Below are 144,179 nucleotides of genomic sequence, written 5' to 3'. Positions count from 1 at the left end.
ACATTTTTGAAAAATTCTCCGTATTGATGCATCTGGGAGCAAAAAAGTTACAGACCATTGTGTTAAGGGCGCAATTTGCTACAACTTTTGTAGTAAAAGTTTTTCTGTATTCTGCTCCGGATACCGTTTTTTTTCAACACTCTTGTAATTTGCACATTTTTCAAAAATTCTCCCCATTGATGCATCTGGGAGCAAAAAAGTTACAGACCATTGTGTTAAGGGCACAATTTGCTACAACTTTTCTTGTAAAAGTTTTTCTGTATTCTGCTCCGGATACCGTTTTTTTCAACACTCTTGTAATTTCCACATTTTTGAAAAATTCTCCGTATTGATGCATCTGGGAGCAAAAAAGTTACAGACCATTGTGTTAAGGGCACAATTTGCTACAACTTTTCTTGTAAAAGTTTTTCTGTATTCTGCTGCGGATACCGTTTTTTTTCAACACTCTTGTAATTTGCACATTTTTCAAAAATTCTCCACATTGATGCATCTGGGAGCAAAGAAGTAACAGACCATTGTGTTAAGGGCACTATTTGCTACAACTTTTGCAGTAAAAGTTTTTCTGTATTCTGCTCCGGATACCGTTTTTTTTCAACACTCTTGTAATTTCCACATTCTTGAAAAAATCTCCGCATTGGTGCATCTGGGAGCAAAAAAGTTACAGACCATTGTGTTAAGGGCACAATTTGCTACAACTTTTGTAGTAAAAGTTTTTCTGTATTCTGCTCCGGATACCGTTTTTTTTCAACACTCTTGTAATTTGCACATTTTTCAAAAATTCTCCCCATTGATGCATCTGGGAGCAAAAAAGTTACAGACCATTGTGTTAAGGGCACAATTTGCTACAACTTTTCTTGTAAAAGTTTTTCTGTATTCTGCTCCGGATACCGTTTTTTTCAACACTCTTGTAATTTCCACATTTTTGAAAAATTCTCCGTATTGATGCATCTGGGAGCAAAAAAGTTACAGACCATTGTGTTAAGGGCACAATTTGCTACAACTTTTCTTGTAAAAGTTTTTCTGTATTCTGCTCCGGATACCGTTTTTTTCAACACTCTTGTAATTTCCACATTTTTGAAAAATTCTCCGTATTGATGCATCTGGGAGCAAAAAAGTTACAGACCATTGTGTTAAGGGCACAATTTGCTACAACTTTTCTTGTAAAAGTTTTTCTGTATTCTGCTCCGGATACCGTTTTTTTTCAACACTCTTGTAATTTGCACATTTTTCAAAAATTCTCCACATTGATGCATCTGGGAGCAAAGAAGTAACAGACCATTGTGTTAAGGGCACTATTTGCTACAACTTTTGCTGTAAAAGTTTTTCTGTATTCTGCTCCGGATACCGTTTTTTTCAACACTCTTGTAATTTCCACATTTTTGAAAAATTCTCCATATTGATGCATCTGGGAGCAAAAAAGTTACAGACCATTGTGTTAAGGGCACAATTTGCTACAACTTTTCTTGTAAAAGTTTTTCTGTATTCTGCTCCGGATACCGTTTTTTTTCAACACTCTTGTAATTTGCACATTTTTCAAAAATTCTCCACATTGATGCATCTGGGAGCAAAGAAGTAACAGACCATTGTGTTAAGGGCACTATTTGCTACAACTTTTGCAGTAAAAGTTTTTCTGTATTCTGCTCCGGATACCGTTTTTTTTCAACACTCTTGTAATTTCCACATTCTTGAAAAAATCTCCGCATTGGTGCATCTGGGAGCAAAAATGTTGGACACCATTGTGTTAAGGGCACAATTTGCCACAACTTTTGTAGTAAAAGTTTTTCTGTATTTTGCTCCGGATACCGTTTTCTTTTAACACTCTTGTAATTTGCACATTTTTCAAAAATTCTCCACATTGATGCATCTGGGAGCAAAGAAGTAACAGACCATTGTGTTAAGGGCACTATTTGCTACAACTTTTGCAGTAAAAGTTTTTCTGTATTCTGCTCCGGATACCGTTTTTTTTCAACACTCTTGTAATTTCCACATTTTTGAAAAATTCTCCGTATTGATGCATCTGGGAGCAAAAAAGTTACAGACCATTGTGTTAAGGGCACAATTTGCTACAACTTTTGTAGTAAAAGTTTTTCTGTATTCTGCTCCGGATACCGTTTTTTTCAACACTCTTGTAATTTCCACATTTTTGAAAAATTCTCCGTATTGATGCATCTGGGAGCAAAAAAGTTACAGACCATTGTGTTAAGGGCACAATTTGCTACAACTTTTGTAGTAAAAGTTTTTCTGTATTCTGCTCCGGATACCGTTTTTTTTCAACACTCTTGTAATTTGCACATTTTTCAAAAATTCTCCCCATTGATGCATCTGGGAGCAAAAAAGTTACAGACCATTGTGTTAAGGGCGCAATTTGCTACAACTTTTGTAGTAAAAGTTTTTCTGTATTCTGCTCCGGATACCGTTTTTTTTCAACACTCTTGTAATTTCCACATTCTTGAAAAAATCTCCACAATGGTGCATCTGGGAGCAAAAATGTTGGACACCATTGTGTTAAGGGCACAATTTGCCACAACTTTTGTAGTAAAAGTTTTTCTGTATTTTGCTCCGGATACCGTTTTCTTTCAACACTATTGTAATTTGCACATTTTTCAAAAAATCTCCACATTGGTGCATCTGGGAGCAAAGAAGTAACAGACCATTGTGTTAAGGGCACTATTTGCTACAACTTTTGCAGTAAAAGTTTTTCTGTATTCTGCTCCGGATACCGTTTTTTTTCAACACTCTTGTAATTTCCACATTCTTGAAAAAATCTCCACATTGGTGCATCTGGGAGCAAAAAAGTTACAGACCATTGTGTTAAGGGCACAATTTGCTACAACTTTTCTTGTAAAAGTTTTTCTGTATTCTGCTCCGGATACCGTTTTTTTTCAACACTCTTGTAATTTGCACATTTTTCAAAAATTCTCTACATTGATGCATCTGGGAGCAAAGAAGTAACAGACCATTGTGTTAAGGGCACTATTTGCTACAACTTTTGCAGTAAAAGTTTTTCTGTATTCTGCTCCGGATACCGTTTTTTTTCAACACTCTTGTAATTTCCACATTCTTGAAAAAATCTCCGCATTGGTGCATCTGGGAGCAAAAAAGTTACAGACCATTGTGTTAAGGGCACAATTTGCTACAACTTTTGTAGTAAAAGTTTTTCTGTATTCTGCTCCGGATACCGTTTTTTTTCAACACTCTTGTAATTTGCACATTTTTCAAAAATTCTCCACATTGATGCATCTGGGAGCAAAGAAGTAACAGACCATTGTGTTAAGGGCACTATTTGCTACAACTTTTGCAGTAAAAGTTTTTCTGTATTCTGCTCCGGATACCGTTTTTTTTCAACACTCTTGTAATTTCCACATTCTTGAAAAAATCTCCGCATTGGTGCATCTGGGAGCAAAAAAGTTACAGACCATTGTGTTAAGGGCACAATTTGCTACAACTTTTGTAGTAAAAGTTTTTCTGTATTCTGCTCCGGATACCGTTTTTTTTCAACACTCTTGTAATTTGCACATTTTTCAAAAATTCTCCCCATTGATGCATCTGGGAGCAAAAAAGTTACAGACCATTGTGTTAAGGGCACAATTTGCTACAACTTTTCTTGTAAAAGTTTTTCTGTATTCTGCTCCGGATACCGTTTTTTTCAACACTCTTGTAATTTCCACATTTTTGAAAAATTCTCCATATTGATGCATCTGGGAGCAAAAAAGTTACAGACCATTGTGTTAAGGGCACAATTTGCTACAACTTTTCTTGTAAAAGTTTTTCTGTATTCTGCTCCGGATACCGTTTTTTTTCAACACTCTTGTAATTTGCACATTTTTCAAAAATTCTCCACATTGATGCATCTGGGAGCAAAGAAGTAACAGACCATTGTGTTAAGGGCACTATTTGCTACAACTTTTGCAGTAAAAGTTTTTCTGTATTCTGCTCCGGATACCGTTTTTTTTCAACACTCTTGTAATTTCCACATTCTTGAAAAAATCTCCGCATTGGTGCATCTGGGAGCAAAAATGTTGGACACCATTGTGTTAAGGGCACAATTTGCCACAACTTTTGTAGTAAAAGTTTTTCTGTATTTTGCTCCGGATACCGTTTTCTTTTAACACTCTTGTAATTTGCACATTTTTCAAAAATTCTCCACATTGATGCATCTGGGAGCAAAGAAGTAACAGACCATTGTGTTAAGGGCACTATTTGCTACAACTTTTGCAGTAAAAGTTTTTCTGTATTCTGCTCCGGATACCGTTTTTTTTCAACACTCTTGTAATTTCCACATTTTTGAAAAATTCTCCGTATTGATGCATCTGGGAGCAAAAAAGTTACAGACCATTGTGTTAAGGGCACAATTTGCTACAACTTTTGTAGTAAAAGTTTTTCTGTATTCTGCTCCGGATACCGTTTTTTTCAACACTCTTGTAATTTCCACATTTTTGAAAAATTCTCCGTATTGATGCATCTGGGAGCAAAAAAGTTACAGACCATTGTGTTAAGGGCACAATTTGCTACAACTTTTGTAGTAAAAGTTTTTCTGTATTCTGCTCCGGATACCGTTTTTTTTCAACACTCTTGTAATTTGCACATTTTTCAAAAATTCTCCCCATTGATGCATCTGGGAGCAAAAAAGTTACAGACCATTGTGTTAAGGGCGCAATTTGCTACAACTTTTGTAGTAAAAGTTTTTCTGTATTCTGCTCCGGATACCGTTTTTTTTCAACACTCTTGTAATTTCCACATTCTTGAAAAAATCTCCACAATGGTGCATCTGGGAGCAAAAATGTTGGACACCATTGTGTTAAGGGCACAATTTGCCACAACTTTTGTAGTAAAAGTTTTTCTGTATTTTGCTCCGGATACCGTTTTCTTTCAACACTATTGTAATTTGCACATTTTTCAAAAAATCTCCACATTGGTGCATCTGGGAGCAAAGAAGTAACAGACCATTGTGTTAAGGGCACTATTTGCTACAACTTTTGCAGTAAAAGTTTTTCTGTATTCTGCTCCGGATACCGTTTTTTTTCAACACTCTTGTAATTTCCACATTCTTGAAAAAATCTCCACATTGGTGCATCTGGGAGCAAAAAAGTTACAGACCATTGTGTTAAGGGCACAATTTGCTACAACTTTTCTTGTAAAAGTTTTTCTGTATTCTGCTCCGGATACCGTTTTTTTTCAACACTCTTGTAATTTGCACATTTTTCAAAAATTCTCTACATTGATGCATCTGGGAGCAAAGAAGTAACAGACCATTGTGTTAAGGGCACTATTTGCTACAACTTTTGCAGTAAAAGTTTTTCTGTATTCTGCTCCGGATACCGTTTTTTTTCAACACTCTTGTAATTTCCACATTCTTGAAAAAATCTCCGCATTGGTGCATCTGGGAGCAAAAAAGTTACAGACCATTGTGTTAAGGGCACAATTTGCTACAACTTTTGTAGTAAAAGTTTTTCTGTATTCTGCTCCGGATACCGTTTTTTTTCAACACTCTTGTAATTTGCACATTTTTCAAAAATTCTCCACATTGATGCATCTGGGAGCAAAGAAGTAACAGACCATTGTGTTAAGGGCACTATTTGCTACAACTTTTGCAGTAAAAGTTTTTCTGTATTCTGCTCCGGATACCGTTTTTTTTCAACACTCTTGTAATTTCCACATTCTTGAAAAAATCTCCACATTGGTGCATCTGGGAGCAAAAAAGTTACAGACCATTGTGTTAAGGGCACAATTTGCTACAACTTTTCTTGTAAAAGTTTTTCTGTATTCTGCTCCGGATACCGTTTTTTTTCAACACTCTTGTAATTTGCACATTTTTCAAAAATTCTCTACATTGATGCATCTGGGAGCAAAGAAGTAACAGACCATTGTGTTAAGGGCACTATTTGCTACAACTTTTGCAGTAAAAGTTTTTCTGTATTCTGCTCCGGATACCGTTTTTTTTCAACACTCTTGTAATTTCCACATTCTTGAAAAAATCTCCGCATTGGTGCATCTGGGAGCAAAAAAGTTACAGACCATTGTGTTAAGGGCACAATTTGCTACAACTTTTGTAGTAAAAGTTTTTCTGTATTCTGCTCCGGATACCGTTTTTTTTCAACACTCTTGTAATTTGCACATTTTTCAAAAATTCTCCACATTGATGCATCTGGGAGCAAAGAAGTAACAGACCATTGTGTTAAGGGCACTATTTGCTACAACTTTTGTAGTAAAAGTTTTTCTGTATTCTGCTCCGGATACCGTTTTTTTTCAACACTCTTGTAATTTGCACATTTTTCAAAAATTCTCCCCATTGATGCATCTGGGAGCAAAAAAGTTACAGACCATTGTGTTAAGGGCGCAATTTGCTACAACTTTTGTAGTAAAAGTTTTTCTGTATTCTGCTCCGGATACCGTTTTTTTTCAACACTCTTGTAATTTCCACATTCTTGAAAAAATCTCCACAATGGTGCATCTGGGAGCAAAAATGTTGGACACCATTGTGTTAAGGGCACAATTTGCCACAACTTTTGTAGTAAAAGTTTTTCTGTATTTTGCTCCGGATACCGTTTTCTTTCAACACTATTGTAATTTGCACATTTTTCAAAAAATCTCCACATTGGTGCATCTGGGAGCAAAGAAGTAACAGACCATTGTGTTAAGGGCACTATTTGCTACAACTTTTGCAGTAAAAGTTTTTCTGTATTCTGCTCCGGATACCGTTTTTTTTCAACACTCTTGTAATTTCCACATTCTTGAAAAAATCTCCACATTGGTGCATCTGGGAGCAAAAAAGTTACAGACCATTGTGTTAAGGGCACAATTTGCTACAACTTTTCTTGTAAAAGTTTTTCTGTATTCTGCTCCGGATACCGTTTTTTTTCAACACTCTTGTAATTTGCACATTTTTCAAAAATTCTCTACATTGATGCATCTGGGAGCAAAGAAGTAACAGACCATTGTGTTAAGGGCACTATTTGCTACAACTTTTGCAGTAAAAGTTTTTCTGTATTCTGCTCCGGATACCGTTTTTTTTCAACACTCTTGTAATTTCCACATTCTTGAAAAAATCTCCGCATTGGTGCATCTGGGAGCAAAAAAGTTACAGACCATTGTGTTAAGGGCACAATTTGCTACAACTTTTGTAGTAAAAGTTTTTCTGTATTCTGCTCCGGATACCGTTTTTTTTCAACACTCTTGTAATTTGCACATTTTTCAAAAATTCTCCACATTGATGCATCTGGGAGCAAAGAAGTAACAGACCATTGTGTTAAGGGCACTATTTGCTACAACTTTTGCAGTAAAAGTTTTTCTGTATTCTGCTCCGGATACCGTTTTTTTTCAACACTCTTGTAATTTCCACATTCTTGAAAAAATCTCCGCATTGGTGCATCTGGGAGCAAAAAAGTTACAGACCATTGTGTTAAGGGCACAATTTGCTACAACTTTTGTAGTAAAAGTTTTTCTGTATTCTGCTCCGGATACCGTTTTTTTTCAACACTCTTGTAATTTGCACATTTTTCAAAAATTCTCCCCATTGATGCATCTGGGAGCAAAAAAGTTACAGACCATTGTGTTAAGGGCACAATTTGCTACAACTTTTCTTGTAAAAGTTTTTCTGTATTCTGCTCCGGATACCGTTTTTTTCAACACTCTTGTAATTTCCACATTTTTGAAAAATTCTCCGTATTGATGCATCTGGGAGCAAAAAAGTTACAGACCATTGTGTTAAGGGCACAATTTGCTACAACTTTTGTAGTAAAAGTTTTTCTGTATTCTGCTCCGGATACCGTTTTTTTTCAACACTCTTGTAATTTGCACATTTTTCAAAAATTCTCCCCATTGATGCATCTGGGAGCAAAAAAGATACAGACCATTGTGTTAAGGGCGCAATTTGCTACAACTTTTGTAGTAAAAGTTTTTCTGTATTCTGCTCCGGATACCGTTTTTTTTCAACACTCTTGTAATTTGCACATTTTTCAAAAATTCTCCCCATTGATGCATCTGGGAGCAAAAAAGTTACAGACCATTGTGTTAAGGGCACAATTTGCTACAACTTTTCTTGTAAAAGTTTTTCTGTATTCTGCTCCGGATACCGTTTTTTTCAACACTCTTGTAATTTCCACATTTTTGAAAAATTCTCCGTATTGATGCATCTGGGAGCAAAAAAGTTACAGACCATTGTGTTAAGGGCACAATTTGCTACAACTTTTCTTGTAAAAGTTTTTCTGTATTCTGCTGCGGATACCGTTTTTTTTCAACACTCTTGTAATTTGCACATTTTTCAAAAATTCTCCACATTGATGCATCTGGGAGCAAAGAAGTAACAGACCATTGTGTTAAGGGCACTATTTGCTACAACTTTTGCAGTAAAAGTTTTTCTGTATTCTGCTCCGGATACCGTTTTTTTTCAACACTCTTGTAATTTCCACATTCTTGAAAAAATCTCCGCATTGGTGCATCTGGGAGCAAAAAAGTTACAGACCATTGTGTTAAGGGCACAATTTGCTACAACTTTTGTAGTAAAAGTTTTTCTGTATTCTGCTCCGGATACCGTTTTTTTTCAACACTCTTGTAATTTGCACATTTTTCAAAAATTCTCCCCATTGATGCATCTGGGAGCAAAAAAGTTACAGACCATTGTGTTAAGGGCACAATTTGCTACAACTTTTCTTGTAAAAGTTTTTCTGTATTCTGCTCCGGATACCGTTTTTTTCAACACTCTTGTAATTTCCACATTTTTGAAAAATTCTCCGTATTGATGCATCTGGGAGCAAAAAAGTTACAGACCATTGTGTTAAGGGCACAATTTGCTACAACTTTTGTAGTAAAAGTTTTTCTGTATTCTGCTCCGGATACCGTTTTTTTTCAACACTCTTGTAATTTGCACATTTTTCAAAAATTCTCCCCATTGATGCATCTGGGAGCAAAAAAGTTACAGACCATTGTGTTAAGGGCGCAATTTGCTACAACTTTTGTAGTAAAAGTTTTTCTGTATTCTGCTCCGGATACCGTTTTTTTTCAACACTCTTGTAATTTGCACATTTTTCAAAAATTCTCCCCATTGATGCATCTGGGAGCAAAAAAGTTACAGACCATTGTGTTAAGGGCACAATTTGCTACAACTTTTCTTGTAAAAGTTTTTCTGTATTCTGCTCCGGATACCGTTTTTTTCAACACTCTTGTAATTTCCACATTTTTGAAAAATTCTCCGTATTGATGCATCTGGGAGCAAAAAAGTTACAGACCATTGTGTTAAGGGCACAATTTGCTACAACTTTTCTTGTAAAAGTTTTTCTGTATTCTGCTGCGGATACCGTTTTTTTTCAACACTCTTGTAATTTGCACATTTTTCAAAAATTCTCCCCATTGATGCATCTGGGAGCAAAAAAGTTACAGACCATTGTGTTAAGGGCACAATTTGCTACAACTTTTCTTGTAAAAGTTTTTCTGTATTCTGCTCCGGATACCGTTTTTTTCAACACTCTTGTAATTTCCACATTTTTGAAAAATTCTCCGTATTGATGCATCTGGGAGCAAAAAAGTTACAGACCATTGTGTTAAGGGCACAATTTGCTACAACTTTTGTAGTAAAAGTTTTTCTGTATTCTGCTGCGGATACCGTTTTTTTTCAACACTCTTGTAATTTGCACATTTTTCAAAAATTCTCCACATTGATGCATCTGGGAGCAAAGAAGTAACAGACCATTGTGTTAAGGGCACTATTTGCTACAACTTTTGCAGTAAAAGTTTTTCTGTATTCTGCTCCGGATACCGTTTTTTTTCAACACTCTTGTAATTTCCACATTCTTGAAAAAATCTCCGCATTGGTGCATCTGGGAGCAAAAAAGTTACAGACCATTGTGTTAAGGGCACAATTTGCTACAACTTTTGTAGTAAAAGTTTTTCTGTATTCTGCTCCGGATACCGTTTTTTTTCAACACTCTTGTAATTTGCACATTTTTCAAAAATTCTCCCCATTGATGCATCTGGGAGCAAAAAAGTTACAGACCATTGTGTTAAGGGCACAATTTGCTACAACTTTTCTTGTAAAAGTTTTTCTGTATTCTGCTCCGGATACCGTTTTTTTCAACACTCTTGTAATTTCCACATTTTTGAAAAATTCTCCGTATTGATGCATCTGGGAGCAAAAAAGTTACAGACCATTGTGTTAAGGGCACAATTTGCTACAACTTTTGTAGTAAAAGTTTTTCTGTATTCTGCTCCGGATACCGTTTTTTTTCAACACTCTTGTAATTTGCACATTTTTCAAAAATTCTCCCCATTGATGCATCTGGGAGCAAAAAAGTTACAGACCATTGTGTTAAGGGCGCAATTTGCTACAACTTTTGTAGTAAAAGTTTTTCTGTATTCTGCTCCGGATACCGTTTTTTTTCAACACTCTTGTAATTTGCACATTTTTCAAAAATTCTCCCCATTGATGCATCTGGGAGCAAAAAAGTTACAGACCATTGTGTTAAGGGCACAATTTGCTACAACTTTTCTTGTAAAAGTTTTTCTGTATTCTGCTCCGGATACCGTTTTTTTCAACACTCTTGTAATTTCCACATTTTTGAAAAATTCTCCGTATTGATGCATCTGGGAGCAAAAAAGTTACAGACCATTGTGTTAAGGGCACAATTTGCTACAACTTTTCTTGTAAAAGTTTTTCTGTATTCTGCTGCGGATACCGTTTTTTTTCAACACTCTTGTAATTTGCACATTTTTCAAAAATTCTCCACATTGATGCATCTGGGAGCAAAGAAGTAACAGACCATTGTGTTAAGGGCACTATTTGCTACAACTTTTGCAGTAAAAGTTTTTCTGTATTCTGCTCCGGATACCGTTTTTTTTCAACACTCTTGTAATTTCCACATTCTTGAAAAAATCTCCGCATTGGTGCATCTGGGAGCAAAAAAGTTACAGACCATTGTGTTAAGGGCACAATTTGCTACAACTTTTGTAGTAAAAGTTTTTCTGTATTCTGCTCCGGATACCGTTTTTTTTCAACACTCTTGTAATTTGCACATTTTTCAAAAATTCTCCCCATTGATGCATCTGGGAGCAAAAAAGTTACAGACCATTGTGTTAAGGGCACAATTTGCTACAACTTTTCTTGTAAAAGTTTTTCTGTATTCTGCTCCGGATACCGTTTTTTTCAACACTCTTGTAATTTCCACATTTTTGAAAAATTCTCCGTATTGATGCATCTGGGAGCAAAAAAGTTACAGACCATTGTGTTAAGGGCACAATTTGCTACAACTTTTGTAGTAAAAGTTTTTCTGTATTCTGCTCCGGATACCGTTTTTTTTCAACACTCTTGTAATTTGCACATTTTTCAAAAATTCTCCCCATTGATGCATCTGGGAGCAAAAAAGTTACAGACCATTGTGTTAAGGGCGCAATTTGCTACAACTTTTGTAGTAAAAGTTTTTCTGTATTCTGCTCCGGATACCGTTTTTTTTCAACACTCTTGTAATTTGCACATTTTTCAAAAATTCTCCCCATTGATGCATCTGGGAGCAAAAAAGTTACAGACCATTGTGTTAAGGGCACAATTTGCTACAACTTTTCTTGTAAAAGTTTTTCTGTATTCTGCTCCGGATACCGTTTTTTTCAACACTCTTGTAATTTCCACATTTTTGAAAAATTCTCCGTATTGATGCATCTGGGAGCAAAAAAGTTACAGACCATTGTGTTAAGGGCACAATTTGCTACAACTTTTCTTGTAAAAGTTTTTCTGTATTCTGCTGCGGATACCGTTTTTTTTCAACACTCTTGTAATTTGCACATTTTTCAAAAATTCTCCCCATTGATGCATCTGGGAGCAAAAAAGTTACAGACCATTGTGTTAAGGGCACAATTTGCTACAACTTTTCTTGTAAAAGTTTTTCTGTATTCTGCTGCGGATACCGTTTTTTTTCAACACTCTTGTAATTTGCACATTTTTCAAAAATTCTCCCCATTGATGCATCTGGGAGCAAAAAAGTTACAGACCATTGTGTTAAGGGCACAATTTGCTACAACTTTTCTTGTAAAAGTTTTTCTGTATTCTGCTCCGGATACCGTTTTTTTCAACACTCTTGTAATTTCCACATTTTTGAAAAATTCTCCGTATTGATGCATCTGGGAGCAAAAAAGTTACAGACCATTGTGTTAAGGGCACAATTTGCTACAACTTTTGTAGTAAAAGTTTTTCTGTATTCTGCTGCGGATACCGTTTTTTTTCAACACTCTTGTAATTTGCACATTTTTCAAAAATTCTCCACATTGATGCATCTGGGAGCAAAGAAGTAACAGACCATTGTGTTAAGGGCACTATTTGCTACAACTTTTGCAGTAAAAGTTTTTCTGTATTCTGCTCCGGATACCGTTTTTTTTCAACACTCTTGTAATTTCCACATTCTTGAAAAAATCTCCGCATTGGTGCATCTGGGAGCAAAAAAGTTACAGACCATTGTGTTAAGGGCACAATTTGCTACAACTTTTGTAGTAAAAGTTTTTCTGTATTCTGCTCCGGATACCGTTTTTTTTCAACACTCTTGTAATTTGCACATTTTTCAAAAATTCTCCCCATTGATGCATCTGGGAGCAAAAAAGTTACAGACCATTGTGTTAAGGGCACAATTTGCTACAACTTTTCTTGTAAAAGTTTTTCTGTATTCTGCTCCGGATACCGTTTTTTTCAACACTCTTGTAATTTCCACATTTTTGAAAAATTCTCCGTATTGATGCATCTGGGAGCAAAAAAGTTACAGACCATTGTGTTAAGGGCACAATTTGCTACAACTTTTCTTGTAAAAGTTTTTCTGTATTCTGCTGCGGATACCGTTTTTTTTCAACACTCTTGTAATTTGCACATTTTTCAAAAATTCTCCACATTGATGCATCTGGGAGCAAAGAAGTAACAGACCATTGTGTTAAGGGCACTATTTGCTACAACTTTTGCAGTAAAAGTTTTTCTGTATTCTGCTCCGGATACCGTTTTTTTTCAACACTCTTGTAATTTCCACATTCTTGAAAAAATCTCCGCATTGGTGCATCTGGGAGCAAAAAAGTTACAGACCATTGTGTTAAGGGCACAATTTGCTACAACTTTTGTAGTAAAAGTTTTTCTGTATTCTGCTCCGGATACCGTTTTTTTTCAACACTCTTGTAATTTGCACATTTTTCAAAAATTCTCCCCATTGATGCATCTGGGAGCAAAAAAGTTACAGACCATTGTGTTAAGGGCACAATTTGCTACAACTTTTCTTGTAAAAGTTTTTCTGTATTCTGCTCCGGATACCGTTTTTTTCAACACTCTTGTAATTTCCACATTTTTGAAAAATTCTCCGTATTGATGCATCTGGGAGCAAAAAAGTTACAGACCATTGTGTTAAGGGCACAATTTGCTACAACTTTTGTAGTAAAAGTTTTTCTGTATTCTGCTCCGGATACCGTTTTTTTTCAACACTCTTGTAATTTGCACATTTTTCAAAAATTCTCCCCATTGATGCATCTGGGAGCAAAAAAGTTACAGACCATTGTGTTAAGGGCGCAATTTGCTACAACTTTTGTAGTAAAAGTTTTTCTGTATTCTGCTCCGGATACCGTTTTTTTTCAACACTCTTGTAATTTGCACATTTTTCAAAAATTCTCCCCATTGATGCATCTGGGAGCAAAAAAGTTACAGACCATTGTGTTAAGGGCACAATTTGCTACAACTTTTCTTGTAAAAGTTTTTCTGTATTCTGCTCCGGATACCGTTTTTTTCAACACTCTTGTAATTTCCACATTTTTGAAAAATTCTCCGTATTGATGCATCTGGGAGCAAAAAAGTTACAGACCATTGTGTTAAGGGCACAATTTGCTACAACTTTTCTTGTAAAAGTTTTTCTGTATTCTGCTGCGGATACCGTTTTTTTTCAACACTCTTGTAATTTGCACATTTTTCAAAAATTCTCCCCATTGATGCATCTGGGAGCAAAAAAGTTACAGACCATTGTGTTAAGGGCACAATTTGCTACAACTTTTCTTGTAAAAGTTTTTCTGTATTCTGCTGCGGATACCGTTTTTTTTCAACACTCTTGTAATTTGCACATTTTTCAAAAATTCTCCCCATTGATGCATCTGGGAGCAAAAAAGTTACAGACCATTGTGTTAAGGGCACAATTTGCTACAACTTTTCTTGTAAAAGTTTTTCTGTATTCTGCTCCGGATACCGTTTTTTTCAACACTCTTGTAATTTCCACATTTTTGAAAAATTCTCCGTATTGATGCATCTGGGAGCAAAAAAGTTACAGACCATTGTGTTAAGGGCACAATTTGCTACAACTTTTGTAGTAAAAGTTTTTCTGTATTCTGCTGCGGATACCGTTTTTTTTCAACACTCTTGTAATTTGCACATTTTTCAAAAATTCTCCACATTGATGCATCTGGGAGCAAAGAAGTAACAGACCATTGTGTTAAGGGCACTATTTGCTACAACTTTTGCAGTAAAAGTTTTTCTGTATTCTGCTCCGGATACCGTTTTTTTTCAACACTCTTGTAATTTCCACATTCTTGAAAAAATCTCCGCATTGGTGCATCTGGGAGCAAAAAAGTTACAGACCATTGTGTTAAGGGCACAATTTGCTACAACTTTTGTAGTAAAAGTTTTTCTGTATTCTGCTCCGGATACCGTTTTTTTTCAACACTCTTGTAATTTGCACATTTTTCAAAAATTCTCCCCATTGATGCATCTGGGAGCAAAAAAGTTACAGACCATTGTGTTAAGGGCACAATTTGCTACAACTTTTCTTGTAAAAGTTTTTCTGTATTCTGCTCCGGATACCGTTTTTTTCAACACTCTTGTAATTTCCACATTTTTGAAAAATTCTCCGTATTGATGCATCTGGGAGCAAAAAAGTTACAGACCATTGTGTTAAGGGCACAATTTGCTACAACTTTTGTAGTAAAAGTTTTTCTGTATTCTGCTCCGGATACCGTTTTTTTTCAACACTCTTGTAATTTGCACATTTTTCAAAAATTCTCCCCATTGATGCATCTGGGAGCAAAAAAGTTACAGACCATTGTGTTAAGGGCGCAATTTGCTACAACTTTTGTAGTAAAAGTTTTTCTGTATTCTGCTCCGGATACCGTTTTTTTTCAACACTCTTGTAATTTGCACATTTTTCAAAAATTCTCCCCATTGATGCATCTGGGAGCAAAAAAGTTACAGACCATTGTGTTAAGGGCACAATTTGCTACAACTTTTCTTGTAAAAGTTTTTCTGTATTCTGCTCCGGATACCGTTTTTTTCAACACTCTTGTAATTTCCACATTTTTGAAAAATTCTCCGTATTGATGCATCTGGGAGCAAAAAAGTTACAGACCATTGTGTTAAGGGCACAATTTGCTACAACTTTTCTTGTAAAAGTTTTTCTGTATTCTGCTGCGGATACCGTTTTTTTTCAACACTCTTGTAATTTGCACATTTTTCAAAAATTCTCCACATTGATGCATCTGGGAGCAAAGAAGTAACAGACCATTGTGTTAAGGGCACTATTTGCTACAACTTTTGCAGTAAAAGTTTTTCTGTATTCTGCTCCGGATACCGTTTTTTTTCAACACTCTTGTAATTTCCACATTCTTGAAAAAATCTCCGCATTGGTGCATCTGGGAGCAAAAAAGTTACAGACCATTGTGTTAAGGGCACAATTTGCTACAACTTTTGTAGTAAAAGTTTTTCTGTATTCTGCTCCGGATACCGTTTTTTTTCAACACTCTTGTAATTTGCACATTTTTCAAAAATTCTCCCCATTGATGCATCTGGGAGCAAAAAAGTTACAGACCATTGTGTTAAGGGCACAATTTGCTACAACTTTTCTTGTAAAAGTTTTTCTGTATTCTGCTCCGGATACCGTTTTTTTCAACACTCTTGTAATTTCCACATTTTTGAAAAATTCTCCGTATTGATGCATCTGGGAGCAAAAAAGTTACAGACCATTGTGTTAAGGGCACAATTTGCTACAACTTTTGTAGTAAAAGTTTTTCTGTATTCTGCTCCGGATACCGTTTTTTTTCAACACTCTTGTAATTTGCACATTTTTCAAAAATTCTCCCCATTGATGCATCTGGGAGCAAAAAAGTTACAGACCATTGTGTTAAGGGCGCAATTTGCTACAACTTTTGTAGTAAAAGTTTTTCTGTATTCTGCTCCGGATACCGTTTTTTTTCAACACTCTTGTAATTTGCACATTTTTCAAAAATTCTCCCCATTGATGCATCTGGGAGCAAAAAAGTTACAGACCATTGTGTTAAGGGCACAATTTGCTACAACTTTTCTTGTAAAAGTTTTTCTGTATTCTGCTCCGGATACCGTTTTTTTCAACACTCTTGTAATTTCCACATTTTTGAAAAATTCTCCGTATTGATGCATCTGGGAGCAAAAAAGTTACAGACCATTGTGTTAAGGGCACAATTTGCTACAACTTTTCTTGTAAAAGTTTTTCTGTATTCTGCTGCGGATACCGTTTTTTTTCAACACTCTTGTAATTTGCACATTTTTCAAAAATTCTCCCCATTGATGCATCTGGGAGCAAAAAAGTTACAGACCATTGTGTTAAGGGCACAATTTGCTACAACTTTTCTTGTAAAAGTTTTTCTGTATTCTGCTCCGGATACCGTTTTTTTCAACACTCTTGTAATTTCCACATTTTTGAAAAATTCTCCGTATTGATGCATCTGGGAGCAAAAAAGTTACAGACCATTGTGTTAAGGGCACAATTTGCTACAACTTTTGTAGTAAAAGTTTTTCTGTATTCTGCTCCGGATACCGTTTTTTTTCAACACTCTTGTAATTTGCACATTTTTCAAAAATTCTCCCCATTGATGCATCTGGGAGCAAAAAAGTTACAGACCATTGTGTTAAGGGCGCAATTTGCTACAACTTTTGTAGTAAAAGTTTTTCTGTATTCTGCTCCGGATACCGTTTTTTTTCAACACTCTTGTAATTTGCACATTTTTCAAAAATTCTCCCCATTGATGCATCTGGGAGCAAAAAAGTTACAGACCATTGTGTTAAGGGCACAATTTGCTACAACTTTTCTTGTAAAAGTTTTTCTGTATTCTGCTCCGGATACCGTTTTTTTCAACACTCTTGTAATTTCCACATTTTTGAAAAATTCTCCGTATTGATGCATCTGGGAGCAAAAAAGTTACAGACCATTGTGTTAAGGGCACAATTTGCTACAACTTTTCTTGTAAAAGTTTTTCTGTATTCTGCTGCGGATACCGTTTTTTTTCAACACTCTTGTAATTTGCACATTTTTCAAAAATTCTCCACATTGATGCATCTGGGAGCAAAGAAGTAACAGACCATTGTGTTAAGGGCACTATTTGCTACAACTTTTGCAGTAAAAGTTTTTCTGTATTCTGCTCCGGATACCGTTTTTTTTCAACACTCTTGTAATTTCCACATTCTTGAAAAAATCTCCGCATTGGTGCATCTGGGAGCAAAAAAGTTACAGACCATTGTGTTAAGGGCACAATTTGCTACAACTTTTGTAGTAAAAGTTTTTCTGTATTCTGCTCCGGATACCGTTTTTTTTCAACACTCTTGTAATTTGCACATTTTTCAAAAATTCTCCCCATTGATGCATCTGGGAGCAAAAAAGTTACAGACCATTGTGTTAAGGGCACAATTTGCTACAACTTTTCTTGTAAAAGTTTTTCTGTATTCTGCTCCGGATACCGTTTTTTTCAACACTCTTGTAATTTCCACATTTTTGAAAAATTCTCCGTATTGATGCATCTGGGAGCAAAAAAGTTACAGACCATTGTGTTAAGGGCACAATTTGCTACAACTTTTGTAGTAAAAGTTTTTCTGTATTCTGCTCCGGATACCGTTTTTTTTCAACACTCTTGTAATTTGCACATTTTTCAAAAATTCTCCCCATTGATGCATCTGGGAGCAAAAAAGTTACAGACCATTGTGTTAAGGGCGCAATTTGCTACAACTTTTGTAGTAAAAGTTTTTCTGTATTCTGCTCCGGATACCGTTTTTTTTCAACACTCTTGTAATTTGCACATTTTTCAAAAATTCTCCCCATTGATGCATCTGGGAGCAAAAAAGTTACAGACCATTGTGTTAAGGGCACAATTTGCTACAACTTTTCTTGTAAAAGTTTTTCTGTATTCTGCTCCGGATACCGTTTTTTTCAACACTCTTGTAATTTCCACATTTTTGAAAAATTCTCCGTATTGATGCATCTGGGAGCAAAAAAGTTACAGACCATTGTGTTAAGGGCACAATTTGCTACAACTTTTCTTGTAAAAGTTTTTCTGTATTCTGCTGCGGATACCGTTTTTTTTCAACACTCTTGTAATTTGCACATTTTTCAAAAATTCTCCACATTGATGCATCTGGGAGCAAAGAAGTAACAGACCATTGTGTTAAGGGCACTATTTGCTACAACTTTTGCAGTAAAAGTTTTTCTGTATTCTGCTCCGGATACCGTTTTTTTTCAACACTCTTGTAATTTCCACATTCTTGAAAAAATCTCCGCATTGGTGCATCTGGGAGCAAAAAAGTTACAGACCATTGTGTTAAGGGCACAATTTGCTACAACTTTTGTAGTAAAAGTTTTTCTGTATTCTGCTCCGGATACCGTTTTTTTTCAACACTCTTGTAATTTGCACATTTTTCAAAAATTCTCCCCATTGATGCATCTGGGAGCAAAAAAGTTACAGACCATTGTGTTAAGGGCACAATTTGCTACAACTTTTCTTGTAAAAGTTTTTCTGTATTCTGCTCCGGATACCGTTTTTTTCAACACTCTTGTAATTTCCACATTTTTGAAAAATTCTCCGTATTGATGCATCTGGGAGCAAAAAAGTTACAGACCATTGTGTTAAGGGCACAATTTGCTACAACTTTTGTAGTAAAAGTTTTTCTGTATTCTGCTCCGGATACCGTTTTTTTTCAACACTCTTGTAATTTGCACATTTTTCAAAAATTCTCCCCATTGATGCATCTGGGAGCAAAAAAGTTACAGACCATTGTGTTAAGGGCGCAATTTGCTACAACTTTTGTAGTAAAAGTTTTTCTGTATTCTGCTCCGGATACCGTTTTTTTTCAACACTCTTGTAATTTGCACATTTTTCAAAAATTCTCCCCATTGATGCATCTGGGAGCAAAAAAGTTACAGACCATTGTGTTAAGGGCACAATTTGCTACAACTTTTCTTGTAAAAGTTTTTCTGTATTCTGCTGCGGATACCGTTTTTTTTCAACACTCTTGTAATTTGCACATTTTTCAAAAATTCTCCACATTGATGCATCTGGGAGCAAAGAAGTAACAGACCATTGTGTTAAGGGCACTATTTGCTACAACTTTTGCAGTAAAAGTTTTTCTGTATTCTGCTCCGGATACCGTTTTTTTTCAACACTCTTGTAATTTCCACATTCTTGAAAAAATCTCCGCATTGGTGCATCTGGGAGCAAAAAAGTTACAGACCATTGTGTTAAGGGCACAATTTGCTACAACTTTTGTAGTAAAAGTTTTTCTGTATTCTGCTCCGGATACCGTTTTTTTTCAACACTCTTGTAATTTGCACATTTTTCAAAAATTCTCCCCATTGATGCATCTGGGAGCAAAAAAGTTACAGACCATTGTGTTAAGGGCACAATTTGCTACAACTTTTCTTGTAAAAGTTTTTCTGTATTCTGCTCCGGATACCGTTTTTTTCAACACTCTTGTAATTTCCACATTTTTGAAAAATTCTCCGTATTGATGCATCTGGGAGCAAAAAAGTTACAGACCATTGTGTTAAGGGCACAATTTGCTACAACTTTTGTAGTAAAAGTTTTTCTGTATTCTGCTCCGGATACCGTTTTTTTTCAACACTCTTGTAATTTGCACATTTTTCAAAAATTCTCCCCATTGATGCATCTGGGAGCAAAAAAGTTACAGACCATTGTGTTAAGGGCGCAATTTGCTACAACTTTTGTAGTAAAAGTTTTTCTGTATTCTGCTCCGGATACCGTTTTTTTTCAACACTCTTGTAATTTGCACATTTTTCAAAAATTCTCCCCATTGATGCATCTGGGAGCAAAAAAGTTACAGACCATTGTGTTAAGGGCACAATTTGCTACAACTTTTCTTGTAAAAGTTTTTCTGTATTCTGCTCCGGATACCGTTTTTTTCAACACTCTTGTAATTTCCACATTTTTGAAAAATTCTCCGTATTGATGCATCTGGGAGCAAAAAAGTTACAGACCATTGTGTTAAGGGCACAATTTGCTACAACTTTTCTTGTAAAAGTTTTTCTGTATTCTGCTGCGGATACCGTTTTTTTTCAACACTCTTGTAATTTGCACATTTTTCAAAAATTCTCCACATTGATGCATCTGGGAGCAAAAAAGTTACAGACCATTGTGTTAAGGGCACAATTTGCTACAACTTTTGTAGTAAAAGTTTTTCTGTATTCTGCTCCGGATACCGTTTTTTTCAACACTCTTGTAATTTCCACATTTTTGAAAAATTCTCCGTATTGATGCATCTGGGAGCAAAAAAGTTACAGACCATTGTGTTAAGGGCACAATTTGCTACAACTTTTCTTGTAAAAGTTTTTCTGTATTCTGCTCCGGATACCGTTTTTTTTCAACACTCTTGTAATTTGCACATTTTTCAAGAATTCTCCACATTGATGCATCTGGGAGCAAAGAAGTAACAGACCATTGTGTTAAGGGCACTATTTGCTACAACTTTTGCTGTAAAAGTTTTTCTGTATTCTGCTCCGGATACCGTTTTTTTCAACACTCTTGTAATTTCCACATTTTTGAAAAATTCTCCATATTGATGCATCTGGGAGCAAAAAAGTTACAGACCATTGTGTTAAGGGCACAATTTGCTACAACTTTTCTTGTAAAAGTTTTTCTGTATTCTGCTCCGGATACCGTTTTTTTTCAACACTCTTGTAATTTGCACATTTTTCAAAAATTCTCCACATTGATGCATCTGGGAGCAAAGAAGTAACAGACCATTGTGTTAAGGGCACTATTTGCTACAACTTTTGCAGTAAAAGTTTTTCTGTATTCTGCTCCGGATACCGTTTTTTTTCAACACTCTTGTAATTTCCACATTCTTGAAAAAATCTCCGCATTGGTGCATCTGGGAGCAAAAAAGTTACAGACCATTGTGTTAAGGGCACAATTTGCTACAACTTTTGTAGTAAAAGTTTTTCTGTATTCTGCTCCGGATACCGTTTTTTTTCAACACACTTGTAATTTGCACATTTTTCAAAAATTCTCCCCATTGATGCATCTGGGAGCAAAAAAGTTACAGACCATTGTGTTAAGGGCACAATTTGCTACAACTTTTCTTGTAAAAGTTTTTCTGTATTCTGCTCCGGATACCGTTTTTTTCAACACTCTTGTAATTTCCACATTTTTGAAAAATTCTCCGTATTGATGCATCTGGGAGCAAAAAAGTTACAGACCATTGTGTTAAGGGCACAATTTGCTACAACTTTTGTAGTAAAAGTTTTTCTGTATTCTGCTCCGGATACCGTTTTTTTTCAACACTCTTGTAATTTGCACATTTTTCAAAAATTCTCCCCATTGATGCATCTGGGAGCAAAAAAGTTACAGACCATTGTGTTAAGGGCGCAATTTGCTACAACTTTTGTAGTAAAAGTTTTTCTGTATTCTGCTCCGGATACCGTTTTTTTTCAACACTCTTGTAATTTGCACATTTTTCAAAAATTCTCCACATTGATGCATCTGGGAGCAAAGAAGTAACAGACCATTGTGTTAAGGGCACTATTTGCTACAACTTTTGCAGTAAAAGTTTTTCTGTATTCTGCTCCGGATACCGTTTTTTTTCAACACTCTTGTAATTTCCACATTCTTGAAAAAATCTCCGCATTGGTGCATCTGGGAGCAAAAAAGTTACAGACCATTGTGTTAAGGGCACAATTTGCTACAACTTTTGTAGTAAAAGTTTTTCTGTATTCTGCTCCGGATACCGTTTTTTTTCAACACACTTGTAATTTGCACATTTTTCAAAAATTCTCCCCATTGATGCATCTGGGAGCAAAAAAGTTACAGACCATTGTGTTAAGGGCACAATTTGCTACAACTTTTCTTGTAAAAGTTTTTCTGTATTCTGCTCCGGATACCGTTTTTTTCAACACTCTTGTAATTTCCACATTTTTGAAAAATTCTCCGTATTGATGCATCTGGGAGCAAAAAAGTTACAGACCATTGTGTTAAGGGCACAATTTGCTACAACTTTTGTAGTAAAAGTTTTTCTGTATTCTGCTCCGGATACCGTTTTTTTTCAACACTCTTGTAATTTGCACATTTTTCAAAAATTCTCCCCATTGATGCATCTGGGAGCAAAAAAGTTACAGACCATTGTGTTAAGGGCGCAATTTGCTACAACTTTTGTAGTAAAAGTTTTTCTGTATTCTGCTCCGGATACCGTTTTTTTTCAACACTCTTGTAATTTGCACATTTTTCAAAAATTCTCCACATTGATGCATCTGGGAGCAAAGAAGTAACAGACCATTGTGTTAAGGGCACTATTTGCTACAACTTTTGCAGTAAAAGTTTTTCTGTATTCTGCTCCGGATACCGTTTTTTTCAACACTCTTGTAATTTCCACATTTTTGAAAAATTCTCCGTATTGATGCATCTGGGAGCAAAAAAGTTACAGACCATTGTGTTAAGGGCACAATTTGCTACAACTTTTGTAGTAAAAGTTTTTCTGTATTCTGCTCCGGATACCGTTTTTTTTCAACACTCTTGTAATTTGCACATTTTTCAAAAATTCTCCCCATTGATGCATCTGGGAGCAAAAAAGTTACAGACCATTGTGTTAAGGGCGCAATTTGCTACAACTTTTGTAGTAAAAGTTTTTCTGTATTCTGCTCCGGATACCGTTTTTTTTCAACACTCTTGTAATTTGCACATTTTTCAAAAATTCTCCACATTGATGCATCTGGGAGCAAAGAAGTAACAGACCATTGTGTTAAGGGCACTATTTGCTACAACTTTTGCAGTAAAAGTTTTTCTGTATTCTGCTCCGGATACCGTTTTTTTTCAACACTCTTGTAATTTCCACATTCTTGAAAAAATCTCCGCATTGGTGCATCTGGGAGCAAAAAAGTTACAGACCATTGTGTTAAGGGCACAATTTGCTACAACTTTTGTAGTAAAAGTTTTTCTGTATTCTGCTCCGGATACCGTTTTTTTTCAACACTCTTGTAATTTGCACATTTTTCAAAAATTCTCCCCATTGATGCATCTGGGAGCAAAAAAGTTACAGACCATTGTGTTAAGGGCACAATTTGCTACAACTTTTCTTGTAAAAGTTTTTCTGTATTCTGCTCCGGATACCGTTTTTTTCAACACTCTTGTAATTTCCACATTTTTGAAAAATTCTCCGTATTGATGCATCTGGGAGCAAAAAAGTTACAGACCATTGTGTTAAGGGCACAATTTGCTACAACTTTTCTTGTAAAAGTTTTTCTGTATTCTGCTCCGGATACCGTTTTTTTCAACACTCTTGTAATTTCCACATTTTTGAAAAATTCTCCGTATTGATGCATCTGGGAGCAAAAAAGTTACAGACCATTGTGTTAAGGGCACAATTTGCTACAACTTTTGTAGTAAAAGTTTTTCTGTATTCTGCTCCGGATACCGTTTTTTTTCAACACTCTTGTAATTTGCACATTTTTCAAAAATTCTCCCCATTGATGCATCTGGGAGCAAAAAAGTTACAGACCATTGTGTTAAGGGCGCAATTTGCTACAACTTTTGTAGTAAAAGTTTTTCTGTATTCTGCTCCGGATACCGTTTTTTTTCAACACTCTTGTAATTTGCACATTTTTCAAAAATTCTCCCCATTGATGCATCTGGGAGCAAAAAAGTTACAGACCATTGTGTTAAGGGCACAATTTGCTACAACTTTTCTTGTAAAAGTTTTTCTGTATTCTGCTCCGGATACCGTTTTTTTCAACACTCTTGTAATTTCCACATTTTTGAAAAATTCTCCGTATTGATGCATCTGGGAGCAAAAAAGTTACAGACCATTGTGTTAAGGGCACAATTTGCTACAACTTTTCTTGTAAAAGTTTTTCTGTATTCTGCTGCGGATACCGTTTTTTTTCAACACTCTTGTAATTTGCACATTTTTCAAAAATTCTCCACATTGATGCATCTGGGAGCAAAGAAGTAACAGACCATTGTGTTAAGGGCACTATTTGCTACAACTTTTGCAGTAAAAGTTTTTCTGTATTCTGCTCCGGATACCGTTTTTTTTCAACACTCTTGTAATTTCCACATTCTTGAAAAAATCTCCGCATTGGTGCATCTGGGAGCAAAAAAGTTACAGACCATTGTGTTAAGGGCACAATTTGCTACAACTTTTGTAGTAAAAGTTTTTCTGTATTCTGCTCCGGATACCGTTTTTTTTCAACACTCTTGTAATTTGCACATTTTTCAAAAATTCTCCCCATTGATGCATCTGGGAGCAAAAAAGTTACAGACCATTGTGTTAAGGGCACAATTTGCTACAACTTTTCTTGTAAAAGTTTTTCTGTATTCTGCTCCGGATACCGTTTTTTTCAACACTCTTGTAATTTCCACATTTTTGAAAAATTCTCCGTATTGATGCATCTGGGAGCAAAAAAGTTACAGACCATTGTGTTAAGGGCACAATTTGCTACAACTTTTCTTGTAAAAGTTTTTCTGTATTCTGCTCCGGATACCGTTTTTTTTCAACACTCTTGTAATTTGCACATTTTTCAAGAATTCTCCACATTGATGCATCTGGGAGCAAAGAAGTAACAGACCATTGTGTTAAGGGCACTATTTGCTACAACTTTTGCTGTAAAAGTTTTTCTGTATTCTGCTCCGGATACCGTTTTTTTCAACACTCTTGTAATTTCCACATTTTTGAAAAATTCTCCATATTGATGCATCTGGGAGCAAAAAAGTTACAGACCATTGTGTTAAGGGCACAATTTGCTACAACTTTTCTTGTAAAAGTTTTTCTGTATTCTGCTGCGGATACCGTTTTTTTTCAACACTCTTGTAATTTGCACATTTTTCAAAAATTCTCCACATTGATGCATCTGGGAGCAAAGAAGTAACAGACCATTGTGTTAAGGGCACTATTTGCTACAACTTTTGCAGTAAAAGTTTTTCTGTATTCTGCTCCGGATACCGTTTTTTTTCAACACTCTTGTAATTTCCACATTCTTGAAAAAATCTCCGCATTGGTGCATCTGGGAGCAAAAAAGTTACAGACCATTGTGTTAAGGGCACAATTTGCTACAACTTTTGTAGTAAAAGTTTTTCTGTATTCTGCTCCGGATACCGTTTTTTTTCAACACTCTTGTAATTTGCACATTTTTCAAAAATTCTCCCCATTGATGCATCTGGGAGCAAAAAAGTTACAGACCATTGTGTTAAGGGCACAATTTGCTACAACTTTTCTTGTAAAAGTTTTTCTGTATTCTGCTCCGGATACCGTTTTTTTCAACACTCTTGTAATTTCCACATTTTTGAAAAATTCTCCGTATTGATGCATCTGGGAGCAAAAAAGTTACAGACCATTGTGTTAAGGGCACAATTTGCTACAACTTTTCTTGTAAAAGTTTTTCTGTATTCTGCTCCGGATACCGTTTTTTTTCAACACTCTTGTAATTTGCACATTTTTCAAAAATTCTCCACATTGATGCATCTGGGAGCAAAGAAGTAACAGACCATTGTGTTAAGGGCACTATTTGCTACAACTTTTGCTGTAAAAGTTTTTCTGTATTCTGCTCCGGATACCGTTTTTTTCAACACTCTTGTAATTTCCACATTTTTGAAAAATTCTCCATATTGATGCATCTGGGAGCAAAAAAGTTACAGACCATTGTGTTAAGGGCACAATTTGCTACAACTTTTCTTGTAAAAGTTTTTCTGTATTCTGCTCCGGATACCGTTTTTTTTCAACACTCTTGTAATTTGCACATTTTTCAAAAATTCTCCACATTGATGCATCTGGGAGCAAAGAAGTAACAGACCATTGTGTTAAGGGCACTATTTGCTACAACTTTTGCAGTAAAAGTTTTTCTGTATTCTGCTCCGGATACCGTTTTTTTTCAACACTCTTGTAATTTCCACATTCTTGAAAAAATCTCCGCATTGGTGCATCTGGGAGCAAAAAAGTTACAGACCATTGTGTTAAGGGCACAATTTGCTACAACTTTTGTAGTAAAAGTTTTTCTGTATTCTGCTCCGGATACCGTTTTTTTTCAACACACTTGTAATTTGCACATTTTTCAAAAATTCTCCCCATTGATGCATCTGGGAGCAAAAAAGTTACAGACCATTGTGTTAAGGGCACAATTTGCTACAACTTTTCTTGTAAAAGTTTTTCTGTATTCTGCTCCGGATACCGTTTTTTTCAACACTCTTGTAATTTCCACATTTTTGAAAAATTCTCCGTATTGATGCATCTGGGAGCAAAAAAGTTACAGACCATTGTGTTAAGGGCACAATTTGCTACAACTTTTGTAGTAAAAGTTTTTCTGTATTCTGCTCCGGATACCGTTTTTTTTCAACACTCTTGTAATTTGCACATTTTTCAAAAATTCTCCCCATTGATGCATCTGGGAGCAAAAAAGTTACAGACCATTGTGTTAAGGGCGCAATTTGCTACAACTTTTGTAGTAAAAGTTTTTCTGTATTCTGCTCCGGATACCGTTTTTTTTCAACACTCTTGTAATTTGCACATTTTTCAAAAATTCTCCACATTGATGCATCTGGGAGCAAAGAAGTAACAGACCATTGTGTTAAGGGCACTATTTGCTACAACTTTTGCAGTAAAAGTTTTTCTGTATTCTGCTCCGGATACCGTTTTTTTTCAACACTCTTGTAATTTCCACATTCTTGAAAAAATCTCCGCATTGGTGCATCTGGGAGCAAAAAAGTTACAGACCATTGTGTTAAGGGCACAATTTGCTACAACTTTTGTAGTAAAAGTTTTTCTGTATTCTGCTCCGGATACCGTTTTTTTTCAACACACTTGTAATTTGCACATTTTTCAAAAATTCTCCCCATTGATGCATCTGGGAGCAAAAAAGTTACAGACCATTGTGTTAAGGGCACAATTTGCTACAACTTTTCTTGTAAAAGTTTTTCTGTATTCTGCTCCGGATACCGTTTTTTTCAACACTCTTGTAATTTCCACATTTTTGAAAAATTCTCCGTATTGATGCATCTGGGAGCAAAAAAGTTACAGACCATTGTGTTAAGGGCACAATTTGCTACAACTTTTGTAGTAAAAGTTTTTCTGTATTCTGCTCCGGATACCGTTTTTTTTCAACACTCTTGTAATTTGCACATTTTTCAAAAATTCTCCCCATTGATGCATCTGGGAGCAAAAAAGTTACAGACCATTGTGTTAAGGGCGCAATTTGCTACAACTTTTGTAGTAAAAGTTTTTCTGTATTCTGCTCCGGATACCGTTTTTTTTCAACACTCTTGTAATTTGCACATTTTTCAAAAATTCTCCACATTGATGCATCTGGGAGCAAAGAAGTAACAGACCATTGTGTTAAGGGCACTATTTGCTACAACTTTTGCAGTAAAAGTTTTTCTGTATTCTGCTCCGGATACCGTTTTTTTTCAACACTCTTGTAATTTCCACATTCTTGAAAAAATCTCCGCATTGGTGCATCTGGGAGCAAAAAAGTTACAGACCATTGTGTTAAGGGCACAATTTGCTACAACTTTTGTAGTAAAAGTTTTTCTGTATTCTGCTCCGGATACCGTTTTTTTTCAACACTCTTGTAATTTGCACATTTTTCAAAAATTCTCCCCATTGATGCATCTGGGAGCAAAAAAGTTACAGACCATTGTGTTAAGGGCACAATTTGCTACAACTTTTCTTGTAAAAGTTTTTCTGTATTCTGCTCCGGATACCGTTTTTTTCAACACTCTTGTAATTTCCACATTTTTGAAAAATTCTCCGTATTGATGCATCTGGGAGCAAAAAAGTTACAGACCATTGTGTTAAGGGCACAATTTGCTACAACTTTTGTAGTAAAAGTTTTTCTGTATTCTGCTCCGGATACCGTTTTTTTTCAACACTCTTGTAATTTGCACATTTTTCAAAAATTCTCCCCATTGATGCATCTGGGAGCAAAAAAGTTACAGACCATTGTGTTAAGGGCGCAATTTGCTACAACTTTTGTAGTAAAAGTTTTTCTGTATTCTGCTCCGGATACCGTTTTTTTTCAACACTCTTGTAATTTGCACATTTTTCAAAAATTCTCCACATTGATGCATCTGGGAGCAAAGAAGTAACAGACCATTGTGTTAAGGGCACTATTTGCTACAACTTTTGCAGTAAAAGTTTTTCTGTATTCTGCTCCGGATACCGTTTTTTTTCAACACTCTTGTAATTTCCACATTCTTGAAAAAATCTCCGCATTGGTGCATCTGGGAGCAAAAAAGTTACAGACCATTGTGTTAAGGGCACAATTTGCTACAACTTTTGTAGTAAAAGTTTTTCTGTATTCTGCTCCGGATACCGTTTTTTTTCAACACTCTTGTAATTTGCACATTTTTCAAAAATTCTCCCCATTGATGCATCTGGGAGCAAAAAAGTTACAGACCATTGTGTTAAGGGCACAATTTGCTACAACTTTTCTTGTAAAAGTTTTTCTGTATTCTGCTCCGGATACCGTTTTTTTCAACACTCTTGTAATTTCCACATTTTTGAAAAATTCTCCGTATTGATGCATCTGGGAGCAAAAAAGTTACAGACCATTGTGTTAAGGGCACAATTTGCTACAACTTTTGTAGTAAAAGTTTTTCTGTATTCTGCTCCGGATACCGTTTTTTTTCAACACTCTTGTAATTTGCACATTTTTCAAAAACTCTCCCCATTGATGCATCTGGGAGCAAAAAAGTTACAGACCATTGTGTTAAGGGCGCAATTTGCTACAACTTTTGTAGTAAAAGTTTTTCTGTATTCTGCTCCGGATACCGTTTTTTTTCAACACTCTTGTAATTTCCACATTCTTGAAAAAATCTCCACAATGGTGCATCTGGGAGCAAAAATGTTGGACACCATTGTGTTAAGGGCACAATTTGCCACAACTTTTGTAGTAAAAGTTTTTCTGTATTTTGCTCCGGATACCGTTTTCTTTCAACACTCTTGTAATTTGCACATTTTTCAAAAATTCTCCACATTGATGCATCTGGGAGCAAAGAAGTAACAGACCATTGTGTTAAGGGCACTATTTGCTACAACTTTTGCAGTAAAAGTTTTTCTGTATTCTGCTCCGGATACCGTTTTTTTTCAACACTCTTGTAATTTCCACATTTTTGAAAAATTCTCCGTATTGATGCATCTGGGAGCAAAAAAGTTACAGACCATTGTGTTAAGGGCACAATTTGCTACAACTTTTGTAGTAAAAGTTTTTCTGTATTCTGCTCCGGATACCGTTTTTTTCAACACTCTTGTAATTTCCACATTTTTGAAAAATTCTCCGTATTGATGCATCTGGGAGCAAAAAAGTTACAGACCATTGTGTTAAGGGCACAATTTGCTACAACTTTTGTAGTAAAAGTTTTTCTGTATTCTGCTCCGGATACCGTTTTTTTTCAACACTCTTGTAATTTGCACATTTTTCAAAAATTCTCCCCATTGATGCATCTGGGAGCAAAAAAGTTACAGACCATTGTGTTAAGGGCGCAATTTGCTACAACTTTTGTAGTAAAAGTTTTTCTGTATTCTGCTCCGGATACCGTTTTTTTTCAACACTCTTGTAATTTCCACATTCTTGAAAAAATCTCCACAATGGTGCATCTGGGAGCAAAAATGTTGGACACCATTGTGTTAAGGGCACAATTTGCCACAACTTTTGTAGTAAAAGTTTTTCTGTATTTTGCTCCGGATACCGTTTTCTTTCAACACTCTTGTAATTTGCACATTTTTCAAAAAATCTCCACATTGGTGCATCTGGGAGCAAAGAAGTAACAGACCATTGTGTTAAGGGCACTATTTGCTACAACTTTTGCAGTAAAAGTTTTTCTGTATTCTGCTCCGGATACCGTTTTTTTTCAACACTCTTGTAATTTCCACATTCTTGAAAAAATCTCCACATTGGTGCATCTGGGAGCAAAAAAGTTACAGACCATTGTGTTAAGGGCACAATTTGCTACAACTTTTCTTGTAAAAGTTTTTCTGTATTCTGCTCCGGATACCGTTTTTTTTCAACACTCTTGTAATTTGCACATTTTTCAAAAATTCTCTACATTGATGCATCTGGGAGCAAAGAAGTAACAGACCATTGTGTTAAGGGCACTATTTGCTACAACTTTTGCAGTAAAAGTTTTTCTGTATTCTGCTCCGGATACCGTTTTTTTTCAACACTCTTGTAATTTCCACATTCTTGAAAAAATCTCCGCATTGGTGCATCTGGGAGCAAAAAAGTTACAGACCATTGTGTTAAGGGCACAATTTGCTACAACTTTTGTAGTAAAAGTTTTTCTGTATTCTGCTCCGGATACCGTTTTTTTTCAACACTCTTGTAATTTGCACATTTTTCAAAAATTCTCCCCATTGATGCATCTGGGAGCAAAAAAGTTACAGACCATTGTGTTAAGGGCACAATTTGCTACAACTTTTGTAGTAAAAGTTTTTCTGTATTCTGCTCCGGATACCGTTTTTTTTCAACACTCTTGTAATTTGCACATTTTTCAAAAATTCTCCCCATTGATGCATCTGGGAGCAAAAAAGTTACAGACCATTGTGTTAAGGGCGCAATTTGCTACAACTTTTGTAGTAAAAGTTTTTCTGTATTCTGCTCCGGATACCGTTTTTTTTCAACACTCTTGTAATTTCCACATTCTTGAAAAAATCTCCACAATGGTGCATCTGGGAGCAAAAATGTTGGACACCATTGTGTTAAGGGCACAATTTGCCACAACTTTTGTAGTAAAAGTTTTTCTGTATTTTGCTCCGGATACCGTTTTCTTTCAACACTCTTGTAATTTGCACATTTTTCAAAAAATCTCCACATTGGTGCATCTGGGAGCAAAGAAGTAACAGACCATTGTGTTAAGGGCACTATTTGCTACAACTTTTGCAGTAAAAGTTTTTCTGTATTCTGCTCCGGATACCGTTTTTTTTCAACACTCTTGTAATTTCCACATTCTTGAAAAAATCTCCGCATTGGTGCATCTGGGAGCAAAAAAGTTACAGACCATTGTGTTAAGGGCACAATTTGCTACAACTTTTGTAGTAAAAGTTTTTCTGTATTCTGCTCCGGATACCGTTTTTTTTCAACACTCTTGTAATTTGCACATTTTTCAAAAATTCTCCCCATTGATGCATCTGGGAGCAAAAAAGTTACAGACCATTGTGTTAAGGGCACAATTTGCTACAACTTTTCTTGTAAAAGTTTTTCTGTATTCTGCTCCGGATACCGTTTTTTTCAACACTCTTGTAATTTCCACATTTTTGAAAAATTCTCCGTATTGATGCATCTGGGAGCAAAAAAGTTACAGACCATTGTGTTAAGGGCACAATTTGCTACAACTTTTGTAGTAAAAGTTTTTCTGTATTCTGCTCCGGATACCGTTTTTTTTCAACACTCTTGTAATTTGCACATTTTTCAAAAATTCTCCCCATTGATGCATCTGGGAGCAAAAAAGTTACAGACCATTGTGTTAAGGGCGCAATTTGCTACAACTTTTGTAGTAAAAGTTTTTCTGTATTCTGCTCCGGATACCGTTTTTTTTCAACACTCTTGTAATTTGCACATTTTTCAAAAATTCTCCCCATTGATGCATCTGGGAGCAAAAAAGTTACAGACCATTGTGTTAAGGGCACAATTTGCTACAACTTTTCTTGTAAAAGTTTTTCTGTATTCTGCTCCGGATACCGTTTTTTTCAACACTCTTGTAATTTCCACATTTTTGAAAAATTCTCCGTATTGATGCATCTGGGAGCAAAAAAGTTACAGACCATTGTGTTAAGGGCACAATTTGCTACAACTTTTCTTGTAAAAGTTTTTCTGTATTCTGCTGCGGATACCGTTTTTTTTCAACACTCTTGTAATTTGCACATTTTTCAAAAATTCTCCACATTGATGCATCTGGGAGCAAAGAAGTAACAGACCATTGTGTTAAGGGCACTATTTGCTACAACTTTTGCAGTAAAAGTTTTTCTGTATTCTGCTCCGGATACCGTTTTTTTTCAACACTCTTGTAATTTCCACATTCTTGAAAAAATCTCCGCATTGGTGCATCTGGGAGCAAAAAAGTTACAGACCATTGTGTTAAGGGCACAATTTGCTACAACTTTTCTTGTAAAAGTTTTTCTGTATTCTGCTCCGGATACCGTTTTTTTCAACACTCTTGTAATTTCCACATTTTTGAAAAATTCTCCGTATTGATGCATCTGGGAGCAAAAAAGTTACAGACCATTGTGTTAAGGGCACAATTTGCTACAACTTTTGTAGTAAAAGTTTTTCTGTATTCTGCTCCGGATACCGTTTTTTTTCAACACTCTTGTAATTTGCACATTTTTCAAAAATTCTCCCCATTGATGCATCTGGGAGCAAAAAAGTTACAGACCATTGTGTTAAGGGCGCAATTTGCTACAACTTTTGTAGTAAAAGTTTTTCTGTATTCTGCTCCGGATACCGTTTTTTTTCAACACTCTTGTAATTTGCACATTTTTCAAAAATTCTCCACATTGATGCATCTGGGAGCAAAGAAGTAACAGACCATTGTGTTAAGGGCACTATTTGCTACAACTTTTGCAGTAAAAGTTTTTCTGTATTCTGCTCCGGATACCGTTTTTTTTCAACACTCTTGTAATTTCCACATTCTTGAAAAAATCTCCGCATTGGTGCATCTGGGAGCAAAAAAGTTACAGACCATTGTGTTAAGGGCACAATTTGCTACAACTTTTGTAGTAAAAGTTTTTCTGTATTCTGCTCCGGATACCGTTTTTTTTCAACACTCTTGTAATTTGCACATTTTTCAAAAATTCTCCCCATTGATGCATCTGGGAGCAAAAAAGTTACAGACCATTGTGTTAAGGGCACAATTTGCTACAACTTTTCTTGTAAAAGTTTTTCTGTATTCTGCTCCGGATACCGTTTTTTTCAACACTCTTGTAATTTCCACATTTTTGAAAAATTCTCCGTATTGATGCATCTGGGAGCAAAAAAGTTACAGACCATTGTGTTAAGGGCACAATTTGCTACAACTTTTGTAGTAAAAGTTTTTCTGTATTCTGCTCCGGATACCGTTTTTTTTCAACACTCTTGTAATTTGCACATTTTTCAAAAATTCTCCCCATTGATGCATCTGGGAGCAAAAAAGTTACAGACCATTGTGTTAAGGGCGCAATTTGCTACAACTTTTGTAGTAAAAGTTTTTCTGTATTCTGCTCCGGATACCGTTTTTTTTCAACACTCTTGTAATTTGCACATTTTTCAAAAATTCTCCACATTGATGCATCTGGGAGCAAAGAAGTAACAGACCATTGTGTTAAGGGCACTATTTGCTACAACTTTTGCAGTAAAAGTTTTTCTGTATTCTGCTCCGGATACCGTTTTTTTTCAACACTCTTGTAATTTCCACATTCTTGAAAAAATCTCCGCATTGGTGCATCTGGGAGCAAAAAAGTTACAGACCATTGTGTTAAGGGCACAATTTGCTACAACTTTTGTAGTAAAAGTTTTTCTGTATTCTGCTCCGGATACCGTTTTTTTTCAACACTCTTGTAATTTGCACATTTTTCAAAAATTCTCCCCATTGATGCATCTGGGAGCAAAAAAGTTACAGACCATTGTGTTAAGGGCACAATTTGCTACAACTTTTCTTGTAAAAGTTTTTCTGTATTCTGCTCCGGATACCGTTTTTTTCAACACTCTTGTAATTTCCACATTTTTGAAAAATTCTCCGTATTGATGCATCTGGGAGCAAAAAAGTTACAGACCATTGTGTTAAGGGCACAATTTGCTACAACTTTTGTAGTAAAAGTTTTTCTGTATTCTGCTCCGGATACCGTTTTTTTTCAACACTCTTGTAATTTGCACATTTTTCAAAAACTCTCCCCATTGATGCATCTGGGAGCAAAAAAGTTACAGACCATTGTGTTAAGGGCGCAATTTGCTACAACTTTTGTAGTAAAAGTTTTTCTGTATTCTGCTCCGGATACCGTTTTTTTTCAACACTCTTGTAATTTCCACATTCTTGAAAAAATCTCCACAATGGTGCATCTGGGAGCAAAAATGTTGGACACCATTGTGTTAAGGGCACAATTTGCCACAACTTTTGTAGTAAAAGTTTTTCTGTATTTTGCTCCGGATACCGTTTTCTTTCAACACTCTTGTAATTTGCACATTTTTCAAAAATTCTCCACATTGATGCATCTGGGAGCAAAGAAGTAACAGACCATTGTGTTAAGGGCACTATTTGCTACAACTTTTGCAGTAAAAGTTTTTCTGTATTCTGCTCCGGATACCGTTTTTTTTCAACACTCTTGTAATTTCCACATTTTTGAAAAATTCTCCGTATTGATGCATCTGGGAGCAAAAAAGTTACAGACCATTGTGTTAAGGGCACAATTTGCTACAACTTTTGTAGTAAAAGTTTTTCTGTATTCTGCTCCGGATACCGTTTTTTTCAACACTCTTGTAATTTCCACATTTTTGAAAAATTCTCCGTATTGATGCATCTGGGAGCAAAAAAGTTACAGACCATTGTGTTAAGGGCACAATTTGCTACAACTTTTGTAGTAAAAGTTTTTCTGTATTCTGCTCCGGATACCGTTTTTTTTCAACACTCTTGTAATTTGCACATTTTTCAAAAATTCTCCCCATTGATGCATCTGGGAGCAAAAAAGTTACAGACCATTGTGTTAAGGGCGCAATTTGCTACAACTTTTGTAGTAAAAGTTTTTCTGTATTCTGCTCCGGATACCGTTTTTTTTCAACACTCTTGTAATTTCCACATTCTTGAAAAAATCTCCACAATGGTGCATCTGGGAGCAAAAATGTTGGACACCATTGTGTTAAGGGCACAATTTGCCACAACTTTTGTAGTAAAAGTTTTTCTGTATTTTGCTCCGGATACCGTTTTCTTTCAACACTCTTGTAATTTGCACATTTTTCAAAAAATCTCCACATTGGTGCATCTGGGAGCAAAGAAGTAACAGACCATTGTGTTAAGGGCACTATTTGCTACAACTTTTGCAGTAAAAGTTTTTCTGTATTCTGCTCCGGATACCGTTTTTTTTCAACACTCTTGTAATTTCCACATTCTTGAAAAAATCTCCACATTGGTGCATCTGGGAGCAAAAAAGTTACAGACCATTGTGTTAAGGGCACAATTTGCTACAACTTTTCTTGTAAAAGTTTTTCTGTATTCTGCTCCGGATACCGTTTTTTTTCAACACTCTTGTAATTTGCACATTTTTCAAAAATTCTCTACATTGATGCATCTGGGAGCAAAGAAGTAACAGACCATTGTGTTAAGGGCACTATTTGCTACAACTTTTGCAGTAAAAGTTTTTCTGTATTCTGCTCCGGATACCGTTTTTTTTCAACACTCTTGTAATTTCCACATTCTTGAAAAAATCTCCACATTGGTGCATCTGGGAGCAAAAAAGTTACAGACCATTGTGTTAAGGGCACAATTTGCTACAACTTTTGTAGTAAAAGTTTTTCTGTATTCTGCTCCGGATACCGTTTTTTTTCAACACTCTTGTAATTTGCACATTTTTCAAAAATTCTCCCCATTGATGCATCTGGGAGCAAAAAAGTTACAGACCATTGTGTTAAGGGCACAATTTGCTACAACTTTTGTAGTAAAAGTTTTTCTGTATTCTGCTCCGGATACCGTTTTTTTTCAACACTCTTGTAATTTGCACATTTTTCAAAAATTCTCCCCATTGATGCATCTGGGAGCAAAAAAGTTACAGACCATTGTGTTAAGGGCGCAATTTGCTACAACTTTTGTAGTAAAAGTTTTTCTGTATTCTGCTCCGGATACCGTTTTTTTTCAACACTCTTGTAATTTCCACATTCTTGAAAAAATCTCCACAATGGTGCATCTGGGAGCAAAAATGTTGGACACCATTGTGTTAAGGGCACAATTTGCCACAACTTTTGTAGTAAAAGTTTTTCTGTATTTTGCTCCGGATACCGTTTTCTTTCAACACTCTTGTAATTTGCACATTTTTCAAAAAATCTCCACATTGGTGCATCTGGGAGCAAAGAAGTAACAGACCATTGTGTTAAGGGCACTATTTGCTACAACTTTTGCAGTAAAAGTTTTTCTGTATTCTGCTCCGGATACCGTTTTTTTTCAACACTCTTGTAATTTCCACATTCTTGAAAAAATCTCCGCATTGGTGCATCTGGGAGCAAAAAAGTTACAGACCATTGTGTTAAGGGCACAATTTGCTACAACTTTTGTAGTAAAAGTTTTTCTGTATTCTGCTCCGGATACCGTTTTTTTTCAACACTCTTGTAATTTGCACATTTTTCAAAAATTCTCCCCATTGATGCATCTGGGAGCAAAAAAGTTACAGACCATTGTGTTAAGGGCACAATTTGCTACAACTTTTCTTGTAAAAGTTTTTCTGTATTCTGCTCCGGATACCGTTTTTTTCAACACTCTTGTAATTTCCACATTTTTGAAAAATTCTCCGTATTGATGCATCTGGGAGCAAAAAAGTTACAGACCATTGTGTTAAGGGCACAATTTGCTACAACTTTTGTAGTAAAAGTTTTTCTGTATTCTGCTCCGGATACCGTTTTTTTTCAACACTCTTGTAATTTGCACATTTTTCAAAAATTCTCCCCATTGATGCATCTGGGAGCAAAAAAGTTACAGACCATTGTGTTAAGGGCGCAATTTGCTACAACTTTTGTAGTAAAAGTTTTTCTGTATTCTGCTCCGGATACCGTTTTTTTTCAACACTCTTGTAATTTCCACATTCTTGAAAAAATCTCCACAATGGTGCATCTGGGAGCAAAAATGTTGGACACCATTGTGTTAAGGGCACAATTTGCCACAACTTTTGTAGTAAAAGTTTTTCTGTATTTTGCTCCGGATACCGTTTTCTTTCAACACTCTTGTAATTTGCACATTTTTCAAAAAATCTCCACATTGGTGCATCTGGGAGCAAAGAAGTAACAGACCATTGTGTTAAGGGCACTATTTGCTACAACTTTTGCAGTAAAAGTTTTTCTGTATTCTGCTCCGGATACCGTTTTTTTTCAACACTCTTGTAATTTCCACATTCTTGAAAAAATCTCCGCATTGGTGCATCTGGGAGCAAAAAAGTTACAGACCATTGTGTTAAGGGCACAATTTGCTACAACTTTTGTAGTAAAAGTTTTTCTGTATTCTGCTCCGGATACCGTTTTTTTTCAACACTCTTGTAATTTGCACATTTTTCAAAAATTCTCCCCATTGATGCATCTGGGAGCAAAAAAGTTACAGACCATTGTGTTAAGGGCACAATTTGCTACAACTTTTCTTGTAAAAGTTTTTCTGTATTCTGCTCCGGATACCGTTTTTTTCAACACTCTTGTAATTTCCACATTTTTGAAAAATTCTCCGTATTGATGCATCTGGGAGCAAAAAAGTTACAGACCATTGTGTTAAGGGCACAATTTGCTACAACTTTTGTAGTAAAAGTTTTTCTGTATTCTGCTCCGGATACCGTTTTTTTTCAACACTCTTGTAATTTGCACATTTTTCAAAAATTCTCCCCATTGATGCATCTGGGAGCAAAAAAGTTACAGACCATTGTGTTAAGGGCGCAATTTGCTACAACTTTTGTAGTAAAAGTTTTTCTGTATTCTGCTCCGGATACCGTTTTTTTTCAACACTCTTGTAATTTGCACATTTTTCAAAAATTCTCCCCATTGATGCATCTGGGAGCAAAAAAGTTACAGACCATTGTGTTAAGGGCACAATTTGCTACAACTTTTCTTGTAAAAGTTTTTCTGTATTCTGCTCCGGATACCGTTTTTTTCAACACTCTTGTAATTTCCACATTTTTGAAAAATTCTCCGTATTGATGCATCTGGGAGCAAAAAAGTTACAGACCATTGTGTTAAGGGCACAATTTGCTACAACTTTTCTTGTAAAAGTTTTTCTGTATTCTGCTGCGGATACCGTTTTTTTTCAACACTCTTGTAATTTGCACATTTTTCAAAAATTCTCCACATTGATGCATCTGGGAGCAAAGAAGTAACAGACCATTGTGTTAAGGGCACTATTTGCTACAACTTTTGCAGTAAAAGTTTTTCTGTATTCTGCTCCGGATACCGTTTTTTTTCAACACTCTTGTAATTTCCACATTCTTGAAAAAATCTCCGCATTGGTGCATCTGGGAGCAAAAAAGTTACAGACCATTGTGTTAAGGGCACAATTTGCTACAACTTTTCTTGTAAAAGTTTTTCTGTATTCTGCTCCGGATACCGTTTTTTTCAACACTCTTGTAATTTCCACATTTTTGAAAAATTCTCCGTATTGATGCATCTGGGAGCAAAAAAGTTACAGACCATTGTGTTAAGGGCACAATTTGCTACAACTTTTGTAGTAAAAGTTTTTCTGTATTCTGCTCCGGATACCGTTTTTTTTCAACACTCTTGTAATTTGCACATTTTTCAAAAATTCTCCCCATTGATGCATCTGGGAGCAAAAAAGTTACAGACCATTGTGTTAAGGGCGCAATTTGCTACAACTTTTGTAGTAAAAGTTTTTCTGTATTCTGCTCCGGATACCGTTTTTTTTCAACACTCTTGTAATTTGCACATTTTTCAAAAATTCTCCCCATTGATGCATCTGGGAGCAAAAAAGTTACAGACCATTGTGTTAAGGGCACAATTTGCTACAACTTTTCTTGTAAAAGTTTTTCTGTATTCTGCTCCGGATACCGTTTTTTTCAACACTCTTGTAATTTCCACATTTTTGAAAAATTCTCCGTATTGATGCATCTGGGAGCAAAAAAGTTACAGACCATTGTGTTAAGGGCACAATTTGCTACAACTTTTCTTGTAAAAGTTTTTCTGTATTCTGCTGCGGATACCGTTTTTTTTCAACACTCTTGTAATTTGCACATTTTTCAAAAATTCTCCACATTGATGCATCTGGGAGCAAAGAAGTAACAGACCATTGTGTTAAGGGCACTATTTGCTACAACTTTTGCAGTAAAAGTTTTTCTGTATTCTGCTCCGGATACCGTTTTTTTTCAACACTCTTGTAATTTCCACATTCTTGAAAAAATCTCCGCATTGGTGCATCTGGGAGCAAAAAAGTTACAGACCATTGTGTTAAGGGCACAATTTGCTACAACTTTTGTAGTAAAAGTTTTTCTGTATTCTGCTCCGGATACCGTTTTTTTTCAACACTCTTGTAATTTGCACATTTTTCAAAAATTCTCCCCATTGATGCATCTGGGAGCAAAAAAGTTACAGACCATTGTGTTAAGGGCACAATTTGCTACAACTTTTCTTGTAAAAGTTTTTCTGTATTCTGCTCCGGATACCGTTTTTTTCAACACTCTTGTAATTTCCACATTTTTGAAAAATTCTCCGTATTGATGCATCTGGGAGCAAAAAAGTTACAGACCATTGTGTTAAGGGCACAATTTGCTACAACTTTTCTTGTAAAAGTTTTTCTGTATTCTGCTCCGGATACCGTTTTTTTTCAACACTCTTGTAATTTGCACATTTTTCAAAAATTCTCCACATTGATGCATCTGGGAGCAAAGAAGTAACAGACCATTGTGTTAAGGGCACTATTTGCTACAACTTTTGCTGTAAAAGTTTTTCTGTATTCTGCTCCGGATACCGTTTTTTTCAACACTCTTGTAATTTCCACATTTTTGAAAAATTCTCCATATTGATGCATCTGGGAGCAAAAAAGTTACAGACCATTGTGTTAAGGGCACAATTTGCTACAACTTTTCTTGTAAAAGTTTTTCTGTATTCTGCTCCGGATACCGTTTTTTTTCAACACTCTTGTAATTTGCACATTTTTCAAAAATTCTCCACATTGATGCATCTGGGAGCAAAGAAGTAACAGACCATTGTGTTAAGGGCACTATTTGCTACAACTTTTGCTGTAAAAGTTTTTCTGTATTCTGCTCCGGATACCGTTTTTTTCAACACTCTTGTAATTTCCACATTTTTGAAAAATTCTCCATATTGATGCATCTGGGAGCAAAAAAGTTACAGACCATTGTGTTAAGGGCACAATTTGCTACAACTTTTCTTGTAAAAGTTTTTCTGTATTCTGCTCCGGATACCGTTTTTTTTCAACACTCTTGTAATTTCCACATTCATGAAAAAATCTCCGCATTGGTGCATCTGGGAGCAAAAAAGTTACAGACCATTGTGTTAAGGGCACAATTTGCTACAACTTTTGTAGTAAAAGTTTTTCTGTATTCTGCTCCGGATACCGTTTTTTTTCAACACTCTTGTAATTTGCACATTTTTCAAAAATTCTCCCCATTGATGCATCTGGGAGCAAAAAAGTTACAGACCATTGTGTTAAGGGCACAATTTGCTACAACTTTTCTTGTAAAAGTTTTTCTGTATTCTGCTCCGGATACCGTTTTTTTCAACACTCTTGTAATTTCCACATTTTTGAAAAATTCTCCGTATTGATGCATCTGGGAGCAAAAAAGTTACAGACCATTGTGTTAAGGGCACAATTTGCTACAACTTTTCTTGTAAAAGTTTTTCTGTATTCTGCTCCGGATACCGTTTTTTTTCAACACTCTTGTAATTTGCACATTTTTCAAAAATTCTCCACATTGATGCATCTGGGAGCAAAGAAGTAACAGACCATTGTGTTAAGGGCACTATTTGCTACAACTTTTGCTGTAAAAGTTTTTCTGTATTCTGCTCCGGATACCGTTTTTTTCAACACTCTTGTAATTTCCACATTTTTGAAAAATTCTCCATATTGATGCATCTGGGAGCAAAAAAGTTACAGACCATTGTGTTAAGGGCACAATTTGCTACAACTTTTCTTGTAAAAGTTTTTCTGTATTCTGCTCCGGATACCGTTTTTTTTCAACACTCTTGTAATTTGCACATTTTTCAAAAATTCTCCACATTGATGCATCTGGGAGCAAAGAAGTAACAGACCATTGTGTTAAGGGCACTATTTGCTACAACTTTTGCAGTAAAAGTTTTTCTGTATTCTGCTCCGGATACCGTTTTTTTTCAACACTCTTGTAATTTCCACATTCTTGAAAAAATCTCCGCATTGGTGCATCTGGGAGCAAAAAAGTTACAGACCATTGTGTTAAGGGCACAATTTGCTACAACTTTTGTAGTAAAAGTTTTTCTGTATTCTGCTCCGGATACCGTTTTTTTTCAACACACTTGTAATTTGCACATTTTTCAAAAATTCTCCCCATTGATGCATCTGGGAGCAAAAAAGTTACAGACCATTGTGTTAAGGGCACAATTTGCTACAACTTTTCTTGTAAAAGTTTTTCTGTATTCTGCTCCGGATACCGTTTTTTTCAACACTCTTGTAATTTCCACATTTTTGAAAAATTCTCCGTATTGATGCATCTGGGAGCAAAAAAGTTACAGACCATTGTGTTAAGGGCACAATTTGCTACAACTTTTGTAGTAAAAGTTTTTCTGTATTCTGCTCCGGATACCGTTTTTTTTCAACACTCTTGTAATTTGCACATTTTTCAAAAATTCTCCCCATTGATGCATCTGGGAGCAAAAAAGTTACAGACCATTGTGTTAAGGGCGCAATTTGCTACAACTTTTGTAGTAAAAGTTTTTCTGTATTCTGCTCCGGATACCGTTTTTTTTCAACACTCTTGTAATTTGCACATTTTTCAAAAATTCTCCACATTGATGCATCTGGGAGCAAAGAAGTAACAGACCATTGTGTTAAGGGCACTATTTGCTACAACTTTTGCAGTAAAAGTTTTTCTGTATTCTGCTCCGGATACCGTTTTTTTTCAACACTCTTGTAATTTCCACATTCTTGAAAAAATCTCCGCATTGGTGCATCTGGGAGCAAAAAAGTTACAGACCATTGTGTTAAGGGCACAATTTGCTACAACTTTTGTAGTAAAAGTTTTTCTGTATTCTGCTCCGGATACCGTTTTTTTTCAACACTCTTGTAATTTGCACATTTTTCAAAAATTCTCCCCATTGATGCATCTGGGAGCAAAAAAGTTACAGACCATTGTGTTAAGGGCACAATTTGCTACAACTTTTCTTGTAAAAGTTTTTCTGTATTCTGCTCCGGATACCGTTTTTTTCAACACTCTTGTAATTTCCACATTTTTGAAAAATTCTCCGTATTGATGCATCTGGGAGCAAAAAAGTTACAGACCATTGTGTTAAGGGCACAATTTGCTACAACTTTTGTAGTAAAAGTTTTTCTGTATTCTGCTCCGGATACCGTTTTTTTTCAACACTCTTGTAATTTGCACATTTTTCAAAAACTCTCCCCATTGATGCATCTGGGAGCAAAAAAGTTACAGACCATTGTGTTAAGGGCGCAATTTGCTACAACTTTTGTAGTAAAAGTTTTTCTGTATTCTGCTCCGGATACCGTTTTTTTTCAACACTCTTGTAATTTCCACATTCTTGAAAAAATCTCCACAATGGTGCATCTGGGAGCAAAAATGTTGGACACCATTGTGTTAAGGGCACAATTTGCCACAACTTTTGTAGTAAAAGTTTTTCTGTATTTTGCTCCGGATACCGTTTTCTTTCAACACTCTTGTAATTTGCACATTTTTCAAAAATTCTCCACATTGATGCATCTGGGAGCAAAGAAGTAACAGACCATTGTGTTAAGGGCACTATTTGCTACAACTTTTGCAGTAAAAGTTTTTCTGTATTCTGCTCCGGATACCGTTTTTTTTCAACACTCTTGTAATTTCCACATTTTTGAAAAATTCTCCGTATTGATGCATCTGGGAGCAAAAAAGTTACAGACCATTGTGTTAAGGGCACAATTTGCTACAACTTTTGTAGTAAAAGTTTTTCTGTATTCTGCTCCGGATACCGTTTTTTTCAACACTCTTGTAATTTCCACATTTTTGAAAAATTCTCCGTATTGATGCATCTGGGAGCAAAAAAGTTACAGACCATTGTGTTAAGGGCACAATTTGCTACAACTTTTGTAGTAAAAGTTTTTCTGTATTCTGCTCCGGATACCGTTTTTTTTCAACACTCTTGTAATTTGCACATTTTTCAAAAATTCTCCCCATTGATGCATCTGGGAGCAAAAAAGTTACAGACCATTGTGTTAAGGGCGCAATTTGCTACAACTTTTGTAGTAAAAGTTTTTCTGTATTCTGCTCCGGATACCGTTTTTTTTCAACACTCTTGTAATTTCCACATTCTTGAAAAAATCTCCACAATGGTGCATCTGGGAGCAAAAATGTTGGACACCATTGTGTTAAGGGCACAATTTGCCACAACTTTTGTAGTAAAAGTTTTTCTGTATTTTGCTCCGGATACCGTTTTCTTTCAACACTCTTGTAATTTGCACATTTTTCAAAAAATCTCCACATTGGTGCATCTGGGAGCAAAGAAGTAACAGACCATTGTGTTAAGGGCACTATTTGCTACAACTTTTGCAGTAAAAGTTTTTCTGTATTCTGCTCCGGATACCGTTTTTTTTCAACACTCTTGTAATTTGCACATTTTTCAAAAATTCTCCCCATTGATGCATCTGGGAGCAAAAAAGTTACAGACCATTGTGTTAAGGGCGCAATTTGCTACAACTTTTGTAGTAAAAGTTTTTCTGTATTCTGCTCCGGATACCGTTTTTTTTCAACACTCTTGTAATTTCCACATTCTTGAAAAAATCTCCACAATGGTGCATCTGGGAGCAAAAATGTTGGACACCATTGTGTTAAGGGCACAATTTGCCACAACTTTTGTAGTAAAAGTTTTTCTGTATTTTGCTCCGGATACCGTTTTCTTTCAACACTCTTGTAATTTGCACATTTTTCAAAAAATCTCCACATTGGTGCATCTGGGAGCAAAGAAGTAACAGACCATTGTGTTAAGGGCACTATTTGCTACAACTTTTGCAGTAAAAGTTTTTCTGTATTCTGCTCCGGATACCGTTTTTTTTCAACACTCTTGTAATTTCCACATTCTTGAAAAAATCTCCACATTGGTGCATCTGGGAGCAAAAAAGTTACAGACCATTGTGTTAAGGGCACAATTTGCTACAACTTTTCTTGTAAAAGTTTTTCTGTATTCTGCTCCGGATACCGTTTTTTTTCAACACTCTTGTAATTTGCACATTTTTCAAAAATTCTCTACATTGATGCATCTGGGAGCAAAGAAGTAACAGACCATTGTGTTAAGGGCACTATTTGCTACAACTTTTGCAGTAAAAGTTTTTCTGTATTCTGCTCCGGATACCGTTTTTTTTCAACACTCTTGTAATTTCCACATTCTTGAAAAAATCTCCGCATTGGTGCATCTGGGAGCAAAAAAGTTACAGACCATTGTGTTAAGGGCACAATTTGCTACAACTTTTGTAGTAAAAGTTTTTCTGTATTCTGCTCCGGATACCGTTTTTTTTCAACACTCTTGTAATTTCCACATTTTTGAAAAATTCTCCGTATTGATGCATCTGGGAGCAAAAAAGTTACAGACCATTGTGTTAAGGGCACAATTTGCTACAACTTTTGTAGTAAAAGTTTTTCTGTATTCTGCTCCGGATACCGTTTTTTTTCAACACTCTTGTAATTTGCACATTTTTCAAAAATTCTCCCCATTGATGCATCTGGGAGCAAAAAAGTTACAGACCATTGTGTTAAGGGCGCAATTTGCTACAACTTTTGTAGTAAAAGTTTTTCTGTATTCTGCTCCGGATACCGTTTTTTTTCAACACTCTTGTAATTTCCACATTCTTGAAAAAATCTCCACAATGGTGCATCTGGGAGCAAAAATGTTGGACACCATTGTGTTAAGGGCACAATTTGCCACAACTTTTGTAGTAAAAGTTTTTCTGTATTTTGCTCCGGATACCGTTTTCTTTCAACACTCTTGTAATTTGCACATTTTTCAAAAAATCTCCACATTGGTGCATCTGGGAGCAAAGAAGTAACAGACCATTGTGTTAAGGGCACTATTTGCTACAACTTTTGCAGTAAAAGTTTTTCTGTATTCTGCTCCGGATACCGTTTTTTTTCAACACTCTTGTAATTTGCACATTTTTCAAAAATTCTCCCCATTGATGCATCTGGGAGCAAAAAAGTTACAGACCATTGTGTTAAGGGCGCAATTTGCTACAACTTTTGTAGTAAAAGTTTTTCTGTATTCTGCTCCGGATACCGTTTTTTTTCAACACTCTTGTAATTTCCACATTCTTGAAAAAATCTCCACAATGGTGCATCTGGGAGCAAAAATGTTGGACACCATTGTGTTAAGGGCACAATTTGCCACAACTTTTGTAGTAAAAGTTTTTCTGTATTTTGCTCCGGATACCGTTTTCTTTCAACACTCTTGTAATTTGCACATTTTTCAAAAAATCTCCACATTGGTGCATCTGGGAGCAAAGAAGTAACAGACCATTGTGTTAAGGGCACTATTTGCTACAACTTTTGCAGTAAAAGTTTTTCTGTATTCTGCTCCGGATACCGTTTTTTTTCAACACTCTTGTAATTTGCACATTTTTCAAAAATTCTCCCCATTGATGCATCTGGGAGCAAAAAAGTTACAGACCATTGTGTTAAGGGCGCAATTTGCTACAACTTTTGTAGTAAAAGTTTTTCTGTATTCTGCTCCGGATACCGTTTTTTTTCAACACTCTTGTAATTTCCACATTCTTGAAAAAATCTCCACAATGGTGCATCTGGGAGCAAAAATGTTGGACACCATTGTGTTAAGGGCACAATTTGCCACAACTTTTGTAGTAAAAGTTTTTCTGTATTTTGCTCCGGATACCGTTTTCTTTCAACACTCTTGTAATTTGCACATTTTTCAAAAAATCTCCACATTGGTGCATCTGGGAGCAAAGAAGTAACAGACCATTGTGTTAAGGGCACTATTTGCTACAACTTTTGCAGTAAAAGTTTTTCTGTATTCTGCTCCGGATACCGTTTTTTTTCAACACTCTTGTAATTTCCACATTCTTGAAAAAATCTCCACATTGGTGCATCTGGGAGCAAAAAAGTTACAGACCATTGTGTTAAGGGCACAATTTGCTACAACTTTTCTTGTAAAAGTTTTTCTGTATTCTGCTCCGGATACCGTTTTTTTTCAACACTCTTGTAATTTGCACATTTTTCAAAAATTCTCTACATTGATGCATCTGGGAGCAAAGAAGTAACAGACCATTGTGTTAAGGGCACTATTTGCTACAACTTTTGCAGTAAAAGTTTTTCTGTATTCTGCTCCGGATACCGTTTTTTTTCAACACTCTTGTAATTTCCACATTCTTGAAAAAATCTCCGCATTGGTGCATCTGGGAGCAAAAAAGTTACAGACCATTGTGTTAAGGGCACAATTTGCTACAACTTTTGTAGTAAAAGTTTTTCTGTATTCTGCTCCGGATACCGTTTTTTTTCAACACTCTTGTAATTTGCACATTTTTCAAAAATTCTCCCCATTGATGCATCTGGGAGCAAAAAAGTTACAGACCATTGTGTTAAGGGCACAATTTGCTACAACTTTTCTTGTAAAAGTTTTTCTGTATTCTGCTCCGGATACCGTTTTTTTTCAACACTCTTGTAATTTGCACATTTTTCAAAAATTCTCCCCATTGATGCATCTGGGAGCAAAAAAGTTACAGACCATTGTGTTAAGGGCACAATTTGCTACAACTTTTGTAGTAAAAGTTTTTCTGTATTCTGCTCCGGATACCGTTTTTTTTCAACACTCTTGTAATTTGCACATTTTTCAAAAATTCTCCCCATTGATGCATCTGGGAGCAAAAAAGTTACAGACCATTGTGTTAAGGGCGCAATTTGCTACAACTTTTGTAGTAAAAGTTTTTCTGTATTCTGCTCCGGATACCGTTTTTTTTCAACACTCTTGTAATTTCCACATTCTTGAAAAAATCTCCACAATGGTGCATCTGGGAGCAAAAATGTTGGACACCATTGTGTTAAGGGCACAATTTGCCACAACTTTTGTAGTAAAAGTTTTTCTGTATTTTGCTCCGGATACCGTTTTCTTTCAACACTCTTGTAATTTGCACATTTTTCAAAAAATCTCCACATTGGTGCATCTGGGAGCAAAGAAGTAACAGACCATTGTGTTAAGGGCACTATTTGCTACAACTTTTGCAGTAAAAGTTTTTCTGTATTCTGCTCCGGATACCGTTTTTTTTCAACACTCTTGTAATTTCCACATTCTTGAAAAAATCTCCGCATTGGTGCATCTGGGAGCAAAAAAGTTACAGACCATTGTGTTAAGGGCACAATTTGCTACAACTTTTGTAGTAAAAGTTTTTCTGTATTCTGCTCCGGATACCGTTTTTTTTCAACACTCTTGTAATTTGCACATTTATCAAAAATTCTCCCCATTGATGCATCTGGGAGCAAAAAAGTTACAGACCATTGTGTTAAGGGCGCAATTTGCTACAACTTTTGTAGTAAAAGTTTTTCTGTATTCTGCTCCGGATACCGTTTTTTTTCAACACTCTTGTAATTTCCACATTCTTGAAAAAATCTCCACAATGGTGCATCTGGGAGCAAAAATGTTGGACACCATTGTGTTAAGGGCACAATTTGCCACAACTTTTGTAGTAAAAGTTTTTCTGTATTTTGCTCCGGATACCGTTTTCTTTCAACACTCTTGTAATTTGCACATTTTTCAAAAAATCTCCACATTGGTGCATCTGGGAGCAAAGAAGTAACAGACCATTGTGTTAAGGGCACTATTTGCTACAACTTTTGCAGTAAAAGTTTTTCTGTATTCTGCTCCGGATACCGTTTTTTTTCAACACTCTTGTAATTTCCACATTCTTGAAAAAATCTCCGCATTGGTGCATCTGGGAGCAAAAAAGTTACAGACCATTGTGTTAAGGGCACAATTTGCTACAACTTTTGTAGTAAAAGTTTTTCTGTATTCTGCTCCGGATACCGTTTTTTTTCAACACTCTTGTAATTTGCACATTTTTCAAAAATTCTCCCCATTGATGCATCTGGGAGCAAAAAAGTTACAGACCATTGTGTTAAGGGCACAATTTGCTACAACTTTTCTTGTAAAAGTTTTTCTGTATTCTGCTCCGGATACCGTTTTTTTCAACACTCTTGTAATTTCCACATTTTTGAAAAATTCTCCGTATTGATGCATCTGGGAGCAAAAAAGTTACAGACCATTGTGTTAAGGGCACAATTTGCTACAACTTTTGTAGTAAAAGTTTTTCTGTATTCTGCTCCGGATACCGTTTTTTTTCAACACTCTTGTAATTTGCACATTTTTCAAAAATTCTCCCCATTGATGCATCTGGGAGCAAAAAAGTTACAGACCATTGTGTTAAGGGCGCAATTTGCTACAACTTTTGTAGTAAAAGTTTTTCTGTATTCTGCTCCGGATACCGTTTTTTTTCAACACTCTTGTAATTTCCACATTCTTGAAAAAATCTCCACAATGGTGCATCTGGGAGCAAAAATGTTGGACACCATTGTGTTAAGGGCACAATTTGCCACAACTTTTGTAGTAAAAGTTTTTCTGTATTTTGCTCCGGATACCGTTTTCTTTCAACACTCTTGTAATTTGCACATTTTTCAAAAAATCTCCACATTGGTGCATCTGGGAGCAAAGAAGTAACAGACCATTGTGTTAAGGGCACTATTTGCTACAACTTTTGCAGTAAAAGTTTTTCTGTATTCTGCTCCGGATACCGTTTTTTTTCAACACTCTTGTAATTTCCACATTCTTGAAAAAATCTCCACATTGGTGCATCTGGGAGCAAAAAAGTTACAGACCATTGTGTTAAGGGCACAATTTGCTACAACTTTTCTTGTAAAAGTTTTTCTGTATTCTGCTCCGGATACCGTTTTTTTTCAACACTCTTGTAATTTGCACATTTTTCAAAAATTCTCTACATTGATGCATCTGGGAGCAAAGAAGTAACAGACCATTGTGTTAAGGGCACTATTTGCTACAACTTTTGCAGTAAAAGTTTTTCTGTATTCTGCTCCGGATACCGTTTTTTTTCAACACTCTTGTAATTTCCACATTCTTGAAAAAATCTCCGCATTGGTGCATCTGGGAGCAAAAAAGTTACAGACCATTGTGTTAAGGGCACAATTTGCTACAACTTTTGTAGTAAAAGTTTTTCTGTATTCTGCTCCGGATACCGTTTTTTTTCAACACTCTTGTAATTTGCACATTTTTCAAAAATTCTCCCCATTGATGCATCTGGGAGCAAAAAAGTTACAGACCATTGTGTTAAGGGCACAATTTGCTACAACTTTTGTAGTAAAAGTTTTTCTGTATTCTGCTCCGGATACCGTTTTTTTTCAACACTCTTGTAATTTGCACATTTTTCAAAAATTCTCCCCATTGATGCATCTGGGAGCAAAAAAGTTACAGACCATTGTGTTAAGGGCGCAATTTGCTACAACTTTTGTAGTAAAAGTTTTTCTGTATTCTGCTCCGGATACCGTTTTTTTTCAACACTCTTGTAATTTCCACATTCTTGAAAAAATCTCCACAATGGTGCATCTGGGAGCAAAAATGTTGGACACCATTGTGTTAAGGGCACAATTTGCCACAACTTTTGTAGTAAAAGTTTTTCTGTATTTTGCTCCGGATACCGTTTTCTTTCAACACTCTTGTAATTTGCACATTTTTCAAAAAATCTCCACATTGGTGCATCTGGGAGCAAAGAAGTAACAGACCATTGTGTTAAGGGCACTATTTGCTACAACTTTTGCAGTAAAAGTTTTTCTGTATTCTGCTCCGGATACCGTTTTTTTTCAACACTCTTGTAATTTCCACATTCTTGAAAAAATCTCCGCATTGGTGCATCTGGGAGCAAAAAAGTTACAGACCATTGTGTTAAGGGCACAATTTGCTACAACTTTTGTAGTAAAAGTTTTTCTGTATTCTGCTCCGGATACCGTTTTTTTTCAACACTCTTGTAATTTGCACATTTTTCAAAAATTCTCCCCATTGATGCATCTGGGAGCAAAAAAGTTACAGACCATTGTGTTAAGGGCACAATTTGCTACAACTTTTCTTGTAAAAGTTTTTCTGTATTCTGCTCCGGATACCGTTTTTTTCAACACTCTTGTAATTTCCACATTTTTGAAAAATTCTCCGTATTGATGCATCTGGGAGCAAAAAAGTTACAGACCATTGTGTTAAGGGCACAATTTGCTACAACTTTTCTTGTAAAAGTTTTTCTGTATTCTGCTCCGGATACCGTTTTTTTTCAACACTCTTGTAATTTGCACATTTTTCAAAAATTCTCTACATTGATGCATCTGGGAGCAAAGAAGTAACAGACCATTGTGTTAAGGGCACTATTTGCTACAACTTTTGCAGTAAAAGTTTTTCTGTATTCTGCTCCGGATACCGTTTTTTTTCAACACTCTTGTAATTTCCACATTCTTGAAAAAATCTCCGCATTGGTGCATCTGGGAGCAAAAAAGTTACAGACCATTGTGTTAAGGGCACAATTTGCTACAACTTTTGTAGTAAAAGTTTTTCTGTATTCTGCTCCGGATACCGTTTTTTTTCAACACTCTTGTAATTTGCACATTTTTCAAAAATTCTCCCCATTGATGCATCTGGGAGCAAAAAAGTTACAGACCATTGTGTTAAGGGCACAATTTGCTACAACTTTTGTAGTAAAAGTTTTTCTGTATTCTGCTCCGGATACCGTTTTTTTTCAACACTCTTGTAATTTGCACATTTTTCAAAAATTCTCCCCATTGATGCATCTGGGAGCAAAAAAGTTACAGACCATTGTGTTAAGGGCACAATTTGCTACAACTTTTGTAGTAAAAGTTTTTCTGTATTCTGCTCCGGATACCGTTTTTTTTCAACACTCTTGTAATTTGCACATTTTTCAAAAATTCTCCCCATTGATGCATCTGGGAGCAAAAAAGTTACAGACCATTGTGTTAAGGGCGCAATTTGCTACAACTTTTGTAGTAAAAGTTTTTCTGTATTCTGCTCCGGATACCGTTTTTTTTCAACACTCTTGTAATTTCCACATTCTTGAAAAAATCTTCACAATGGTGCATCTGGGAGCAAAAAAGTTACAGACCATTGTGTTAAGGGCACAATTTGCTACAACTTTTGTAGTAAAAGTTTTTCTGTATTCTGCTCCGGATACCGTTTTTTTTCAACACTCTTGTAATTTGCACATTTTTCAAAAATTCTCCCCATTGATGCATCTGGGAGCAAAAAAGTTACAGACCATTGTGTTAAGGGCACAATTTGCTACAACTTTTGTAGTAAAAGTTTTTCTGTATTCTGCTCCGGATACCGTTTTTTTTCAACACTCTTGTAATTTGCACATTTTTCAAAAATTCTCCCCATTGATGCATCTGGGAGCAAAAAAGTTACAGACCATTGTGTTAAGGGCGCAATTTGCTACAACTTTTGTAGTAAAAGTTTTTCTGTATTCTGCTCCGGATACCGTTTTTTTTCAACACTCTTGTAATTTCCACATTCTTGAAAAAATCTCCACAATGGTGCATCTGGGAGCAAAAATGTTGGACACCATTGTGTTAAGGGCACAATTTGCCACAACTTTTGTAGTAAAAGTTTTTCTGTATTTTGCTCCGGATACCGTTTTCTTTCAACACTCTTGTAATTTGCACATTTTTCAAAAAATCTCCACATTGGTGCATCTGGGAGCAAAGAAGTAACAGACCATTGTGTTAAGGGCACTATTTGCTACAACTTTTGCAGTAAAAGTTTTTCTGTATTCTGCTCCGGATACCGTTTTTTTTCAACACTCTTGTAATTTCCACATTCTTGAAAAAATCTCCGCATTGGTGCATCTGGGAGCAAAAAAGTTACAGACCATTGTGTTAAGGGCACAATTTGCTACAACTTTTGTAGTAAAAGTTTTTCTGTATTCTGCTCCGGATACCGTTTTTTTTCAACACTCTTGTAATTTCCACATTCTTGAAAAAATCTCCACAATGGTGCATCTGGGAGCAAAAATGTTGGACACCATTGTGTTAAGGGCACAATTTGCCACAACTTTTGTAGTAAAAGTTTTTCTGTATTTTGCTCCGGATACCGTTTTCTTTCAACACTCTTGTAATTTGCACATTTTTCAAAAAATCTCCACATTGGTGCATCTGGGAGCAAAGAAGTAACAGACCATTGTGTTAAGGGCACTATTTGCTACAACTTTTGCAGTAAAAGTTTTTCTGTATTCTGCTCCGGATACCGTTTTTTTTCAACACTCTTGTAATTTCCACATTCTTGAAAAAATCTCCGCATTGGTGCATCTGGGAGCAAAAAAGTTACAGACCATTGTGTTAAGGGCACAATTTGCTACAACTTTTGTAGTAAAAGTTTTTCTGTATTCTGCTCCGGATACCGTTTTTTTTCAACACTCTTGTAATTTGCACATTTTTCAAAAATTCTCCCCATTGATGCATCTGGGAGCAAAAAAGTTACAGACCATTGTGTTAAGGGCACAATTTGCTACAACTTTTCTTGTAAAAGTTTTTCTGTATTCTGCTCCGGATACCGTTTTTTTCAACACTCTTGTAATTTCCACATTTTTGAAAAATTCTCCGTATTGATGCATCTGGGAGCAAAAAAGTTACAGACCATTGTGTTAAGGGCACAATTTGCTACAACTTTTCTTGTAAAAGTTTTTCTGTATTCTGCTCCGGATACCGTTTTTTTTCAACACTCTTGTAATTTGCACATTTTTCAAAAATTCTCTACATTGATGCATCTGGGAGCAAAGAAGTAACAGACCATTGTGTTAAGGGCACTATTTGCTACAACTTTTGCAGTAAAAGTTTTTCTGTATTCTGCTCCGGATACCGTTTTTTTTCAACACTCTTGTAATTTCCACATTCTTGAAAAAATCTCCACATTGGTGCATCTGGGAGCAAAAAAGTTACAGACCATTGTGTTAAGGGCACAATTTGCTACAACTTTTGTAGTAAAAGTTTTTCTGTATTCTGCTCCGGATACCGTTTTTTTTCAACACTCTTGTAATTTGCACATTTTTCAAAAATTCTCCCCATTGATGCATCTGGGAGCAAAAAAGTTACAGACCATTGTGTTAAGGGCACAATTTGCTACAACTTTTGTAGTAAAAGTTTTTCTGTATTCTGCTCCGGATACCGTTTTTTTTCAACACTCTTGTAATTTGCACATTTTTCAAAAATTCTCCCCATTGATGCATCTGGGAGCAAAAAAGTTACAGACCATTGTGTTAAGGGCACAATTTGCTACAACTTTTGTAGTAAAAGTTTTTCTGTATTCTGCTCCGGATACCGTTTTTTTTCAACACTCTTGTAATTTGCACATTTTTCAAAAATTCTCCCCATTGATGCATCTGGGAGCAAAAAAGTTACAGACCATTGTGTTAAGGGCACAATTTGCTACAACTTTTCTTGTAAAAGTTTTTCTGTATTCTGCTCCGGATACCGTTTTTTTCAACACTCTTGTAATTTCCACATTTTTGAAAAATTCTCCGTATTGATGCATCTGGGAGCAAAAAAGTTACAGACCATTGTGTTAAGGGCACAATTTGCTACAACTTTTCTTGTAAAAGTTTTTCTGTATTCTGCTCCGGATACCGTTTTTTTTCAACACTCTTGTAATTTGCACATTTTTCAAAAATTCTCTACATTGATGCATCTGGGAGCAAAGAAGTAACAGACCATTGTGTTAAGGGCACTATTTGCTACAACTTTTGCAGTAAAAGTTTTTCTGTATTCTGCTCCGGATACCGTTTTTTTTCAACACTCTTGTAATTTCCACATTCTTGAAAAAATCTCCACATTGGTGCATCTGGGAGCAAAAAAGTTACAGACCATTGTGTTAAGGGCACAATTTGCTACAACTTTTGTAGTAAAAGTTTTTCTGTATTCTGCTCCGGATACCGTTTTTTTTCAACACTCTTGTAATTTGCACATTTTTCAAAAATTCTCCCCATTGATGCATCTGGGAGCAAAAAAGTTACAGACCATTGTGTTAAGGGCACAATTTGCTACAACTTTTGTAGTAAAAGTTTTTCTGTATTCTGCTCCGGATACCGTTTTTTTTCAACACTCTTGTAATTTGCACATTTTTCAAAAATTCTCCCCATTGATGCATCTGGGAGCAAAAAAGTTACAGACCATTGTGTTAAGGGCACAATTTGCTACAACTTTTGTAGTAAAAGTTTTTCTGTATTCTGCTCCGGATACCGTTTTTTTTCAACACTCTTGTAATTTGCACATTTTTCAAAAATTCTCCCCATTGATGCATCTGGGAGCAAAAAAGTTACAGACCATTGTGTTAAGGGCGCAATTTGCTACAACTTTTGTAGTAAAAGTTTTTCTGTATTCTGCTCCGGATACCGTTTTTTTTCAACACTCTTGTAATTTCCACATTCTTGAAAAAATCTTCACAATGGTGCATCTGGGAGCAAAAAAGTTACAGACCATTGTGTTAAGGGCACAATTTGCTACAACTTTTGTAGTAAAAGTTTTTCTGTATTCTGCTCCGGATACCGTTTTTTTTCAACACTCTTGTAATTTGCACATTTTTCAAAAATTCTCCCCATTGATGCATCTGGGAGCAAAAAAGTTACAGACCATTGTGTTAAGGGCACAATTTGCTACAACTTTTGTAGTAAAAGTTTTTCTGTATTCTGCTCCGGATACCGTTTTTTTTCAACACTCTTGTAATTTCCACATTCTTGAAAAAATCTCCACATTGGTGCATCTGGGAGCAAAAAAGTTACAGACCATTGTGTTAAGGGCACAATTTGCTACAACTTTTGTAGTAAAAGTTTTTCTGTATTCTGCTCCGGATACCGTTTTTTTTCAACACTCTTGTAATTTGCACATTTTTCAAAAATTCTCCCCATTGATGCATCTGGGAGCAAAAAAGTTACAGACCATTGTGTTAAGGGCACAATTTGCTACAACTTTTGTAGTAAAAGTTTTTCTGTATTCTGCTCCGGATACCGTTTTTTTTCAACACTCTTGTAATTTGCACATTTTTCAAAAATTCTCCCCATTGATGCATCTGGGAGCAAAAAAGTTACAGACCATTGTGTTAAGGGCACAATTTGCTACAACTTTTGTAGTAAAAGTTTTTCTGTATTCTGCTCCGGATACCGTTTTTTTTCAACACTCTTGTAATTTGCACATTTTTCAAAAATTCTCCCCATTGATGCATCTGGGAGCAAAAAAGTTACAGACCATTGTGTTAAGGGCACAATTTGCTACAACTTTTCTTGTAAAAGTTTTTCTGTATTCTGCTCCGGATACCGTTTTTTTCAACACTCTTGTAATTTCCACATTTTTGAAAAATTCTCCGTATTGATGCATCTGGGAGCAAAAAAGTTACAGACCATTGTGTTAAGGGCACAATTTGCTACAACTTTTCTTGTAAAAGTTTTTCTGTATTCTGCTCCGGATACCGTTTTTTTTCAACACTCTTGTAATTTGCACATTTTTCAAAAATTCTCTACATTGATGCATCTGGGAGCAAAGAAGTAACAGACCATTGTGTTAAGGGCACTATTTGCTACAACTTTTGCAGTAAAAGTTTTTCTGTATTCTGCTCCGGATACCGTTTTTTTTCAACACTCTTGTAATTTCCACATTCTTGAAAAAATCTCCACATTGGTGCATCTGGGAGCAAAAAAGTTACAGACCATTGTGTTAAGGGCACAATTTGCTACAACTTTTGTAGTAAAAGTTTTTCTGTATTCTGCTCCGGATACCGTTTTTTTTCAACACTCTTGTAATTTGCACATTTTTCAAAAATTCTCCCCATTGATGCATCTGGGAGCAAAAAAGTTACAGACCATTGTGTTAAGGGCACAATTTGCTACAACTTTTGTAGTAAAAGTTTTTCTGTATTCTGCTCCGGATACCGTTTTTTTTCAACACTCTTGTAATTTGCACATTTTTCAAAAATTCTCCCCATTGATGCATCTGGGAGCAAAAAAGTTACAGACCATTGTGTTAAGGGCACAATTTGCTACAACTTTTGTAGTAAAAGTTTTTCTGTATTCTGCTCCGGATACCGTTTTTTTTCAACACTCTTGTAATTTGCACATTTTTCAAAAATTCTCCCCATTGATGCATCTGGGAGCAAAAAAGTTACAGACCATTGTGTTAAGGGCGCAATTTGCTACAACTTTTGTAGTAAAAGTTTTTCTGTATTCTGCTCCGGATACCGTTTTTTTTCAACACTCTTGTAATTTCCACATTCTTGAAAAAATCTTCACAATGGTGCATCTGGGAGCAAAAAAGTTACAGACCATTGTGTTAAGGGCACAATTTGCTACAACTTTTGTAGTAAAAGTTTTTCTGTATTCTGCTCCGGATACCGTTTTTTTTCAACACTCTTGTAATTTGCACATTTTTCAAAAATTCTCCCCATTGATGCATCTGGGAGCAAAAAAGTTACAGACCATTGTGTTAAGGGCACAATTTGCTACAACTTTTGTAGTAAAAGTTTTTCTGTATTCTGCTCCGGATACCGTTTTTTTTCAACACTCTTGTAATTTGCACATTTTTCAAAAATTCTCCCCATTGATGCATCTGGGAGCAAAAAAGTTACAGACCATTGTGTTAAGGGCGCAATTTGCTACAACTTTTGTAGTAAAAGTTTTTCTGTATTCTGCTCCGGATACCGTTTTTTTTCAACACTCTTGTAATTTCCACATTCTTGAAAAAATCTCCACAATGGTGCATCTGGGAGCAAAAATGTTGGACACCATTGTGTTAAGGGCACAATTTGCCACAACTTTTGTAGTAAAAGTTTTTCTGTATTTTGCTCCGGATACCGTTTTCTTTCAACACTCTTGTAATTTGCACATTTTTCAAAAAATCTCCACATTGGTGCATCTGGGAGCAAAGAAGTAACAGACCATTGTGTTAAGGGCACTATTTGCTACAACTTTTGCAGTAAAAGTTTTTCTGTATTCTGCTCCGGATACCGTTTTTTTTCAACACTCTTGTAATTTCCACATTCTTGAAAAAATCTCCGCATTGGTGCATCTGGGAGCAAAAAAGTTACAGACCATTGTGTTAAGGGCACAATTTGCTACAACTTTTGTAGTAAAAGTTTTTCTGTATTCTGCTCCGGATACCGTTTTTTTTCAACACTCTTGTAATTTGCACATTTTTCAAAAATTCTCCCCATTGATGCATCTGGGAGCAAAAAAGTTACAGACCATTGTGTTAAGGGCACAATTTGCTACAACTTTTCTTGTAAAAGTTTTTCTGTATTCTGCTCCGGATACCGTTTTTTTCAACACTCTTGTAATTTCCACATTTTTGAAAAATTCTCCGTATTGATGCATCTGGGAGCAAAAAAGTTACAGACCATTGTGTTAAGGGCACAATTTGCTACAACTTTTCTTGTAAAAGTTTTTCTGTATTCTGCTCCGGATACCGTTTTTTTTCAACACTCTTGTAATTTGCACATTTTTCAAAAATTCTCTACATTGATGCATCTGGGAGCAAAGAAGTAACAGACCATTGTGTTAAGGGCACTATTTGCTACAACTTTTGCAGTAAAAGTTTTTCTGTATTCTGCTCCGGATACCGTTTTTTTTCAACACTCTTGTAATTTCCACATTCTTGAAAAAATCTCCGCATTGGTGCATCTGGGAGCAAAAAAGTTACAGACCATTGTGTTAAGGGCACAATTTGCTACAACTTTTGTAGTAAAAGTTTTTCTGTATTCTGCTCCGGATACCGTTTTTTTTCAACACTCTTGTAATTTGCACATTTTTCAAAAATTCTCCCCATTGATGCATCTGGGAGCAAAAAAGTTACAGACCATTGTGTTAAGGGCACAATTTGCTACAACTTTTGTAGTAAAAGTTTTTCTGTATTCTGCTCCGGATACCGTTTTTTTTCAACACTCTTGTAATTTGCACATTTTTCAAAAATTCTCCCCATTGATGCATCTGGGAGCAAAAAAGTTACAGACCATTGTGTTAAGGGCACAATTTGCTACAACTTTTGTAGTAAAAGTTTTTCTGTATTCTGCTCCGGATACCGTTTTTTTTCAACACTCTTGTAATTTGCACATTTTTCAAAAATTCTCCCCATTGATGCATCTGGGAGCAAAAAAGTTACAGACCATTGTGTTAAGGGCGCAATTTGCTACAACTTTTGTAGTAAAAGTTTTTCTGTATTCTGCTCCGGATACCGTTTTTTTTCAACACTCTTGTAATTTCCACATTCTTGAAAAAATCTTCACAATGGTGCATCTGGGAGCAAAAATGTTGGACACCATTGTGTTAAGGGCACAATTTGCCACAACTTTTGTAGTAAAAGTTTTTCTGTATTTTGCTCCGGATACCGTTTTCTTTCAACACTCTTGTAATTTGCACATTTTTCAAAAAATCTCCACATTGGTGCATCTGGGAGCAAAGAAGTAACAGACCATTGTGTTAAGGGCACTATTTGCTACAACTTTTGCAGTAAAAGTTTTTCTGTATTCTGCTCCGGATACCGTTTTTTTTCAACACTCTTGTAATTTCCACATTCTTGAAAAAATCTCCGCATTGGTGCATCTGGGAGCAAAAAAGTTACAGACCATTGTGTTAAGGGCACAATTTGCTACAACTTTTGTAGTAAAAGTTTTTCTGTATTCTGCTCCGGATACCGTTTTTTTTCAACACTCTTGTAATTTGCACATTTTTCAAAAATTCTCCCCATTGATGCATCTGGGAGCAAAAAAGTTACAGACCATTGTGTTAAGGGCACAATTTGCTACAACTTTTCTTGTAAAAGTTTTTCTGTATTCTGCTCCGGATACCGTTTTTTTCAACACTCTTGTAATTTCCACATTTTTGAAAAATTCTCCGTATTGATGCATCTGGGAGCAAAAAAGTTACAGACCATTGTGTTAAGGGCACAATTTGCTACAACTTTTCTTGTAAAAGTTTTTCTGTATTCTGCTCCGGATACCGTTTTTTTTCAACACTCTTGTAATTTGCACATTTTTCAAAAATTCTCTACATTGATGCATCTGGGAGCAAAGAAGTAACAGACCATTGTGTTAAGGGCACTATTTGCTACAACTTTTGCAGTAAAAGTTTTTCTGTATTCTGCTCCGGATACCGTTTTTTTTCAACACTCTTGTAATTTCCACATTCTTGAAAAAATCTCCGCATTGGTGCATCTGGGAGCAAAAAAGTTACAGACCATTGTGTTAAGGGCACAATTTGCTACAACTTTTGTAGTAAAAGTTTTTCTGTATTCTGCTCCGGATACCGTTTTTTTTCAACACTCTTGTAATTTGCACATTTTTCAAAAATTCTCCCCATTGATGCATCTGGGAGCAAAAAAGTTACAGACCATTGTGTTAAGGGCACAATTTGCTACAACTTTTGTAGTAAAAGTTTTTCTGTATTCTGCTCCGGATACCGTTTTTTTTCAACACTCTTGTAATTTGCACATTTTTCAAAAATTCTCCCCATTGATGCATCTGGGAGCAAAAAAGTTACAGACCATTGTGTTAAGGGCACAATTTGCTACAACTTTTGTAGTAAAAGTTTTTCTGTATTCTGCTCCGGATACCGTTTTTTTTCAACACTCTTGTAATTTGCACATTTTTCAAAAATTCTCCCCATTGATGCATCTGGGAGCAAAAAAGTTACAGACCATTGTGTTAAGGGCGCAATTTGCTACAACTTTTGTAGTAAAAGTTTTTCTGTATTCTGCTCCGGATACCGTTTTTTTTCAACACTCTTGTAATTTCCACATTCTTGAAAAAATCTTCACAATGGTGCATCTGGGAGCAAAAATGTTGGACACCATTGTGTTAAGGGCACAATTTGCCACAACTTTTGTAGTAAAAGTTTTTCTGTATTTTGCTCCGGATACCGTTTTCTTTCAACACTCTTGTAATTTGCACATTTTTCAAAAAATCTCCACATTGGTGCATCTGGGAGCAAAGAAGTAACAGACCATTGTGTTAAGGGCACTATTTGCTACAACTTTTGCAGTAAAAGTTTTTCTGTATTCTGCTCCGGATACCGTTTTTTTTCAACACTCTTGTAATTTCCACATTTTTGAAAAATTCTCCGTATTGATGCATCTGGGAGCAAAAAAGTTACAGACCATTGTGTTAAGGGCACAATTTGCTACAACTTTTCTTGTAAAAGTTTTTCTGTATTCTGCTCCGGATACCGTTTTTTTTCAACACTCTTGTAATTTGCACATTTTTCAAAAATTCTCTACATTGATGCATCTGGGAGCAAAGAAGTAACAGACCATTGTGTTAAGGGCACTATTTGCTACAACTTTTGCAGTAAAAGTTTTTCTGTATTCTGCTCCGGATACCGTTTTTTTTCAACACTCTTGTAATTTCCACATTCTTGAAAAAATCTCCGCATTGGTGCATCTGGGAGCAAAAAAGTTACAGACCATTGTGTTAAGGGCACAATTTGCTACAACTTTTGTAGTAAAAGTTTTTCTGTATTCTGCTCCGGATACCGTTTTTTTTCAACACTCTTGTAATTTGCACATTTTTCAAAAATTCTCCCCATTGATGCATCTGGGAGCAAAAAAGTTACAGACCATTGTGTTAAGGGCACAATTTGCTACAACTTTTGTAGTAAAAGTTTTTCTGTATTCTGCTCCGGATACCGTTTTTTTTCAACACTCTTGTAATTTGCACATTTTTCAAAAATTCTCCCCATTGATGCATCTGGGAGCAAAAAAGTTACAGACCATTGTGTTAAGGGCACAATTTGCTACAACTTTTGTAGTAAAAGTTTTTCTGTATTCTGCTCCGGATACCGTTTTTTTTCAACACTCTTGTAATTTGCACATTTTTCAAAAATTCTCCCCATTGATGCATCTGGGAGCAAAAAAGTTACAGACCATTGTGTTAAGGGCGCAATTTGCTACAACTTTTGTAGTAAAAGTTTTTCTGTATTCTGCTCCGGATACCGTTTTTTTTCAACACTCTTGTAATTTCCACATTCTTGAAAAAATCTTCACAATGGTGCATCTGGGAGCAAAAATGTTGGACACCATTGTGTTAAGGGCACAATTTGCCACAACTTTTGTAGTAAAAGTTTTTCTGTATTTTGCTCCGGATACCGTTTTCTTTCAACACTCTTGTAATTTGCACATTTTTCAAAAAATCTCCACATTGGTGCATCTGGGAGCAAAGAAGTAACAGACCATTGTGTTAAGGGCACTATTTGCTACAACTTTTGCAGTAAAAGTTTTTCTGTATTCTGCTCCGGATACCGTTTTTTTTCAACACTCTTGTAATTTCCACATTCTTGAAAAAATCTCCGCATTGGTGCATCTGGGAGCAAAAAAGTTACAGACCATTGTGTTAAGGGCACAATTTGCTACAACTTTTGTAGTAAAAGTTTTTCTGTATTCTGCTCCGGATACCGTTTTTTTTCAACACTCTTGTAATTTGCACATTTTTCAAAAATTCTCCCCATTGATGCATCTGGGAGCAAAAAAGTTACAGACCATTGTGTTAAGGGCACAATTTGCCACAACTTTTGTAGTAAAAGTTTTTCTGTATTTTGCTCCGGATACCGTTTTTTTTCAACACTCTTGTAATTTCCACATTCTTGAAAAAATCTCCGCATTGGTGCATCTGGGAGCAAAAAAGTTACAGACCATTGTGTTAAGGGCACAATTTGCTACAACTTTTGTAGTAAAAGTTTTTCTGTATTCTGCTCCGGATACCGTTTTTTTTCAACACTCTTGTAATTTGCACATTTTTCAAAAATTCTCCCCATTGATGCATCTGGGAGCAAAAAAGTTACAGACCATTGTGTTAAGGGCACAATTTGCTACAACTTTTCTTGTAAAAGTTTTTCTGTATTCTGCTCCGGATACCGTTTTTTTCAACACTCTTGTAATTTCCACATTTTTGAAAAATTCTCCGTATTGATGCATCTGGGAGCAAAAAAGTTACAGACCATTGTGTTAAGGGCACAATTTGCTACAACTTTTGTAGTAAAAGTTTTTCTGTATTCTGCTCCGGATACCGTTTTTTTTCAACACTCTTGTAATTTCCACATTCTTGAAAAAATCTCCGCATTGGTGCATCTGGGAGCAAAAAAGTTACAGACCATTGTGTTAAGGGCACAATTTGCTACAACTTTTGTAGTAAAAGTTTTTCTGTATTCTGCTCCGGATACCGTTTTTTTTCAACACTCTTGTAATTTGCACATTTTTCAAAAATTCTCCCCATTGATGCATCTGGGAGCAAAAAAGTTACAGACCATTGTGTTAAGGGCACAATTTGCTACAACTTTTCTTGTAAAAGTTTTTCTGTATTCTGCTCCGGATACCGTTTTTTTCAACACTCTTGTAATTTCCACATTTTTGAAAAATTCTCCGTATTGATGCATCTGGGAGCAAAAAAGTTACAGACCATTGTGTTAAGGGCACAATTTGCTACAACTTTTGTAGTAAAAGTTTTTCTGTATTCTGCTCCGGATACCGTTTTTTTTCAACACTCTTGTAATTTGCACATTTTTCAAAAATTCTCCCCATTGATGCATCTGGGAGCAAAAAAGTTACAGACCATTGTGTTAAGGGCGCAATTTGCTACAACTTTTGTAGTAAAAGTTTTTCTGTATTCTGCTCCGGATACCGTTTTTTTTCAACACTCTTGTAATTTGCACATTTTTCAAAAATTCTCCCCATTGATGCATCTGGGAGCAAAAAAGTTACAGACCATTGTGTTAAGGGCACAATTTGCTACAACTTTTGTAGTAAAAGTTTTTCTGTATTCTGCTCCGGATACCGTTTTTTTCAACACTCTTGTAATTTCCACATTTTTGAAAAATTCTCCGTATTGATGCATCTGGGAGCAAAAAAGTTACAGACCATTGTGTTAAGGGCACAATTTGCTACAACTTTTGTAGTAAAAGTTTTTCTGTATTCTGCTCCGGATACCGTTTTTTTCAACACTCTTGTAATTTCCACATTTTTGAAAAATTCTCCGTATTGATGCATCTGGGAGCAAAAAAGTTACAGACCATTGTGTTAAGGGCACAATTTGCTACAACTTTTGTAGTAAAAGTTTTTCTGTATTCTGCTCCGGATACCGTTTTTTTTCAACACTCTTGTAATTTGCACATTTTTCAAAAATTCTCCCCATTGATGCATCTGGGAGCAAAAAAGTTACAGACCATTGTGTTAAGGGCACAATTTGCTACAACTTTTGTAGTAAAAGTTTTTCTGTATTCTGCTCCGGATACCGTTTTTTTTCAACACTCTTGTAATTTGCACATTTTTCAAAAAATCTCCACATTGGTGCATCTGGGAGCAAAGAAGTAACAGACCATTGTGTTAAGGGCACTATTTGCTACAACTTTTGCCGTAAAAGTTTTTCTGTATTCTGCTCCGGATACCGTTTTTTTTCAACACTCTTGTAATTTCCACATTCTTGAAAAAATCTCCGCATTGGTGCATCTGGGAGCAAAAAAGTTACAGACCATTGTGTTAAGGGCACAATTTGCTACAACTTTTGTAGTAAAAGTTTTTCTGTATTCTGCTCCGGATACCGTTTTTTTTCAACACTCTTGTAATTTGCACATTTTTCAAAAATTCTCCCCATTGATGCATCTGGGAGCAAAAAAGTTACAGACCATTGTGTTAAGGGCACAATTTGCTACAACTTTTCTTGTAAAAGTTTTTCTGTATTCTGCTCCGGATACCGTTTTTTTCAACACTCTTGTAATTTCCACATTTTTGAAAAATTCTCCGTATTGATGCATCTGGGAGCAAAAAAGTTACAGACCATTGTGTTAAGGGCACAATTTGCTACAACTTTTGTAGTAAAAGTTTTTCTGTATTCTGCTCCGGATACCGTTTTTTTTCAACACTCTTGTAATTTGCACATTTTTCAAAAATTCTCCCCATTGATGCATCTGGGAGCAAAAAAGTTACAGACCATTGTGTTAAGGGCGCAATTTGCTACAACTTTTGTAGTAAAAGTTTTTCTGTATTCTGCTCCGGATACCGTTTTTTTTCAACACTCTTGTAATTTCCACATTCTTGAAAAAATCTCCACAATGGTGCATCTGGGAGCAAAAATGTTGGACACCATTGTGTTAAGGGCACAATTTGCCACAACTTTTGTAGTAAAAGTTTTTCTGTATTCTGCTCCGGATACCGTTTTTTTTCAACACTCTTGTAATTTGCACATTTTTCAAAAATTCTCCCCATTGATGCATCTGGGAGCAAAAAAGTTACAGACCATTGTGTTAAGGGCACAATTTGCCACAACTTTTGTAGTAAAAGTTTTTCTGTATTTTGCTCCGGATACCGTTTTTTTTCAACACTCTTGTAATTTGCACATTTTTCAAAAAATCTCCACAATGGTGCATCTGGGAGCAAAAATGTTGGACACCATTGTGTTAAGGGCACAATTTGCCACAACTTTTGTAGTAAAAGTTTTTCTGTATTTTGCTCCGGATACCGTTTTCTTTCAACACTCTTGTAATTTGCACATTTTTCAAAAAATCTCCACATTGGTGCATCTGGGAGCAAAAAAGTTACAGACCGTTGTGTTAAGGGCACAATTTGCTACAACTTTTGTAGTAAAAGTTTTTCTGTATTCTGCTCCGGATACCGTTTTTTTTCAACACTCTTGTAATTTCCACATTCTTGAAAAAATCTCCACAATGGTGCATCTGGGAGCAAAAATGTTGGACACCATTGTGTTAAGGGCACAATTTGCCACAACTTTTGTAGTAAAAGTTTTTCTGTATTTTGCTCCGGATACCGTTTTTTTTCAACACTCTTGTAATTTGCACATTTTTCAAAAAATCTCCACATTGGTGCATCTGGGAGCAAAGAAGTAACAGACCATTGTGTTAAGGGCACTATTTGCTACAACTTTTGCCGTAAAAGTTTTTCTGTATTCTGCTCCGGATACCGTTTTTTTTCAACACTCTTGTAATTTCCACATTCTTGAAAAAATCTCCGCATTGGTGCATCTGGGAGCAAAAAAGTTACAGACCATTGTGTTAAGGGCACAATTTGCTACAACTTTTGTAGTAAAAGTTTTTCTGTATTCTGCTCCGGATACCGTTTTTTTTCAACACTCTTGTAATTTGCACATTTTTCAAAAATTCTCCCCATTGATGCATCTGGGAGCAAAAAAGTTACAGACCATTGTGTTAAGGGCACAATTTGCTACAACTTTTCTTGTAAAAGTTTTTCTGTATTCTGCTCCGGATACCGTTTTTTTCAACACTCTTGTAATTTCCACATTTTTGAAAAATTCTCCGTATTGATGCATCTGGGAGCAAAAAAGTTACAGACCATTGTGTTAAGGGCACAATTTGCTACAACTTTTGTAGTAAAAGTTTTTCTGTATTCTGCTCCGGATACCGTTTTTTTTCAACACTCTTGTAATTTGCACATTTTTCAAAAATTCTCCCCATTGATGCATCTGGGAGCAAAAAAGTTACAGACCATTGTGTTAAGGGCACAATTTGCCACAACTTTTGTAGTAAAAGTTTTTCTGTATTTTGCTCCGGATACCGTTTTTTTTCAACACTCTTGTAATTTGCACATTTTTCAAAAAATCTCCACATTGGTGCATCTGGGAGCAAAGAAGTAACAGACCATTGTGTTAAGGGCACTATTTGCTACAACTTTTGCAGTAAAAGTTTTTCTGTATTCTGCTCCGGATACCGTTTTTTTTCAACACTCTTGTAATTTCCACATTCTTGAAAAAATCTCCGCATTGGTGCATCTGGGAGCAAAAAAGTTACAGACCATTGTGTTAAGGGCACAATTTGCTACAACTTTTGTAGTAAAAGTTTTTCTGTATTCTGCTCCGGATACCGTTTTTTTTCAACACTCTTGTAATTTGCACATTTTTCAAAAATTCTCCCCATTGATGCATCTGGGAGCAAAAAAGTTACAGACCATTGTGTTAAGGGCACAATTTGCTACAACTTTTCTTGTAAAAGTTTTTCTGTATTCTGCTCCGGATACCGTTTTTTTCAACACTCTTGTAATTTCCACATTTTTGAAAAATTCTCCGTATTGATGCATCTGGGAGCAAAAAAGTTACAGACCATTGTGTTAAGGGCACAATTTGCTACAACTTTTGTAGTAAAAGTTTTTCTGTATTCTGCTCCGGATACCGTTTTTTTTCAACACTCTTGTAATTTGCACATTTTTCAAAAATTCTCCCCATTGATGCATCTGGGAGCAAAAAAGTTACAGACCATTGTGTTAAGGGCGCAATTTGCTACAACTTTTGTAGTAAAAGTTTTTCTGTATTCTGCTCCGGATACCGTTTTTTTTCAACACTCTTGTAATTTCCACATTCTTGAAAAAATCTCCACAATGGTGCATCTGGGAGCAAAAATGTTGGACACCATTGTGTTAAGGGCACAATTTGCCACAACTTTTGTAGTAAAAGTTTTTCTGTATTCTGCTCCGGATACCGTTTTTTTTCAACACTCTTGTAATTTGCACATTTTTCAAAAATTCTCCCCATTGATGCATCTGGGAGCAAAAAAGTTACAGACCATTGTGTTAAGGGCACAATTTGCCACAACTTTTGTAGTAAAAGTTTTTCTGTATTTTGCTCCGGATACCGTTTTTTTTCAACACTCTTGTAATTTGCACATTTTTCAAAAAATCTCCACAATGGTGCATCTGGGAGCAAAAATGTTGGACACCATTGTGTTAAGGGCACAATTTGCCACAACTTTTGTAGTAAAAGTTTTTCTGTATTTTGCTCCGGATACCGTTTTCTTTCAACACTCTTGTAATTTGCACATTTTTCAAAAAATCTCCACATTGGTGCATCTGGGAGCAAAAAAGTTACAGACCGTTGTGTTAAGGGCACAATTTGCTACAACTTTTGTAGTAAAAGTTTTTCTGTATTCTGCTCCGGATACCGTTTTTTTTCAACACTCTTGTAATTTCCACATTCTTGAAAAAATCTCCACAATGGTGCATCTGGGAGCAAAAATGTTGGACACCATTGTGTTAAGGGCACAATTTGCCACAACTTTTGTAGTAAAAGTTTTTCTGTATTTTGCTCCGGATACCGTTTTTTTTCAACACTCTTGTAATTTGCACATTTTTCAAAAAATCTCCACATTGGTGCATCTGGGAGCAAAGAAGTAACAGACCATTGTGTTAAGGGCACTATTTGCTACAACTTTTGCCGTAAAAGTTTTTCTGTATTCTGCTCCGGATACCGTTTTTTTTCAACACTCTTGTAATTTCCACATTCTTGAAAAAATCTCCGCATTGGTGCATCTGGGAGCAAAAAAGTTACAGACCATTGTGTTAAGGGCACAATTTGCTACAACTTTTGTAGTAAAAGTTTTTCTGTATTCTGCTCCGGATACCGTTTTTTTTCAACACTCTTGTAATTTGCACATTTTTCAAAAATTCTCCCCATTGATGCATCTGGGAGCAAAAAAGTTACAGACCATTGTGTTAAGGGCACAATTTGCTACAACTTTTCTTGTAAAAGTTTTTCTGTATTCTGCTCCGGATACCGTTTTTTTCAACACTCTTGTAATTTCCACATTTTTGAAAAATTCTCCGTATTGATGCATCTGGGAGCAAAAAAGTTACAGACCATTGTGTTAAGGGCACAATTTGCTACAACTTTTGTAGTAAAAGTTTTTCTGTATTCTGCTCCGGATACCGTTTTTTTTCAACACTCTTGTAATTTGCACATTTTTCAAAAATTCTCCCCATTGATGCATCTGGGAGCAAAAAAGTTACAGACCATTGTGTTAAGGGCACAATTTGCCACAACTTTTGTAGTAAAAGTTTTTCTGTATTTTGCTCCGGATACCGTTTTTTTTCAACACTCTTGTAATTTGCACATTTTTCAAAAAATCTCCACATTGGTGCATCTGGGAGCAAAGAAGTAACAGACCATTGTGTTAAGGGCACTATTTGCTACAACTTTTGCAGTAAAAGTTTTTCTGTATTCTGCTCCGGATACCGTTTTTTTTCAACACTCTTGTAATTTCCACATTCTTGAAAAAATCTCCGCATTGGTGCATCTGGGAGCAAAAAAGTTACAGACCATTGTGTTAAGGGCACAATTTGCTACAACTTTTGTAGTAAAAGTTTTTCTGTATTCTGCTCCGGATACCGTTTTTTTTCAACACTCTTGTAATTTGCACATTTTTCAAAAATTCTCCCCATTGATGCATCTGGGAGCAAAAAAGTTACAGACCATTGTGTTAAGGGCACAATTTGCTACAACTTTTCTTGTAAAAGTTTTTCTGTATTCTGCTCCGGATACCGTTTTTTTCAACACTCTTGTAATTTCCACATTTTTGAAAAATTCTCCGTATTGATGCATCTGGGAGCAAAAAAGTTACAGACCATTGTGTTAAGGGCACAATTTGCTACAACTTTTGTAGTAAAAGTTTTTCTGTATTCTGCTCCGGATACCGTTTTTTTTCAACACTCTTGTAATTTGCACATTTTTCAAAAATTCTCCCCATTGATGCATCTGGGAGCAAAAAAGTTACAGACCATTGTGTTAAGGGCGCAATTTGCTACAACTTTTGTAGTAAAAGTTTTTCTGTATTCTGCTCCGGATACCGTTTTTTTTCAACACTCTTGTAATTTGCACATTTTTCAAAAATTCTCCCCATTGATGCATCTGGGAGCAAAAAAGTTACAGACCATTGTGTTAAGGGCACAATTTGCTACAACTTTTGTAGTAAAAGTTTTTCTGTATTTTGCTCCGGATACCGTTTTTTTTCAACACTCTTGTAATTTGCACATTTTTCAAAAAATCTCCACATTGGTGCATCTGGGAGCAAAGAAGTAACAGACCATTGTGTTAAGGGCACTATTTGCTACAACTTTTGCAGTAAAAGTTTTTCTGTATTCTGCTCCGGATACCGTTTTTTTTCAACACTCTTGTAATTTCCACATTCTTGAAAAAATCTCCGCATTGGTGCATCTGGGAGCAAAAAAGTTACAGACCATTGTGTTAAGGGCACAATTTGCTACAACTTTTGTAGTAAAAGTTTTTCTGTATTCTGCTCCGGATACCGTTTTTTTTCAACACTCTTGTAATTTGCACATTTTTCAAAAATTCTCCCCATTGATGCATCTGGGAGCAAAAAAGTTACAGACCATTGTGTTAAGGGCACAATTTGCTACAACTTTTCTTGTAAAAGTTTTTCTGTATTCTGCTCCGGATACCGTTTTTTTCAACACTCTTGTAATTTCCACATTTTTGAAAAATTCTCCGTATTGATGCATCTGGGAGCAAAAAAGTTACAGACCATTGTGTTAAGGGCACAATTTGCTACAACTTTTGTAGTAAAAGTTTTTCTGTATTCTGCTCCGGATACCGTTTTTTTTCAACACTCTTGTAATTTGCACATTTTTCAAAAATTCTCCCCATTGATGCATCTGGGAGCAAAAAAGTTACAGACCATTGTGTTAAGGGCGCAATTTGCTACAACTTTTGTAGTAAAAGTTTTTCTGTATTCTGCTCCGGATACCGTTTTTTTTCAACACTCTTGTAATTTGCACATTTTTCAAAAATTCTCCCCATTGATGCATCTGGGAGCAAAAAAGTTACAGACCATTGTGTTAAGGGCACAATTTGCTACAACTTTTGTAGTAAAAGTTTTTCTGTATTCTGCTCCGGATACCGTTTTTTTCAACACTCTTGTAATTTCCACATTTTTGAAAAATTCTCCGTATTGATGCATCTGGGAGCAAAAAAGTTACAGACCATTGTGTTAAGGGCACAATTTGCTACAACTTTTGTAGTAAAAGTTTTTCTGTATTCTGCTCCGGATACCGTTTTTTTCAACACTCTTGTAATTTCCACATTTTTGAAAAATTCTCCGTATTGATGCATCTGGGAGCAAAAAAGTTACAGACCATTGTGTTAAGGGCACAATTTGCTACAACTTTTGTAGTAAAAGTTTTTCTTTATTCTGCTCCGGATACCGTTTTTTTTCAACACTCTTGTAATTTGCACATTTTTCAAAAATTCTCCCCATTGATGCATCTGGGAGCAAAAAAGTTACAGACCATTGTGTTAAGGGCACAATTTGCTACAACTTTTGTAGTAAAAGTTTTTCTGTATTCTGCTCCGGATACCGTTTTTTTTCAACACTCTTGTAATTTGCACATTTTTCAAAAAATCTCCACATTGGTGCATCTGGGAGCAAAGAAGTAACAGACCATTGTGTTAAGGGCACTATTTGCTACAACTTTTGCCGTAAAAGTTTTTCTGTATTCTGCTCCGGATACCGTTTTTTTTCAACACTCTTGTAATTTCCACATTCTTGAAAAAATCTCCGCATTGGTGCATCTGGGAGCAAAAAAGTTACAGACCATTGTGTTAAGGGCACAATTTGCTACAACTTTTGTAGTAAAAGTTTTTCTGTATTCTGCTCCGGATACCGTTTTTTTTCAACACTCTTGTAATTTGCACATTTTTCAAAAATTCTCCCCATTGATGCATCTGGGAGCAAAAAAGTTACAGACCATTGTGTTAAGGGCACAATTTGCTACAACTTTTCTTGTAAAAGTTTTTCTGTATTCTGCTCCGGATACCGTTTTTTTCAACACTCTTGTAATTTCCACATTTTTGAAAAATTCTCCGTATTGATGCATCTGGGAGCAAAAAAGTTACAGACCATTGTGTTAAGGGCACAATTTGCTACAACTTTTGTAGTAAAAGTTTTTCTGTATTCTGCTCCGGATACCGTTTTTTTTCAACACTCTTGTAATTTGCACATTTTTCAAAAATTCTCCCCATTGATGCATCTGGGAGCAAAAAAGTTACAGACCATTGTGTTAAGGGCGCAATTTGCTACAACTTTTGTAGTAAAAGTTTTTCTGTATTCTGCTCCGGATACCGTTTTTTTTCAACACTCTTGTAATTTCCACATTCTTGAAAAAATCTCCACAATGGTGCATCTGGGAGCAAAAATGTTGGACACCATTGTGTTAAGGGCACAATTTGCCACAACTTTTGTAGTAAAAGTTTTTCTGTATTCTGCTCCGGATACCGTTTTTTTTCAACACTCTTGTAATTTGCACATTTTTCAAAAATTCTCCCCATTGATGCATCTGGGAGCAAAAAAGTTACAGACCATTGTGTTAAGGGCGCAATTTGCTACAACTTTTGTAGTAAAAGTTTTTCTGTATTCTGCTCCGGATACCGTTTTTTTTCAACACTCTTGTAATTTCCACATTCTTGAAAAAATCTCCACAATGGTGCATCTGGGAGCAAAAATGTTGGACACCATTGTGTTAAGGGCACAATTTGCCACAACTTTTGTAGTAAAAGTTTTTCTGTATTCTGCTCCGGATACCGTTTTTTTTCAACACTCTTGTAATTTGCACATTTTTCAAAAATTCTCCCCATTGATGCATCTGGGAGCAAAAAAGTTACAGACCATTGTGTTAAGGGCACAATTTGCCACAACTTTTGTAGTAAAAGTTTTTCTGTATTTTGCTCCGGATACCGTTTTTTTTCAACACTCTTGTAATTTGCACATTTTTCAAAAAATCTCCACAATGGTGCATCTGGGAGCAAAAATGTTGGACACCATTGTGTTAAGGGCACAATTTGCCACAACTTTTGTAGTAAAAGTTTTTCTGTATTTTGCTCCGGATACCGTTTTCTTTCAACACTCTTGTAATTTGCACATTTTTCAAAAAATCTCCACATTGGTGCATCTGGGAGCAAAAAAGTTACAGACCGTTGTGTTAAGGGCACAATTTGCTACAACTTTTGTAGTAAAAGTTTTTCTGTATTCTGCTCCGGATACCGTTTTTTTTCAACACTCTTGTAATTTCCACATTCTTGAAAAAATCTCCACAATGGTGCATCTGGGAGCAAAAATGTTGGACACCATTGTGTTAAGGGCACAATTTGCCACAACTTTTGTAGTAAAAGTTTTTCTGTATTTTGCTCCGGATACCGTTTTTTTTCAACACTCTTGTAATTTGCACATTTTTCAAAAAATCTCCACATTGGTGCATCTGGGAGCAAAGAAGTAACAGACCATTGTGTTAAGGGCACTATTTGCTACAACTTTTGCCGTAAAAGTTTTTCTGTATTCTGCTCCGGATACCGTTTTTTTTCAACACTCTTGTAATTTCCACATTCTTGAAAAAATCTCCGCATTGGTGCATCTGGGAGCAAAAAAGTTACAGACCATTGTGTTAAGGGCACAATTTGCTACAACTTTTGTAGTAAAAGTTTTTCTGTATTCTGCTCCGGATACCGTTTTTTTTCAACACTCTTGTAATTTGCACATTTTTCAAAAATTCTCCCCATTGATGCATCTGGGAGCAAAAAAGTTACAGACCATTGTGTTAAGGGCACAATTTGCTACAACTTTTCTTGTAAAAGTTTTTCTGTATTCTGCTCCGGATACCGTTTTTTTCAACACTCTTGTAATTTCCACATTTTTGAAAAATTCTCCGTATTGATGCATCTGGGAGCAAAAAAGTTACAGACCATTGTGTTAAGGGCACAATTTGCTACAACTTTTGTAGTAAAAGTTTTTCTGTATTCTGCTCCGGATACCGTTTTTTTTCAACACTCTTGTAATTTGCACATTTTTCAAAAATTCTCCCCATTGATGCATCTGGGAGCAAAAAAGTTACAGACCATTGTGTTAAGGGCGCAATTTGCTACAACTTTTGTAGTAAAAGTTTTTCTGTATTCTGCTCCGGATACCGTTTTTTTTCAACACTCTTGTAATTTCCACATTCTTGAAAAAATCTCCACAATGGTGCATCTGGGAGCAAAAATGTTGGACACCATTGTGTTAAGGGCACAATTTGCCACAACTTTTGTAGTAAAAGTTTTTCTGTATTCTGCTCCGGATACCGTTTTTTTTCAACACTCTTGTAATTTGCACATTTTTCAAAAATTCTCCCCATTGATGCATCTGGGAGCAAAAAAGTTACAGACCATTGTGTTAAGGGCACAATTTGCCACAACTTTTGTAGTAAAAGTTTTTCTGTATTTTGCTCCGGATACCGTTTTTTTTCAACACTCTTGTAATTTGCACATTTTTCAAAAAATCTCCACAATGGTGCATCTGGGAGCAAAAATGTTGGACACCATTGTGTTAAGGGCACAATTTGCCACAACTTTTGTAGTAAAAGTTTTTCTGTATTTTGCTCCGGATACCGTTTTCTTTCAACACTCTTGTAATTTGCACATTTTTCAAAAAATCTCCACATTGGTGCATCTGGGAGCAAAAAAGTTACAGACCGTTGTGTTAAGGGCACAATTTGCTACAACTTTTGTAGTAAAAGTTTTTCTGTATTCTGCTCCGGATACCGTTTTTTTTCAACACTCTTGTAATTTCCACATTCTTGAAAAAATCTCCACAATGGTGCATCTGGGAGCAAAAATGTTGGACACCATTGTGTTAAGGGCACAATTTGCCACAACTTTTGTAGTAAAAGTTTTTCTGTATTTTGCTCCGGATACCGTTTTTTTTCAACACTCTTGTAATTTGCACATTTTTCAAAAAATCTCCACAATGGTGCATCTGGGAGCAAAAATGTTGGACACCATTGTGTTAAGGGCACAATTTGCCACAACTTTTGTAGTAAAAGTTTTTCTGTATTTTGCTCCGGATACCGTTTTCTTTCAACACTCTTGTAATTTGCACATTTTTCAAAAAATCTCCACATTGGTGCATCTGGGAGCAAAAAAGTTACAGACCATTGTGTTAAGGGCACAATTTGCTACAACTTTTGTAGTAAAAGTTTTTCTGTATTCTGCTCCGGATACCGTTTTTTTTCAACACTCTTGTAATTTGCACATTTTTCAAAAATTCTCCCCATTGATGCATCTGGGAGCAAAAAAGTTACAGACCATTGTGTTAAGGGCGCAATTTGCTACAACTTTTGTAGTAAAAGTTTTTCTGTATTCTGCTCCGGATACCGTTTTTTTTCAACACTCTTGTAATTTCCACATTCTTGAAAAAATCTCCACAATGGTGCATCTGGGAGCAAAAATGTTGGACACCATTGTGTTAAGGGCACAATTTGCCACAACTTTTGTAGTAAAAGTTTTTCTGTATTCTGCTCCGGATACCGTTTTTTTTCAACACTCTTGTAATTTGCACATTTTTCAAAAATTCTCCCCATTGATGCATCTGGGAGCAAAAAAGTTACAGACCATTGTGTTAAGGGCACAATTTGCCACAACTTTTGTAGTAAAAGTTTTTCTGTATTTTGCTCCGGATACCGTTTTTTTTCAACACTCTTGTAATTTGCACATTTTTCAAAAAATCTCCACAATGGTGCATCTGGGAGCAAAAATGTTGGACACCATTGTGTTAAGGGCACAATTTGCCACAACTTTTGTAGTAAAAGTTTTTCTGTATTTTGCTCCGGATACCGTTTTCTTTCAACACTCTTGTAATTTGCACATTTTTCAAAAAATCTCCACATTGGTGCATCTGGGAGCAAAAAAGTTACAGACCGTTGTGTTAAGGGCACAATTTGCTACAACTTTTGTAGTAAAAGTTTTTCTGTATTCTGCTCCGGATACCGTTTTTTTTCAACACTCTTGTAATTTCCACATTCTTGAAAAAATCTCCACAATGGTGCATCTGGGAGCAAAAATGTTGGACACCATTGTGTTAAGGGCACAATTTGCCACAACTTTTGTAGTAAAAGTTTTTCTGTATTTTGCTCCGGATACCGTTTTTTTTCAACACTCTTGTAATTTGCACATTTTTCAAAAAATCTCCACATTGGTGCATCTGGGAGCAAAGAAGTAACAGACCATTGTGTTAAGGGCACTATTTGCTACAACTTTTGCCGTAAAAGTTTTTCTGTATTCTGCTCCGGATACCGTTTTTTTTCAACACTCTTGTAATTTCCACATTCTTGAAAAAATCTCCGCATTGGTGCATCTGGGAGCAAAAAAGTTACAGACCATTGTGTTAAGGGCACAATTTGCTACAACTTTTGTAGTAAAAGTTTTTCTGTATTCTGCTCCGGATACCGTTTTTTTTCAACACTCTTGTAATTTGCACATTTTTCAAAAATTCTCCCCATTGATGCATCTGGGAGCAAAAAAGTTACAGACCATTGTGTTAAGGGCACAATTTGCTACAACTTTTCTTGTAAAAGTTTTTCTGTATTCTGCTCCGGATACCGTTTTTTTCAACACTCTTGTAATTTCCACATTTTTGAAAAATTCTCCGTATTGATGCATCTGGGAGCAAAAAAGTTACAGACCATTGTGTTAAGGGCACAATTTGCTACAACTTTTGTAGTAAAAGTTTTTCTGTATTCTGCTCCGGATACCGTTTTTTTTCAACACTCTTGTAATTTGCACATTTTTCAAAAATTCTCCCCATTGATGCATCTGGGAGCAAAAAAGTTACAGACCATTGTGTTAAGGGCGCAATTTGCTACAACTTTTGTAGTAAAAGTTTTTCTGTATTCTGCTCCGGATACCGTTTTTTTTCAACACTCTTGTAATTTCCACATTCTTGAAAAAATCTCCACAATGGTGCATCTGGGAGCAAAAATGTTGGACACCATTGTGTTAAGGGCACAATTTGCCACAACTTTTGTAGTAAAAGTTTTTCTGTATTCTGCTCCGGATACCGTTTTTTTTCAACACTCTTGTAATTTGCACATTTTTCAAAAATTCTCCCCATTGATGCATCTGGGAGCAAAAAAGTTACAGACCATTGTGTTAAGGGCACAATTTGCCACAACTTTTGTAGTAAAAGTTTTTCTGTATTTTGCTCCGGATACCGTTTTTTTTCAACACTCTTGTAATTTGCACATTTTTCAAAAAATCTCCACAATGGTGCATCTGGGAGCAAAAATGTTGGACACCATTGTGTTAAGGGCACAATTTGCCACAACTTTTGTAGTAAAAGTTTTTCTGTATTTTGCTCCGGATACCGTTTTTTTTCAACACTCTTGTAATTTGCACATTTTTCAAAAAATCTCCACAATGGTGCATCTGGGAGCAAAAATGTTGGACACCATTGTGTTAAGGGCACAATTTGCCACAACTTTTGTAGTAAAAGTTTTTCTGTATTTTGCTCCGGATACCGTTTTCTTTCAACACTCTTGTAATTTGCATATTTTTCAAAAAATCTCCACATTGGTGCATCTGGGAGCAAAAAAGTTACAGACCGTTGTGTTAAGGGCACAATTTGCTACAACTGTTGTAGTAAAAGTTTTTCTGTATTCTGCTCCGGATACCGTTTTTTTTCAACACTCTTGTAATTTCCACATTCTTGAAAAAATCTCCACAATGGTGCATCTGGGAGCAAAAATGTTGGACACCATTGTGTTAAGGGCACAATTTGCCACAACTTTTGTAGTAAAAGTTTTTCTGTATTTTGCTCCGGATACCGTTTTTTTTCAACACTCTTGTAATTTGCACATTTTTCAAAAAATCTCCACAATGGTGCATCTGGGAGCAAAAATGTTGGACACCATTGTGTTAAGGGCACAATTTGCCACAACTTTTGTAGTAAAAGTTTTTCTGTATTTTGCTCCGGATACCGTTTTCTTTCAACACTCTTGTAATTTGCACATTTTTCAAAAAATCTCCACATTGGTGCATCTGGGAGCAAAAAAGTTACAGACCGTTGTGTTAAGGGCACAATTTGCTACAACTTTTGTAGTAAAAGTTTTTCTGTATTCTGCTCCGGATACCGTTTTTTTTCAACACTCTTGTAATTTCCACATTCTTGAAAAAATCTCCACAATGGTGCATCTGGGAGCAAAAATGTTGGACACCATTGTGTTAAGGGCACAATTTGCCACAACTTTTGTAGTAAAAGTTTTTCTGTATTTTGCTCCGGATACCGTTTTTTTTCAACACTCTTGTAATTTGCACATTTTTCAAAAAATCTCCACAATGGTGCATCTGGGAGCAAAAATGTTGGACACCATTGTGTTAAGGGCACAATTTGCCACAACTTTTGTAGTAAAAGTTTTTCTGTATTTTGCTCCGGATACCGTTTTCTTTCAACACTCTTGTAATTTGCACATTTTTCAAAAAATCTCCACATTGGTGCATCTGGGAGCAAAAAAGTTACAGACCGTTGTGTTAAGGGCACAATTTGCTACAACTGTTGTAGTAAAAGTTTTTCTGTATTCTGCTCCGGATACCGTTTTTTTTCAACACTCTTGTAATTTCCACATTCTTGAAAAAATCTCCACAATGGTGCATCTGGGAGCAAAAATGTTGGACACCATTGTGTTAAGGGCACAATTTGCCACAACTTTTGTAGTAAAAGTTTTTCTGTATTTTGCTCCGGATACCGTTTTTTTTCAACACTCTTGTAATTTGCACATTTTTCAAAAAATCTCCACAATGGTGCATCTGGGAGCAAAAATGTTGGACACCATTGTGTTAAGGGCACAATTTGCCACAACTTTTGTAGTAAAAGTTTTTCTGTATTTTGCTCCGGATACCGTTTTCTTTCAACACTCTTGTAATTTGCACATTTTTCAAAAAATCTCCACATTGGTGCATCTGGGAGCAAAAATGTTGGACACCATTGTGTTAAGGGCACAATTTGCCACAACTTTTGTAGTAAAAGTTTTTCTGTATTTTGCTCCGGATACCGTTTTTTTTCAACACTCTTGTAATTTGCACATTTTTCAAAAAATCTCCACAATGGTGCATCTGGGAGCAAAAATGTTGGACACCATTGTGTTAAGGGCACAATTTGCCACAACTTTTGTAGTAAAAGTTTTTCTGTATTTTGCTCCGGATACCGTTTTCTTTCAACACTCTTGTAATTTGCACATTTTTCAAAAAATCTCCACATTGGTGCATCTGGGAGCAAAAAAGTTACAGACCGTTGTGTTAAGGGCACAATTTGCTACAACTTTTGTAGTAAAAGTTTTTCTGTATTCTGCTCCGGATACCGTTTTTTTTCAACACTCTTGTAATTTCCACATTTTTGAAAAATTCTCCGTATTGATGCATCTGGGAGCAAAAAAGTTACAGACCATTGTGTTAAGGGCGCAATTTGCTACAACTTTTGTAGTAAAAGTTTTTCTGTATTCTGCTCCGGATACCGTTTTTTTTCAACACTCTTGTAATTTCCACATTCTTGAAAAAATCTCCACAATGGTGCATCTGGGAGCAAAAATGTTGGACACCATTGTGTTAAGGGCACAATTTGCCACAACTTTTGTAGTAAAAGTTTTTCTGTATTCTGCTCCGGATACCGTTTTTTTTCAACACTCTTGTAATTTGCACATTTTTCAAAAATTCTCCCCATTGATGCATCTGGGAGCAAAAAAGTTACAGACCATTGTGTTAAGGGCACAATTTGCCACAACTTTTGTAGTAAAAGTTTTTCTGTATTTTGCTCCGGATACCGTTTTTTTTCAACACTCTTGTAATTTGCACATTTTTCAAAAAATCTCCACAATGGTGCATCTGGGAGCAAAAATGTTGGACACCATTGTGTTAAGGGCACAATTTGCCACAACTTTTGTAGTAAAAGTTTTTCTGTATTTTGCTCCGGATACCGTTTTCTTTCAACACTCTTGTAATTTGCACATTTTTCAAAAAATCTCCACATTGGTGCATCTGGGAGCAAAAATGTTGGACACCATTGTGTTAAGGGCACAATTTGCCACAACTTTTGTAGTAAAAGTTTTTCTGTATTTTGCTCCGGATACCGTTTTTTTTCAACACTCTTGTAATTTGCACATTTTTCAAAAAATCTCCACAATGGTGCATCTGGGAGCAAAAATGTTGGACACCATTGTGTTAAGGGCACAATTTGCCACAACTTTTGTAGTAAAAGTTTTTCTGTATTTTGCTCCGGATACCGTTTTCTTTCAACACTCTTGTAATTTGCACATTTTTCAAAAAATCTCCACATTGGTGCATCTGGGAGCAAAAAAGTTACAGACCGTTGTGTTAAGGGCACAATTTGCTACAACTTTTGTAGTAAAAGTTTTTCTGTATTCTGCTCCGGATACCGTTTTTTTTCAACACTCTTGTAATTTCCACATTTTTGAAAAATTCTCCGTATTGATGCATCTGGGAGCAAAAAAGTTACAGACCATTGTGTTAAGGGCGCAATTTGCTACAACTTTTGTAGTAAAAGTTTTTCTGTATTCTGCTCCGGATACCGTTTTTTTTCAACACTCTTGTAATTTGCACATTTTTCAAAAATTCTCCCCATTGATGCATCTGGGAGCAAAAAAGTTACAGACCATTGTGTTAAGGGCACAATTTGCTACAACTTTTCTTGTAAAAGTTTTTCTGTATTCTGCTCCGGATACCGTTTTTTTTCAACACTCTTGTAATTTGCACATTTTTCAAAAATTCTCCCTATTGATGCATCTGGGAGCAAAAAAGTTACAGACCATTGTGTTAAGGGCACAATTTGCTACAACTTTTCTTGTAAAAGTTTTTCTGTATTCTGCTCCGGATACCGTTTTTTTTCAACACTCTTGTAATTTCCACATTCTTGAAAAAATCTCCACAATGGTGCATCTGGGAGCAAAAATGTTGGACACCATTGTGTTAAGGGCACAATTTGCCACAACTTTTGTAGTAAAAGTTTTTCTGTATTTTGCTCCGGATACCGTTTTTTTTCAACACTCTTGTAATTTGCACATTTTTCAAAAAATCTCCACAATGGTGCATCTGGGAGCAAAAATGTTGGACACCATTGTGTTAAGGGCACAATTTGCCACAACTTTTGTAGTAAAAGTTTTTCTGTATTTTGCTCCGGATACCGTTTTCTTTCAACACTCTTGTAATTTGCACATTTTTCAAAAAATCTCCACATTGGTGCATCTGGGAGCAAAAAAGTTACAGACCGTTGTGTTAAGGGCACAATTTGCTACAACTGTTGTAGTAAAAGTTTTTCTGTATTCTGCTCCGGATACCGTTTTTTTTCAACACTCTTGTAATTTCCACATTCTTGAAAAAATCTCCACAATGGTGCATCTGGGAGCAAAAATGTTGGACACCATTGTGTTAAGGGCACAATTTGCCACAACTTTTGTAGTAAAAGTTTTTCTGTATTTTGCTCCGGATACCGTTTTTTTTCAACACTCTTGTAATTTGCACATTTTTCAAAAAATCTCCACAATGGTGCATCTGGGAGCAAAAATGTTGGACACCATTGTGTTAAGGGCACAATTTGCCACAACTTTTGTAGTAAAAGTTTTTCTGTATTTTGCTCCGGATACCGTTTTCTTTCAACACTCTTGTAATTTGCACATTTTTCAAAAAATCTCCACATTGGTGCATCTGGGAGCAAAAATGTTGGACACCATTGTGTTAAGGGCACAATTTGCCACAACTTTTGTAGTAAAAGTTTTTCTGTATTTTGCTCCGGATACCGTTTTTTTTCAACACTCTTGTAATTTGCACATTTTTCAAAAAATCTCCACAATGGTGCATCTGGGAGCAAAAATGTTGGACACCATTGTGTTAAGGGCACAATTTGCCACAACTTTTGTAGTAAAAGTTTTTCTGTATTTTGCTCCGGATACCGTTTTCTTTCAACACTCTTGTAATTTGCACATTTTTCAAAAAATCTCCACATTGGTGCATCTGGGAGCAAAAAAGTTACAGACCGTTGTGTTAAGGGCACAATTTGCTACAACTTTTGTAGTAAAAGTTTTTCTGTATTCTGCTCCGGATACCGTTTTTTTTCAACACTCTTGTAATTTCCACATTTTTGAAAAATTCTCCGTATTGATGCATCTGGGAGCAAAAAAGTTACAGACCATTGTGTTAAGGGCGCAATTTGCTACAACTTTTGTAGTAAAAGTTTTTCTGTATTCTGCTCCGGATACCGTTTTTTTTCAACACTCTTGTAATTTCCACATTCTTGAAAAAATCTCCACAATGGTGCATCTGGGAGCAAAAATGTTGGACACCATTGTGTTAAGGGCACAATTTGCCACAACTTTTGTAGTAAAAGTTTTTCTGTATTCTGCTCCGGATACCGTTTTTTTTCAACACTCTTGTAATTTGCACATTTTTCAAAAATTCTCCCCATTGATGCATCTGGGAGCAAAAAAGTTACAGACCATTGTGTTAAGGGCACAATTTGCCACAACTTTTGTAGTAAAAGTTTTTCTGTATTTTGCTCCGGATACCGTTTTTTTTCAACACTCTTGTAATTTGCACATTTTTCAAAAAATCTCCACAATGGTGCATCTGGGAGCAAAAATGTTGGACACCATTGTGTTAAGGGCACAATTTGCCACAACTTTTGTAGTAAAAGTTTTTCTGTATTTTGCTCCGGATACCGTTTTCTTTCAACACTCTTGTAATTTGCACATTTTTCAAAAAATCTCCACATTGGTGCATCTGGGAGCAAAAAAGTTACAGACCGTTGTGTTAAGGGCACAATTTGCTACAACTTTTGTAGTAAAAGTTTTTCTGTATTCTGCTCCGGATACCGTTTTTTTTCAACACTCTTGTAATTTCCACATTCTTGAAAAAATCTCCACAATGGTGCATCTGGGAGCAAAAATGTTGGACACCATTGTGTTAAGGGCACAATTTGCCACAACTTTTGTAGTAAAAGTTTTTCTGTATTTTGCTCCGGATACCGTTTTTTTTCAACACTCTTGTAATTTGCACATTTTTCAAAAAATCTCCACAATGGTGCATCTGGGAGCAAAAATGTTGGACACCATTGTGTTAAGGGCACAATTTGCCACAACTTTTGTAGTAAAAGTTTTTCTGTATTTTGCTCCGGATACCGTTTTCTTTCAACACTCTTGTAATTTGCACATTTTTCAAAAAATCTCCACATTGGTGCATCTGGGAGCAAAAAAGTTACAGACCGTTGTGTTAAGGGCACAATTTGCTACAACTGTTGTAGTAAAAGTTTTTCTGTATTCTGCTCCGGATACCGTTTTTTTTCAACACTCTTGTAATTTCCACATTCTTGAAAAAATCTCCACAATGGTGCATCTGGGAGCAAAAATGTTGGACACCATTGTGTTAAGGGCACAATTTGCCACAACTTTTGTAGTAAAAGTTTTTCTGTATTTTGCTCCGGATACCGTTTTTTTTCAACACTCTTGTAATTTGCACATTTTTCAAAAAATCTCCACAATGGTGCATCTGGGAGCAAAAATGTTGGACACCATTGTGTTAAGGGCACAATTTGCCACAACTTTTGTAGTAAAAGTTTTTCTGTATTTTGCTCCGGATACCGTTTTCTTTCAACACTCTTGTAATTTGCACATTTTTCAAAAAATCTCCACATTGGTGCATCTGGGAGCAAAAATGTTGGACACCATTGTGTTAAGGGCACAATTTGCCACAACTTTTGTAGTAAAAGTTTTTCTGTATTTTGCTCCGGATACCGTTTTTTTTCAACACTCTTGTAATTTGCACATTTTTCAAAAAATCTCCACAATGGTGCATCTGGGAGCAAAAATGTTGGACACCATTGTGTTAAGGGCACAATTTGCCACAACTTTTGTAGTAAAAGTTTTTCTGTATTTTGCTCCGGATACCGTTTTCTTTCAACACTCTTGTAATTTGCACATTTTTCAAAAAATCTCCACATTGGTGCATCTGGGAGCAAAAAAGTTACAGACCGTTGTGTTAAGGGCACAATTTGCTACAACTTTTGTAGTAAAAGTTTTTCTGTATTCTGCTCCGGATACCGTTTTTTTTCAACACTCTTGTAATTTCCACATTTTTGAAAAATTCTCCGTATTGATGCATCTGGGAGCAAAAAAGTTACAGACCATTGTGTTAAGGGCACAATTTGCTACAACTTTTGTAGTAAAAGTTTTTCTGTATTCTGCTCCGGATACCGTTTTTTTTCAACACTCTTGTAATTTGCACATTTTTCAAAAATTCTCCCCATTGATGCATCTGGGAGCAAAAAAGTTACAGACCATTGTGTTAAGGGCGCAATTTGCTACAACTTTTGTAGTAAAAGTTTTTCTGTATTCTGCTCCGGATACCGTTTTTTTTCAACACTCTTGTAATTTCCACATTCTTGAAAAAATCTCCACAATGGTGCATCTGGGAGCAAAAATGTTGGACACCATTGTGTTAAGGGCACAATTTGCCACAACTTTTGTAGTAAAAGTTTTTCTGTATTTTGCTCCGGATACCGTTTTCTTTCAACACTCTTGTAATTTGCACATTTTTCAAAAAATCTCCACATTGGTGCATCTGGGAGCAAAAAAGTTACAGACCATTGTGTTAAGGGCACAATTTGCTACAACTTTTGTAGTAAAAGTTTTTCTGTATTCTGCTCCGGATACCGTTTTTTTTCAACACTCTTGTAATTTCCACATTCTTGAAAAAATCTCCACAATGGTGCATCTGGGAGCAAAAATGTTGGACACCATTGTGTTAAGGGCACAATTTGCCACAACTTTTGTAGTAAAAGTTTTTCTGTATTTTGCTCCGGATACCGTTTTTTTTCAACACTCTTGTAATTTGCACATTTTTCAAAAAATCTCCACAATGGTGCATCTGGGAGCAAAAATGTTGGACACCATTGTGTTAAGGGCACAATTTGCCACAACTTTTGTAGTAAAAGTTTTTCTGTATTTTGCTCCGGATACCGTTTTCTTTCAACACTCTTGTAATTTGCACATTTTTCAAAAAATCTCCACATTGGTGCATCTGGGAGCAAAAAAGTTACAGACCATTGTGTTAAGGGCACAATTTGCTACAACTTTTGTAGTAAAAGTTTTTCTGTATTCTGCTCCGGATACCGTTTTTTTTCAACACTCTTGTAATTTCCACATTCTTGAAAAAATCTCCACAATGGTGCATCTGGGAGCAAAAATGTTGGACACCATTGTGTTAAGGGCACAATTTGCCACAACTTTTGTAGTAAAAGTTTTTCTGTATTTTGCTCCGGATACCGTTTTTTTTCAACACTCTTGTAATTTGCACATTTTTCAAAAAATCTCCACAATGGTGCATCTGGGAGCAAAAATGTTGGACACCATTGTGTTAAGGGCACAATTTGCCACAACTTTTGTAGTAAAAGTTTTTCTGTATTTTGCTCCGGATACCGTTTTCTTTCAACACTCTTGTAATTTGCACATTTTTCAAAAAATCTCCACATTGGTGCATCTGGGAGCAAAAAAGTTACAGACCGTTGTGTTAAGGGCACAATTTGCTACAACTTTTGTAGTAAAAGTTTTTCTGTATTCTGCTCCGGATACCGTTTTTTTTCAACACTCTTGTAATTTCCACATTCTTGAAAAAATCTCCACAATGGTGCATCTGGGAGCAAAAATGTTGGACACCATTGTGTTAAGGGCACAATTTGCCACAACTTTTGTAGTAAAAGTTTTTCTGTATTCTGCTCCGGATACCGTTTTTTTTCAACACTCTTGTAATTTGCACATTTTTCAAAAATTCTCCACATTGATGCATCTGGGAGCAAAGAAGTAACAGACCATTGTGTTAAGGGCACAATTTGCTACAACTTTTGTAGTAAAAGTTTTTCTGTATTCTGCTCCGGATACCGTTTTTTTTCAACACTCTTGTAATTTGCACATTTTTCAAAAATTCTCCCCATTGATGCATCTGGGAGCAAAAAAGTTACAGACCATTGTGTTAAGGGCACAATTTGCTACAACTTTTGTAGTAAAAGTTTTTCTGTATTCTGCTCCGGATACCGTTTTTTTCAACACTCTTGTAATTTCCACATTTTTGAAAAATTCTCCGTATTGATGCATCTGGGAGCAAAAAAGTTACAGACCATTGTGTTAAGGGCACAATTTGCTACAACTTTTGTAGTAAAAGTTTTTCTGTATTCTGCTCCGGATACCGTTTTTTTCAACACTCTTGTAATTTCCACATTTTTGAAAAATTCTCCGTATTGATGCATCTGGGAGCAAAAAAGTTACAGACCATTGTGTTAAGGGCACAATTTGCTACAACTTTTGTAGTAAAAGTTTTTCTGTATTCTGCTCCGGATACCGTTTTTTTTCAACACTCTTGTAATTTGCACATTTTTCAAAAATTCTCCCCATTGATGCATCTGGGAGCAAAAAAGTTACAGACCATTGTGTTAAGGGCGCAATTTGCTACAACTTTTGTAGTAAAAGTTTTTCTGTATTCTGCTCCGGATACCGTTTTTTTTCAACACTCTTGTAATTTCCACATTCTTGAAAAAATCTCCACAATGGTGCATCTGGGAGCAAAAATGTTGGACACCATTGTGTTAAGGGCACAATTTGCCACAACTTTTGTAGTAAAAGTTTTTCTGTATTTTGCTCCGGATACCGTTTTCTTTCAACACTCTTGTAATTTGCACATTTTTCAAAAAATCTCCACATTGGTGCATCTGGGAGCAAAAAAGTTACAGACCATTGTGTTAAGGGCACAATTTGCTACAACTTTTGTAGTAAAAGTTTTTCTGTATTCTGCTCCGGATACCGTTTTTTTTCAACACTCTTGTAATTTCCACATTCTTGAAAAAATCTCCACAATGGTGCATCTGGGAGCAAAAATGTTGGACACCATTGTGTTAAGGGCACAATTTGCCACAACTTTTGTAGTAAAAGTTTTTCTGTATTTTGCTCCGGATACCGTTTTTTTTCAACACTCTTGTAATTTGCACATTTTTCAAAAAATCTCCACAATGGTGCATCTGGGAGCAAAAATGTTGGACACCATTGTGTTAAGGGCACAATTTGCCACAACTTTTGTAGTAAAAGTTTTTCTGTATTCTGCTCCGGATACCGTTTTTTTTCAACACTCTTGTAATTTGCACATTTTTCAAAAATTCTCCACATTGATGCATCTGGGAGCAAAGAAGTAACAGACCATTGTGTTAAGGGCACAATTTGCTACAACTTTTGTAGTAAAAGTTTTTCTGTATTCTGCTCCGGATACCGTTTTTTTTCAACACTCTTGTAATTTGCACATTTTTCAAAAATTCTCCCCATTGATGCATCTGGGAGCAAAAAAGTTACAGACCATTGTGTTAAGGGCACAATTTGCTACAACTTTTGTAGTAAAAGTTTTTCTGTATTCTGCTCCGGATACCGTTTTTTTCAACACTCTTGTAATTTCCACATTTTTGAAAAATTCTCCGTATTGATGCATCTGGGAGCAAAAAAGTTACAGACCATTGTGTTAAGGGCACAATTTGCTACAACTTTTGTAGTAAAAGTTTTTCTGTATTCTGCTCCGGATACCGTTTTTTTCAACACTCTTGTAATTTCCACATTTTTGAAAAATTCTCCGTATTGATGCATCTGGGAGCAAAAAAGTTACAGACCATTGTGTTAAGGGCACAATTTGCTACAACTTTTGTAGTAAAGGTTTTTCTGTATTCTGCTCCGGATACCGTTTTTTTTCAACACTCTTGTAATTTGCACATTTTTCAAAAATTCTCCCCATTGATGCATCTGGGAGCAAAAAAGTTACAGACCATTGTGTTAAGGGCACAATTTGCTACAACTTTTGTAGTAAAAGTTTTTCTGTATTCTGCTCCGGATACCGTTTTTTTTCAACACTCTTGTAATTTGCACATTTTTCAAAAAATCTCCACATTGGTGCATCTGGGAGCAAAGAAGTAACAGACCATTGTGTTAAGGGCACTATTTGCTACAACTTTTGCCGTAAAAGTTTTTCTGTATTCTGCTCCGGATACCGTTTTTTTTCAACACTCTTGTAATTTCCACATTCTTGAAAAAATCTCCGCATTGGTGCATCTGGGAGCAAAAAAGTTACAGACCATTGTGTTAAGGGCACAATTTGCTACAACTTTTGTAGTAAAAGTTTTTCTGTATTCTGCTCCGGATACCGTTTTTTTTCAACACTCTTGTAATTTGCACATTTTTCAAAAATTCTCCCCATTGATGCATCTGGGAGCAAAAAAGTTACAGACCATTGTGTTAAGGGCACAATTTGCTACAACTTTTCTTGTAAAAGTTTTTCTGTATTCTGCTCCGGATACCGTTTTTTTCAACACTCTTGTAATTTCCACATTTTTGAAAAATTCTCCGTATTGATGCATCTGGGAGCAAAAAAGTTACAGACCATTGTGTTAAGGGCACAATTTGCTACAACTTTTGTAGTAAAAGTTTTTCTGTATTCTGCTCCGGATACCGTTTTTTTTCAACACTCTTGTAATTTGCACATTTTTCAAAAATTCTCCCCATTGATGCATCTGGGAGCAAAAAAGTTACAGACCATTGTGTTAAGGGCGCAATTTGCTACAACTTTTGTAGTAAAAGTTTTTCTGTATTCTGCTCCGGATACCGTTTTTTTTCAACACTCTTGTAATTTCCACATTCTTGAAAAAATCTCCACAATGGTGCATCTGGGAGCAAAAATGTTGGACACCATTGTGTTAAGGGCACAATTTGCCACAACTTTTGTAGTAAAAGTTTTTCTGTATTCTGCTCCGGATACCGTTTTTTTTCAACACTCTTGTAATTTGCACATTTTTCAAAAATTCTCCCCATTGATGCATCTGGGAGCAAAAAAGTTACAGACCATTGTGTTAAGGGCACAATTTGCCACAACTTTTGTAGTAAAAGTTTTTCTGTATTTTGCTCCGGATACCGTTTTTTTTCAACACTCTTGTAATTTGCACATTTTTCAAAAAATCTCCACAATGGTGCATCTGGGAGCAAAAATGTTGGACACCATTGTGTTAAGGGCACAATTTGCCACAACTTTTGTAGTAAAAGTTTTTCTGTATTTTGCTCCGGATACCGTTTTCTTTCAACACTCTTGTAATTTGCACATTTTTCAAAAAATCTCCACATTGGTGCATCTGGGAGCAAAAAAGTTACAGACCGTTGTGTTAAGGGCACAATTTGCTACAACTTTTGTAGTAAAAGTTTTTCTGTATTCTGCTCCGGATACCGTTTTTTTTCAACACTCTTGTAATTTCCACATTCTTGAAAAAATCTCCACAATGGTGCATCTGGGAGCAAAAATGTTGGACACCATTGTGTTAAGGGCACAATTTGCCACAACTTTTGTAGTAAAAGTTTTTCTGTATTCTGCTCCGGATACCGTTTTTTTTCAACACTCTTGTAATTTGCACATTTTTCAAAAATTCTCCACATTGATGCATCTGGGAGCAAAGAAGTAACAGACCATTGTGTTAAGGGCACAATTTGCTACAACTTTTGTAGTAAAAGTTTTTCTGTATTCTGCTCCGGATACCGTTTTTTTTCAACACTCTTGTAATTTGCACATTTTTCAAAAATTCTCCCCATTGATGCATCTGGGAGCAAAAAAGTTACAGACCATTGTGTTAAGGGCACAATTTGCTACAACTTTTGTAGTAAAAGTTTTTCTGTATTCTGCTCCGGATACCGTTTTTTTCAACACTCTTGTAATTTCCACATTTTTGAAAAATTCTCCGTATTGATGCATCTGGGAGCAAAAAAGTTACAGACCATTGTGTTAAGGGCACAATTTGCTACAACTTTTGTAGTAAAAGTTTTTCTGTATTCTGCTCCGGATACCGTTTTTTTCAACACTCTTGTAATTTCCACATTTTTGAAAAATTCTCCGTATTGATGCATCTGGGAGCAAAAAAGTTACAGACCATTGTGTTAAGGGCACAATTTGCTACAACTTTTGTAGTAAAAGTTTTTCTGTATTCTGCTCCGGATACCGTTTTTTTTCAACACTCTTGTAATTTGCACATTTTTCAAAAATTCTCCCCATTGATGCATCTGGGAGCAAAAAAGTTACAGACCATTGTGTTAAGGGCGCAATTTGCTACAACTTTTGTAGTAAAAGTTTTTCTGTATTCTGCTCCGGATACCGTTTTTTTTCAACACTCTTGTAATTTCCACATTCTTGAAAAAATCTCCACAATGGTGCATCTGGGAGCAAAAATGTTGGACACCATTGTGTTAAGGGCACAATTTGCCACAACTTTTGTAGTAAAAGTTTTTCTGTATTTTGCTCCGGATACCGTTTTCTTTCAACACTCTTGTAATTTGCACATTTTTCAAAAAATCTCCACATTGGTGCATCTGGGAGCAAAAAAGTTACAGACCATTGTGTTAAGGGCACAATTTGCTACAACTTTTGTAGTAAAAGTTTTTCTGTATTCTGCTCCGGATACCGTTTTTTTTCAACACTCTTGTAATTTCCACATTCTTGAAAAAATCTCCACAATGGTGCATCTGGGAGCAAAAATGTTGGACACCATTGTGTTAAGGGCACAATTTGCCACAACTTTTGTAGTAAAAGTTTTTCTGTATTTTGCTCCGGATACCGTTTTTTTTCAACACTCTTGTAATTTGCACATTTTTCAAAAAATCTCCACAATGGTGCATCTGGGAGCAAAAATGTTGGACACCATTGTGTTAAGGGCACAATTTGCCACAACTTTTGTAGTAAAAGTTTTTCTGTATTCTGCTCCGGATACCGTTTTTTTTCAACACTCTTGTAATTTGCACATTTTTCAAAAATTCTCCACATTGATGCATCTGGGAGCAAAGAAGTAACAGACCATTGTGTTAAGGGCACAATTTGCTACAACTTTTGTAGTAAAAGTTTTTCTGTATTCTGCTCCGGATACCGTTTTTTTTCAACACTCTTGTAATTTGCACATTTTTCAAAAATTCTCCCCATTGATGCATCTGGGAGCAAAAAAGTTACAGACCATTGTGTTAAGGGCACAATTTGCTACAACTTTTGTAGTAAAAGTTTTTCTGTATTCTGCTCCGGATACCGTTTTTTTCAACACTCTTGTAATTTCCACATTTTTGAAAAATTCTCCGTATTGATGCATCTGGGAGCAAAAAAGTTACAGACCATTGTGTTAAGGGCACAATTTGCTACAACTTTTGTAGTAAAAGTTTTTCTGTATTCTGCTCCGGATACCGTTTTTTTCAACACTCTTGTAATTTCCACATTTTTGAAAAATTCTCCGTATTGATGCATCTGGGAGCAAAAAAGTTACAGACCATTGTGTTAAGGGCACAATTTGCTACAACTTTTGTAGTAAAGGTTTTTCTGTATTCTGCTCCGGATACCGTTTTTTTTCAACACTCTTGTAATTTGCACATTTTTCAAAAATTCTCCCCATTGATGCATCTGGGAGCAAAAAAGTTACAGACCATTGTGTTAAGGGCACAATTTGCTACAACTTTTGTAGTAAAAGTTTTTCTGTATTCTGCTCCGGATACCGTTTTTTTTCAACACTCTTGTAATTTGCACATTTTTCAAAAAATCTCCACATTGGTGCATCTGGGAGCAAAGAAGTAACAGACCATTGTGTTAAGGGCACTATTTGCTACAACTTTTGCCGTAAAAGTTTTTCTGTATTCTGCTCCGGATACCGTTTTTTTTCAACACTCTTGTAATTTCCACATTCTTGAAAAAATCTCCGCATTGGTGCATCTGGGAGCAAAAAAGTTACAGACCATTGTGTTAAGGGCACAATTTGCTACAACTTTTGTAGTAAAAGTTTTTCTGTATTCTGCTCCGGATACCGTTTTTTTTCAACACTCTTGTAATTTGCACATTTTTCAAAAATTCTCCCCATTGATGCATCTGGGAGCAAAAAAGTTACAGACCATTGTGTTAAGGGCACAATTTGCTACAACTTTTCTTGTAAAAGTTTTTCTGTATTCTGCTCCGGATACCGTTTTTTTCAACACTCTTGTAATTTCCACATTTTTGAAAAATTCTCCGTATTGATGCATCTGGGAGCAAAAAAGTTACAGACCATTGTGTTAAGGGCACAATTTGCTACAACTTTTGTAGTAAAAGTTTTTCTGTATTCTGCTCCGGATACCGTTTTTTTTCAACACTCTTGTAATTTGCACATTTTTCAAAAATTCTCCCCATTGATGCATCTGGGAGCAAAAAAGTTACAGACCATTGTGTTAAGGGCGCAATTTGCTACAACTTTTGTAGTAAAAGTTTTTCTGTATTCTGCTCCGGATACCGTTTTTTTTCAACACTCTTGTAATTTCCACATTCTTGAAAAAATCTCCACAATGGTGCATCTGGGAGCAAAAATGTTGGACACCATTGTGTTAAGGGCACAATTTGCCACAACTTTTGTAGTAAAAGTTTTTCTGTATTCTGCTCCGGATACCGTTTTTTTTCAACACTCTTGTAATTTGCACATTTTTCAAAAATTCTCCCCATTGATGCATCTGGGAGCAAAAAAGTTACAGACCATTGTGTTAAGGGCACAATTTGCCACAACTTTTGTAGTAAAAGTTTTTCTGTATTTTGCTCCGGATACCGTTTTTTTTCAACACTCTTGTAATTTGCACATTTTTCAAAAAATCTCCACAATGGTGCATCTGGGAGCAAAAATGTTGGACACCATTGTGTTAAGGGCACAATTTGCCACAACTTTTGTAGTAAAAGTTTTTCTGTATTTTGCTCCGGATACCGTTTTCTTTCAACACTCTTGTAATTTGCACATTTTTCAAAAAATCTCCACATTGGTGCATCTGGGAGCAAAAAAGTTACAGACCGTTGTGTTAAGGGCACAATTTGCTACAACTTTTGTAGTAAAAGTTTTTCTGTATTCTGCTCCGGATACCGTTTTTTTTCAACACTCTTGTAATTTCCACATTCTTGAAAAAATCTCCACAATGGTGCATCTGGGAGCAAAAATGTTGGACACCATTGTGTTAAGGGCACAATCTGCCACAACTTTTGTAGTAAAAGTTTTTCTGTATTTTGCTCCGGATACCGTTTTTTTTCAACACTCTTGTAATTTGCACATTTTTCAAAAAATCTCCACAATGGTGCATCTGGGAGCAAAAATGTTGGACACCATTGTGTTAAGGGCACAATTTGCCACAACTTTTGTAGTAAAAGTTTTTCTGTATTTTGCTCCGGATACCGTTTTCTTTCAACACTCTTGTAATTTGCACATTTTTCAAAAAATCTCCACATTGGTGCATCTGGGAGCAAAAAAGTTACAGACCGTTGTGTTAAGGGCACAATTTGCTACAACTGTTGTAGTAAAAGTTTTTCTGTATTCTGCTCCGGATACCGTTTTTTTTCAACACTCTTGTAATTTCCACATTCTTGAAAAAATCTCCACAATGGTGCATCTGGGAGCAAAAATGTTGGACACCATTGTGTTAAGGGCACAATTTGCCACAACTTTTGTAGTAAAAGTTTTTCTGTATTTTGCTCCGGATACCGTTTTTTTTCAACACTCTTGTAATTTGCACATTTTTCAAAAAATCTCCACAATGGTGCATCTGGGAGCAAAAATGTTGGACACCATTGTGTTAAGGGCACAATTTGCCACAACTTTTGTAGTAAAAGTTTTTCTGTATTTTGCTCCGGATACCGTTTTCTTTCAACACTCTTGTAATTTGCACATTTTTCAAAAAATCTCCACATTGGTGCATCTGGGAGCAAAAATGTTGGACACCATTGTGTTAAGGGCACAATTTGCCACAACTTTTGTAGTAAAAGTTTTTCTGTATTTTGCTCCGGATACCGTTTTTTTTCAACACTCTTGTAATTTGCACATTTTTCAAAAAATCTCCACAATGGTGCATCTGGGAGCAAAAATGTTGGACACCATTGTGTTAAGGGCACAATTTGCCACAACTTTTGTAGTAAAAGTTTTTCTGTATTTTGCTCCGGATACCGTTTTCTTTCAACACTCTTGTAATTTGCACATTTTTCAAAAAATCTCCACATTGGTGCATCTGGGAGCAAAAAAGTTACAGACCGTTGTGTTAAGGGCACAATTTGCTACAACTTTTGTAGTAAAAGTTTTTCTGTATTCTGCTCCGGATACCGTTTTTTTTCAACACTCTTGTAATTTCCACATTTTTGAAAAATTCTCCGTATTGATGCATCTGGGAGCAAAAAAGTTACAGACCATTGTGTTAAGGGCACAATTTGCTACAACTTTTGTAGTAAAAGTTTTTCTGTATTCTGCTCCGGATACCGTTTTTTTTCAACACTCTTGTAATTTGCACATTTTTCAAAAATTCTCCCCATTGATGCATCTGGGAGCAAAAAAGTTACAGACCATTGTGTTAAGGGCGCAATTTGCTACAACTTTTGTAGTAAAAGTTTTTCTGTATTCTGCTCCGGATACCGTTTTTTTTCAACACTCTTGTAATTTCCACATTCTTGAAAAAATCTCCACAATGGTGCATCTGGGAGCAAAAATGTTGGACACCATTGTGTTAAGGGCACAATTTGCCACAACTTTTGTAGTAAAAGTTTTTCTGTATTTTGCTCCGGATACCGTTTTCTTTCAACACTCTTGTAATTTGCACATTTTTCAAAAAATCTCCACATTGGTGCATCTGGGAGCAAAAAAGTTACAGACCATTGTGTTAAGGGCACAATTTGCTACAACTTTTGTAGTAAAAGTTTTTCTGTATTCTGCTCCGGATACCGTTTTTTTTCAACACTCTTGTAATTTCCACATTCTTGAAAAAATCTCCACAATGGTGCATCTGGGAGCAAAAATGTTGGACACCATTGTGTTAAGGGCACAATTTGCCACAACTTTTGTAGTAAAAGTTTTTCTGTATTTTGCTCCGGATACCGTTTTTTTTCAACACTCTTGTAATTTGCACATTTTTCAAAAAATCTCCACAATGGTGCATCTGGGAGCAAAAATGTTGGACACCATTGTGTTAAGGGCACAATTTGCCACAACTTTTGTAGTAAAAGTTTTTCTGTATTTTGCTCCGGATACCGTTTTCTTTCAACACTCTTGTAATTTGCACATTTTTCAAAAAATCTCCACATTGGTGCATCTGGGAGCAAAAATGTTGGACACCATTGTGTTAAGGGCACAATTTGCCACAACTTTTGTAGTAAAAGTTTTTCTGTATTTTGCTCCGGATACCGTTTTTTTTCAACACTCTTGTAATTTGCACATTTTTCAAAAAATCTCCACAATGGTGCATCTGGGAGCAAAAATGTTGGACACCATTGTGTTAAGGGCACAATTTGCCACAACTTTTGTAGTAAAAGTTTTTCTGTATTTTGCTCCGGATACCGTTTTCTTTCAACACTCTTGTAATTTGCACATTTTTCAAAAATTCTCCCCATTGATGCATCTGGGAGCAAAAAAGTTACAGACCATTGTGTTAAGGGCGCAATTTGCTACAACTTTTGTAGTAAAAGTTTTTCTGTATTCTGCTCCGGATACCGTTTTTTTTCAACACTCTTGTAATTTGCACATTTTTCAAAAATTCTCCCCATTGATGCATCTGGGAGCAAAAAAGTTACAGACCATTGTGTTAAGGGCACAATTTGCTACAACTTTTCTTGTAAAAGTTTTTCTGTATTCTGCTCCGGATACCGTTTTTTTCAACACTCTTGTAATTTCCACATTTTTGAAAAATTCTCCGTATTGATGCATCTGGGAGCAAAAAAGTTACAGACCATTGTGTTAAGGGCACAATTTGCTACAACTTTTCTTGTAAAAGTTTTTCTGTATTCTGCTCCGGATACCGTTTTTTTTCAACACTCTTGTAATTTGCACATTTTTCAAAAATTCTCCACATTGATGCATCTGGGAGCAAAGAAGTAACAGACCATTGTGTTAAGGGCACAATTTGCTACAACTTTTGTAGTAAAAGTTTTTCTGTATTCTGCTCCGGATACCGTTTTTTTTCAACACTCTTGTAATTTGCACATTTTTCAAAAATTCTCCCCATTGATGCATCTGGGAGCAAAAAAGTTACAGACCATTGTGTTAAGGGCACAATTTGCTACAACTTTTGTAGTAAAAGTTTTTCTGTATTCTGCTCCGGATACCGTTTTTTTCAACACTCTTGTAATTTCCACATTTTTGAAAAATTCTCCGTATTGATGCATCTGGGAGCAAAAAAGTTACAGACCATTGTGTTAAGGGCACAAGTTGCTACAACTTTTGTAGTAAAAGTTTTTCTGTATTCTGCTCCGGATACCGTTTTTTTCAACACTCTTGTAATTTCCACATTTTTGAAAAATTCTCCGTATTGATGCATCTGGGAGCAAAAAAGTTACAGACCATTGTGTTAAGGGCACAATTTGCTACAACTTTTGTAGTAAAAGTTTTTCTGTATTCTGCTCCGGATACCGTTTTTTTTCAACACTCTTGTAATTTCCACATTCTTGAAAAAATCTCCACAATGGTGCATCTGGGAGCAAAAATGTTGGACACCATTGTGTTAAGGGCACAATTTGCCACAACTTTTGTAGTAAAAGTTTTTCTGTATTTTGCTCCGGATACCGTTTTTTTTCAACACTCTTGTAATTTGCACATTTTTCAAAAAATCTCCACAATGGTGCATCTGGGAGCAAAAATGTTGGACACCATTGTGTTAAGGGCACAATTTGCCACAACTTTTGTAGTAAAAGTTTTTCTGTATTTTGCTCCGGATACCGTTTTCTTTCAACACTCTTGTAATTTGCACATTTTTCAAAAAATCTCCACATTGGTGCATCTGGGAGCAAAAATGTTGGACACCATTGTGTTAAGGGCACAATTTGCCACAACTTTTGTAGTAAAAGTTTTTCTGTATTTTGCTCCGGATACCGTTTTTTTTCAACACTCTTGTAATTTGCACATTTTTCAAAAAATCTCCACAATGGTGCATCTGGGAGCAAAAATGTTGGACACCATTGTGTTAAGGGCACAATTTGCCACAACTTTTGTAGTAAAAGTTTTTCTGTATTTTGCTCCGGATACCGTTTTCTTTCAACACTCTTGTAATTTGCACATTTTTCAAAAATTCTCCCCATTGATGCATCTGGGAGCAAAAAAGTTACAGACCATTGTGTTAAGGGCGCAATTTGCTACAACTTTTGTAGTAAAAGTTTTTCTGTATTCTGCTCCGGATACCGTTTTTTTTCAACACTCTTGTAATTTGCACATTTTTCAAAAATTCTCCCCATTGATGCATCTGGGAGCAAAAAAGTTACAGACCATTGTGTTAAGGGCACAATTTGCTACAACTTTTCTTGTAAAAGTTTTTCTGTATTCTGCTCCGGATACCGTTTTTTTCAACACTCTTGTAATTTCCACATTTTTGAAAAATTCTCCGTATTGATGCATCTGGGAGCAAAAAAGTTACAGACCATTGTGTTAAGGGCACAATTTGCTACAACTTTTCTTGTAAAAGTTTTTCTGTATTCTGCTCCGGATACCGTTTTTTTTCAACACTCTTGTAATTTGCACATTTTTCAAAAATTCTCCACATTGATGCATCTGGGAGCAAAGAAGTAACAGACCATTGTGTTAAGGGCACAATTTGCTACAACTTTTGTAGTAAAAGTTTTTCTGTATTCTGCTCCGGATACCGTTTTTTTTCAACACTCTTGTAATTTGCACATTTTTCAAAAATTCTCCCCATTGATGCATCTGGGAGCAAAAAAGTTACAGACCATTGTGTTAAGGGCACAATTTGCTACAACTTTTGTAGTAAAAGTTTTTCTGTATTCTGCTCCGGATACCGTTTTTTTCAACACTCTTGTAATTTCCACATTTTTGAAAAATTCTCCGTATTGATGCATCTGGGAGCAAAAAAGTTACAGACCATTGTGTTAAGGGCACAAGTTGCTACAACTTTTGTAGTAAAAGTTTTTCTGTATTCTGCTCCGGATACCGTTTTTTTCAACACTCTTGTAATTTCCACATTTTTGAAAAATTCTCCGTATTGATGCATCTGGGAGCAAAAAAGTTACAGACCATTGTGTTAAGGGCACAATTTGCTACAACTTTTGTAGTAAAAGTTTTTCTGTATTTTGCTCCGGATACCGTTTTTTTTCAACACTCTTGTAATTTGCACATTTTTCAAAAAATCTCCACAATGGTGCATCTGGGAGCAAAAATGTTGGACACCATTGTGTTAAGGGCACAATTTGCCACAACTTTTGTAGTAAAAGTTTTTCTGTATTTTGCTCCGGATACCGTTTTCTTTCAACACTCTTGTAATTTGCACATTTTTCAAAAATTCTCCCCATTGATGCATCTGGGAGCAAAAAAGTTACAGACCATTGTGTTAAGGGCGCAATTTGCTACAACTTTTGTAGTAAAAGTTTTTCTGTATTCTGCTCCGGATACCGTTTTTTTTCAACACTCTTGTAATTTGCACATTTTTCAAAAATTCTCCCCATTGATGCATCTGGGAGCAAAAAAGTTACAGACCATTGTGTTAAGGGCACAATTTGCTACAACTTTTCTTGTAAAAGTTTTTCTGTATTCTGCTCCGGATACCGTTTTTTTCAACACTCTTGTAATTTCCACATTTTTGAAAAATTCTCCGTATTGATGCATCTGGGAGCAAAAAAGTTACAGACCATTGTGTTAAGGGCACAATTTGCTACAACTTTTCTTGTAAAAGTTTTTCTGTATTCTGCTCCGGATACCGTTTTTTTTCAACACTCTTGTAATTTGCACATTTTTCAAAAATTCTCCACATTGATGCATCTGGGAGCAAAGAAGTAACAGACCATTGTGTTAAGGGCACAATTTGCTACAACTTTTGTAGTAAAAGTTTTTCTGTATTCTGCTCCGGATACCGTTTTTTTTCAACACTCTTGTAATTTGCACATTTTTCAAAAATTCTCCCCATTGATGCATCTGGGAGCAAAAAAGTTACAGACCATTGTGTTAAGGGCACAATTTGCTACAACTTTTGTAGTAAAAGTTTTTCTGTATTCTGCTCCGGATACCGTTTTTTTCAACACTCTTGTAATTTCCACATTTTTGAAAAATTCTCCGTATTGATGCATCTGGGAGCAAAAAAGTTACAGACCATTGTGTTAAGGGCACAAGTTGCTACAACTTTTGTAGTAAAAGTTTTTCTGTATTCTGCTCCGGATACCGTTTTTTTCAACACTCTTGTAATTTCCACATTTTTGAAAAATTCTCCGTATTGATGCATCTGGGAGCAAAAAAGTTACAGACCATTGTGTTAAGGGCACAATTTGCTACAACTTTTGTAGTAAAAGTTTTTCTGTATTCTGCTCCGGATACCGTTTTTTTTCAACACTCTTGTAATTTGCACATTTTTCAAAAAATCTTCACATTGGTGCATCTGGGAGCAAAAAAGTTACAGACCGTTGTGTTAAGGGCACAATTTGCTACAACTTTTGTAGTAAAAGTTTTTCTGTATTCTGCTCCGGATACCGTTTTTTTTCAACACTCTTGTAATTTCCACATTCTTGAAAAAATCTCCACAATGGTGCATCTGGGAGCAAAAATGTTGGACACCATTGTGTTAAGGGCACAATTTGCCACAACTTTTGTAGTAAAAGTTTTTCTGTATTTTGCTCCGGATACCGTTTTTTTTCAACACTCTTGTAATTTGCACATTTTTCAAAAAATCTCCACAATGGTGCATCTGGGAGCAAAAATGTTGGACACCATTGTGTTAAGGGCACAATTTGCCACAACTTTTGTAGTAAAAGTTTTTCTGTATTTTGCTCCGGATACCGTTTTCTTTCAACACTCTTGTAATTTGCACATTTTTCAAAAAATCTCCACATTGGTGCATCTGGGAGCAAAAATGTTGGACACCATTGTGTTAAGGGCACAATTTGCCACAACTTTTGTAGTAAAAGTTTTTCTGTATTTTGCTCCGGATACCGTTTTTTTTCAACACTCTTGTAATTTGCACATTTTTCAAAAAATCTCCACAATGGTGCATCTGGGAGCAAAAATGTTGGACACCATTGTGTTAAGGGCACAATTTGCCACAACTTTTGTAGTAAAAGTTTTTCTGTATTTTGCTCCGGATACCGTTTTCTTTCAACACTCTTGTAATTTGCACATTTTTCAAAAATTCTCCCCATTGATGCATCTGGGAGCAAAAAAGTTACAGACCATTGTGTTAAGGGCGCAATTTGCTACAACTTTTGTAGTAAAAGTTTTTCTGTATTCTGCTCCGGATACCGTTTTTTTTCAACACTCTTGTAATTTGCACATTTTTCAAAAATTCTCCCCATTGATGCATCTGGGAGCAAAAAAGTTACAGACCATTGTGTTAAGGGCACAATTTGCTACAACTTTTCTTGTAAAAGTTTTTCTGTATTCTGCTCCGGATACCGTTTTTTTCAACACTCTTGTAATTTCCACATTTTTGAAAAATTCTCCGTATTGATGCATCTGGGAGCAAAAAAGTTACAGACCATTGTGTTAAGGGCACAATTTGCTACAACTTTTCTTGTAAAAGTTTTTCTGTATTCTGCTCCGGATACCGTTTTTTTTCAACACTCTTGTAATTTGCACATTTTTCAAAAATTCTCCACATTGATGCATCTGGGAGCAAAGAAGTAACAGACCATTGTGTTAAGGGCACAATTTGCTACAACTTTTGTAGTAAAAGTTTTTCTGTATTCTGCTCCGGATACCGTTTTTTTTCAACACTCTTGTAATTTGCACATTTTTCAAAAATTCTCCCCATTGATGCATCTGGGAGCAAAAAAGTTACAGACCATTGTGTTAAGGGCACAATTTGCTACAACTTTTGTAGTAAAAGTTTTTCTGTATTCTGCTCCGGATACCGTTTTTTTCAACACTCTTGTAATTTCCACATTTTTGAAAAATTCTCCGTATTGATGCATCTGGGAGCAAAAAAGTTACAGACCATTGTGTTAAGGGCACAATTTGCTACAACTTTTGTAGTAAAAGTTTTTCTGTATTCTGCTCCGGATACCGTTTTTTTCAACACTCTTGTAATTTCCACATTTTTGAAAAATTCTCCGTATTGATGCATCTGGGAGCAAAAAAGTTACAGACCATTGTGTTAAGGGCACAATTTGCTACAACTTTTGTAGTAAAAGTTTTTCTGTATTCTGCTCCGGATACCGTTTTTTTTCAACACTCTTGTAATTTGCACATTTTTCAAAAATTCTCCCCATTGATGCATCTGGGAGCAAAAAAGTTACAGACCATTGTGTTAAGGGCGCAATTTGCTACAACTTTTGTAGTAAAAGTTTTTCTGTATTCTGCTCCGGATACCGTTTTTTTTCAACACTCTTGTAATTTCCACATTCTTGAAAAAATCTCCACAATGGTGCATCTGGGAGCAAAAATGTTGGACACCATTGTGTTAAGGGCACAATTTGCCACAACTTTTGTAGTAAAAGTTTTTCTGTATTTTGCTCCGGATACCGTTTTCTTTCAACACTCTTGTAATTTGCACATTTTTCAAAAAATCTCCACATTGGTGCATCTGGGAGCAAAAAAGTTACAGACCATTGTGTTAAGGGCACAATTTGCTACAACTTTTGTAGTAAAAGTTTTTCTGTATTCTGCTCCGGATACCGTTTTTTTTCAACACTCTTGTAATTTCCACATTCTTGAAAAAATCTCCACAATGGTGCATCTGGGAGCAAAAATGTTGGACACCATTGTGTTAAGGGCACAATTTGCCACAACTTTTGTAGTAAAAGTTTTTCTGTATTTTGCTCCGGATACCGTTTTTTTTCAACACTCTTGTAATTTGCACATTTTTCAAAAAATCTCCACAATGGTGCATCTGGGAGCAAAAATGTTGGACACCATTGTGTTAAGGGCACAATTTGCCACAACTTTTGTAGTAAAAGTTTTTCTGTATTTTGCTCCGGATACCGTTTTCTTTCAACACTCTTGTAATTTGCACATTTTTCAAAAAATCTCCACATTGGTGCATCTGGGAGCAAAAAAGTTACAGACCGTTGTGTTAAGGGCACAATTTGCTACAACTTTTGTAGTAAAAGTTTTTCTGTATTCTGCTCCGGATACCGTTTTTTTTCAACACTCTTGTAATTTCCACATTCTTGAAAAAATCTCCACAATGGTGCATCTGGGAGCAAAAATGTTGGACACCATTGTGTTAAGGGCACAATTTGCCACAACTTTTGTAGTAAAAGTTTTTCTGTATTTTGCTCCGGATACCGTTTTTTTTCAACACTCTTGTAATTTGCACATTTTTCAAAAAATCTCCACAATGGTGCATCTGGGAGCAAAAATGTTGGACACCATTGTGTTAAGGGCACAATTTGCCACAACTTTTGTAGTAAAAGTTTTTCTGTATTTTGCTCCGGATACCGTTTTCTTTCAACACTCTTGTAATTTGCACATTTTTCAAAAAATCTCCACATTGGTGCATCTGGGAGCAAAAAAGTTACAGACCGTTGTGTTAAGGGCACAATTTGCTACAACTTTTGTAGTAAAAGTTTTTCTGTATTCTGCTCCGGATACCGTTTTTTTTTCAACACTCTTGTAATTTCCACATTCTTGAAAAAATCTCCACAATGGTGCATCTGGGAGCAAAAATGTTGGACACCATTGTGTTAAGGGCACAATTTGCCACAACTTTTGTAGTAAAAGTTTTTCTGTATTTTGCTCCGGATACCGTTTTTTTTCAACACTCTTGTAATTTGCATATTTTTCAAAAAATCTCCACAATGGTGCATCTGGGAGCAAAAATGTTGGACACCATTGTGTTAAGGGCACAATTTGCCACAACTTTTGTAGTAAAAGTTTTTCTGTATTTTGCTCCGGATACCGTTTTTTTTCAACACTCTTGTAATTTGCACATTTTTCAAAAAATCTCCACAATGGTGCATCTGGGAGCAAAAATGTTGGACACCATTGTGTTAAGGGCACAATTTGCCACAACTTTTGTAGTAAAAGTTTTTCTGTATTTTGCTCCGGATACCGTTTTTTTTCAACACTCTTGTAATTTGCACATTTTTCAAAAAATCTCCACAATGGTGCATCTGGGAGCAAAAATGTTGGACACCATTGTGTTAAGGGCACAATTTGCCACAACTTTTGTAGTAAAAGTTTTTCTGTATTTTGCTCCGGATACCGTTTTCTTTCAACACTCTTGTAATTTGCACATTTTTCAAAAAATCTCCACATTGGTGCATCTGGGAGCAAAAAAGTTACAGACCGTTGTGTTAAGGGCACAATTTGCTACAACTTTTGTAGTAAAAGTTTTTCTGTATTCTGCTCCGGATACCGTTTTTTTTCAACACTCTTGTAATTTCCACATTCTTGAAAAAATCTCCACAATGGTGCATCTGGGAGCAAAAATGTTGGACACCATTGTGTTAAGGGCACAATTTGCCACAACTTTTGTAGTAAAAGTTTTTCTGTATTTTGCTCCGGATACCGTTTTTTTTCAACACTCTTGTAATTTGCACATTTTTCAAAAAATCTCCACAATGGTGCATCTGGGAGCAAAAATGTTGGACACCATTGTGTTAAGGGCACAATTTGCCACAACTTTTGTAGTAAAAGTTTTTCTGTATTTTGCTCCGGATACCGTTTTCTTTCAACACTCTTGTAATTTGCACATTTTTCAAAAATTCTCCCCATTGATGCATCTGGGAGCAAAAAAGTTACAGACCATTGTGTTAAGGGCGCAATTTGCTACAACTTTTGTAGTAAAAGTTTTTCTGTATTCTGCTCCGGATACCGTTTTTTTTCAACACTCTTGTAATTTGCACATTTTTCAAAAATTCTCCCCATTGATGCATCTGGGAGCAAAAAAGTTACAGACCATTGTGTTAAGGGCACAATTTGCTACAACTTTTCTTGTAAAAGTTTTTCTGTATTCTGCTCCGGATACCGTTTTTTTCAACACTCTTGTAATTTCCACATTTTTGAAAAATTCTCCGTATTGATGCATCTGGGAGCAAAAAAGTTACAGACCATTGTGTTAAGGGCACAATTTGCTACAACTTTTCTTGTAAAAGTTTTTCTGTATTCTGCTCCGGATACCGTTTTTTTTCAACACTCTTGTAATTTGCACATTTTTCAAAAATTCTCCACATTGATGCATCTGGGAGCAAAGAAGTAACAGACCATTGTGTTAAGGGCACAATTTGCTACAACTTTTGTAGTAAAAGTTTTTCTGTATTCTGCTCCGGATACCGTTTTTTTTCAACACTCTTGTAATTTGCACATTTTTCAAAAATTCTCCCCATTGATGCATCTGGGAGCAAAAAAGTTACAGACCATTGTGTTAAGGGCACAATTTGCTACAACTTTTGTAGTAAAAGTTTTTCTGTATTCTGCTCCGGATACCGTTTTTTTCAACACTCTTGTAATTTCCACATTTTTGAAAAATTCTCCGTATTGATGCATCTGGGAGCAAAAAAGTTACAGACCATTGTGTTAAGGGCACAATTTGCTACAACTTTTGTAGTAAAAGTTTTTCTGTATTCTGCTCCGGATACCGTTTTTTTCAACACTCTTGTAATTTCCACATTTTTGAAAAATTCTCCGTATTGATGCATCTGGGAGCAAAAAAGTTACAGACCATTGTGTTAAGGGCACAATTTGCTACAACTTTTGTAGTAAAAGTTTTTCTGTATTCTGCTCCGGATACCGTTTTTTTTCAACACTCTTGTAATTTGCACATTTTTCAAAAATTCTCCCCATTGATGCATCTGGGAGCAAAAAAGTTACAGACCATTGTGTTAAGGGCGCAATTTGCTACAACTTTTGTAGTAAAAGTTTTTCTGTATTCTGCTCCGGATACCGTTTTTTTTCAACACTCTTGTAATTTCCACATTCTTGAAAAAATCTCCACAATGGTGCATCTGGGAGCAAAAATGTTGGACACCATTGTGTTAAGGGCACAATTTGCCACAACTTTTGTAGTAAAAGTTTTTCTGTATTTTGCTCCGGATACCGTTTTCTTTCAACACTCTTGTAATTTGCACATTTTTCAAAAAATCTCCACATTGGTGCATCTGGGAGCAAAAAAGTTACAGACCATTGTGTTAAGGGCACAATTTGCTACAACTTTTGTAGTAAAAGTTTTTCTGTATTCTGCTCCGGATACCGTTTTTTTTCAACACTCTTGTAATTTCCACATTCTTGAAAAAATCTCCACAATGGTGCATCTGGGAGCAAAAATGTTGGACACCATTGTGTTAAGGGCACAATTTGCCACAACTTTTGTAGTAAAAGTTTTTCTGTATTTTGCTCCGGATACCGTTTTTTTTCAACACTCTTGTAATTTGCACATTTTTCAAAAAATCTCCACAATGGTGCATCTGGGAGCAAAAATGTTGGACACCATTGTGTTAAGGGCACAATTTGCCACAACTTTTGTAGTAAAAGTTTTTCTGTATTTTGCTCCGGATACCGTTTTCTTTCAACACTCTTGTAATTTGCACATTTTTCAAAAAATCTCCACATTGGTGCATCTGGGAGCAAAAAAGTTACAGACCATTGTGTTAAGGGCACAATTTGCTACAACTTTTGTAGTAAAAGTTTTTCTGTATTCTGCTCCGGATACCGTTTTTTTTCAACACTCTTGTAATTTGCACATTTTTCAAAAATTCTCCCCATTGATGCATCTGGGAGCAAAAAAGTTACAGACCATTGTGTTAAGGGCGCAATTTGCTACAACTTTTGTAGTAAAAGTTTTTCTGTATTCTGCTCCGGATACCGTTTTTTTTCAACACTCTTGTAATTTCCACATTCTTGAAAAAATCTCCACAATGGTGCATCTGGGAGCAAAAATGTTGGACACCATTGTGTTAAGGGCACAATTTGCCACAACTTTTGTAGTAAAAGTTTTTCTGTATTTTGCTCCGGATACCGTTTTCTTTCAACACTCTTGTAATTTGCACATTTTTCAAAAAATCTCCACATTGGTGCATCTGGGAGCAAAAAAGTTACAGACCATTGTGTTAAGGGCACAATTTGCTACAACTTTTGTAGTAAAAGTTTTTCTGTATTCTGCTCCGGATACCGTTTTTTTTCAACACTCTTGTAATTTCCACATTCTTGAAAAAATCTCCACAATGGTGCATCTGGGAGCAAAAATGTTGGACACCATTGTGTTAAGGGCACAATTTGCCACAACTTTTGTAGTAAAAGTTTTTCTGTATTTTGCTCCGGATACCGTTTTTTTTCAACACTCTTGTAATTTGCACATTTTTCAAAAAATCTCCACAATGGTGCATCTGGGAGCAAAAATGTTGGACACCATTGTGTTAAGGGCACAATTTGCCACAACTTTTGTAGTAAAAGTTTTTCTGTATTTTGCTCCGGATACCGTTTTCTTTCAACACTCTTGTAATTTGCACATTTTTCAAAAAATCTCCACATTGGTGCATCTGGGAGCAAAAAAGTTACAGACCGTTGTGTTAAGGGCACAATTTGCTACAACTTTTGTAGTAAAAGTTTTTCTGTATTCTGCTCCGGATACCGTTTTTTTTCAACACTCTTGTAATTTCCACATTCTTGAAAAAATCTCCACAATGGTGCATCTGGGAGCAAAAATGTTGGACACCATTGTGTTAAGGGCACAATTTGCCACAACTTTTGTAGTAAAAGTTTTTCTGTATTTTGCTCCGGATACCGTTTTTTTTCAACACTCTTGTAATTTGCACATTTTTCAAAAAATCTCCACAATGGTGCATCTGGGAGCAAAAATGTTGGACACCATTGTGTTAAGGGCACAATTTGCCACAACTTTTGTAGTAAAAGTTTTTCTGTATTTTGCTCCGGATACCGTTTTCTTTCAACACTCTTGTAATTTGCACATTTTTCAAAAAATCTCCACATTGGTGCATCTGGGAGCAAAAAAGTTACAGACCGTTGTGTTAAGGGCACAATTTGCTACAACTTTTGTAGTAAAAGTTTTTCTGTATTCTGCTCCGGATACCGTTTTTTTTCAACACTCTTGTAATTTCCACATTCTTGAAAAAATCTCCACAATGGTGCATCTGGGAGCAAAAATGTTGGACACCATTGTGTTAAGGGCACAATTTGCCACAACTTTTGTAGTAAAAGTTTTTCTGTATTTTGCTCCGGATACCGTTTTTTTTCAACACTCTTGTAATTTGCACATTTTTCAAAAAATCTCCACAATGGTGCATCTGGGAGCAAAAAAGTTACAGACCATTGTGTTAAGGGCACAATTTGCTACAACTTTTGTAGTAAAAGTTTTTCTGTATTCTGCTCCGGATACCGTTTTTTTTCAACACTCTTGTAATTTCCACATTCTTGAAAAAATCTCCACAATGGTGCATCTGGGAGCAAAAATGTTGGACACCATTGTGTTAAGGGCACAATTTGCCACAACTTTTGTAGTAAAAGTTTTTCTGTATTTTGCTCCGGATACCGTTTTTTTTCAACACTCTTGTAATTTGCACATTTTTCAAAAAATCTCCACAATGGTGCATCTGGGAGCAAAAATGTTGGACACCATTGTGTTAAGGGCACAATTTGCCACAACTTTTGTAGTAAAAGTTTTTCTGTATTTTGCTCCGGATACCGTTTTCTTTCAACACTCTTGTAATTTGCACATTTTTCAAAAAATCTCCACATTGGTGCATCTGGGAGCAAAAAAGTTACAGACCGTTGTGTTAAGGGCACAATTTGCTACAACTTTTGTAGTAAAAGTTTTTCTGTATTCTGCTCCGGATACCGTTTTTTTTCAACACTCTTGTAATTTCCACATTCTTGAAAAAATCTCCACAATGGTGCATCTGGGAGCAAAAATGTTGGACACCATTGTGTTAAGGGCACAATTTGCCACAACTTTTGTAGTAAAAGTTTTTCTGTATTTTGCTCCGGATACCGTTTTTTTTCAACACTCTTGTAATTTGCATATTTTTCAAAAAATCTCCACAATGGTGCATCTGGGAGCAAAAATGTTGGACACCATTGTGTTAAGGGCACAATTTGCCACAACTTTTGTAGTAAAAGTTTTTCTGTATTTTGCTCCGGATACCGTTTTTTTTCAACACTCTTGTAATTTGCACATTTTTCAAAAAATCTCCACAATGGTGCATCTGGGAGCAAAAATGTTGGACACCATTGTGTTAAGGGCACAATTTGCCACAACTTTTGTAGTAAAAGTTTTTCTGTATTTTGCTCCGGATACCGTTTATTTTCAACACTCTTGTAATTTGCACATTTTTCAAAAAATCTCCACAATGGTGCATCTGGGAGCAAAAATGTTGGACACCATTGTGTTAAGGGCACAATTTGCCACAACTTTTGTAGTAAAAGTTTTTCTGTATTTTGCTCCGGATACCGTTTTCTTTCAACACTCTTGTAATTTGCACATTTTTCAAAAATTCTCCCCATTGATGCATCTGGGAGCAAAAAAGTTACAGACCCTTGTGTTAAGGGCGCAATTTGCTACAACTTTTGTAGTAAAAGTTTTTCTGTATTCTGCTCCGGATACCGTTTTTTTTCAACACTCTTGTAATTTGCACATTTTTCAAAAATTCTCCCCATTGATGCATCTGGGAGCAAAAAAGTTACAGACCATTGTGTTAAGGGCACAATTTGCTACAACTTTTCTTGTAAAAGTTTTTCTGTATTCTGCTCCGGATACCGTTTTTTTCAACACTCTTGTAATTTCCACATTTTTGAAAAATTCTCCGTATTGATGCATCTGGGAGCAAAAAAGTTACAGACCATTGTGTTAAGGGCACAATTTGCTACAACTTTTCTTGTAAAAGTTTTTCTGTATTCTGCTCCGGATACCGTTTTTTTTCAACACTCTTGTAATTTGCACATTTTTCAAAAATTCTCCACATTGATGCATCTGGGAGCAAAGAAGTAACAGACCATTGTGTTAAGGGCACAATTTGCTACAACTTTTGTAGTAAAAGTTTTTCTGTATTCTGCTCCGGATACCGTTTTTTTTCAACACTCTTGTAATTTGCACATTTTTCAAAAATTCTCCCCATTGATGCATCTGGGAGCAAAAAAGTTACAGACCATTGTGTTAAGGGCACAATTTGCTACAACTTTTGTAGTAAAAGTTTTTCTGTATTCTGCTCCGGATACCGTTTTTTCAACACTCTTGTAATTTCCACATTTTTGAAAAATTCTCCGTATTGATGCATCTGGGAGCAAAAAAGTTACAGACCATTGTGTTAAGGGCACAATTTGCTACAACTTTTGTAGTAAAAGTTTTTCTGTATTCTGCTCCGGATACCGTTTTTTTTCAACACTCTTGTAATTTGCACATTTTTCAAAAATTCTCCCCATTGATGCATCTGGGAGCAAAAAAGTTACAGACCATTGTGTTAAGGGCACAATTTGCTACAACTTTTGTAGTAAAAGTTTTTCTGTATTCTGCTCCGGATACCGTTTTTTTTCAACACTCTTGTAATTTGCACATTTTTCAAAAATTCTCCACATTGATGCATCTGGGAGCAAAGAAGTAACAGACCATTGTGTTAAGGGCACAATTTGCTACAACTTTTGTAGTAAAAGTTTTTCTGTATTCTGCTCCGGATACCGTTTTTTTTCAACACTCTTGTAATTTGCACATTTTTCAAAAATTCTCCACATTGATGCATCTGGGAGCAAAGAAGTAACAGACCATTGTGTTAAGGGCACAATTTGCTACAACTTTTGTAGTAAAAGTTTTTCTGTATTCTGCTCCGGATACCGTTTTTTTTCAACACTCTTGTAATTTGCACATTTTTCAAAAATTCTCCCCATTGATGCATCTGGGAGCAAAAAAGTTACAGACCATTGTGTTAAGGGCACAATTTGCTACAACTTTTGTAGTAAAAGTTTTTCTGTATTCTGCTCCGGATACCGTTTTTTTCAACACTCTTGTAATTTCCACATTTTTGAAAAATTCTCCGTATTGATGCATCTGGGAGCAAAAAAGTTACAGACCATTGTGTTAAGGGCACAATTTGCTACAACTTTTGTAGTAAAAATTTTTCTGTATTCTGCTCCGGATACCGTTTTTTTCAACACTCTTGTAATTTCCACATTTTTGAAAAATTCTCCGTATTGATGCATCTGGGAGCAAAAAAGTTACAGACCATTGTGTTAAGGGCACAATTTGCTACAACTTTTGTAGTAAAAGTTTTTCTGTATTCTGCTCCGGATACCGTTTTTTTTCAACACTCTTGTAATTTGCACATTTTTCAAAAATTCTCCCCATTGATGCATCTGGGAGCAAAAAAGTTACAGACCATTGTGTTAAGGGCGCAATTTGCTACAACTTTTGTAGTAAAAGTTTTTCTGTATTCTGCTCCGGATACCGTTTTTTTTCAACACTCTTGTAATTTCCACATTCTTGAAAAAATCTCCACAATGGTGCATCTGGGAGCAAAAATGTTGGACACCATTGTGTTAAGGGCACAATTTGCCACAACTTTTGTAGTAAAAGTTTTTCTGTATTTTGCTCCGGATACCGTTTTCTTTCAACACTCTTGTAATTTGCACATTTTTCAAAAAATCTCCACATTGGTGCATCTGGGAGCAAAAAAGTTACAGACCATTGTGTTAAGGGCACAATTTGCTACAACTTTTGTAGTAAAAGTTTTTCTGTATTCTGCTCCGGATACCGTTTTTTTTCAACACTCTTGTAATTTGCACATTTTTCAAAAATTCTCCACATTGATGCATCTGGGAGCAAAGAAGTAACAGACCATTGTGTTAAGGGCACAATTTGCTACAACTTTTGTAGTAAAAGTTTTTCTGTATTCTGCTCCGGATACCGTTTTTTTTCAACACTCTTGTAATTTCCACATTCTTGAAAAAATCTCCACAATGGTGCATCTGGGAGCAAAAATGTTGGACACCATTGTGTTAAGGGCACAATTTGCCACAACTTTTGTAGTAAAAGTTTTTCTGTATTTTGCTCCGGATACCGTTTTCTTTCAACACTCTTGTAATTTGCACATTTTTCAAAAAATCTCCACATTGGTGCATCTGGGAGCAAAAAAGTTACAGACCATTGTGTTAAGGGCACAATTTGCTACAACTTTTGTAGTAAAAGTTTTTCTGTATTCTGCTCCGGATACCGTTTTTTTTCAACACTCTTGTAATTTGCACATTTTTCAAAAATTCTCCACATTGATGCATCTGGGAGCAAAGAAGTAACAGACCATTGTGTTAAGGGCACAATTTGCTACAACTTTTGTAGTAAAAGTTTTTCTGTATTCTGCTCCGGATACCGTTTTTTTTCAACACTCTTGTAATTTGCACATTTTTCAAAAATTCTCCCCATTGATGCATCTGGGAGCAAAAAAGTTACAGACCATTGTGTTAAGGGCACAATTTGCTACAACTTTTGTAGTAAAAGTTTTTCTGTATTCTGCTCCGGATACCGTTTTTTTCAACACTCTTGTAATTTCCACATTTTTGAAAAATTCTCCGTATTGATGCATCTGGGAGCAAAAAAGTTACAGACCATTGTGTTAAGGGCACAATTTGCTACAACTTTTGTAGTAAAAATTTTTCTGTATTCTGCTCCGGATACCGTTTTTTTCAACACTCTTGTAATTTCCACATTTTTGAAAAATTCTCCGTATTGATGCATCTGGGAGCAAAAAAGTTACAGACCATTGTGTTAAGGGCACAATTTGCTACAACTTTTGTAGTAAAAGTTTTTCTGTATTCTGCTCCGGATACCGTTTTTTTTCAACACTCTTGTAATTTGCACATTTTTCAAAAATTCTCCCCATTGATGCATCTGGGAGCAAAAAAGTTACAGACCATTGTGTTAAGGGCGCAATTTGCTACAACTTTTGTAGTAAAAGTTTTTCTGTATTCTGCTCCGGATACCGTTTTTTTTCAACACTCTTGTAATTTCCACATTCTTGAAAAAATCTCCACAATGGTGCATCTGGGAGCAAAAATGTTGGACACCATTGTGTTAAGGGCACAATTTGCCACAACTTTTGTAGTAAAAGTTTTTCTGTATTTTGCTCCGGATACCGTTTTCTTTCAACACTCTTGTAATTTGCACATTTTTCAAAAAATCTCCACATTGGTGCATCTGGGAGCAAAAAAGTTACAGACCATTGTGTTAAGGGCACAATTTGCTACAACTTTTGTAGTAAAAGTTTTTCTGTATTCTGCTCCGGATACCGTTTTTTTTCAACACTCTTGTAATTTCCACATTCTTGAAAAAATCTCCACAATGGTGCATCTGGGAGCAAAAATGTTGGACACCATTGTGTTAAGGGCACAATTTGCCACAACTTTTGTAGTAAAAGTTTTTCTGTATTTTGCTCCGGATACCGTTTTTTTTCAACACTCTTGTAATTTGCACATTTTTCAAAAAATCTCCACAATGGTGCATCTGGGAGCAAAAATGTTGGACACCATTGTGTTAAGGGCACAATTTGCCACAACTTTTGTAGTAAAAGTTTTTCTGTATTTTGCTCCGGATACCGTTTTCTTTCAACACTCTTGTAATTTGCACATTTTTCAAAAAATCTCCACATTGGTGCATCTGGGAGCAAAAAAGTTACAGACCATTGTGTTAAGGGCACAATTTGCTACAACTTTTGTAGTAAAAGTTTTTCTGTATTCTGCTCCGGATACCGTTTTTTTTCAACACTCTTGTAATTTCCACATTCTTGAAAAAATCTCCACAATGGTGCATCTGGGAGCAAAAATGTTGGACACCATTGTGTTAAGGGCACAATTTGCCACAACTTTTGTAGTAAAAGTTTTTCTGTATTTTGCTCCGGATACCGTTTTTTTTCAACACTCTTGTAATTTGCATATTTTTCAAAAAATCTCCACAATGGTGCATCTGGGAGCAAAAATGTTGGACACCATTGTGTTAAGGGCACAATTTGCCACAACTTTTGTAGTAAAAGTTTTTCTGTATTTTGCTCCGGATACCGTTTTTTTTCAACACTCTTGTAATTTGCACATTTTTCAAAAAATCTCCACAATGGTGCATCTGGGAGCAAAAATGTTGGACACCATTGTGTTAAGGGCACAATTTGCCACAACTTTTGTAGTAAAAGTTTTTCTGTATTTTGCTCCGGATACCGTTTATTTTCAACACTCTTGTAATTTGCACATTTTTCAAAAAATCTCCACAATGGTGCATCTGGGAGCAAAAATGTTGGACACCATTGTGTTAAGGGCACAATTTGCCACAACTTTTGTAGTAAAAGTTTTTCTGTATTTTGCTCCGGATACCGTTTTCTTTCAACACTCTTGTAATTTGCACATTTTTCAAAAATTCTCCCCATTGATGCATCTGGGAGCAAAAAAGTTACAGACCCTTGTGTTAAGGGCGCAATTTGCTACAACTTTTGTAGTAAAAGTTTTTCTGTATTCTGCTCCGGATACCGTTTTTTTTCAACACTCTTGTAATTTGCACATTTTTCAAAAATTCTCCCCATTGATGCATCTGGGAGCAAAAAAGTTACAGACCATTGTGTTAAGGGCACAATTTGCTACAACTTTTCTTGTAAAAGTTTTTCTGTATTCTGCTCCGGATACCGTTTTTTTCAACACTCTTGTAATTTCCACATTTTTGAAAAATTCTCCGTATTGATGCATCTGGGAGCAAAAAAGTTACAGACCATTGTGTTAAGGGCACAATTTGCTACAACTTTTCTTGTAAAAGTTTTTCTGTATTCTGCTCCGGATACCGTTTTTTTTCAACACTCTTGTAATTTGCACATTTTTCAAAAATTCTCCACATTGATGCATCTGGGAGCAAAGAAGTAACAGACCATTGTGTTAAGGGCACAATTTGCTACAACTTTTGTAGTAAAAGTTTTTCTGTATTCTGCTCCGGATACCGTTTTTTTTCAACACTCTTGTAATTTGCACATTTTTCAAAAATTCTCCCCATTGATGCATCTGGGAGCAAAAAAGTTACAGACCATTGTGTTAAGGGCACAATTTGCTACAACTTTTGTAGTAAAAGTTTTTCTGTATTCTGCTCCGGATACCGTTTTTTCAACACTCTTGTAATTTCCACATTTTTGAAAAATTCTCCGTATTGATGCATCTGGGAGCAAAAAAGTTACAGACCATTGTGTTAAGGGCACAATTTGCTACAACTTTTGTAGTAAAAGTTTTTCTGTATTCTGCTCCGGATACCGTTTTTTTTCAACACTCTTGTAATTTGCACATTTTTCAAAAATTCTCCCCATTGATGCATCTGGGAGCAAAAAAGTTACAGACCATTGTGTTAAGGGCACAATTTGCTACAACTTTTGTAGTAAAAGTTTTTCTGTATTCTGCTCCGGATACCGTTTTTTTTCAACACTCTTGTAATTTGCACATTTTTCAAAAATTCTCCACATTGATGCATCTGGGAGCAAAGAAGTAACAGACCATTGTGTTAAGGGCACAATTTGCTACAACTTTTGTAGTAAAAGTTTTTCTGTATTCTGCTCCGGATACCGTTTTTTTTCAACACTCTTGTAATTTGCACATTTTTCAAAAATTCTCCACATTGATGCATCTGGGAGCAAAGAAGTAACAGACCATTGTGTTAAGGGCACAATTTGCTACAACTTTTGTAGTAAAAGTTTTTCTGTATTCTGCTCCGGATACCGTTTTTTTTCAACACTCTTGTAATTTGCACATTTTTCAAAAATTCTCCCCATTGATGCATCTGGGAGCAAAAAAGTTACAGACCATTGTGTTAAGGGCACAATTTGCTACAACTTTTGTAGTAAAAGTTTTTCTGTATTCTGCTCCGGATACCGTTTTTTTCAACACTCTTGTAATTTCCACATTTTTGAAAAATTCTCCGTATTGATGCATCTGGGAGCAAAAAAGTTACAGACCATTGTGTTAAGGGCACAATTTGCTACAACTTTTGTAGTAAAAATTTTTCTGTATTCTGCTCCGGATACCGTTTTTTTCAACACTCTTGTAATTTCCACATTTTTGAAAAATTCTCCGTATTGATGCATCTGGGAGCAAAAAAGTTACAGACCATTGTGTTAAGGGCACAATTTGCTACAACTTTTGTAGTAAAAGTTTTTCTGTATTCTGCTCCGGATACCGTTTTTTTTCAACACTCTTGTAATTTGCACATTTTTCAAAAATTCTCCCCATTGATGCATCTGGGAGCAAAAAAGTTACAGACCATTGTGTTAAGGGCGCAATTTGCTACAACTTTTGTAGTAAAAGTTTTTCTGTATTCTGCTCCGGATACCGTTTTTTTTCAACACTCTTGTAATTTCCACATTCTTGAAAAAATCTCCACAATGGTGCATCTGGGAGCAAAAATGTTGGACACCATTGTGTTAAGGGCACAATTTGCCACAACTTTTGTAGTAAAAGTTTTTCTGTATTTTGCTCCGGATACCGTTTTCTTTCAACACTCTTGTAATTTGCACATTTTTCAAAAAATCTCCACATTGGTGCATCTGGGAGCAAAAAAGTTACAGACCATTGTGTTAAGGGCACAATTTGCTACAACTTTTGTAGTAAAAGTTTTTCTGTATTCTGCTCCGGATACCGTTTTTTTTCAACACTCTTGTAATTTGCACATTTTTCAAAAATTCTCCACATTGATGCATCTGGGAGCAAAGAAGTAACAGACCATTGTGTTAAGGGCACAATTTGCTACAACTTTTGTAGTAAAAGTTTTTCTGTATTCTGCTCCGGATACCGTTTTTTTTCAACACTCTTGTAATTTCCACATTCTTGAAAAAATCTCCACAATGGTGCATCTGGGAGCAAAAATGTTGGACACCATTGTGTTAAGGGCACAATTTGCCACAACTTTTGTAGTAAAAGTTTTTCTGTATTTTGCTCCGGATACCGTTTTCTTTCAACACTCTTGTAATTTGCACATTTTTCAAAAAATCTCCACATTGGTGCATCTGGGAGCAAAAAAGTTACAGACCATTGTGTTAAGGGCACAATTTGCTACAACTTTTGTAGTAAAAGTTTTTCTGTATTCTGCTCCGGATACCGTTTTTTTTCAACACTCTTGTAATTTGCACATTTTTCAAAAATTCTCCACATTGATGCATCTGGGAGCAAAGAAGTAACAGACCATTGTGTTAAGGGCACAATTTGCTACAACTTTTGTAGTAAAAGTTTTTCTGTATTCTGCTCCGGATACCGTTTTTTTTCAACACTCTTGTAATTTGCACATTTTTCAAAAATTCTCCCCATTGATGCATCTGGGAGCAAAAAAGTTACAGACCATTGTGTTAAGGGCACAATTTGCTACAACTTTTGTAGTAAAAGTTTTTCTGTATTCTGCTCCGGATACCGTTTTTTTCAACACTCTTGTAATTTCCACATTTTTGAAAAATTCTCCGTATTGATGCATCTGGGAGCAAAAAAGTTACAGACCATTGTGTTAAGGGCACAATTTGCTACAACTTTTGTAGTAAAAATTTTTCTGTATTCTGCTCCGGATACCGTTTTTTTCAACACTCTTGTAATTTCCACATTTTTGAAAAATTCTCCGTATTGATGCATCTGGGAGCAAAAAAGTTACAGACCATTGTGTTAAGGGCACAATTTGCTACAACTTTTGTAGTAAAAGTTTTTCTGTATTCTGCTCCGGATACCGTTTTTTTTCAACACTCTTGTAATTTGCACATTTTTCAAAAATTCTCCCCATTGATGCATCTGGGAGCAAAAAAGTTACAGACCATTGTGTTAAGGGCGCAATTTGCTACAACTTTTGTAGTAAAAGTTTTTCTGTATTCTGCTCCGGATACCGTTTTTTTTCAACACTCTTGTAATTTCCACATTCTTGAAAAAATCTCCACAATGGTGCATCTGGGAGCAAAAATGTTGGACACCATTGTGTTAAGGGCACAATTTGCCACAACTTTTGTAGTAAAAGTTTTTCTGTATTTTGCTCCGGATACCGTTTTCTTTCAACACTCTTGTAATTTGCACATTTTTCAAAAAATCTCCACATTGGTGCATCTGGGAGCAAAAAAGTTACAGACCATTGTGTTAAGGGCACAATTTGCTACAACTTTTGTAGTAAAAGTTTTTCTGTATTCTGCTCCGGATACCGTTTTTTTTCAACACTCTTGTAATTTCCACATTCTTGAAAAAATCTCCACAATGGTGCATCTGGGAGCAAAAATGTTGGACACCATTGTGTTAAGGGCACAATTTGCCACAACTTTTGTAGTAAAAGTTTTTCTGTATTTTGCTCCGGATACCGTTTTTTTTCAACACTCTTGTAATTTGCACATTTTTCAAAAAATCTCCACAATGGTGCATCTGGGAGCAAAAATGTTGGACACCATTGTGTTAAGGGCACAATTTGCCACAACTTTTGTAGTAAAAGTTTTTCTGTATTTTGCTCCGGATACCGTTTTCTTTCAACACTCTTGTAATTTGCACATTTTTCAAAAAATCTCCACATTGGTGCATCTGGGAGCAAAAAAGTTACAGACCATTGTGTTAAGGGCACAATTTGCTACAACTTTTGTAGTAAAAGTTTTTCTGTATTCTGCTCCGGATACCGTTTTTTTTCAACACTCTTGTAATTTGCACATTTTTCAAAAATTCTCCACATTGATGCATCTGGGAGCAAAGAAGTAACAGACCATTGTGTTAAGGGCACAATTTGCTACAACTTTTGTAGTAAAAGTTTTTCTGTATTCTGCTCCGGATACCGTTTTTTTTCAACACTCTTGTAATTTGCACATTTTTCAAAAATTCTCCCCATTGATGCATCTGGGAGCAAAAAAGTTACAGACCATTGTGTTAAGGGCACAATTTGCTACAACTTTTGTAGTAAAAGTTTTTCTGTATTCTGCTCCGGATACCGTTTTTTTCAACACTCTTGTAATTTCCACATTTTTGAAAAATTCTCCGTATTGATGCATCTGGGAGCAAAAAAGTTACAGACCATTGTGTTAAGGGCACAATTTGCTACAACTTTTGTAGTAAAAATTTTTCTGTATTCTGCTCCGGATACCGTTTTTTTCAACACTCTTGTAATTTCCACATTTTTGAAAAATTCTCCGTATTGATGCATCTGGGAGCAAAAAAGTTACAGACCATTGTGTTAAGGGCACAATTTGCTACAACTTTTGTAGTAAAAGTTTTTCTGTATTCTGCTCCGGATACCGTTTTTTTTCAACACTCTTGTAATTTGCACATTTTTCAAAAATTCTCCCCATTGATGCATCTGGGAGCAAAAAAGTTACAGACCATTGTGTTAAGGGCGCAATTTGCTACAACTTTTGTAGTAAAAGTTTTTCTGTATTCTGCTCCGGATACCGTTTTTTTTCAACACTCTTGTAATTTCCACATTCTTGAAAAAATCTCCACAATGGTGCATCTGGGAGCAAAAATGTTGGACACCATTGTGTTAAGGGCACAATTTGCCACAACTTTTGTAGTAAAAGTTTTTCTGTATTTTGCTCCGGATACCGTTTTCTTTCAACACTCTTGTAATTTGCACATTTTTCAAAAAATCTCCACATTGGTGCATCTGGGAGCAAAAAAGTTACAGACCATTGTGTTAAGGGCACAATTTGCTACAACTTTTGTAGTAAAAGTTTTTCTGTATTCTGCTCCGGATACCGTTTTTTTTCAACACTCTTGTAATTTCCACATTCTTGAAAAAATCTCCACAATGGTGCATCTGGGAGCAAAAATGTTGGACACCATTGTGTTAAGGGCACAATTTGCCACAACTTTTGTAGTAAAAGTTTTTCTGTATTTTGCTCCGGATACCGTTTTTTTTCAACACTCTTGTAATTTGCACATTTTTCAAAAAATCTCCACAATGGTGCATCTGGGAGCAAAAATGTTGGACACCATTGTGTTAAGGGCACAATTTGCCACAACTTTTGTAGTAAAAGTTTTTCTGTATTTTGCTCCGGATACCGTTTTCTTTCAACACTCTTGTAATTTGCACATTTTTCAAAAAATCTCCACATTGGTGCATCTGGGAGCAAAAAAGTTACAGACCGTTGTGTTAAGGGCACAATTTGCTACAACTTTTGTAGTAAAAGTTTTTCTGTATTCTGCTCCGGATACCGTTTTTTTTCAACACTCTTGTAATTTCCACATTCTTGAAAAAATCTCCACAATGGTGCATCTGGGAGCAAAAATGTTGGACACCATTGTGTTAAGGGCACAATTTGCCACAACTTTTGTAGTAAAAGTTTTTCTGTATTTTGCTCCGGATACCGTTTTTTTTCAACACTCTTGTAATTTGCACATTTTTCAAAAAATCTCCACAATGGTGCATCTGGGAGCAAAAATGTTGGACACCATTGTGTTAAGGGCACAATTTGCCACAACTTTTGTAGTAAAAGTTTTTCTGTATTTTGCTCCGGATACCGTTTTCTTTCAACACTCTTGTAATTTGCACATTTTTCAAAAAATCTCCACATTGGTGCATCTGGGAGCAAAAAAGTTACAGACCGTTGTGTTAAGGGCACAATTTGCTACAACTTTTGTAGTAAAAGTTTTTCTGTATTCTGCTCCGGATACCGTTTTTTTTCAACACTCTTGTAATTTCCACATTCTTGAAAAAATCTCCACAATGGTGCATCTGGGAGCAAAAATGTTGGACACCATTGTGTTAAGGGCACAATTTGCCACAACTTTTGTAGTAAAAGTTTTTCTGTATTTTGCTCCGGATACCGTTTTTTTTCAACACTCTTGTAATTTGCACATTTTTCAAAAAATCTCCACAATGGTGCATCTGGGAGCAAAAATGTTGGACACCATTGTGTTAAGGGCACAATTTGCCACAACTTTTGTAGTAAAAGTTTTTCTGTATTTTGCTCCGGATACCGTTTTCTTTCAACACTCTTGTAATTTGCACATTTTTCAAAAAATCTCCACATTGGTGCATCTGGGAGCAAAAAAGTTACAGACCGTTGTGTTAAGGGCACAATTTGCTACAACTTTTGTAGTAAAAGTTTTTCTGTATTCTGCTCCGGATACCGTTTTTTTTCAACACTCTTGTAATTTCCACATTCTTGAAAAAATCTCCACAATGGTGCATCTGGGAGCAAAAATGTTGGACACCATTGTGTTAAGGGCACAATTTGCCACAACTTTTGTAGTAAAAGTTTTTCTGTATTTTGCTCCGGATACCGTTTTTTTTCAACACTCTTGTAATTTGCACATTTTTCAAAAAATCTCCACAATGGTGCATCTGGGAGCAAAAAAGTTACAGACCATTGTGTTAAGGGCACAATTTGCTACAACTTTTGTAGTAAAAGTTTTTCTGTATTCTGCTCCGGATACCGTTTTTTTTCAACACTCTTGTAATTTCCACATTCTTGAAAAAATCTCCACAATGGTGCATCTGGGAGCAAAAATGTTGGACACCATTGTGTTAAGGGCACAATTTGCCACAACTTTTGTAGTAAAAGTTTTTCTGTATTTTGCTCCGGATACCGTTTTTTTTCAACACTCTTGTAATTTGCACATTTTTCAAAAAATCTCCACAATGATGCATCTGGGAGCAAAGAAGTAACAGACCATTGTGTTAAGGGCACAATTTGCTACAACTTTTGTAGTAAAAGTTTTTCTGTATTCTGCTCCGGATACCGTTTTTTTTCAACACTCTTGTAATTTGCACATTTTTCAAAAATTCTCCCCATTGATGCATCTGGGAGCAAAAAAGTTACAGACCATTGTGTTAAGGGCACAATTTGCTACAACTTTTGTAGTAAAAGTTTTTCTGTATTCTGCTCCGGATACCGTTTTTTTCAACACTCTTGTAATTTCCACATTTTTGAAAAATTCTCCGTATTGATGCATCTGGGAGCAAAAAAGTTACAGACCATTGTGTTAAGGGCACAATTTGCTACAACTTTTGTAGTAAAAGTTTTTCTGTATTCTGCTCCGGATACCGTTTTTTTCAACACTCTTGTAATTTCCACATTTTTGAAAAATTCTCCGTATTGATGCATCTGGGAGCAAAAAAGTTACAGACCATTGTGTTAAGGGCACAATTTGCTACAACTTTTGTAGTAAAAGTTTTTCTGTATTCTGCTCCGGATACCGTTTTTTTTCAACACTCTTGTAATTTGCACATTTTTCAAAAATTCTCCCCATTGATGCATCTGGGAGCAAAAAAGTTACAGACCATTGTGTTAAGGGCGCAATTTGCTACAACTTTTGTAGTAAAAGTTTTTCTGTATTCTGCTCCGGATACCGTTTTTTTTCAACACTCTTGTAATTTCCACATTCTTGAAAAAATCTCCACAATGGTGCATCTGGGAGCAAAAATGTTGGACACCATTGTGTTAAGGGCACAATTTGCCACAACTTTTGTAGTAAAAGTTTTTCTGTATTTTGCTCCGGATACCGTTTTCTTTCAACACTCTTGTAATTTGCACATTTTTCAAAAAATCTCCACATTGGTGCATCTGGGAGCAAAAAAGTTACAGACCATTGTGTTAAGGGCACAATTTGCTACAACTTTTGTAGTAAAAGTTTTTCTGTATTCTGCTCCGGATACCGTTTTTTTTCAACACTCTTGTAATTTCCACATTCTTGAAAAAATCTCCACAATGGTGCATCTGGGAGCAAAAATGTTGGACACCATTGTGTTAAGGGCACAATTTGCCACAACTTTTGTAGTAAAAGTTTTTCTGTATTTTGCTCCGGATACCGTTTTTTTTCAACACTCTTGTAATTTGCACATTTTTCAAAAAATCTCCACAATGGTGCATCTGGGAGCAAAAATGTTGGACACCATTGTGTTAAGGGCGCAATTTGCTACAACTTTTGTAGTAAAAGTTTTTCTGTATTCTGCTCCGGATACCGTTTTTTTTCAACACTCTTGTAATTTCCACATTCTTGAAAAAATCTCCACAATGGTGCATCTGGGAGCAAAAATGTTGGACACCATTGTGTTAAGGGCGCAATTTGCTACAACTTTTGTAGTAAAAGTTTTTCTGTATTCTGCTCCGGATACCGTTTTTTTTCAACACTCTTGTAATTTGCACATTTTTCAAAAATTCTCCCCATTGATGCATCTGGGAGCAAAAAAGTTACAGACCATTGTGTTAAGGGCACAATTTGCTACAACTTTTGTAGTAAAAGTTTTTCTGTATTCTGCTCCGGATACCGTTTTTTTCAACACTCTTGTAATTTCCACATTTTTGAAAAATTCTCCGTATTGATGCATCTGGGAGCAAAAAAGTTACAGACCATTGTGTTAAGGGCACAATTTGCTACAACTTTTGTAGTAAAAGTTTTTCTGTATTCTGCTCCGGATACCGTTTTTTTCAACACTCTTGTAATTTCCACATTTTTGAAAAATTCTCCGTATTGATGCATCTGGGAGCAAAAAAGTTACAGACCATTGTGTTGAGGGCACAATTTGCTACAACTTTTGTAGTAAAAGTTTTTCTGTATTCTGCTCCGGATACCGTTTTTTTTCAACACTCTTGTAATTTGCACATTTTTCAAAAATTCTCCCCATTGATGCATCTGGGAGCAAAAAAGTTACAGACCATTGTGTTAAGGGCGCAATTTGCTACAACTTTTGTAGTAAAAGTTTTTCTGTATTCTGCTCCGGATACCGTTTTTTTTCAACACTCTTGTAATTTCCACATTCTTGAAAAAATCTCCACAATGGTGCATCTGGGAGCAAAAATGTTGGACACCATTGTGTTAAGGGCACAATTTGCCACAACTTTTGTAGTAAAAGTTTTTCTGTATTTTGCTCCGGATACCGTTTTCTTTCAACACTCTTGTAATTTGCACATTTTTCAAAAAATCTCCACAATGGTGCATCTGGGAGCAAAAATGTTGGACACCATTGTGTTAAGGGCACAATTTGCCACAACTTTTGTAGTAAAAGTTTTTCTGTATTTTGCTCCGGATACCGTTTTCTTTCAACACTCTTGTAATTTGCACATTTTTCAAAAAATCTCCACAATGGTGCATCTGGGAGCAAAAATGTTGGACACCATTGTGTTAAGGGCACAATTTGCCACAACTTTTGTAGTAAAAGTTTTTCTGTATTTTGCTCCGGATACCGTTTTCTTTCAACACTCTTGTAATTTGCACATTTTTCAAAAAATCTCCACATTGGTGCATCTGGGAGCAAAAAAGTTACAGACCGTTGTGTTAAGGGCACAATTTGCTACAACTTTTGTAGTAAAAGTTTTTCTGTATTCTGCTCCGGATACCGTTTTTTTTCAACACTCTTGTAATTTCCACATTCTTGAAAAAATCTCCACAATGGTGCATCTGGGAGCAAAAATGTTGGACACCATTGTGTTAAGGGCACAATTTGCCACAACTTTTGTAGTAAAAGTTTTTCTGTATTTTGCTCCGGATACCGTTTTTTTTCAACACTCTTGTAATTTGCACATTTTTCAAAAAATCTCCACAATGGTGCATCTGGGAGCAAAAAAGTTACAGACCATTGTGTTAAGGGCACAATTTGCTACAACTTTTGTAGTAAAAGTTTTTCTGTATTCTGCTCCGGATACCGTTTTTTTTCAACACTCTTGTAATTTCCACATTCTTGAAAAAATCTCCACAATGGTGCATCTGGGAGCAAAAATGTTGGACACCATTGTGTTAAGGGCACAATTTGCCACAACTTTTGTAGTAAAAGTTTTTCTGTATTTTGCTCCGGATACCGTTTTTTTTCAACACTCTTGTAATTTGCACATTTTTCAAAAAATCTCCACAATGATGCATCTGGGAGCAAAGAAGTAACAGACCATTGTGTTAAGGGCACAATTTGCTACAACTTTTGTAGTAAAAGTTTTTCTGTATTCTGCTCCGGATACCGTTTTTTTTTCAACACTCTTGTAATTTGCACATTTTTCAAAAATTCTCCCCATTGATGCATCTGGGAGCAAAAAAGTTACAGACCATTGTGTTAAGGGCGCAATTTGCTACAACTTTTGTAGTAAAAGTTTTTCTGTATTCTGCTCCGGATACCGTTTTTTTTCAACACTCTTGTAATTTGCACATTTTTCAAAAATTCTCCCCATTGATGCATCTGGGAGCAAAAAAGTTACAGACCATTGTGTTAAGGGCACAATTTGCTACAACTTTTCTTGTAAAAGTTTTTCTGTATTCTGCTCCGGATACCGTTTTTTTCAACACTCTTGTAATTTCCACATTTTTGAAAAATTCTCCGTATTGATGCATCTGGGAGCAAAAAAGTTACAGACCATTGTGTTAAGGGCACAATTTGCTACAACTTTTCTTGTAAAAGTTTTTCTGTATTCTGCTGCGGATACCGTTTTTTTCAACACTCTTGTAATTTGCACATTTTTCAAAAAATCTCCACATTGGTGCATCTGGGAGCAAAAAAGTTACAGACCATTGTGTTAAGGGCACAATTTGCTACAACTTTTGTAGTAAAAGTTTTTCTGTATTCTGCTCCGGATACCGTTTTTTTTCAACACTCTTGTAATTTCCACATTCTTGAAAAAATCTCCACAATGGTGCATCTGGGAGCAAAAATGTTGGACACCATTGTGTTAAGGGCACAATTTGCCACAACTTTTGTAGTAAAAGTTTTTCTGTATTTTGCTCCGGATACCGTTTTTTTTCAACACTCTTGTAATTTGCACATTTTTCAAAAAATCTCCACAATGGTGCATCTGGGAGCAAAAATGTTGGACACCATTGTGTTAAGGGCGCAATTTGCTACAACTTTTGTAGTAAAAGTTTTTCTGTATTCTGCTCCGGATACCGTTTTTTTTCAACACTCTTGTAATTTCCACATTCTTGAAAAAATCTCCACAATGGTGCATCTGGGAGCAAAAATGTTGGACACCATTGTGTTAAGGGCGCAATTTGCTACAACTTTTGTAGTAAAAGTTTTTCTGTATTCTGCTCCGGATACCGTTTTTTTTCAACACTCTTGTAATTTGCACATTTTTCAAAAATTCTCCCCATTGATGCATCTGGGAGCAAAAAAGTTACAGACCATTGTGTTAAGGGCACAATTTGCTACAACTTTTGTAGTAAAAGTTTTTCTGTATTCTGCTCCGGATACCGTTTTTTTCAACACTCTTGTAATTTCCACATTTTTGAAAAATTCTCCGTATTGATGCATCTGGGAGCAAAAAAGTTACAGACCATTGTGTTAAGGGCACAATTTGCTACAACTTTTGTAGTAAAAGTTTTTCTGTATTCTGCTCCGGATACCGTTTTTTTCAACACTCTTGTAATTTCCACATTTTTGAAAAATTCTCCGTATTGATGCATCTGGGAGCAAAAAAGTTACAGACCATTGTGTTGAGGGCACAATTTGCTACAACTTTTGTAGTAAAAGTTTTTCTGTATTCTGCTCCGGATACCGTTTTTTTTCAACACTCTTGTAATTTGCACATTTTTCAAAAATTCTCCCCATTGATGCATCTGGGAGCAAAAAAGTTACAGACCATTGTGTTAAGGGCGCAATTTGCTACAACTTTTGTAGTAAAAGTTTTTCTGTATTCTGCTCCGGATACCGTTTTTTTTCAACACTCTTGTAATTTCCACATTCTTGAAAAAATCTCCACAATGGTGCATCTGGGAGCAAAAATGTTGGACACCATTGTGTTAAGGGCACAATTTGCCACAACTTTTGTAGTAAAAGTTTTTCTGTATTTTGCTCCGGATACCGTTTTCTTTCAACACTCTTGTAATTTGCACATTTTTCAAAAAATCTCCACATTGGTGCATCTGGGAGCAAAAAAGTTACAGACCGTTGTGTTAAGGGCACAATTTGCTACAACTTTTGTAGTAAAAGTTTTTCTGTATTCTGCTCCGGATACCGTTTTTTTTCAACACTCTTGTAATTTCCACATTCTTGAAAAAATCTCCACAATGGTGCATCTGGGAGCAAAAATGTTGGACACCATTGTGTTAAGGGCACAATTTGCCACAACTTTTGTAGTAAAAGTTTTTCTGTATTTTGCTCCGGATACCGTTTTTTTTCAACACTCTTGTAATTTGCACATTTTTCAAAAAATCTCCACAATGGTGCATCTGGGAGCAAAAAAGTTACAGACCATTGTGTTAAGGGCACAATTTGCTACAACTTTTGTAGTAAAAGTTTTTCTGTATTCTGCTCCGGATACCGTTTTTTTTCAACACTCTTGTAATTTCCACATTCTTGAAAAAATCTCCACAATGGTGCATCTGGGAGCAAAAATGTTGGACACCATTGTGTTAAGGGCACAATTTGCCACAACTTTTGTAGTAAAAGTTTTTCTGTATTTTGCTCCGGATACCGTTTTTTTTCAACACTCTTGTAATTTGCACATTTTTCAAAAAATCTCCACAATGATGCATCTGGGAGCAAAGAAGTAACAGACCATTGTGTTAAGGGCACAATTTGCTACAACTTTTGTAGTAAAAGTTTTTCTGTATTCTGCTCCGGATACCGTTTTTTTTTCAACACTCTTGTAATTTGCACATTTTTCAAAAATTCTCCCCATTGATGCATCTGGGAGCAAAAAAGTTACAGACCATTGTGTTAAGGGCGCAATTTGCTACAACTTTTGTAGTAAAAGTTTTTCTGTATTCTGCTCCGGATACCGTTTTTTTTCAACACTCTTGTAATTTGCACATTTTTCAAAAATTCTCCCCATTGATGCATCTGGGAGCAAAAAAGTTACAGACCATTGTGTTAAGGGCACAATTTGCTACAACTTTTCTTGTAAAAGTTTTTCTGTATTCTGCTCCGGATACCGTTTTTTTCAACACTCTTGTAATTTCCACATTTTTGAAAAATTCTCCGTATTGATGCATCTGGGAGCAAAAAAGTTACAGACCATTGTGTTAAGGGCACAATTTGCTACAACTTTTCTTGTAAAAGTTTTTCTGTATTCTGCTGCGGATACCGTTTTTTTCAACACTCTTGTAATTTGCACATTTTTCAAAAAATCTCCACATTGGTGCATCTGGGAGCAAAAAAGTTACAGACCATTGTGTTAAGGGCACAATTTGCTACAACTTTTGTAGTAAAAGTTTTTCTGTATTCTGCTCCGGATACCGTTTTTTTTCAACACTCTTGTAATTTCCACATTCTTGAAAAAATCTCCACAATGGTGCATCTGGGAGCAAAAATGTTGGACACCATTGTGTTAAGGGCACAATTTGCCACAACTTTTGTAGTAAAAGTTTTTCTGTATTTTGCTCCGGATACCGTTTTTTTTCAACACTCTTGTAATTTGCACATTTTTCAAAAAATCTCCACAATGGTGCATCTGGGAGCAAAAATGTTGGACACCATTGTGTTAAGGGCGCAATTTGCTACAACTTTTGTAGTAAAAGTTTTTCTGTATTCTGCTCCGGATACCGTTTTTTTTCAACACTCTTGTAATTTCCACATTCTTGAAAAAATCTCCACAATGGTGCATCTGGGAGCAAAAATGTTGGACACCATTGTGTTAAGGGCGCAATTTGCTACAACTTTTGTAGTAAAAGTTTTTCTGTATTCTGCTCCGGATACCGTTTTTTTTCAACACTCTTGTAATTTGCACATTTTTCAAAAATTCTCCCCATTGATGCATCTGGGAGCAAAAAAGTTACAGACCATTGTGTTAAGGGCACAATTTGCTACAACTTTTGTAGTAAAAGTTTTTCTGTATTCTGCTCCGGATACCGTTTTTTTCAACACTCTTGTAATTTCCACATTTTTGAAAAATTCTCCGTATTGATGCATCTGGGAGCAAAAAAGTTACAGACCATTGTGTTAAGGGCACAATTTGCTACAACTTTTGTAGTAAAAGTTTTTCTGTATTCTGCTCCGGATACCGTTTTTTTCAACACTCTTGTAATTTCCACATTTTTGAAAAATTCTCCGTATTGATGCATCTGGGAGCAAAAAAGTTACAGACCATTGTGTTGAGGGCACAATTTGCTACAACTTTTGTAGTAAAAGTTTTTCTGTATTCTGCTCCGGATACCGTTTTTTTTCAACACTCTTGTAATTTGCACATTTTTCAAAAATTCTCCCCATTGATGCATCTGGGAGCAAAAAAGTTACAGACCATTGTGTTAAGGGCGCAATTTGCTACAACTTTTGTAGTAAAAGTTTTTCTGTATTCTGCTCCGGATACCGTTTTTTTTCAACACTCTTGTAATTTCCACATTCTTGAAAAAATCTCCACAATGGTGCATCTGGGAGCAAAAATGTTGGACACCATTGTGTTAAGGGCACAATTTGCCACAACTTTTGTAGTAAAAGTTTTTCTGTATTTTGCTCCGGATACCGTTTTCTTTCAACACTCTTGTAATTTGCACATTTTTCAAAAAATCTCCACATTGGTGCATCTGGGAGCAAAAAAGTTACAGACCGTTGTGTTAAGGGCACAATTTGCTACAACTTTTGTAGTAAAAGTTTTTCTGTATTCTGCTCCGGATACCGTTTTTTTTCAACACTCTTGTAATTTCCACATTCTTGAAAAAATCTCCACAATGGTGCATCTGGGAGCAAAAATGTTGGACACCATTGTGTTAAGGGCACAATTTGCCACAACTTTTGTAGTAAAAGTTTTTCTGTATTTTGCTCCGGATACCGTTTTTTTTCAACACTCTTGTAATTTGCACATTTTTCAAAAAATCTCCACAATGGTGCATCTGGGAGCAAAAAAGTTACAGACCATTGTGTTAAGGGCACAATTTGCTACAACTTTTGTAGTAAAAGTTTTTCTGTATTCTGCTCCGGATACCGTTTTTTTTCAACACTCTTGTAATTTCCACATTCTTGAAAAAATCTCCACAATGGTGCATCTGGGAGCAAAAATGTTGGACACCATTGTGTTAAGGGCACAATTTGCCACAACTTTTGTAGTAAAAGTTTTTCTGTATTTTGCTCCGGATACCGTTTTTTTTCAACACTCTTGTAATTTGCTCATTTTTCAAAAAATCTCCACAATGATGCATCTGGGAGCAAAGAAGTAACAGACCATTGTGTTAAGGGCACAATTTGCTACAACTTTTGTAGTAAAAGTTTTTCTGTATTCTGCTCCGGATACCGTTTTTTTTTCAACACTCTTGTAATTTGCACATTTTTCAAAAATTCTCCCCATTGATGCATCTGGGAGCAAAAAAGTTACAGACCATTGTGTTAAGGGCGCAATTTGCTACAACTTTTGTAGTAAAAGTTTTTCTGTATTCTGCTCCGGATACCGTTTTTTTTCAACACTCTTGTAATTTGCACATTTTTCAAAAATTCTCCCCATTGATGCATCTGGGAGCAAAAAAGTTACAGACCATTGTGTTAAGGGCACAATTTGCTACAACTTTTCTTGTAAAAGTTTTTCTGTATTCTGCTCCGGATACCGTTTTTTTCAACACTCTTGTAATTTCCACATTTTTGAAAAATTCTCCGTATTGATGCATCTGGGAGCAAAAAAGTTACAGACCATTGTGTTAAGGGCACAATTTGCTACAACTTTTCTTGTAAAAGTTTTTCTGTATTCTGCTGCGGATACCGTTTTTTTCAACACTCTTGTAATTTCCACATTTTTGAAAAATTCTCCGTATTGATGCATCTGGGAGCAAAAAAGTTACAGACCATTGTGTTAAGGGCACAATTTGCTACAACTTTTGTAGTAAAAGTTTTTCTGTATTCTGCTCCGGATACCGTTTTTTTCAACACTCTTGTAATTTCCACATTTTTGAAAAATTCTCCGTATTGATGCATCTGGGAGCAAAAAAGTTACAGACCATTGTGTTAAGGGCACAATTTGCTACAACTTTTGTAGTAAAAGTTTTTCTGTATTCTGCTCCGGATACCGTTTTTTTTCAACACTCTTGTAATTTGCACATTTTTCAAAAATTCTCCCCATTGATGCATCTGGGAGCAAAAAAGTTACAGACCATTGTGTTAAGGGCGCAATTTGCTACAACTTTTGTAGTAAAAGTTTTTCTGTATTCTGCTCCGGATACCGTTTTTTTTCAACACTCTTGTAATTTCCACATTCTTGAAAAAATCTCCACAATGGTGCATCTGGGAGCAAAAATGTTGGACACCATTGTGTTAAGGGCACAATTTGCCACAACTTTTGTAGTAAAAGTTTTTCTGTATTTTGCTCCGGATACCGTTTTCTTTCAACACTCTTGTAATTTGCACATTTTTCAAAAAATCTCCACATTGGTGCATCTGGGAGCAAAAAAGTTACAGACCATTGTGTTAAGGGCACAATTTGCTACAACTTTTGTAGTAAAAGTTTTTCTGTATTCTGCTCCGGATACCGTTTTTTTTCAACACTCTTGTAATTTCCACATTCTTGAAAAAATCTCCACAATGGTGCATCTGGGAGCAAAAATGTTGGACACCATTGTGTTAAGGGCACAATTTGCCACAACTTTTGTAGTAAAAGTTTTTCTGTATTTTGCTCCGGATACCGTTTTTTTTCAACACTCTTGTAATTTGCACATTTTTCAAAAAATCTCCACAATGGTGCATCTGGGAGCAAAAATGTTGGACACCATTGTGTTAAGGGCGCAATTTGCTACAACTTTTGTAGTAAAAGTTTTTCTGTATTCTGCTCCGGATACCGTTTTTTTTCAACACTCTTGTAATTTCCACATTCTTGAAAAAATCTCCACAATGGTGCATCTGGGAGCAAAAATGTTGGACACCATTGTGTTAAGGGCACAATTTGCCACAACTTTTGTAGTAAAAGTTTTTCTGTATTTTGCTCCGGATACCGTTTTCTTTCAACACTCTTGTAATTTGCACATTTTTCAAAAAATCTCCACATTGGTGCATCTGGGAGCAAAAAAGTTACAGACCATTGTGTTAAGGGCACAATTTGCTACAACTTTTGTAGTAAAAGTTTTTCTGTATTCTGCTCCGGATACCGTTTTTTTTCAACACTCTTGTAATTTCCACATTCTTGAAAAAATCTCCACAATGGTGCATCTGGGAGCAAAAATGTTGGACACCATTGTGTTAAGGGCACAATTTGCCACAACTTTTGTAGTAAAAGTTTTTCTGTATTTTGCTCCGGATACCGTTTTTTTTCAACACTCTTGTAATTTGCACATTTTTCAAAAAATCTCCACAATGATGCATCTGGGAGCAAAGAAGTAACAGACCATTGTGTTAAGGGCACAATTTGCTACAACTTTTGTAGTAAAAGTTTTTCTGTATTCTGCTCCGGATACCGTTTTTTTTTCAACACTCTTGTAATTTGCACATTTTTCAAAAATTCTCCCCATTGATGCATCTGGGAGCAAAAAAGTTACAGACCATTGTGTTAAGGGCGCAATTTGCTACAACTTTTGTAGTAAAAGTTTTTCTGTATTCTGCTCCGGATACCGTTTTTTTTCAACACTCTTGTAATTTGCACATTTTTCAAAAATTCTCCCCATTGATGCATCTGGGAGCAAAAAAGTTACAGACCATTGTGTTAAGGGCACAATTTGCTACAACTTTTCTTGTAAAAGTTTTTCTGTATTCTGCTCCGGATACCGTTTTTTTCAACACTCTTGTAATTTCCACATTTTTGAAAAATTCTCCGTATTGATGCATCTGGGAGCAAAAAAGTTACAGACCATTGTGTTAAGGGCACAATTTGCTACAACTTTTCTTGTAAAAGTTTTTCTGTATTCTGCTCCGGATACCGTTTTTTTTCAACACTCTTGTAATTTCCACATTCTTGAAAAAATCTCCACAATGGTGCATCTGGGAGCAAAAATGTTGGACACCATTGTGTTAAGGGCACAATTTGCCACAACTTTTGTAGTAAAAGTTTTTCTGTATTTTGCTCCGGATACCGTTTTTTTTCAACACTCTTGTAATTTGCACATTTTTCAAAAAATCTCCACAATGATGCATCTGGGAGCAAAGAAGTAACAGACCATTGTGTTAAGGGCACAATTTGCTACAACTTTTGTAGTAAAAGTTTTTCTGTATTCTGCTCCGGATACCGTTTTTTTTTCAACACTCTTGTAATTTGCACATTTTTCAAAAATTCTCCCCATTGATGCATCTGGGAGCAAAAAAGTTACAGACCATTGTGTTAAGGGCGCAATTTGCTACAACTTTTGTAGTAAAAGTTTTTCTGTATTCTGCTTCGGATACCGTTTTTTTTCAACACTCTTGTAATTTGCACATTTTTCAAAAATTCTCCCCATTGATGCATCTGGGAGCAAAAAAGTTACAGACCATTGTGTTAAGGGCACAATTTGCTACAACTTTTCTTGTAAAAGTTTTTCTGTATTCTGCTGCGGATACCGTTTTTTTCAACACTCTTGTAATTTCCACATTTTTGAAAAATTCTCCGTATTGATGCATCTGGGAGCAAAAAAGTTACAGACCATTGTGTTAAGGGCGCAATTTGCTACAACTTTTGTAGTAAAAGTTTTTCTGTATTCTGCTTCGGATACCGTTTTTTTTCAACACTCTTGTAATTTGCACATTTTTCAAAAATTCTCCCCATTGATGCATCTGGGAGCAAAAAAGTTACAGACCATTGTGTTAAGGGCACAATTTGCTACAACTTTTCTTGTAAAAGTTTTTCTGTATTCTGCTTCGGATACCGTTTTTTTTCAACACTCTTGTAATTTGCACATTTTTCAAAAATTCTCCCCATTGATGCATCTGGGAGCAAAAAAGTTACAGACCATTGTGTTAAGGGCACAATTTGCTACAACTTTTCTTGTAAAAGTTTTTCTGTATTCTGCTCCGGATACCGTTTTTTTCAACACTCTTGTAATTTCCACATTTTTGAAAAATTCTCCGTATTGATGCATCTGGGAGCAAAAAAGTTACAGACCATTGTGTTAAGGGCACAATTTGCTACAACTTTTCTTGTAAAAGTTTTTCTGTATTCTGCTGCGGATACCGTTTTTTTCAACACTCTTGTAATTTCCACATTTTTGAAAAATTCTCCGTATTGATGCATCTGGGAGCAAAAAAGTTACAGACCATTGTGTTAAGGGCACAATTTGCTACAACTTTTGTAGTAAAAGTTTTTCTGTATTCTGCTCCGGATACCGTTTTTTTCAACACTCTTGTAATTTCCACATTTTTGAAAAATTCTCCGTATTGATGCATCTGGGAGCAAAAAAGTTACAGACCATTGTGTTAAGGGCACAATTTGCTACAACTTTTGTAGTAAAAGTTTTTCTGTATTCTGCTCCGGATACCGTTTTTTTTCAACACTCTTGTAATTTGCACATTTTTCAAAAATTCTCCCCATTGATGCATCTGGGAGCAAAAAAGTTACAGACCATTGTGTTAAGGGCGCAATTTGCTACAACTTTTGTAGTAAAAGTTTTTCTGTATTCTGCTCCGGATACCGTTTTTTTTCAACACTCTTGTAATTTCCACATTCTTGAAAAAATCTCCACAATGGTGCATCTGGGAGCAAAAATGTTGGACACCATTGTGTTAAGGGCACAATTTGCCACAACTTTTGTAGTAAAAGTTTTTCTGTATTTTGCTCCGGATACCGTTTTCTTTCAACACTCTTGTAATTTGCACATTTTTCAAAAAATCTCCACATTGGTGCATCTGGGAGCAAAAAAGTTACAGACCATTGTGTTAAGGGCACAATTTGCTACAACTTTTGTAGTAAAAGTTTTTCTGTATTCTGCTCCGGATACCGTTTTTTTTCAACACTCTTGTAATTTCCACATTCTTGAAAAAATCTCCACAATGGTGCATCTGGGAGCAAAAAAGTTACAGACCATTGTGTTAAGGGCACAATTTGCTACAACTTTTCTTGTAAAAGTTTTTCTGTATTCTGCTCCGGATACCGTTTTTTTCAACACTCTTGTAATTTCCACATTTTTGAAAAATTCTCCGTATTGATGCATCTGGGAGCAAAAAAGTTACAGACCATTGTGTTAAGGGCGCAATTTGCTACAACTTTTGTAGTAAAAGTTTTTCTGTATTCTGCTCCGGATACCGTTTTTTTTCAACACTCTTGTAATTTGCACATTTTTCAAAAATTCTCCCCATTGATGCATCTGGGAGCAAAAAAGTTACAGACCATTGTGTTAAGGGCACAATTTGCTACAACTTTTCTTGTAAAAGTTTTTCTGTATTCTGCTCCGGATACCGTTTTTTTCAACACTCTTGTAATTTCCACATTTTTGAAAAATTCTCCGTATTGATGCATCTGGGAGCAAAAAAGTTACAGACCATTGTGTTAAGGGCACAATTTGCTACAACTTTTCTTGTAAAAGTTTTTCTGTATTCTGCTGCGGATACCGTTTTTTTCAACACTCTTGTAATTTCCACATTTTTGAAAAATTCTCCGTATTGATGCATCTGGGAGCAAAAAAGTTACAGACCATTGTGTTAAGGGCACAATTTGCTACAACTTTTGTAGTAAAAGTTTTTCTGTATTCTGCTCCGGATACCGTTTTTTTTCAACACTCTTGTAATTTCCACATTCTTGAAAAAATCTCCACAATGGTGCATCTGGGAGCAAAAATGTTGGACACCATTGTGTTAAGGGCACAATTTGCCACAACTTTTGTAGTAAAAGTTTTTCTGTATTTTGCTCCGGATACCGTTTTTTTTCAACACTCTTGTAATTTGCACATTTTTCAAAAAATCTCCACAATGATGCATCTGGGAGCAAAGAAGTAACAGACCATTGTGTTAAGGGCACAATTTGCTACAACTTTTGTAGTAAAAGTTTTTCTGTATTCTGCTCCGGATACCGTTTTTTTTTCAACACTCTTGTAATTTGCACATTTTTCAAAAATTCTCCCCATTGATGCATCTGGGAGCAAAAAAGTTACAGACCATTGTGTTAAGGGCGCAATTTGCTACAACTTTTGTAGTAAAAGTTTTTCTGTATTCTGCTCCGGATACCGTTTTTTTTCAACACTCTTGTAATTTGCACATTTTTCAAAAATTCTCCCCATTGATGCATCTGGGAGCAAAAAAGTTACAGACCATTGTGTTAAGGGCACAATTTGCTACAACTTTTCTTGTAAAAGTTTTTCTGTATTCTGCTCCGGATACCGTTTTTTTCAACACTCTTGTAATTTCCACATTTTTGAAAAATTCTCCGTATTGATGCATCTGGGAGCAAAAAAGTTACAGACCATTGTGTTAAGGGCACAATTTGCTACAACTTTTCTTGTAAAAGTTTTTCTGTATTCTGCTGCGGATACCGTTTTTTTCAACACTCTTGTAATTTCCACATTTTTGAAAAATTCTCCGTATTGATGCATCTGGGAGCAAAAAAGTTACAGACCATTGTGTTAAGGGCACAATTTGCTACAACTTTTGTAGTAAAAGTTTTTCTGTATTCTGCTCCGGATACCGTTTTTTTCAACACTCTTGTAATTTCCACATTTTTGAAAAATTCTCCGTATTGATGCATCTGGGAGCAAAAAAGTTACAGACCATTGTGTTAAGGGCACAATTTGCTACAACTTTTGTAGTAAAAGTTTTTCTGTATTCTGCTCCGGATACCGTTTTTTTTCAACACTCTTGTAATTTGCACATTTTTCAAAAATTCTCCCCATTGATGCATCTGGGAGCAAAAAAGTTACAGACCATTGTGTTAAGGGCACAATTTGCTACAACTTTTCTTGTAAAAGTTTTTCTGTATTCTGCTCCGGATACCGTTTTTTTCAACACTCTTGTAATTTCCACATTTTTGAAAAATTCTCCGTATTGATGCATCTGGGAGCAAAAAAGTTACAGACCATTGTGTTAAGGGCACAATTTGCTACAACTTTTCTTGTAAAAGTTTTTCTGTATTCTGCTCCGGATACCGTTTTTTTCAACACTCTTGTAATTTCCACATTTTTGAAAAATTCTCCGTATTGATGCATCTGGGAGCAAAAAAGTTACAGACCATTGTGTTAAGGGCGCAATTTGCTACAACTTTTGTAGTAAAAGTTTTTCTGTATTCTGCTCCGGATACCGTTTTTTTTCAACACTCTTGTAATTTGCACATTTTTCAAAAATTCTCCCCATTGATGCATCTGGGAGCAAAAAAGTTACAGACCATTGTGTTAAGGGCACAATTTGCTACAACTTTTCTTGTAAAAGTTTTTCTGTATTCTGCTCCGGATACCGTTTTTTTCAACACTCTTGTAATTTCCACATTTTTGAAAAATTCTCCGTATTGATGCATCTGGGAGCAAAAAAGTTACAGACCATTGTGTTAAGGGCACAATTTGCTACAACTTTTCTTGTAAAAGTTTTTCTGTATTCTGCTGCGGATACCGTTTTTTTCAACACTCTTGTAATTTCCACATTTTTGAAAAATTCTCCGTATTGATGCATCTGGGAGCAAAAAAGTTACAGACCATTGTGTTAAGGGCACAATTTGCTACAACTTTTGTAGTAAAAGTTTTTCTGTATTCTGCTCCGGATACCGTTTTTTTCAACACTCTTGTAATTTCCACATTTTTGAAAAATTCTCCGTATTGATGCATCTGGGAGCAAAAAAGTTACAGACCATTGTGTTAAGGGCACAATTTGCTACAACTTTTGTAGTAAAAGTTTTTCTGTATTCTGCTCCGGATACCGTTTTTTTTCAACACTCTTGTAATTTGCACATTTTTCAAAAATTCTCCCCATTGATGCATCTGGGAGCAAAAAAGTTACAGACCATTGTGTTAAGGGCGCAATTTGCTACAACTTTTGTAGTAAAAGTTTTTCTGTATTCTGCTCCGGATACCGTTTTTTTTCAACACTCTTGTAATTTCCACATTCTTGAAAAAATCTCCACAATGGTGCATCTGGGAGCAAAAATGTTGGACACCATTGTGTTAAGGGCACAATTTGCCACAACTTTTGTAGTAAAAGTTTTTCTGTATTTTGCTCCGGATACCGTTTTCTTTCAACACTCTTGTAATTTGCACATTTTTCAAAAAATCTCCACATTGGTGCATCTGGGAGCAAAAAAGTTACAGACCATTGTGTTAAGGGCACAATTTGCTACAACTTTTGTAGTAAAAGTTTTTCTGTATTCTGCTCCGGATACCGTTTTTTTTCAACACTCTTGTAATTTCCACATTCTTGAAAAAATCTCCACAATGGTGCATCTGGGAGCAAAAAAGTTACAGACCATTGTGTTAAGGGCACAATTTGCTACAACTTTTCTTGTAAAAGTTTTTCTGTATTCTGCTCCGGATACCGTTTTTTTCAACACTCTTGTAATTTCCACATTTTTGAAAAATTCTCCGTATTGATGCATCTGGGAGCAAAAAAGTTACAGACCATTGTGTTAAGGGCACAATTTGCTACAACTTTTCTTGTAAAAGTTTTTCTGTATTCTGCTGCGGATACCGTTTTTTTCAACACTCTTGTAATTTCCACATTTTTGAAAAATTCTCCGTATTGATGCATCTGGGAGCAAAAAAGTTACAGACCATTGTGTTAAGGGCACAATTTGCTACAACTTTTGTAGTAAAAGTTTTTCTGTATTCTGCTCCGGATACCGTTTTTTTTCAACACTCTTGTAATTTCCACATTCTTGAAAAAATCTCCACAATGGTGCATCTGGGAGCAAAAATGTTGGACACCATTGTGTTAAGGGCACAATTTGCCACAACTTTTGTAGTAAAAGTTTTTCTGTATTTTGCTCCGGATACCGTTTTTTTTCAACACTCTTGTAATTTGCACATTTTTCAAAAAATCTCCACAATGATGCATCTGGGAGCAAAGAAGTAACAGACCATTGTGTTAAGGGCACAATTTGCTACAACTTTTGTAGTAAAAGTTTTTCTGTATTCTGCTCCGGATACCGTTTTTTTTTCAACACTCTTGTAATTTGCACATTTTTCAAAAATTCTCCCCATTGATGCATCTGGGAGCAAAAAAGTTACAGACCATTGTGTTAAGGGCGCAATTTGCTACAACTTTTGTAGTAAAAGTTTTTCTGTATTCTGCTCCGGATACCGTTTTTTTTCAACACTCTTGTAATTTGCACATTTTTCAAAAAATCTCCACAATGATGCATCTGGGAGCAAAGAAGTAACAGACCATTGTGTTAAGGGCACAATTTGCTACAACTTTTGTAGTAAAAGTTTTTCTGTATTCTGCTCCGGATACCGTTTTTTTTTCAACACTCTTGTAATTTGCACATTTTTCAAAAATTCTCCCCATTGATGCATCTGGGAGCAAAAAAGTTACAGACCATTGTGTTAAGGGCACAATTTGCTACAACTTTTCTTGTAAAAGTTTTTCTGTATTCTGCTCCGGATACCGTTTTTTTCAACACTCTTGTAATTTCCACATTTTTGAAAAATTCTCCGTATTGATGCATCTGGGAGCAAAAAAGTTACAGACCATTGTGTTAAGGGCACAATTTGCTACAACTTTTCTTGTAAAAGTTTTTCTGTATTCTGCTGCGGATACCGTTTTTTTCAACACTCTTGTAATTTCCACATTTTTGAAAAATTCTCCGTATTGATGCATCTGGGAGCAAAAAAGTTACAGACCATTGTGTTAAGGGCACAATTTGCTACAACTTTTGTAGTAAAAGTTTTTCTGTATTCTGCTCCGGATACCGTTTTTTTCAACACTCTTGTAATTTCCACATTTTTGAAAAATTCTCCGTATTGATGCATCTGGGAGCAAAAAAGTTACAGACCATTGTGTTAAGGGCACAATTTGCTACAACTTTTGTAGTAAAAGTTTTTCTGTATTCTGCTCCGGATACCGTTTTTTTCAACACTCTTGTAATTTCCACATTTTTGAAAAATTCTCCGTATTGATGCATCTGGGAGCAAAAAAGTTACAGACCATTGTGTTAAGGGCACAATTTGCTACAACTTTTGTAGTAAAAGTTTTTCTGTATTCTGCTCCGGATACCGTTTTTTTTCAACACTCTTGTAATTTGCACATTTTTCAAAAATTCTCCCCATTGATGCATCTGGGAGCAAAAAAGTTACAGACCATTGTGTTAAGGGCGCAATTTGCTACAACTTTTGTAGTAAAAGTTTTTCTGTATTCTGCTCCGGATACCGTTTTTTTTCAACACTCTTGTAATTTCCACATTCTTGAAAAAATCTCCACAATGGTGCATCTGGGAGCAAAAATGTTGGACACCATTGTGTTAAGGGCACAATTTGCCACAACTTTTGTAGTAAAAGTTTTTCTGTATTTTGCTCCGGATACCGTTTTCTTTCAACACTCTTGTAATTTGCACATTTTTCAAAAAATCTCCACATTGGTGCATCTGGGAGCAAAAAAGTTACAGACCATTGTGTTAAGGGCACAATTTGCTACAACTTTTGTAGTAAAAGTTTTTCTGTATTCTGCTCCGGATACCGTTTTTTTTCAACACTCTTGTAATTTCCACATTCTTGAAAAAATCTCCACAATGGTGCATCTGGGAGCAAAAAAGTTACAGACCATTGTGTTAAGGGCACAATTTGCTACAACTTTTCTTGTAAAAGTTTTTCTGTATTCTGCTCCGGATACCGTTTTTTTCAACACTCTTGTAATTTCCACATTTTTGAAAAATTCTCCGTATTGATGCATCTGGGAGCAAAAAAGTTACAGACCATTGTGTTAAGGGCACAATTTGCTACAACTTTTCTTGTAAAAGTTTTTCTGTATTCTGCTGCGGATACCGTTTTTTTCAACACTCTTGTAATTTCCACATTTTTGAAAAATTCTCCGTATTGATGCATCTGGGAGCAAAAAAGTTACAGACCATTGTGTTAAGGGCACAATTTGCTACAACTTTTGTAGTAAAAGTTTTTCTGTATTCTGCTCCGGATACCGTTTTTTTTCAACACTCTTGTAATTTCCACATTCTTGAAAAAATCTCCACAATGGTGCATCTGGGAGCAAAAATGTTGGACACCATTGTGTTAAGGGCACAATTTGCCACAACTTTTGTAGTAAAAGTTTTTCTGTATTTTGCTCCGGATACCGTTTTTTTTCAACACTCTTGTAATTTGCACATTTTTCAAAAAATCTCCACAATGATGCATCTGGGAGCAAAGAAGTAACAGACCATTGTGTTAAGGGCACAATTTGCTACAACTTTTGTAGTAAAAGTTTTTCTGTATTCTGCTCCGGATACCGTTTTTTTTTCAACACTCTTGTAATTTGCACATTTTTCAAAAATTCTCCCCATTGATGCATCTGGGAGCAAAAAAGTTACAGACCATTGTGTTAAGGGCGCAATTTGCTACAACTTTTGTAGTAAAAGTTTTTCTGTATTCTGCTCCGGATACCGTTTTTTTTCAACACTCTTGTAATTTGCACATTTTTCAAAAAATCTCCACAATGATGCATCTGGGAGCAAAGAAGTAACAGACCATTGTGTTAAGGGCACAATTTGCTACAACTTTTGTAGTAAAAGTTTTTCTGTATTCTGCTCCGGATACCGTTTTTTTTTCAACACTCTTGTAATTTGCACATTTTTCAAAAATTCTCCCCATTGATGCATCTGGGAGCAAAAAAGTTACAGACCATTGTGTTAAGGGCACAATTTGCTACAACTTTTCTTGTAAAAGTTTTTCTGTATTCTGCTCCGGATACCGTTTTTTTCAACACTCTTGTAATTTCCACATTTTTGAAAAATTCTCCGTATTGATGCATCTGGGAGCAAAAAAGTTACAGACCATTGTGTTAAGGGCACAATTTGCTACAACTTTTCTTGTAAAAGTTTTTCTGTATTCTGCTGCGGATACCGTTTTTTTCAACACTCTTGTAATTTCCACATTTTTGAAAAATTCTCCGTATTGATGCATCTGGGAGCAAAAAAGTTACAGACCATTGTGTTAAGGGCACAATTTGCTACAACTTTTGTAGTAAAAGTTTTTCTGTATTCTGCTCCGGATACCGTTTTTTTCAACACTCTTGTAATTTCCACATTTTTGAAAAATTCTCCGTATTGATGCATCTGGGAGCAAAAAAGTTACAGACCATTGTGTTAAGGGCACAATTTGCTACAACTTTTGTAGTAAAAGTTTTTCTGTATTCTGCTCCGGATACCGTTTTTTTTCAACACTCTTGTAATTTGCACATTTTTCAAAAATTCTCCCCATTGATGCATCTGGGAGCAAAAAAGTTACAGACCATTGTGTTAAGGGCGCAATTTGCTACAACTTTTGTAGTAAAAGTTTTTCTGTATTCTGCTCCGGATACCGTTTTTTTTCAACACTCTTGTAATTTCCACATTCTTGAAAAAATCTCCACAATGGTGCATCTGGGAGCAAAAATGTTGGACACCATTGTGTTAAGGGCACAATTTGCCACAACTTTTGTAGTAAAAGTTTTTCTGTATTTTGCTCCGGATACCGTTTTCTTTCAACACTCTTGTAATTTGCACATTTTTCAAAAAATCTCCACATTGGTGCATCTGGGAGCAAAAAAGTTACAGACCATTGTGTTAAGGGCACAATTTGCTACAACTTTTGTAGTAAAAGTTTTTCTGTATTCTGCTCCGGATACCGTTTTTTTTCAACACTCTTGTAATTTCCACATTCTTGAAAAAATCTCCACAATGGTGCATCTGGGAGCAAAAATGTTGGACACCATTGTGTTAAGGGCACAATTTGCCACAACTTTTGTAGTAAAAGTTTTTCTGTATTTTGCTCCGGATACCGTTTTTTTTCAACACTCTTGTAATTTGCACATTTTTCAAAAAATCTCCACAATGGTGCATCTGGGAGCAAAAATGTTGGACACCATTGTGTTAAGGGCGCAATTTGCTACAACTTTTGTAGTAAAAGTTTTTCTGTATTCTGCTCCGGATACCGTTTTTTTTCAACACTCTTGTAATTTCCACATTCTTGAAAAAATCTCCACAATGGTGCATCTGGGAGCAAAAATGTTGGACACCATTGTGTTAAGGGCACAATTTGCCACAACTTTTGTAGTAAAAGTTTTTCTGTATTTTGCTCCGGATACCGTTTTCTTTCAACACTCTTGTAATTTGCACATTTTTCAAAAAATCTCCACATTGGTGCATCTGGGAGCAAAAAAGTTACAGACCATTGTGTTAAGGGCACAATTTGCTACAACTTTTGTAGTAAAAGTTTTTCTGTATTCTGCTCCGGATACCGTTTTTTTTCAACACTCTTGTAATTTCCACATTCTTGAAAAAATCTCCACAATGGTGCATCTGGGAGCAAAAATGTTGGACACCATTGTGTTAAGGGCACAATTTGCCACAACTTTTGTAGTAAAAGTTTTTCTGTATTTTGCTCCGGATACCGTTTTTTTTCAACACTCTTGTAATTTGCACATTTTTCAAAAAATCTCCACAATGATGCATCTGGGAGCAAAGAAGTAACAGACCATTGTGTTAAGGGCACAATTTGCTACAACTTTTGTAGTAAAAGTTTTTCTGTATTCTGCTCCGGATACCGTTTTTTTTTCAACACTCTTGTAATTTGCACATTTTTCAAAAATTCTCCCCATTGATGCATCTGGGAGCAAAAAAGTTACAGACCATTGTGTTAAGGGCGCAATTTGCTACAACTTTTGTAGTAAAAGTTTTTCTGTATTCTGCTCCGGATACCGTTTTTTTTCAACACTCTTGTAATTTGCACATTTTTCAAAAATTCTCCCCATTGATGCATCTGGGAGCAAAAAAGTTACAGACCATTGTGTTAAGGGCACAATTTGCTACAACTTTTCTTGTAAAAGTTTTTCTGTATTCTGCTCCGGATACCGTTTTTTTCAACACTCTTGTAATTTCCACATTTTTGAAAAATTCTCCGTATTGATGCATCTGGGAGCAAAAAAGTTACAGACCATTGTGTTAAGGGCACAATTTGCTACAACTTTTCTTGTAAAAGTTTTTCTGTATTCTGCTGCGGATACCGTTTTTTTCAACACTCTTGTAATTTCCACATTTTTGAAAAATTCTCCGTATTGATGCATCTGGGAGCAAAAAAGTTACAGACCGTTGTGTTAAGGGCACAATTTGCTACAACTTTTCTTGTAAAAGTTTTTCTGTATTCTGCTCCGGATACCGTTTTTTTTCAACACTCTTGTAATTTGCACATTTTTCAAAAATTCTCCACATTGATGCATCTGGGAGCAAAGAAGTAACAGACCATTGTGTTAAGGGCACTATTTGCTACAACTTTTGCTGTAAAAGTTTTTCTGTATTCTGCTCCGGATACCGTTTTTTTTCAACACTCTTGTAATTTCCACATTCTTGAAAAAATCTCCGTATTGATGCATCTGGGAGCAAAAAAGTTACAGACCATTGTGTTAAGGGCACAATTTGCTACAACTTTTCTTGTAAAAGTTTTTCTGTATTCTGCTCCGGATACCGTTTTTTTCAACACTCTTGTAATTTCCACATTTTTGAAAAATTCTCCGTATTGATGCATCTGGGAGCAAAAAAGTTACAGACCATTGTGTTAAGGGCACAATTTGCTACAACTTTTGTAGTAAAAGTTTTTCTGTATTCTGCTCCGGATACCGTTTTTTTTCAACACTCTTGTAATTTGCACATTTTTCAAAAATTCTCCCCATTGATGCATCTGGGAGCAAAAAAGTTACAGACCATTGTGTTAAGGGCGCAATTTGCTACAACTTTTGTAGTAAAAGTTTTTCAGTATTCTGCTCCGGATACCGTTTTTTTTCAACACTCTTGTAATTTGCACATTTTTCAAAAATTCTCCCCATTGATGCATCTGGGAGCAAAAAAGTTACAGACCATTGTGTTAAGGGCACAATTTGCTACAACTTTTCTTGTAAAAGTTTTTCTGTATTCTGCTGCGGATACCGTTTTTTTTCAACACTCTTGTAATTTGCACATTTTTCAAAAATTCTCCACATTGATGCATCTGGGAGCAAAGAAGTAACAGACCATTGTGTTAAGGGCACTATTTGCTACAACTTTTGCAGTAAAAGTTTTTCTGTATTCTGCTCCGGATACCGTTTTTTTCAACACTCTTGTAATTTCCACATTTTTGAAAAATTCTCCGTATTGATGCATCTGGGAGCAAAAAAGTTACAGACCATTGTGTTAAGGGCACAATTTGCTACAACTTTTCTTGTAAAAGTTTTTCTGTATTCTGCTGCGGATACCGTTTTTTTCAACACTCTTGTAATTTCCACATTTTTGAAAAATTCTCCGTATTGATGCATCTGGGAGCAAAAAAGTTACAGACCATTGTGTTAAGGGCACAATTTGCTACAACTTTTCTTGTAAAAGTTTTTCTGTATTCTGCTCCGGATACCGTTTTTTTTCAACACTCTTGTAATTTGCACATTTTTCAAAAATTCTCCACATTGATGCATCTGGGAGCAAAGAAGTAACAGACCATTGTGTTAAGGGCACTATTTGCTACAACTTTTGCTGTAAAAGTTTTTCTGTATTCTGCTCCGGATACCGTTTTTTTCAACACTCTTGTAATTTCCACATTTTTGAAAAATTCTCCGTATTGATGCATCTGGGAGCAAAAAAGTTACAGACCATTGTGTTAAGGGCACAATTTGCTACAACTTTTCTTGTAAAAGTTTTTCTGTATTCTGCTGCGGATACCGTTTTTTTTCAACACTCTTGTAATTTGCACATTTTTCAAAAATTCTCCACATTGATGCATCTGGGAGCAAAGAAGTAACAGACCATTGTGTTAAGGGCACTATTTGCTACAACTTTTGCAGTAAAAGTTTTTCTGTATTCTGCTCCGGATACCGTTTTTTTCAACACTCTTGTAATTTCCACATTTTTGAAAAATTCTCCGTATTGATGCATCTGGGAGCAAAAAAGTTACAGACCATTGTGTTAAGGGCACAATTTGCTACAACTTTTCTTGTAAAAGTTTTTCTGTATTCTGCTGCGGATACCGTTTTTTTCAACACTCTTGTAATTTCCACATTTTTGAAAAATTCTCCGTATTGATGCATCTGGGAGCAAAAAAGTTACAGACCATTGTGTTAAGGGCACAATTTGCTACAACTTTTCTTGTAAAAGTTTTTCTGTATTCTGCTCCGGATACCGTTTTTTTTCAACACTCTTGTAATTTCCACATTTTTGAAAAATTCTCCGTATTGATGCATCTGGGAGCAAAGAAGTAACAGACCATTGTGTTAAGGGCACTATTTGCTACAACTTTTGCAGTAAAAGTTTTTCTGTATTCTGCTCCGGATACCGTTTTTTTCAACACTCTTGTAATTTCCACATTTTTGAAAAATTCTCCGTATTGATGCATCTGGGAGCAAAAAAGTTACAGACCATTGTGTTAAGGGCACAATTTGCTACAACTTTTCTTGTAAAAGTTTTTCTGTATTCTGCTGCGGATACCGTTTTTTTCAACACTCTTGTAATTTCCACATTTTTGAAAAATTCTCCGTATTGATGCATCTGGGAGCAAAAAAGTTACAGACCATTGTGTTAAGGGCACAATTTGCTACAACTTTTCTTGTAAAAGTTTTTCTGTATTCTGCTCCGGATACCGTTTTTTTTCAACACTCTTGTAATTTGCACATTTTTCAAAAATTCTCCACATTGATGCATCTGGGAGCAAAGAAGTAACAGACCATTGTGTTAAGGGCA

The sequence above is a fragment of the Onthophagus taurus genome, unplaced genomic scaffold (assembly GCF_036711975.1).
Source record: "Onthophagus taurus isolate NC unplaced genomic scaffold, IU_Otau_3.0 ScKx7SY_24, whole genome shotgun sequence".
NCBI lineage: Eukaryota > Metazoa > Arthropoda > Insecta > Coleoptera > Scarabaeidae > Onthophagus > Onthophagus taurus.
This window is presented reverse-complemented; position numbering follows the sequence as displayed.